Source organism: Acinonyx jubatus, chromosome B1 (assembly GCF_027475565.1).
Source record: "Acinonyx jubatus isolate Ajub_Pintada_27869175 chromosome B1, VMU_Ajub_asm_v1.0, whole genome shotgun sequence".
NCBI lineage: Eukaryota > Metazoa > Chordata > Mammalia > Carnivora > Felidae > Acinonyx > Acinonyx jubatus.
The window spans coordinates 158,255,793-158,399,971 of NC_069382.1; the positions used below are offsets into that span (position 1 = coordinate 158,255,793).

At 44.3% G+C, this 144,179-nt stretch overlaps 1 protein-coding gene and 1 long non-coding RNA gene across 3 annotated transcripts; one reads left to right on the forward strand and one right to left on the reverse strand.

Moving 5' to 3' along the window:
* Nucleotides 1-12,565: 12,565 nt before the first annotated feature.
* On the reverse strand, nt 12,566-98,700 carry KIT (KIT proto-oncogene, receptor tyrosine kinase). Of its 2 annotated transcripts, none has more exons than XM_027056978.2 (21): nt 98,271-98,700; nt 61,616-61,885; nt 58,489-58,770; nt 57,256-57,392; nt 52,296-52,467; nt 47,279-47,468; nt 44,978-45,093; nt 29,702-29,816; nt 27,991-28,172; nt 26,668-26,774; nt 26,444-26,570; nt 26,057-26,161; nt 25,857-25,967; nt 24,537-24,687; nt 22,607-22,698; nt 21,997-22,124; nt 20,816-20,938; nt 16,679-16,790; nt 16,468-16,567; nt 15,999-16,104; nt 12,566-14,893 (listed from the first exon to the last, which is right to left on the reverse strand). In XM_027056978.2, exons 1-21 carry the CDS (start codon nt 98,659-98,661, stop codon nt 14,762-14,764), a joined length of 3,249 nt encoding a protein of 1,082 aa, XP_026912779.1. In that variant the 5' UTR covers nt 98,662-98,700; the 3' UTR covers nt 12,566-14,761. The 2 variants fall into 2 exon arrangements, with proteins under 2 accessions (XP_026912779.1, XP_026912773.1); XM_027056972.2 differs by having other exon boundaries at nt 27,979-28,172.
* An 11,361-nt stretch (nt 98,701-110,061) lies between these two features.
* On the forward strand, nt 110,062-112,184 carry LOC113598697 (uncharacterized). The gene is made up of 2 exons (XR_003419375.2): nt 110,062-110,613; nt 112,050-112,184. It is a non-coding gene; the product is annotated as an uncharacterized LOC113598697 (long non-coding RNA).
* Nucleotides 112,185-144,179: the final 31,995 nt, after the last annotated feature.

Consider the following 144,179-nt stretch of genomic DNA (forward strand, 5'->3'; position numbering starts at 1 on the left):
AGCAGATAAAATTTGATTTAGAAAAGTTCATTGTGACCTGTGTTTTAGAGACAAAAAGATCCTTGTCGTAGATAAACTTGAGGAGGCCAAATATGCTTCACACATTATCTTCTTTGATCTCCGCACTGTCACGTAGGGTAATTAGAGCGCATGTTGTTCCTATTCTCATTTTCTCAAGGAGAAAACTGGCTCTCGGGGTGGTTTAGTGTCCCACAGCTATTAAGAGGGGGAGCTTAGGGGCGCCTGGGTGGCTCAGTCAGTTAAGCGTCCGACTTCAGCTCAGGTCGCGGTCTCCCGGTCCGCGGGTTCGAGCCCCGCTTCCGGCTCTGGGCTGATGGCTCAGAGCCTGGAGCCTGCTTCCGATTCTGTGTCTCCCTCTCTCTCTGCCCCTCCCCCGTTCATGCTGTGTCTCTCTATGTCTCAAAAATAAATAAACGTTAAAAAAAATTTCTTTTTTAAATAAAAAAAAATAAAAAAAAATAAAGAGGGGGAGCTTGGAGTCTTCTTTTTTCCTTTGAGTAGCACTTCCAAGATTGTCTCAGAAAGAGAAAGCATATTGGATACGATGTCATGGGAGAAACTGCTAGTCTTATTTTTAAGAAAGGAAAGGGGTGGGAGTATTTTTCTAATTAGATTCCCTCAAGCTTGTACCGGGAAGGATGTATGGTGACTCACAAAAATATTTAAAGTGCAGTGTCGGGAATTGGCCCTCTGCATTCATTGCAACCTTCTTCAGTGATTTGCAGCCCTGCAGAGTACTTGGCTAAAAGTATTTCCTAGGCTCTCTTGAAGCTAGGGTTCTGGCTGGGAATTCGGTTCCACCTGTTTGAAGTACTGATGTGAGGTTGAGAAGGTGGAACTGAGCAGGGCCACCTTTTCCCTCCTGCTTTGGCTGCTGCTGTTGGCTAACGTGGGTACAGGGCCATGTTTCTCTGCTGTAGTGTCCTTGTCTAGCCCCTAGCGGCATGGGTGTGAAAGTCAGTAGCAGCAATCCAGCAATAGCCATCTCCTCATCCCTGCACTGCAGCTCTGAGATGAGCTTTTGAAGTCAACAATTCCAGTGGTAGCCTCCTGAGTTTCATTTCCTGGCTGCTCCAGAGACCGCAGCTCCTTTGGTGGGTCAGTTGGGTAGTGTTTTACAGGAGGCATATTTGTAGGACGAGTCTAGAGCCCACCTTCCATGCATAAGTGCCGAATCCCCTATATTAAATCCCTCTCTGCTTGAAATAGAATAGTTATAGGTTTTGTATCAGTACCTTGAATGGTACATAAAGTTCCGTAAAATCACATAAACCTTGCAAAAACGTCCTGGAAAATGAAATGAGAGGGAAACGAGCCATGACATCGGTACAAAGTGTGTATCATCAAAGTGTCTCCATTTGCAGAGGGTAGATCACTAATTTGGTTTCTAACCTTTCTACGGGTGACTACAAAGAGGAAAAACAAATATTTGACTTACAAAATCCATTAAGCCAAAACATTCCGTTTCATGGAAAAGCACCACGTGTTCCAGGATGAGAAAGAAATTTCCCTCATGGGTCTTAAAAATGCTGTGAATGATAATAATATAGTAGAGGTGATCTGGGCACAGTAACTCACTAATTGATTTAAAAACAAAACAAAAAGCCAACACTGGTTAAAGTGGTTGCAATTATTTACAAAAACATCATGATACAGGCACATCTTACACCTTTTATTTAAATTAATCCTATGAATATGAGTTCATTCCCCAATCTTTTGGTAGGGCAATGCTCTTTCTTTGATTCTAAAACCTGATTTGAGTTATGCTGCCATTTCTCTCTTCTATAAATCACATCCACAATATATCATCTATGATTTGAAGTTAAATTGGAGTGTGAAATTAAACAAATTGTGAAACATTGTGAGTATGTATTTCTCCTAAGTTTTTTATAGGTTTTCTCCCTTTTTTTTTTTTTTTTTTTTTGTAGTGGTTATTATACCCTTATCTACTTTGAGAGCAATTTTTCTTGGCCACTCACCTTTATGAAGTTTTTCCAAATATTTCCCTTGATTTTGATTGAAATAACTCCAGTCATACTTTTTTGGGGTAGTGAATATAAATATCAAAATATACTACTATTATAAGTTCAACTGACATAAATATGTTTGCAACAAGACAACTTGGCTGGCATGAGCACAAGAGGGCAGACAGACTGGAAAATAGCCCTATTGAGTCAGAGTGCCCAGTGGGTCTGGACATCAGTCTCTACAATCCACAGAGGGTCTAGAGCACTCTGGTGAAAGTCATGTCAAGTAACACCAGAATTGAGTACTGTACTGCCAGAACTTAAAACGGATTATCTCATTTAATTCTATGAACAGCCTATGAGCTAGGAGCTCTTCTTACTTCTACTTAATAGATGAGGTAGCTGAGGCTCAGAGAAATTACATGACTGGACTAAAATCTTATAGTTAATTGATGGCAGGGCTGAGATTAAAACTAGAGTCTTCTTAACTCGAAACATTAGCCACAATAATGTTCTTTTTACAATATCCCTAATCTAAAGTGGAAACTGATGGGATACCCCAAAGTAGAATTCAGCAAAAGCATTTCTGGGGGTTATGATATAGTATCAACCTAGTCTGTGCACGCAGCTTTCTTCTGTTCATGGATAGAACTTGAGTTTCAAACAAGAGGCGAGATGAACTAATTATTCTTTAGACAATTGTGCATAAGCATGGTTTCTATCAACGAGGTTTTCAATGGATTCTGAATGTCAGGGAGTTGGAGGTTATACTGCCTGACAAGTACCCGGAGTGCAGCTATTTTCATCATTGGGTAAGAGCAGGATAAAGCTTTACTAATCAGCCCAAAGAGGGGTAAGGATTGACATTCTTGGGGGTAGGGGAGTTGTAATCATCGGACAGCAGTCCGAAGAGAAAGTGACAGCCTATTTTATAGTCTGAACAGTTCGTATCTAATGTAACACTGGCGTGATTTGCCTTTATTTTAATCATAGGCAACTGAGCTATAGAAATGTGTATGATTGAGAAATAACTCCTTTCTTCCAATTTCCTTTAGACATCTAAGAAAAGCTAATAATCTTCTAAAATATATTGAGATGCCTGGGTGGCTCAGTCGGTTGAGCGTCTGACTTTGGCTCAGGTCATGATCTTGCAGTCCTTGGGTTCGAGCTCTGCATTGGGTTCTGCACTGATGGCTCGGAGCCTGGAGTCTGCTCTGGATTCTGTGTCTCCCTCTCTCTCTGTGCCCCTCCCCTGCTCATGCTCTTGGTGTCTCTCTCTCAAAAATAAACATAAAGAAAATTAAAATACATTGACTAAAAACCAATCCAGACCAATTAATATTCCTTCTACTTTCTTAGTCCTTTTTTAACTTACTGACGTATATTATACTTTCAGACTTCATTAACCTTTAATGAACACATGTACCTGCCCAGCACTGCTCTGTACCCTCTCCGATGGATCATCTTTATTTAATACACTAAGATCTATTATCACATACTTCCCCTTGATTTAGCTTCAAACTCAAACAAACAAATGCATGCCACCCTCTGCATTGTTATGAGTGGACCAGAAATGTTAGGTCTTAGACTTCCAGTAGCCAATGTGATAAGTTCTTATCTGAAAACATCAGGTTTTTGGTATGTCCATACTATAGGAAATCCTAAGTTCAGTTTATGTGTGATGCTCTCGAATGATCATCACAATACATGAGAATTTAAAAACGTAAGTTGCAGTTCCAATAATATTCCCATTTCTTTAAATAACAGAAATAGGTGGATAGACAGGTAGAAAGGCATGGGAGGAACCATACCAAACTTATTGATTACCGAAGGAGGAGTAACAGTTCAACAAATCTTTTCAAAATGGTAGTATATTACCTACAAATTAAAAAGAAAATTGGAAACAAATTGGTGCTGGAGAAGACTGGAAAACCTGCAGACAAGGAAGGTGTACTTCCTTCCTTATTTCCCTGTTAAGTCGAAAGGGGAGTCTGTGGTTAAGTGGCTGGGGACTGCCCCCAAAGTGCTTCAGGCCAGGAAGTCTTCCAGCAAGAGAAGGCATGAGCCATAGCCAACCACAGCAGGCGGGATGGGATTTTAAGCTGCTGAAATGCGGGGGACTTTCAGTGCTTCCAAATGTGGTCTGTGAAAGACTAGAGAGTCTGGGGGTAGCCGTGGGATGGGGGATGAGAGCCTGGCACGTGGACTTCTGGGACCCCCTTGCCACGGGTTTGCTTATTGGGATTCTCGTGTACCTTGGGCTGCAGCAGTGACAGCAACAAAAGAAGTCGAGAATTTCCAATTCCATTGAGAGGGACTTTGGAGTCAAACACAATTTACTTAATCTTGCTCTTACATAGCTTCCCCATTTGTGTAACGCAGATAAATTTATACCTTCTAGGACTGTTATGAGCATAAGATGAAATAATGCAGTTAGGCACTTAGTATTGAATACGTGGTCACTTAAAGGGAAAAAAAAAGGGGAGTCAGCCACATGGTAAATAGAGGCACAGGGCAATGGCGGGCTTGGAATGCCTTCTACTAGACCATTGTCTTCAATTTTCCCTGTCACCTTTAGACATTAAGCATTTCAGAGACCTGGGGTAAATGGTCACCAGCATGTGCTCTGAGCACCTATTCATCCTGGGGACTTCCTCTTTCCCTTTTTGAAAAAGCTGTCTCATTTTGCAAGGTTCCAACCTAATTGCTCATCAGCCTAGGAGGAAAGAAGGCCAACAGGACATGAAGCTCACTCATGTCTAGTGAGCGTTATGGGAAAGACCCCTTCTTTCATCCTAGACCAGGACAAAACACAAGGCCTTTACTGACCCAGGTAGTCTGTCTTGATGAAGACAGGATAATAAATACACAGCGAGGCAGTTTGACATAGTGCTCAGAACCCAAACTCTGAAGCCAGACTTCCTGGATTCAAACCCTGCCTCTGCCACTTACCAGCTGCCTGACCTTGGTCGAGCTACCTGACCTCTCCGTGCCTTAGTTTCCTGATCCATAAAATAATAACTACTGCATATGGTTGTTGAGAGGATGAGATTAGTTAATGTATGCGAGCACTGAGAACATAAGAGCTATGTAAGTGTGATCTGGAAGAATTAGCACACACGCTCCATTTCTCATACCCATGTCCCTACAGCCATAAGTCAGTGACAGCACTGTTTTTCACTGAATCTGTTTGAGGTCTCTGTATTTTTCTGAACAAAGCCACTTCACGTAGTTGTGAATTGATCAGCTCGCCAAGCGAAAACTACCTTCGCGTCGTATTGTAACGTCGACTGGAATATTTAGCGGTAAGCAGTAGAGACAGTCAGTTCACCCATACCAGTTTTCCCTACCAGACCCTCCCCCAAAGTAAAATGTGTTCTGATTAGGGGCAAATGATGCCATACGAGGGGGATTGGACACTCAGGCCGGGCAGCCTGTTGTGTGGACGCAAATGTTTTCAGCTGCCCCAAAATGCCTATTCACATCCTGAGGCAAGCAGCCATGAAAACGTCCTCTTTGCCTGTCTTCGTTCTTCATTTGCTATAGAATAAGAGCGGCTGCTAAGCCACAGACCACAAAGAAAAAGGTCAGTCTCATAAACTACACCACAGTCCTGCTGATGTGCTTGAAAAAGCACGCACACTTCAAAGCCAACCATGGACGGAGACACATAGGCAAGCCGCTCGAGAATGTTTATTTCAACTAGGAACATTTACCCTGAGGACCCAGCCCTTGTGAGGTTAAACCCCTCATAGAAGAACCCACATCATAAAAGCTGCATTTAACCAACAAAAGTGGAATCAACAGTGAAGGAGACATATGGGTAACAGCTTGTTAATTTATAACCAACAATAACAACTGTTGAAGCAAAGGCAAAGTGTTGTGTTCACCCCCACTCTCACTGAACCGAAATCCTTGGATTTGCCCTCTCTCTGATGCTCTTCTCTGCACTTCAGACCCCACTCCCTCTGCAAACCCAACGTTTTGTTTTGTTTTTCTCACGAGGCTCAGATGAACAAGACTGTTCTTTGAAACACAGAGGGAAAAGGGGAAACGTTCCTGGAGGATGCGGGGAAGTTCACATGGCATATAAGGAGGCGGACAGATCACGAAGCTGTGAGAGCGATAGATAATTCTGGAACTTCATTATTAATTTTTACTTCAACCATCATCCTCACCCAAATTTAGTAGCATTGGTAATAAGTAGCAAAGTGGTTGATTTGATTTCTTTACCTTTTCTTCCATTTTTGAAGGTGAATAAAATGGCTAAAATATCATCCAAAGCCCAGAAAAGGACAATAAAGGGCTTGCCCATGTACCAACTAGAACAGTGACATTACTGTTTAAAATCCTAGGATTCAGGGGTCAAACTAGTGTGTGCGTTTCAGCTCCACTGCTCTTAAACATGAGATTGAGGGCAAGACAGTGAGCCTGAGAGGTAAAGTTTTTTCATCTTCAAATGGAGATAAGTAATGTCTACCTCCTGGTGTTATCTTGAGGCTCAAATAAGGAAATAAGTGTAAAATAGCCAATATACATCCAGGTACACAGTAGACATTCAATAAATGATAGTTATCATCATCATCGTTATCACCATCATCATCACTGATAATTATCCAAATAAGGTAACCTATTAGTTATATGACCAAAACATCTTGAGAGATCCCAGAGACAGTCAGACTCAGTGAGCATGTGTACACTCTCAGAGAGTCAGATATGTGGTGTCATCTTACAAGGGAAGAATATTGAAAAGTAACTCATCAAAATTATCTGAATATCTATTAACTATAAACAGGTATGAGAGAAATTTGGGGGATGATAGCAATGTTCTAAAACTATATCAAGGGGATGGATGCTCAACTCTATAAAGTTAACAAAATAGCTGAATTATACACGTACAGGGAATGGGTTTTATGATATGTTAATTATACCTCAATAAAATTGCTGAAAAATATTCTCCATGGACAGGAGCTGAAGGGGAATTCAGAAAACAGGAAGAACAGAAACTACCTTGCATGTAGCATGGAAAGACAAAAAGATGAAAATATGAAAGCTGGATTAAAAGACACAAGGGCAGAGTGAGAGTCTCTATGGTGCACTGAATCGGAATCCTAGAAGGAGAAGAGAAACACAATGGACAGAGGCAATTTAAAAAGGGCTAAGAATGTTCCAATATTGATGAAAGACACAAATCCACAGATTCTAGAAGTCAAAGAATCCCTAATAAGATAAATAAAAATAATTTGAGCTTAGACATATCATAGTGAAACTACAAAGACCAAAGACAAAGAGACAATGTTAGAATCAACAAAGAAAGACAAATATCTTCAAAAGAACAGACTGATCTGACTTCTCAACATCAATGATGGAAATCAGAAGAGTGGAAATAAATGTGCTGAAATGAATGAACCAAATAGAATTGCTGTCCTTGAATTTTATTTCCAGTGAAAACACTGTTCAAGGATAAAGGTGAAATAATCCCCTTAAGGCTTGCCACCTGCAGACCTTCCTCAAATTCTTCCTGGTTTTTTTTTTTTTTTTTGTTTTTGGTTTTTGGGTTGTTGGTGTGTGTGTGTGTGTGTGAGAGAGAGAGAGAGATCACTGAAATTCTACATTTCTTCCATGGGTTGGGCCTTGAATAGTCAACAATTAATTAGGTGCAGTCCCTAGCTTCAAGATGCCCCAAATCTAGACCAGGGTGATTAGATTTAGCAAACAGAATACAGGATACCCAATTTAATTTGCATTTAAGGTAAATAATATTTAGTATCTGTGAGTCCCAAATGGCACACAGAACATGTAACTGGGTGTCGTCTGTTTTACCTGGCCACCACAGTCTATCTGAGGGGATAGATGTCAGAGATATTGTTGGAAATTGTCAGCTGGTAGGTGACATCCACATCCCAGGGACTGGATGAGATAGACCAGAGCTTGGGGAGAGCATGTCAAATGAAAACAGACAAAGGACCAGACCCAGCATTCCAGACTTTAAAGGGTGATGAAGGAAAACAGGTGGACCAGGGAGGGCAGGCCAGAAGGCAAGTTGCAACGAGGAGGTTTCCCATTGCATGAAGCTGCATTCATTCCACGAGTATTGAGTGTCTGCTACAGACCAGGTACTGTTCTAGACACTGTTATAAGCAATAGAAAAATGGAAAAGGATGCTTTGAAATTTTTACTTTGGAGATCATATTCTTAAAGCTTTTAGAGAGCCATTTTTCCTACTCTAGTGACAACCAGGCCACCTGCTACAATACAATCCCTTCTGTTATGGATTGAATTACATCTCACCAAATTCATATGGAAGTCATAATGGTAACTAACTCTCACTACCTCAGAAAGTGACCTTATTTGGAAATAAAGTCATTGTAGATGCAATTAGTTAAGGTGAGGTCATACTGGAGTAGGGTAGACCCTTAATCTGACATGACCGGTATCCTTATAAAAAGAGGGGATTTGGACACAGACATACACACAGAAGGAGAACACCATGTGAAGAAGGCAGAGATCTACAAGCCAACGAATGCCAAAGACTGCCAGCAAACCACCCAAAGCTGGGAGAGAGGCATGAAACAAGTTCTCTCGGCAGCCCTCGGAAGGAACCAACCCTACCAACACAGTTGTTCTCAGACAGCTGACCTCCAGAACAGTGAGACAACACATCTCTGTTGTTCACGCCCATCCCCGCTCCCAGTGCTCAGTGCTTTGTTCCAACAGCCCCGGTGGACTAGTACTTTGCTTCACAAAACTTCCCTAGAAGGCTGACCAGCTGGTACTTCCAGATACAGCCCAGGTAGCCCCAGGTCCCCTCCTGGGAGCGGGGGGGGGGGCGGGGGTGACTCTCCATGCAGATGCTGCCCCCAACAACCTGCTCCCAAGATCAAGCCTTGATTGGGAGAGGTCTCCTGTCTGCAATTTCTATACTTCCAGCCCAGGGACCTACTGGCAACTTTAGTGTCTCTCCCCACTCCGACTAAGGAAGAGAAGTTCTGTCACTTTCCCTTCCTCCCTACCCTTCCGAGTCACCCCTTTTGTCTACTTCTCGTGTCCTCCTTCCCACAAAGCAGGTGTGCATGCCTCAACAAGGCTGCCCAAAAGAACTTTCCTAGTTCCCCTTTCCCCTTCTCCCCCAAGCCTCACCCCCAGTGAGTGTAAAATGAAGCTGCCTACCCAGGCCCCACTCTGGGTAAAAGTTGTGTTGTCTTATATTTCCTGTCTTTCCTGGACCCATTTCTTCCCAGATGACTCTTCCTTGGTCCATGCTGATGGAATGTTTAAGTATTCATTAAAAGATATTAATTAATCACTCATGGGCACTGTGCTAGAAGCTTCAGGAGAATGTGAGACAGAGACCACTTGTGTGTTAATATGAACCGTGGTAATCATCTAAGGGTGATGGGTAAGTCTCGCCTGAGGCTAACTCCAGTGGATTTGTATGGGCTTCCTGGAGAAGATCGGGACTTCTAAGGCATTGTGGCTCTGTGAGAAGGAATGATAGATGAGTGATGTCCATGTGGACATGGAATGGAGGACGCCAGCATGGGATGACCCATGATATTTGCCACCACGGAAGTACAGAGACTCCGATGTGGATTCAAATTCTGGCTCCATGTTGTACTAAGTGAACTTAGGCAAGTCTCAACCTCTCACGACCTTCTGAGCAACTTAACCCCTGAATGTTTGGGTAAATATTTTGACAAGTAGATGATAACCAATAAAACTAGCGATCCTAGCACATACAGGTATTTTATGCTAATTGATTTTAAGACAGGAGAAAGTGGGTGTGGGGAGCAGATGTAAGAACCAAAATAATTACAGCATAAAGCAGAATAGATTTTAAGAGCAGTAAGAAGTACAGGTACAGAATGCCATGGGAATTGAGAGGCAACTTCCAATTGAGACCGTTTCCTTGGTCTTGAAAGGTGGGAGCTGATTGGAAGGGAAGGGACCATATGAAGTCTGAATGGGTGAAGGCAGAAAGAATGCAGTGTGTTCATGGGTCTATGGTAATATGAGAGAAGCTGGGAAGGAAGGCTTGATCAGGGAACCTGAATTCCTGGCAAAAATCTACATGGGACACCAACTGGGTTATGCTGGTACAGGAGCATCTTCTTCATTCCTAGTGAGCCAAATTAGCCATGACAAACGTTACCATTTGTGAGGACCATTTATGTATTAGGCATATGAATTCGGTCTTGATAGCTTCATATTAGTATATTGAGACAGATCCCACTATTATGGAAACAGATTTCCAGAGCCAATCTGCCCGATATCACACATCAGTAAGTAGTCGAGACAAGGCTGGAACCAGGATTTGAACCTAGTTTGAGCCAGGACAAACACCTGATACTTACTTTGTGACTAAAAGCTGGGCCAGTGAGGGAATAACTAGAGGCTAGTAATACAGGAGCCTTTGACAGCTTTTTTTTTTTTTCTTTTTTTAAAAGTTTACTTATTTACTTTGAGAGAGACAGAGACAGCGTGAGCCGGGGAGGGGCAGAGAGAAAGAGAGAGAGAGAGGGAAAGAATCCCAAGCAGGCTCCATGCTGTCAACGCAGAGCATGTCGTGGGGCTCGAACTCATGAAACTGTGAGGTCATGACCTGAGCCAAAACCAAGTCGGATGCTTAACCGACTGAGCCATCTAGGTTCCCTTGCCATTGACTGCTTTTAACTCAAGATTACACACACATGAAAAAGTCTAAGTGACACTGAAAACATTCAGAAAGAAAGGACTCCTTTGTTGTGTGGTCAACCAGCTTTCATTCCTGTAATAGTGGAAAATGCTGGACAGAAATGTGGGTCTGTATTTCAGACTATTGATGTGTCCTAGCCACACAATTCCCCCCTGATTTTAAGAGGATTCCTCATCTTTACAGTCACCTTTCAGCCCTCTCCCCTTTCCTTTCTGGAGGTTCTACTATAGGTATAGATGCCGTGTCAATAAAGAAAATCAAAACTGATGATCTTTTATGTGCCTAACCCATTTTTAGTAAGATCGCGTGGTTAGTGGTTGTTCTTTGTTTCAGGCTGGGAGGACTCTCGGGCCCTGTGGAGGTTCTGGACGGAACTTCCTGATCACAAAGGATGTTCTGGCCACAAGACAGTACCCAACCACCTGGCACAAATCAGCTTCCTCCAAGCAAGTGACAGAACTTAATGTTCCAGAAACAAGTGAGAATACGGTCGAAGGGTAGAGCATGAACATCTCACAACAGAATAACTTCTCTTCAAAATCCAAGCCAACAAGAACACAAACCACTTTCTTGGGTTGCCTCATGTCAACTCTGTGAATTACTTTATAGTTCACGTTAATTTTTTGACAATCTCTTTTAGGAGGAAACAGGCCAGTTATATTAGACTGGACCACACAACACTGTTGCTGTTTCACCATCATTTTGCCTACAAAATTGGTCATTTCACACAAGTCAACCTAATAATAATTGTAGCAATGTGTAGTATTCTCAAAATGTTCATATACGTATTTTTCAATTTAAATGGAGACCACGGGGTGTATGTGCCCCTTTGAAACAGCACACCTGTACCCCTTGGATATATACCTAGTAGTGCAAATACAGGTAGCAGCGCTGACAACAACCAAAATATGAAAGAGCCCAAATGTCCATCGGCAGATGAATGGATAAAGAAGATGTGGTATATAGAGACAATGGAGTACTACTCAGCAATCAAAAAGGAAATCTTGCCATTTGCAACTACGTGGATGGAACTGGAGGGCATAATGCTAAGCAGAATTAGTCAGAGAAAGACAAATATCATAGGACTTCACTTAAGATACAAAACAGATGAACATAAGGGAAGGGAAGCAAAAATAATATAAAAACAAGTAGGGGGACAAAACATAAGAGACTCTTAAATACAGAGAACACACTGAGGGTTGCTGGAGGGGTTATGGGTGGGGGGAATGGGCTAAATGGGTAAGGGGCATTAAGGGAGACACTTGTTGAGAGGAGCACTGGGTGTTATACATAGGGGATGAATCACTGGAATCTACTCCTGAAATCATGATTGCACTATATGCTAACTTGGATGTAAATTAAAATATAAATAAATAAAATAAAAATAAAATAAAATATAAAATAAAATAAAATAATAAAATAATAAAATAAAATAAAATAAAATAAAATAAAATAAAATAAAATGGAGACCTTGGGTTGTAAAAATAAAATGAGAATATATAGCACATACTAAATTCTTAATAAGTGTTTGTGGAATCTTCAAGTATATAAACCCCAGTGATCTGATGGTCTTGGTTGTATCTTACGCACACTAGGTATAAACTTTTTTTTAATGTTTGTTTATTTTGAGAGAGAGATCAAGCATGAGAGAGGGGCAGAGAGAGAGAGAGGGAGAGAGAGAGAATCACAGAACCCAACACAGAGCTTGATCCCATGAACCGTGAGATTGTGACCTGAACCAAAATCAAGAGTCAGATGCTTAACCGACCGGGCCACCCAGGCACCCCTAGGTACAAATTTTCTAACGTCAGGCTGAATGCCCTCTAACACTTTGAAGCTGAGTTTCACTAAGCTTGAAAAAATAATAAAACAAAAGTTCCACTTGATTTATATATGTACATTTTTATTAGAATTCTTCAGAACTGTCAATAGTTGGACAATACACCAGGAAAAAAACACATGGAACATCAACATCCTTTAAACTTGCACCGCGCACATATTTACACATAAAGTTACTGTATATATAAAAAATATTTTCAAGGACTCATGGGCTGGGGAATTATTCAAAAGACATTATTGCTACATTTCAATATTTACAAAAAAAAAGCCATAAAATAATTTCAAACATTAAGCCACTGCAAAGAAACATCCAATGTGGAAAAAAAAAAAAACAACTATAAAAATATAAACTTTCAAGAATATCCAAGACAAAACTCTCAGTGAAGTGCCCCTGAAGTACCTAGACACCCACAATCAACAGCCACTTATCTTACTATGATCAAAGTCAATAGAAACACAAAGGAAATTCTCTGACAAAGTATGGCAAATAGCGACAATCTCTTACGTGATAACAAAACCCCAAAACCTGTTACCTTTGGAAAGGTGCGAGAGTATAGAACTCCAGTGCAAATGGTTACTTCCAGCTAAACGACCACAGTTCTCTAAATGTAGTCTAAGGGACCCAGGAGGGGGAACCGTGAAGGCGGCATACCTGAATCTCGCGAGACAACAAACATGGCCGCGTACACAGGGACCTCTAACGATTGGGCAGGGAGTTATTAAAAAAAAAAAAGTCAACTCTAAGAATAATATCCAGGCTACAGCCCAAAGGGTACAATTTAAATATGTTTCAGCGGGAGAGTAGCCTTACGTCTAAGGAACAGATACAGTATGTTGAGTATATAAACATCAGAGTGCTTTAAGTGTTGGTGGATTGCAAATAAATAAGTACTCAAGCACTCTGCTTCCTACATGGCTGCTATGTAAGCTTTTGGGTAGCTCCTCTGGACAGCTGGGTGAAGAGAAGCAAGAGCAGTACTGATGATGAAGGCCAAGCTACTTCTTGAGTGTTGAAGGACCCTCTTGGGCTCAAGGCAAGAATACCCCCCAAAATATTTGTCTACAAGCATACACACACGCACACACACACACACACTCATATAGGTACTGGCCCGGCGTCCAGGATATGCCTGCAGAGGAGGCTGAATCTAAACTTAATGTCTGGCTACAGAAGGATCCAAACTAAAACAGCACTGTTTTGTTACTCCCGAGGGAGTCATGCAGTCAGTCAGTCACTTTCTCAAATGGCATCCAATCCATTGAGCACAATGCCATTCTGAAGCTGGTAGGCTTGTTCTGGAGCATCTGCAGAGCAAGTTCATAGGCTACAAAAGGAGATCTTTGTTAAGATTGTGCTTGGCAATTATGGTTTTTTTTTTTTTTTTTTTTTCTTAAAAAAAAAAAAAAAAAGCACTGTTTCCTTCAAATTTGTCTGGCCCTTAATCTATTTCTACACACAGCAGACTTGAGCCAGGGTCATATCCAGAAACTACATCTTGTGGGTTTTCTCTCCTCAATATATGAACATGTACAATTTATAGATGAGTATATACAAATGCTGGCTGGGGAGGCCTTCTCTCCGATTCAGCGCCCTAACAGCGAACTCTATTTACAGACCAGGTCAGTAGTACAAAGGCTCATGCCCAGCAGCGAGTCTTATGTTCCTGCTCGGGGAGCATTTTTCCATGGCCTATGTCTCATTCCTCAGCACGAAATCCTAGATTTCTTAAGCCCAGATATTCATAGACTTCTGCCCTTTGTTCTAATAACATTCCATTTTCCACATCAAGAGATCAGGTTTCAGCTTCTAATCTTGCTGCGTCATCGTATCATTATGGATGGTTATGAGGCCCAAAGGCGACTACTGCCATTTATTCAAATAAACTATCAACTCTGCTCTTCAAACAGAAAGTGGAGAAGCCTTGGAAAGGCCCCAGGGTGTGTGGCCCATCCCACCCTCCCTTGCTCCAAGTCTGCATTTTGTTTTTGTTTTGTTTTGTTTTCGTTAATGGAGGCTGCCTCGTTATCGGGGATATGTGCAGTTCGAACCCTTACAATAGCGTGGTGGCTGATGACAAAGATCATTGGCCACTAAAGTGTGCTTGTAAAGACGGGATTACAGCGGGGTGTCCTCTACCCTGGAACAGGATGCGAGTTGAAGGGGGAACGAAATAACCAGGATAGGAACCAAAAGAAGAGGGATCGTTCTCGCTGGGGAGACCCCGGCGCTCCTCCTGCTTCAGGCATCCTCGTGGACCAGCAGAGGTTGGGTAGAAGATGTGCTGCTGCCTACAGAATTGATCCGCACACAATGGTCCACCGCTGTGGGGCGCTCCCGGTTCGGGCTGCAGTTTGCTAAGTTGGAATAAATCTGAGGAAAACAAGCCCACAGTTAACAAGCCAGTCCCTACACCACGAACACAACGACAAAGGGGCCCATTTGGGCTTCGGGATCGCAAATAACTTACAAGGCCTTTTAAAGGGAGGAGACTTACAAGACTTTCACAGCCAAAACCCCAATCCTATTGACAAAAGGAAACACAAGCTTTGTTTTAGCCCTCATTTCCCCCCAGGTCTGATACATAAAAAGTGATGGCAAAAAAATGTGCTGGGACGCATCTGGGAACAAGTATCATCTAACCTATTAAAAAGCTTTATAAACCTCTGCGGCCAATGATGAACCCAATGGCTGATGTCATTTGCTGGGAAATCGGTGGCCCTTCCAGGGGTGGGAAATGCTGTTGTATTTGAAATCTGCTCGGACACCCGGAAAAGCAAGCTTTAACCCAAAAATATCAGTGGTGTGCTCTTAGAAAAGGTAGCTCCGAGCCACGATCCATTAAAAAAAAGCAGCTTAAATAAATCCGAGTTATAGTAAGGATCACAAATTCTTCCTTAAGAGCAGGAGAAGAAATAATGGATTTGAGTTTTGAACGCCCCCCCCCCTCCCCCAATCACTGGGAGGGATCTCCCAACTTCAAACAGCTCTTCATTCTATATGGCTTGTGGGCATGACAGCTAGCTACCATTTTCTGGCTATGCTTGTTTGAGCAGAAGGTCTATTTCACTGCAGTAACAAGCTGTCTTTTCTACCTTCATTCTAGTTCACATTACCCCCACTGTCCAAAGGCTGAAGGGCCATGACACGTGACACAGAGAACACGCCGACCCCATGACCGGCACTTGGGGTGGGGGAGGAAACACGGCACATCCTTATGGAACGTTCCGCTTCCACATTTCTGCATGCAAAGCCCTCCACTCTTTTTCCTTCTCATCTCATGTGTTTAGGCTCAGAAAGGGGAGCTGGGCAGAAAGAACTGTTTCCATTGCTTTACGTGGCTGCCCAAAGCCCAGTTTGCCACCTAAGCCAAGGAGAGAAGGGATGAATAAAGGTCTTCACCCCCAGGGCCTCAGAAGGGTGCATCTGGAACCAAGAGAAAGGAAGGAGGTTCTACGCCTGGCCAGAGGGAACTCACATGATTGGTGCTATCTGAAATCTGCTTCTCGATTAGCTGCACGATCTGCTTGAATGTTGGCCTTTTCAGGGGATCAGCATCCCAGCAAGTCTTCATTATGTCATACCTGCAAAGCAGAAAGCCATTTTCTATCACCCCCCAATGCCGTTAACCTGGCTTCTCACGGCGTATGCCATGTGACAATCTCAAATTCCAGGGCCCTGCAAACGGACATACTGAATGGCACGTGCGTGATGAAATAAAACACCGTATATGGGAAAGGTGGCTGAAACTTTCCGCATATTTGGTGACAAGAGATTATGAAAATAAGCTACAAAAATGACATTTGATCAAGATGTCATAAAAAGGAACCAGGTGACATTGACATTTCAAACCGTACCAGTGAAAACCCTTAACATCTGGGTTTCTATCTTCGTAAAGGAAAATAAAAGGGGAAGCACTATCTGAAGGAAAACGTGCCGGCTCTTACATTTCAGCAGGTGCGTGCTCAGGGCTGAGCATTCGGAACCCTTCCTTGATCATCTTGTAGAACTTAGAGTCGACTGGCATTCCAGGGTAGGGGCTGCTTCCTGAGGCACAAACAGTTTGCAAATCAGTGTTACTAATAAGCAAGCAGGACACTGACAAACCTTAAAGAAGATGCTGAGTCTAACCAAGGTGCCTTTGGCAAGGCATTTTACCTAAAGAGAACAGCTCCCACAGAAAAATCCCATAGGACCAGACATCACTTTCAAATGTGTACACACAGTTGAAAATGCTTTCAGGTGCCATCCACTTCACAGGTAGCCGAGCCTGTAATAGAAGCACAACAGATTCGGCCAGGTTAATTAAGAAGCTAAAAAAAAAAAAAAAAAAAATTCCTGTAGACATTGCTCCTGCTGAGGGGGTGAGGGTGAGAAGTTGACTGCCTGACATCTCACAAAAGCCTTTTCCCCTAGGACCTCAGATGACTCCTACTACCTCTGAAACTGGGGGCTCACACGATCCTATCCCCATTTTCAAAAGCGGGACATTGAGTCAATACAGCATGGTGGTTAAGAGCATAGCCGTCAGAGGGAGACACATGGGTTCAAATCCTGGCTCCGCCACTGGCCTTGAGTAACAGAGGTCTGTGAGTTACCACTGAATGTGTTTTCCCTTTTCCCCGATAAGAGAAACATGGCCTCCCACAATAAAAACTACATTTCCCAGCTCCTTTGCAGCTTGGTGTAGCCATGCGACTCAAGTCTGGACACTAGGTTGTAGGTATGATACGGCAACTATAGGAAGACCTTCTTAAAAGATGGCTGGCATGTGCCCTTTGCTCTTTCCCTTCTCATCCCTCCTCCACCCTGCCTTCCGACTGTGGTGGCTGGCTATGTAGTGGCCACCTTGGGCCAAGAACAGGAGGGCTACACCAGAGATGTAAGAAAATGGAAGGGTAAAAGGATTTGGTCCTGAATGCTTCACAGAACCTCTACACCAGCCGTGGCCTGCAGCTACTACACTTCTTTTACTTTTCTTTTGGGTTTTCTGTCCTATGAAACCCAAACCATCCTTCATGAATACACTGGGAAGGTCACAAGTATCTGTAATTAAAAGATAATTTCGGGGCGCCTGGGTGGCTCAGTCGGTTAGGCGTCCAACTTCGGCTCAGGTCATGATCTCGCGGTCCGTGAGTTCGAGCCCCGCGTCGGGCTCTGTGCTGACAGCTCAGAGCCTGGAGCCCGTTTCAGATTCTGTGTCTCCCTCTCTCTCTGCCCCTCCCCTGTTCATGCTCTGTCTCTCTCTATCTCAAAAATAAATAAACGTTAAAAAAAAATTTTAAAAGACAATTTCAATATAGTCTGCTAGAAAGCAAAAATAATACTTCATATTTCACGAGGTGTTTGGTGGGTTAAATGAGATCACATAGGCAAAAGTGCTTACCACAGTACTGCCGACGGACCAATCTCTAAACGATTGCCTTGCACAAGTGAGCACACAATAAACAGGGGCGGCTCATGGTGACTAGGACTATTCCAAGGTGGCAAGAGGCAGATGGTCTTTACATTCAACAGCTGAACTTCACATCCTGAACTCTCTCTGCTAAAATTGAGTCAGACTTGCTGGGACTATTGCTCTTACAGACATTCTGGATTCCTGGATCTTAATCTACCACAAAAAGCTAACTCAGTCCTTCTCTTAATCCATTCAGGATTGAAACTGGGAAGACAATTTTGTTTTTCTAGTGTTAAAGTTATTTTAGCCAGCAGGAATGAGAAGAGAAGAGAAGAGAAGAGAAGAGAAGAGAAGAGAAGAGAAGAGAAGAGAAGAGAAGAGAAGAGAAGAGAAAACAAAAGAAAAGAAGAGAAAGAAATTAAGGAAGAAGAAAAGAAAGAAGGAAAGGAAAGGAAAGGAAAGGAAAGGAAAGGAAAGGAAAGGAAAGGAAAGGAAAGGAAAGGAAAGGAAAGGAAAGGAAAGGAAAGGAAAGGAAAGGAAAAGAGAAGAGAAAAGAGAAAAGAAAAGAAAAGAGAAAAAAGAAAGAAGGAAGGAAGAAAGAGAAAGAAAAGAAAGAAAAAGGAAGGGAAGGAAGAAGGAAAGAAGAGGAAGAAAGGAAGAGAGAAAAAGAAAAAGAGAGAAAAAGAGAAAAAAGAGACAGAGAGAAAAAGAGACCGAGAAAAAGAAAGAAAGGGAAGGAAGGATGGAAGGAGGAAGGAAGGACATCTTCCAGTATCCCCTCCCAGATTTTATACCTAAGTTCCTACAGGGAGCTTTAACCTGAGATTGAAGGTGTCCTGAACTCAGGGGCCTGTGGACTTGGAAGGGGAAAAAAAATGCCACACATTCTTATTTTCACTAACTTCTAAATGAAGTTTAGCATTTCCTTAAGTTCTGGATGAAAGCAATAAAGCCCAGTAATGTCAGCAGGTCCTGTGATTCCATCACCAACAGTCACTGCAGACACCTCCATCATGATTAGTGTTTACATTCATCACCACTTTGAAATCAGTTTTTAGACCCACGGCTAGAACAGGTTATTCTGTGTAACAAAGAAACACGCGTACTGATGTCAAAAAAATATCCTTTTTTAATATTTTGATAACTATATTCCAATTTAACTGCTTTTCTTGGTAATCCTATAGGTTTTATTTTATGCACTTAAGACAATGTTCTGACAAGGTATCCGCTAGCTTCACCCGCAGAAATATGACGAAGAACCTACGAGGAATGGAAGAACTTGCTGAGAAGCTGACACGGGGAGATGTCACATGACTATGATGTAGCAAATCTGAGGCAGTAACATGTTGTGGGCGTTTCCCTACTTTTAACTTGTCCCATAAATCCTCCTTGCCCAGGAGCCTGGTGAAGAGAGATCTGTAATTGGTTCGTGCAACAGACTTGAGCTGGAGCCCACAATCTAGAAGCCTGGTGGGACCTAACCCATCCTTGTTCATTACAGGTCGCGAACCAATCACAAGCTATTAAGAAGCTGCAGCATAACCACGGTCATGATTATTTATATCCCACATAAGACATCTATAAAGAACAGAAGAACGAGCGCCACGTGCATATTGGCTGCAACGCACCTGAATTCTGTAAAGTTCTAAGCACTTCACCTAGATTCACTCATTTAACCCTCCTAACAACTTGATGAGTCAGGTGACAGTATCATTTCCCAAGAAGAGAAAAAGAAGCAAGGTTGAGAGGCCCCAGGTAATTCTTGCCAAACATCACAGAGCCATTAAGTGATGGAACCAGATTCGAGCTCGGCAACGGCAGTCCAGAAACTGCCGTCTTCCTCCTCTTGCCCTTCTGTCAATATTCCAAGGCCTGGATCGGGGACTACCTCTCATTCTTTCTTCCAGTAGGGCATGCACCGGGATGGAGAGAACTTGGTTTCATTAACCCTTGTAATAATGAAGTGCAGCGTCAGAAGAGATTGATTAGAAATACATGCCTTGATCAGGAAGGAAAGCCAGAAACACTTCTGTAAAGCCAAGCCAAGTACAGCCTACCCATAGAGATGGCCACAGTAACGCAGGACAAAATATTTCATTATCCTAAGGCACACACACAGCTACCATCAGGAATAAATCTGGACTGGGGAAACAGGCCTAGGAAAGAGATGCAGAAGAATATATACACGGGACTATATGGCTTCCCACACTAACGGGATGCTGCTTTGTAGATCATGGGCTCTGGATTCAGCCTTTAACTGACCTGTGTCATCTCAGAATCAGTGATGCTTATTACTAAAACATATAAAACATACTGAGCTTTAGTTTCTCCAACTCTGAAAGAGTGAAGACATTGCATTCTAACACCCAGGGGTTGTTCTCAGGATACAATGAAAATTGGCAACGAAATAAAGCACTCTGAACTAAAATCACTATGTTCTATAAGCCCATGATTACTTACGAAACTATTTAATATGCTCTCTATTGGTTAAGATCCAACATTCTACATACCTAATTCTGAACATAACCTTAGATTTTAATCTTTTTCACATAGCATGTCAATCTCCAGATAAAATTCCCCCGCTGTGACCTTCAGGCCCACATTTGTTTCACTTGAACAAAACAGAGTTCATTGCTATTCTCAGGCTATAATGAAAATTAAGGCTATTTCTGTTTCCTTCACATGCCCCATAATTACACAATTAGAATTAGGAATTCTATTATCGGAATGTTAGTTGTAGTAATGTTCAGCATACCATGCAAATTTTGCTGAAGGACACTTAATGCATGCTATCTCAAAGGTAGGATTTGCATTACGAAACTCATAAAAAGCAATTCTTAGAAAAACTTGAGACTAACATCCTTCATTGGACTGTCAAGCAGAGAGCGGGTACTTACGTTTCCTTTGACCACATAATTAGAATCATTCTTGATGTCTCTGGCTAGACCAAAATCACAAATCTTTGTGATTCGACCATGAGTAAGGAGGATATTTCTAGCAGCCAAGTCTCTGTGAATACACTATTAGGAGAGTGGGAGAGAAAAGAAAACCATTTACATTTATTTTAAACTCCTCAAGAATGAAAGCTACGTGCAACGTTAGGATGCTGCTTCTGTCACACAGGTCCAGTAACTTGGCTTCGCACTGAAACTATTCGGTGCACCAAAAATAAACATCTAAATTACGCTCTGAATGATGTGTGTTTCGCATCGTTAGGACCTTAATTACTACAATCGCTTTCAAAACCAACTCGAATACATTTTCTTCCTCTTAGGACTGCTTTCATTCACAGGAAAATACATTATAAATAGTCACATCATACTTTTTAAACTGAAAACTCATTTTGCAGGCTTCTTTTTGAATGTCCTTTTATAGAGTTTCTGAAATGTGTTTGCAACTTCAATTTGATGTCTCCCAAGGACACAGGGAAGAGGCTCTTTATTTCAGCCATCCTACATCCTCTTTTAGTTTGGTAATTGTTTGGAAATGTCACCAGTGACACTTACGGGGAGGATCTGTTACCTCCTCCTAGTCTGCCAGTCCCATTTGCTAGGGCACCCCCTCACCCTTCCAGAGACTCTGTTCCTTGTTTTGATCCTATCATTCTCTTCCCATCCCCATCTTTTCCCCAAATGCTTATCATTCTGACTCCTTTATTCCCCACTTCATAAACCATACAATATTTGAAGTCCAACTTCAATAAAGCCCAAGTATGTGCTTCACCAAGCATTGCAACTGCATGAGGTACCCCTTCCTTTTGCTGATGAAATCATTCTCTCTATTTTCTAAGAGCAGCTCCCGTATCCTAAAAGCCAAAGTTTTTAAATGAATTCAATGCATAAAAAAAAATATTCATAGAAAGCTCATTTAGACAGGCTTGCACTTTAAAGCTTATAAATGAGACCAGGAATTCCAAAATGACAGCAGTTGGAATATGAAGAAACTAAATCTCCTCTGTTTTTGGTTACTGCACTTCAAAATGACACTGTGCATTCGAACTATGGCTCCAAAGTGCTCGGTGGGGTTGCGGCTGGGGGGTTGGTGTGGGAGTGCTTTCCCAGGAACCACGCCCACTCACATTCTTCGAGGCGAGGAATGCCATGCCCTTGGCCACCTGGTACGAGAAGCTCAGCAAGTCCTCCAGGTCTAGAGCCAACTCATCGTCCTCCATGATGGCGGGAGTCACATCTCTTTCTATGTATGAGCCTGTTAGGAGGAGAAGGACTTTGTTAGCAATTAAACCTCAAAGCAAGGAAAACAGAAGACGGTGACAACAGGGATACCAAAGGGCTGGTAACGAAGGGACTGATGTGAACATGCAGGCAGGTCATCTCCCCGGTGCTGAGGACACGGAAGTGCTCAAGCACAAAGTTAATATGCATCACCTGGGGCCTCAGGGGAGCAGGATCGTGAATTAATACAAAAATCTTCTGTTTTTGATATGTAAAACATGTATCTGATACATTTTGACATGCAAAATACCTATTTGATACACATATTTTCATACATGCAGTAAGATGCGCATACACAGTAACAAATGCTCTGACCCCAATACCCACTTGGAACCCTTAACTGCCATTCAACATTGGCACCGTTACTGGGGGCTACTGTAACGGGGAACCAGCCGCCATGGGGCATGGTATTATATTTCATAGCAGTATGAGAAATCCTCTCGAAATGACACCTACCTATTCTGGCAGATCTCCGTTTGTCCGCCTTGGTTGGCACAACATAAGAAACTCCGGGTTTCATGTCCATGTATTCATTAGTACTATCGTTGCTGGGAGAGAGGAAATACCCATCCATCAAATCATGACTGGACAAAATGGGAAAAAGGGGAGTACCCACAGGGCAGGCTCTATCCCCTCATTCCCTTCTTTACAGAACAGGCTGATTTTGTTGAAAGAAAGTACTGCCAAGTCTGAGTGAAGAAAATCTTGTCCGTAAGATAGGAGATTTTAATACTCAACATTAGGGTCCAATCCCCAGGAATGAGACGGCATGTTTTGTGTGCAATCGTAGATGGGATTCGGATTAGAAATGCCCCATCCCTTGACACCAGGGATTTAATGGGGAAACAGAGAGCAAAAAAAATTAACCCCCATCCCCTTAAACTCTCTAAATTAGCCCCAAGAGACAAGATGAAAGAGACAAGACACAAAGGGCAAGAACTTCTGAGGTGTGTTATGGGGGGAAGGCAGGGATCGTTAACACGTAGCGACTGATGGAAGAAGGTTTTAAAAAAACCAAGTTTAGTTCAGATAAACACCAATAATTTGGATGATTTTCTGAACCATCTGGACCTCTTGAATCTGCAACATTTGGCTGGAAAGTCTTCAAGATTTCTAGTACTTCCTGCTTCTGATTAGCATAGAAACACTGTGACAACAGTCTCCTTCAGATTATGCTGGTGGTTCCAGTCCCATATGGGCTCCCAGTGCACAGAGAACACCACGTCGGATTGAACAATTTAGGCCATTATTTCAGAAAGTTGAAAAATATCTATGGGGCCAAGGTTTTTAGAAATAAGGCAAAGTGGCTCATTTATTTATACAAAGAGCATATGTTCTGGAGAAACTAACCAAAGGTGGTTTGTACTGCATTTTACTACCACCTGACACTACCCACATTTACTGGGCTAAGAAAAAAAATAAACCAAAAAGCCTTCGCCTGGGGTTTAAAACTTTAGCCAGGGCAGGTACAGAAAAGGGCTTTAAGAGGTAACCGTCCACCAATAAGATTTGCTGAGGTCTTCTTGAGGGCCTGGAGTCAAGTTCGAAAGACAACGTCTTGCCATCTCAAAATGCAGGGGGACAGAGTGAATAAAAGGCAGAGGAGAAATCCAATACACAATTTCAGAAATATAAAGCATAAGGGAGGAGTATGATTTCTGCTGGCCTCTGGGTGAATCTAGGAAACCCTCATAAATGGTGGATCTCAACCTTTGGAAAGAACGGGCAAGGTACGGCAGAGAAGAATCCTATTCCGGTTGGTAAGCCACATTCGTCCTCCTTAAAGGAATTTGAAGCTCCTTACACATCATTCAAATTCAGAACTATATTAAGTATAAAACAGATGAAAATAAGGTATAGAACTTTTAAAAATGTGCTAGTCTTTGTGCCTTTTTATAGCATGATGAGTTTTTTAAAAAAGGGCAAGGTATACAGAAATAATTCAGAGGTAGATGGTGAGAAACCTACATGCAGAGATACGTTCAGAGCTCTCTGCCACTCTGTTAAAGGTTTTCAAGAAGTTTACTGAGGCAACTCAACAATACCGTAGCAAGCCCGACAGGGTGAATGAAATGACACACAAGAACAGAGTCATGAGAGAAACAGGTACAGAATTCATTCAACTGAACGGAACTAATGCCTTGAAACAAACTAAAGATGCATTTAAAAAAATCAACGGAAATCTAAGTTTAACACTCTTCAAATCTTTACAAACACTATTCGAACTTTCTAAATTGTTGGTGACATCTAAATGATTTAATAATTCTGATTTTGTGCCTCGAAGTATCTCTGTTCAGTTTTTTTTTTTTAACAATCGGCCTTGATTGCAAACCCTTATGACCCCTCGAACTGCCTGTCAACAGCTATTTATGTAAATCAGCCTTACCAGGAAGACTCCTTTGACTGCAGAAGGTTCTTATAAAGTGCCACTTCTGCATGATCTTCCTGCTTTGAGCAAATAAATGAATCACGTTTTCTTCTCAAAAAATTCAAAAGATCACCATAGCAACAATACTCAGTAATGACCAGGGTGGGCCCTACAGGCATATAAGAGAAGGTTAAATAAAGAGAGGTGAGATATATAGACAATGCTGCCCCCCCCCCCCATAATTACACTCAGGAGTGATCATAACCATTAACATTCAGGTTCGTTTGATAAGCCCACTTAGTACCAATACAATCCTACCTATTGACACCGCTGGCAAAAAAATAGCATTCTGTGGGGTCAAACTGAACAAGCAAGTCCCCTTTACCTGACTTTCTAAGTAATGTCAGTATGTCAGTGCTTGGAGCCAGGCATGACTGCTGGCTTTACAAAGAGTTACCGCTTTCAATGTTGTACGACTATCAAATTTCCTCCATGAATCCTTTGATTCACTTCTGTTTGCAGGGGCTCCACACCCTCTCCCACCGTTATTGTGGAAATGACGCAGAGAACAAACTGCATAATAAGAAAAAGCAACCACAACGGAACAGCCAGCTGATACGTGACCGTGCCTACAACTGCAGCCCTGAAGTTATTAACAGGCAACTAATTCACTTGGGCAGACATGTTGGCGAACCATGCATGATGTGGACACCACCTTCACGGGGGCTGTTTTAAGAAATTATGGAGGCCGTCAACTTGACCGCGAATCTCTGTACATCTTGAGGAAGATGGCTCATCTGGTCCTTTGGACCAACATGTTTTCTGGAAACATCACAGAAATCCTTGATGGAAGGCTCTACCTCAGAACTGCTTCAGACTGGAAATTTATTTTCTTGCAGAAGTGAAGTGTCTGCCTCATTTGGTGCATTATTTGAGAACTGGCAGGCTTCGAAGTCTATCTTTAATTATGACGTGCAAATGAATGTTAACCCTTTAGTGACTACAAATGATCCAGCAAAGTATAAAGCCTGCAAGATCAGGAGACGGGCTGGATGAGAGGAGACATTCTCAAGATACTCAGGAGGTCAATGTCGAGGCAACATATGTGACAGTAACTAGGGTATGTCCTGGGCTGTCCCACCCATGATGATAAAACTCAAATACACACTCTGAAGAACAACACTTTTGGGAGCAGAGGCGTGAAATTGAGCAAGAGGTAACAACCTGGGCAAAAATCTTGCGAGAAGCTTGTAATCGAGCATTGTCGAAATTGTATTAAAATTTCCCCTTTTTTGATCATTTGAAAGATACTAAAAGGTAATTTGGTCATGGCTTTACCTCCAACGGTGCATGCTCCGAGAAGATTCACAATATTCATGTGATTGCCGAGGTAACTCAAGACTTTGAGCTCGGACATGAGGGCTTCTCGTTCGGTTAAATGGGCACTTGCTAAAATTAGAGAGATCTCATTTTAGCAAAAAGTACATCTGGCAAGCCAATGTTGAGGGCATGCAGCAGCCTACAGGAGAAAAGCTTACGTTTGAGCATCTTAACAGCAACGGTCATGGCCGCATCTGACTTAATCAGGCCATATGCAGTGGCCTCAACCACCTTCCCGAAGGCACCGGCACCCAAGGTTTTCCCTGCAGAAAGGAAGAGAAGAGAGCACGTGGTGGTGTTGGGACCAACGGACCACCTGTGTAATCTCAAACTCAACAATTAAGGAACTGTTACGGAATTAAGGACAAATCTGTCCATGACATCTCCCTATAATGTGCAGTAGGCCAACTCTATCAAAGGTGGTGACATTTCACAGAAAGCGTGGTTTCAGGTGCAACAGAACAAAGGAAGTTATTGGGGTTCCCTAAAGTCTTTGTTATGCACACCCAAAGAGGTTACACGGAAAGCCCCGGCTTCATACTGACCAAAACTCAGCCTGTTTCTGGGAAACTCCCATTTGTGATCGTAAGGAAGCTGTGTTGGGTCTATGTAAACATAATTGTTTCCATTTATCTCCTCGACAACCTTCCACTGCACTTCATACATGGGTTTCTGGTCGGGGGAGAAAGGGAAAGGTATATCGTCTTTTAATGATGAACATTTCAATCATTACAGCGCTTATTAGGGGAGAGAGCAAAGGAAGGATTACCTGTAAATATTTGTAGGTAAGTATCATCACGATAATACACATCATACCAGCTGCGATCACAAAACCAATCAGCAAAGGTGTGAACAGGGTGTGAGGATGCATTTGTTCTAAAATGAAAGGGGAATGTGGAATCACAATCTATGAGCAGGGACGGATCTTTACCACAACCACCTGACCCCAAACTCGCCCATCTCCCATTTTACAGCCCATGGCAGGGTTCAAAGCCACGGGCATTCTCCGCTCCTTGCCTCGCTTATTATCATACTCTTGTTATTCAAAGGAACCTTTTCAAATAACAACTTAAACCAGGCTCCTGTGGAGGTTGAGATTTCTGTAGCACAAGAATAATTTTATGCCGCTTGTCAACAAAAAACAACATACGAATGAGTTTTGTACTTCAACCAAATTCCTGCTTTGGACAGCTTTAAGAAGTTTCCTTTCTGGAGGGTCTAAACTTTCTTCTTTATGCTCCCTGCATTTTCCAAATTTTCTACATTGAGCAAGAATTTCTTTTACAACCAAGAAAACATTGTAAGAAAACATTTTTAAAATGTTCTTTCATTGCCTGAGTAAAAAAAAAAAAAAACCTATGATGAAGAACAATGGAAGATTCTTCCTTCATTACTCAGAACTGAAAACACACGACTTTTTGGCACACATCTTTGCCAACTCAAGAAAACAAAAACTAAGCCCTAAGAATGTAGGCGCCCGGTTTCTTTGTCTTCTAACTTCATACCAATTCATCAATTTGTCCACAAGGATCATTTAACTTATGTTAGTAGAGGTAGTCAGTCACTCATGATTCAAATTTTGCAGACATTAAAGAAATAGTTCACTGACGTGACTTCATAAAAGGCAGTGTTAGCTTTCTGATACAGTGCCTGGCGATGTATTAAAATGTGATTTTAAATAACTAAAATTTTAAATTAAATTTAAATTTCTAAATTGCCCTAATTCTGGTTATGTTTGGCTATACGGTAAATATACTCCCCTATTTTTTTCTCTACCCCCTTTAAATGGAAATGATTGGAAACATGCGATTCATTTTATACACACACACACACACACACGTGCATGCATGCATACATATGTGCACAGACACATGTAAATATAAAGTGTGCAGTTAAAATCACTACATACGTGTTATTAACAAACAGTGCAGAATGAAACTTAGTGAGTTTGATGACGGCATGGTACAATGTAGAAATTACCAGAAATGACATGGCCATTGGTGGAATGGACTGAAAATCATGACTGATATGGCAGGCAGAGCCTAAACATCCCCTTAAATTGGATTAAAAAGAAATATACCTTTGCTGTTACCTTTAAATGCAAAGTTAAAAAAGGCAGAAGTCTTGCCCACATTGTTGGAAGCCCTACACTCGACTGTGCCGTTGTGTTTGAAAGCACTGTAATCGATGGAACTTTGAACCACTAGTTTTCCAGACGGCGACACAGATGAGTTTTGCATCTGCACATCCAGTGGCCCAACAGGAACAGGACATCTAGAGGGAAGAAAAATAACCCGATTTACTCCAGAAAGATCAACCATCATGAAATACAATGGGTTTGGCATACTTTTCAAACTAAGTTAGCAGGTCATAATCAGGAATTTCCTTTTACAACCAACAGCGGGAGGACAGATGGGCACTAGGTTCTCTGGCACAGTGAGAAAGAACAGCATGGTGGACAAGAAGATCCAGGGAGTGAGACAGGAGTTCAAATCCCGATTCAAACACCTATTCCGTTGAGCGGTTTCATGACCAGTTTCAACGGTACATGAGCGTAGAAAAAGAAGAGCCTAGAGGAGGAAAGAGTTAAAGTCTACAAGGATGAAGACAGGGCGGCCCCCAAATCCCCAGCGGCTGAGACCCTGCAGCTCCAGGTTTCAGGTAGGGAGACAGAAGCTGTACCATCGGCTCGTACTCCAGGCAGCAAAGCCCATCAGGGGCTAGACCCAGACGACCCTATTTTAAATTATGTCCTCCATACGCCCAATACCCTTCTATTCCCTCACCCCTTTTTATTTTTCCCCTTAGCACTTAACACCCGATTACGGTAGCTGTTCATTTCATCTTTCGCGGACCTCTACCCATTAGACATAAACTCACAAAGCTGGGACTCAGGTGTGTTTTGCTCACCAGACCGGCGTCTAGCATACAGCTGCCCTCCAGAAACATTTGCTGCACACATCACAGTAACTGCTGGGGTTACTGCCACTGCCGGGGCATTTCCAGGGGTCTCGAGCCCTCCTTATTGTTCCCCAAAGCAAACATTCCACTAAAACTCCGCTGAAAACAACAATCCTATGTAACCTCTTCCAACTCGTCGTGATAAAGAGGTCTATTCTGTGAAAAATAAAATTCCTATTATTATCCTGACTATTCAATGGTGATGTTACACTGGGCTTTTAAAGCCTGAGCACAAAATAGCGTTTGATGGATAAAAACAGCAACGTTGACCCCATTTTCATCTTCAGGTAATGTGAAAGGACAATTTAAGGCTTAAGTGCAGATTGCGAGGGAGAGGAAAACACAATGCCAGATGTGCTCTGCTCAGGGGCTGGGCACCTAATCAAGGAGAAAACCTTTTAAAAACACGCAGCTTACAAATGCCATATGTATGTTGTAACTGCACGATCATTACTTTTTGGTAACTTGGCAATTAACTTCTGAGGTAATTTTTTTCATGGTAACTGCAGCCACGTTTCCCACACACATTACCTCCTGTGTAGAGAATGGAAATCTAATTACTCTGTCCTGGAAAATTGCTTTATCTACCTGCGGGCTAGAAATTGCGTGATAAATCCAAAAGATAACCACCAAAATAGAGAAGTCGCTCAGTAATCATTTTTCAGCAAACAAAATTAATGTCTCCCACGAAAAATATAGCAACTGTGCCCCCTACAAAGCCACGTGGAGAGAAGAACAAAATAAAGCTTCCAAAAAAAAAATCTGAAAACATATCTGAAATTCAACTAAATTACAGTCCTTCCCTTACGCATGTCAAGTGGTACCCAAAATCATCACCTCACCTCTGCTCAGTTCCTGGACAAAAATACCAATCTACTGTGGGCTCCGGGAATCCAGCTACCAAACACTGTAGTATGCCACTCACGAGACTTTCATGAGTCAGGATTTCTGGTTTTGCTGCAGGAAAAGAGAGACGGTCATACGTCAGACTGCTGGAAAACCTCACCAAGACTTCCTCCCTCCCTTGCTTTCAAGTCCTTAGAACTTTCTTGAGGTTTGAAGAGGACCTGGAGGGAACACATTCAAAGGGGAGAATCTGAAGCAGGGAGGGAGGCAGAAGTGAGGATCAGACCAGGAGGGGCTTACAAAGAGCTGCCCAGCCCCAGCGTGGACTGTCCACACTGCAGACGTGGGGGTCCCCGAGAGCTCCCCGTTCGGGGATGACTGAAGTGGGGTTTGCAGGACCACCTGGCAGGGTTTCTGTTTCCTGTGAGGGGCAATCGGAAAGACAGCTTCTAATCCGAACTTTAGGATGCCAGACTGTTGGGAAGGTGGAAATCGCGTTTAAGATTCCTGCCACCAGAATTTCACATCACTGAACCTGCCATAGGAATTTCCAGTTATGGCACGGACTGGAATGGATGAAATTAAAAGGAGTTCCAGGAAAAGAAGAAGTCCCCTCTGCCCATCTCAGGAAGGTCCTCTTTTGGGGGTGGGGGGGGGTGGGACAGAAGGGAATGGGTGCGAATGAAAGAACAGAATCACTATTTACAGAGAAACCCAAACAGAAGAGTAGAATACAATACGGGCTTTGAACTCCGAAGTTTTATTTCAAATGCAAAATATGGACAGAAAATTGTAACAGGAAGCCAGCCCGAGAGTTTTATTCATACATACACCTATACCTGTGTACAATCACTGAAAAAGTAAATTGTATCAGCAGGCATGCTCTAATTTGACATTTCTGGGTAACTACAATAATCAACTGGTATTCAATCAAGAGTGCCCTAAAGCACTGCAAATTCTTGAGATTATTTCTAAAGTGAAAGGAAAATGAACTTATTACGTTCAGTTGTTCTCCTGGAGATACACTGGAAGACTGCTAACCCTTTGAGAACGAGCAGGCCAGACTGTGAGCATCCGACAGCAGGGACGAGGGGATGCTCAGCCTGAATCCTTAGCACAGCATCAGGCACAGAACTATAGGAGGCCGCACACGTGGCGGCCGGGCCTGCAGAAGGGCGCCCACACTTACCAGGAACCCGCCCCCCATCAGGCCTCCTGGTGCGTAACGTGGGAATAATGACCGTACCCATTTCACAGCGATGCTATGACAATTAAATGAGTGCACACCAAGAAGGAAGAATGATGTGCACAGAAATGAAATAGATTTATTTGTTATTAGTTTGTTAATGATTCAGTTATCGTTTTCGATTCAGAGCACCTACCCTTCTTGGTGAATCAAGTTTGCCACCGCCTAATTTAAGTGTATTTGCCACTCTAAATACTCTCTTCAGTGACGTACAAATTGCTTGAGATAACGTGATAACGTGTCTGTGCTGTAACTCAACGCACTGGGAATCTGACATCGAGTATGTTGCAACCGACTGGGAAAATACACGTGGTAAGAAGGTTAAGACGGACAGATCGGAAGCTTAGGAGCTAACTCCCTCAAAGGAAGGGAATGTTATAGAACCACCTCTCGGCACCTCACCTCCTTGCAGGCAAAACAGCTTGGCAGGGATCAGAGTGTCCGCATGCATGGCACACCCACCTGCCACTCAGCCTGGCCCCGCGGATGGGCAGGCCATTTGGCTAATATGCACGAAAGAGCGGCACTCCAAAGCGATCTCAAGGTAGGGGCCTCCTTGAGAGTTTGGATCCAATGCCAGCTTTCACAAATAGAGCAAGAAGACGAGCCATCGTCTTGCAAAAGCATCCATCTGGCAAGTCTCATTTAATTATCATGGGCAACTGTGTGATTGGGCTGAAAAGTAGGACAGAACACAAAAAAACAGTGGAACTTTAGGAGAATGCTATTTGCTGGAGACGGGAGGCGCCATACGGCAGGTCTCTCCGGACTCCATTCAAGTGTCATCTCCTTTTTCAAGCCATGCTCAACTCTCCAAAGCCAAGTTGGTTGGTCTCTCCTCCCTGTTCCTGCAGCATGTTAGGGTACCTGACACTCTTATACGACATCCTGGTCTGCCTCTTCCATCAGACTCTACATACTCAAGGGCAGAACCACGTCTTACTGACTGTACCTCGGATGTGGAGCAGGGGCAGAGCTGCGTGGACAATTAATTCCCCTCCAAAAGAACAAGGTCCCCAGAGTCAAAGGAATTCGATTAGAATCACAAGAAGGGACCTAGAAGAAGAGACTAATGGTGACTTCCCTGTGTGGGGGGCACCATTTCCACTATTTTGCAATAGCGGGCCGTAAGATAGCCACACATCTACCTGTTCATGTGAATTTTTGTTTAGCGCAGAGATTCAAGATGAGGGGGGAGGGTCTACACAGAGATGGGAAAGATAACTGGATAGGACTTAGACGGGAATCAAGATTCTAAGACAGATGCCCTTACACCAACATTCGTTTTGTCACCCATCCTTCCGAATGCCACACGATAGATTCTTTCAGTAGAATTAAATATAAATCCAGTGGGGGGGGGGGGGGGGGAACCCTGAAAGGATACTTCAGATGTTAACAATGGTTATCCCTGGGTTACAGAGAGTTTCAATTTCATTCTTTTGACTTACCTTCTCATTTTTTTTTTTTACAATGAACACGGAGCTAATAATGAACCAATAAACCATTTTTTAATTAAAAAAATTGGAACAGCTCAAAATTACATAATCAGTTACATTTAGCTCTGGCTACAATCAAGATCCAAGCCTTCCAGCATGACACCTGGTAGCAGTTACACAACGGCCAGGCCTGGCAAGTGGTGCGGTCCGGCTGGCCTACTTGTTCTTGTGTGCTGGTTAATTGGGCAGATTTCTAAGTTACTGTCTCAGGCCAGTTCTAACCTAAGGCTAACAGGGAGCTTTCATCCAGCTGGTCCTTAGCCTGGCCAACCAAGCTCAGAAGGCCTCCAAACTTCAATGTGCATTTGAAGCACTAAGAAGTTAAATGTAGATTCCTGCCCCCTCCCCCACCCCCCAACCCAATCCCAGAGATTCAGTAAGTTGAGGATCTGACCCAGCAATGTGCCTTCCTAAAGTACCTACGAAAGACCCTGATCAGGGCCGGGACTAGGGTGAGGCCAGAAAAACACATAGGGTGTGGATTTTAAGAAGGCACTCACCCTCCTCAAGGTTTGTAAATATAGGGCTGGCAGTCAGCGAGCACCTCCTTAAATTTTGCACCCAAGGCGCCTCACCCTAATCCCAGCCCTGTCCTAACATTGGTGATGACAGACCTCATTTTGAAAAGGCTAAATTACATGAGTACAGTTTCAGCTCTACATGGCAAGTTGCACTATGAAAATGTTTAATGCATAAAGAATGAGCTAGGTATAAATCTGATTCCTAAAAATGAAAATCTGGGCTCATCTGCATTTTGTAAGTGCCTCGATGCACTGTGTAAGGCATTAAATATGCATTTTGCTTTTAAAGATACATAACTCTGCAATTCTCCAGGTTAAATCTGAGCTGTGGTTTCTGAGATATTCGGCAATCAGCAGTATACCAAATGACACATTCCCTAATTCCTCCCAAGTTGGAGGTTTAGATAAGCCTAAGAGGTGTATGAGTTATGTATTTCCTGCGGAGATTAAGAAAATAGCCTTTTCTCCTTTCAAAGCTTCATGGACCTGAGTCATTCCAGTGTCTCCAACAACACTGATCAGCTTGTAGGCTGATTTCAGAGTGCTTAATGACTCTACTGAGAATTTATGGCTCATGCAATTAAAAATCCTAACCATTTGCTGATTTACCCCAGAAATATGTGATCTTGAAAAATATTCCTTGTTACCACCATCAGGCCCATACGGAAAGCAAGAACAAAACAAATTTTTAAGAACACAGCACAGATAATAGGAGCTGGGGTGGGGGTGAAAGGAGACACACAAGTAACCGGTGCAGAAGCATTTTGGAGTTGAACTCCTCTCCCCCACCGACCACCTCGACCGGCTCCTGCTACGCATGCACATTTACCCACGCTCTATAATCAGCAAAGAACATGAACTTAGGTCCCCAAACAATAAAGAAACTAAATGAAGAGGGCTCATAAGGATGCATTTTGCTTTTATGACTGTAGGTCTGCTGGTATTTAATGGCAACATAGCAATGCTTTGTAGCAATCTGTCACTATTTGTGCCTGGGTCAAATCTATATTCCTGCCATCACACTGTTACAATAAAAGAACTTAAGTCAGCTAAAATAGGAGTAGAAAACATTTCAGGTTAACTTTTACTTCTGCTTAAAAATATCCCCAGAATAGATATATTGAAAATATATTTTGTTTTACACATTCTTAAAGATCGCCGGAAACTGGCAGATGGGCACTTTGATAGAAGTTTGTTTAACAAATGAAATAAAACTTCAACTATAGGTGCCTGTATCCAGGTATCTTTAACAGAGTATCTACCATTAACACACACACACACACACACACACACACACACACACACACACACACAGTGGCACCCGGGTGGCTCAGTCGGTTAAGCTTCCAGCTCTTGGTTTTGGCTCAGGTCATGCTCTCACAGTTCATGAATTCGAGCCCCGTGTCGGGCTCTGCACTGACAATGAAGAGACTGCTTGGGATTCTCTCTCCCTCTCTCTCTCTCTGCCCCTCCTTAACTCTCTCTCTCTCTCTCTCAAAATAAATAAAATTAAAAACAGAAATCAAAACAAACAAGCAAAAACACCCTCCTAACAAAGTGATGTTCTAAACTAGGGGTAAGCTAACTTTCAATGAAAGGGTGAGGCAATAAATATTTTAGGCTCGGATTTTTTTTTTCTACCATTCAAAAAAAAAAAAAAAGTCTTAGTGTATGGGCCCTTCAAAACACAGGCTGCAGACTGAATCTGGCCCCAGGTCTTATAGTCTGCCAATCTGTGTTCTAAACAGCCATTAAAGATCTCCCAATCCTGAGATTGGGATTAACGAAGATTAAGTTAAAATAATTAAAAAGTAATAAAACTGCCTGCAGAAAGCCTTCCTCAACCAGAACCCCCAGGCTCAATTTACAGGGGTACCACTGCCATGTGACCCAGACATGGGGCAGGAGGATGTGGACACACGCGTGGAGTGCAGGCATGTGATAAAATTGTTAGTACAAGCATTGAATTCATTTTGCCACATAATTCAGAAGTGGAGGAGAACGTTTACTGACATCTAACTCATGGGAAAAATATGCACCTCTTCGTGGGTTTGCTTAAATTTACACTAAGCTATAGGTGAACCTGTAAATACATGTATAACTGAAGGCGGCTAATTTGATGTAAAAACATCCCTGGCTCAACTGGAAAGGAAGTTTCCATAGAAGAGAAGTTCCACTAATATGAAGAGGAATTCATGCTGTTTTTTGAATAGTGTGCCCCACGTTCAGGGTCAATTCTGGCAGTTTACATGGTTACATAACTTAAACCTGTTTCTCCTGCTTTTCTACCATAAACATGAAAGAATGGCCAGATCATATGAACAAAGGGCCTTAACAGTCTAGAAGGTTGCCTGTTCTCAAGCAGGCTGTGTTTAACTAGATCCCCCAAATTAGCAACACACCCCACCAGACCAACTTTCTTATACGACATGAAGGAAAAATGATACCAACGCATATCCTAAATTTTTTTAGAATATAAGAGAATCCAATTCTACTTTATTTTTTTTTTAATTTTTTTTAACGTTTTATTTATTTTTGAGACACAGAGAGACAGAGCATGAACGGGGGAGGGGCAGGGAGAGCGGGAGACACAGAATCGGAAGCAGGCTCCAGGCTCCGAGCCATCAGCCCAGAGCCTGACGCAGGGCTGGAACTCACGGACCGCGAGATCGTGACCTGAGCTGAAGTCGGACGCTCAACCGACTGAGCCACCCAGGCGCCCCTCCAATTCTACTTTAAAAGGAGGTTGCCATGATATTCCTTTTTTCTTTCCACTTAAGTGTCTCCAGCAATTCTTCCAGCCACAGAGATCCTCTTAATTAGGAAAAGGAGATATTAAAGTGCACATCAAAAACAACACTTGTAACTCCCAAGCAATTTAACAACAAAAACTCATTTCAAATTCGGGAAGAGAAAATAAAAACAGGGCTCAGACACCGTCAGATATTGCAAATGAATACACACTACCTATAAAAAGATTAATGTAAAAAGACAAGCGACTGTTTTTACACGGATTAGCAACCACGATAAGAAGATCTGAAAATTATTCCTTAATTTAGAACTGTCCCAAAAGCCAGCACAGTGCATCTTCTGTGACATATGTTTAAGACATGGGAGCATGAAAGATAATGACAGATGATAACCTTATTTACTCCCAGGCACTTAGGCAAGGTCGCTCATTTGAGATTAAACAAGATAATTATAAACCTTAAATAAGCATTTGATGGGTTTCTTTAAAACCCCAGTCACATCATCCGTGTGCCATCCTCCATTCTACACAAAGTCTCAAAATCGCACCAGACATAGACAGGAGTTAAAAAAAATTACGCACTATCCATGCAATGAGATACCAAAATAAGGTTGTGGAAGATGTGTACAATGCATTCACTATTCAGCACCAAAACACAAGCTTACGAAGCAGGAGGACCTCAGTTTTATTTTAAAAAAAAAAAAAAAAAAAAAAGTCTAAAAAAATGGTCACGAAGAACATATACACAGTAAGGGATATATTAGCAATGGTAAGTAAATGAACTTTAAAAGGTATAATTAAAACGTGCTTCTTATTTTTGCTTATTCACATTTTCTAGTTTTTCTAGAACTATGCTTCACACAATATTTTACAATTAAAAAAATTGTTTTAATTTCAAAACACATGTACACAAATGTCTGCACAAGCCATGCTACATTTCTGGTTACTGGGATAGCCTTACAGCAAATCCTCAAAAGCAAATAAATAAATCAAGAAAGACTTCTATTCAGCACTGGCTTTATTTAATGTTTAAGAATTCTAATAATTTAGGGGCGTCTGGGTGGCTCAGTCGGTTAAGCATCCGACTTCGGCTCAGGTCACGATCTCGCGGTCCGTGAGTTCGAGCCCTGCGTCGGGCTCTGTGCTGACTGCTCAGAGCCTGGAGCCTATTTCAAATTCTGTGTCTCCCTCTCTCTCTGCCCCTCCCCCGTTCATGCTCTGTCTCTCTCTGTCTCAAAAATAAATAAATGTTAAAAAAAAAATTTTAAAGAAGAATTCTAATAGAAGACCTAATAGAATCTATCTAATAGGAAAAACAAAACAGAACAAAACAAAACACTAAAGAGCAAAGCCGCTCAAGGCTTTGCCTTAAAATGGTTAGCCTCTAACATAAGTATGGCCTGGATACCCAAATGTTTGGAAGGTCATCTCAATCCTTTAAAAATGGCTGACAGTTTAGAAGGCAGAAAAACATTTCCACCTTCCAAAGAGGCAAAGTTCTAGTAACTGCTCATCTCCTGGGGATCTTGAAAGGCACAGACCCAAAGTCCCCCAAATGAGCAATCCTTGAAGGCCACCCCATATTACCATTTCATCCTGGGGGGAGGTTCTTGAGACCTCCCACTGGGTGGGTGACCCAGAGTTCTTGCTGGCAGGCAGTCTAAGCCATCTATCTACATGGCCAACCTGACAGGTCTGCCCTCACCTTTGGCGAACGTGCTGGCATGTACCTTGTTTGCAGGGAGTTACCCTTAGAGTGGCTTCCCCTAGAAGAAGGATAGTTTAGCCATTCATAAGTAGACTTAACCATAACCAGGGGTGCCTGGGTGGTTCAGTTGGTTGAGCGTCCAACTTAGGCTCCGGTCACATCTCGCAGTTCAGGAGTTCGAGCCCCGCATCGGGCTCTGTGCTGACAGCTCGGAGCCTGGAGCCTGCTTCGGATTCTGTGTCTCCCTCTCTCTCTACCCCTCCCTCACTCACACTCTACGTCTCAAAAATAAATAAACATTAAAAAAAATTTTTTAAACTATAACCAAAAACACATAAAAGGCAGCCCAGATTTTGCAAATGTGGTCAAAGAGAAACTTTCTCTTCAAGAGGCCTTATTCCAGATAATTTACTACTTTGATACAGGTACACTGTATGATCTATAAATAATTGCTCATGCTAGACAGGATGTTAATTACATGATACGATGATGTGAAAATAATGCATTATTTAGCATTTCCTTAAATTGTTTCAAGCCCCGTTAACACTCTGCTGTAAATAATGTAGAGTTGGAAACTTTGAGAGTTGACTTGGTACAGTTTGGCGGTCATTTGGATAGCCAATCTAGCTTAACTTTCCACGTGTTCCATGTATGCCCGCTGGTGAAGGGCAAGCCCCAGAGTTCTCCATATCTCACTTGTCCTGTCTGCCTTACTTTACCTCCACCTGAGTACCACAGTACTCTGACTCCACTGGCTAGGTTTGTCCTGAAAGGGGAGACCTTTAAGACTGGAGAGAGATCTATTTATGGCCCCTAGATATCATTTACCACACATTTTAGAATCATAATCCTGGCCTGGAAATGTCATCAGATAATGTGTTAAAGAGGCATTTGAAGGTTACTGGCATATCAAAACCAAAATGAAAGTCTCACTCAAACAGTTAGCACATCTATTGTCAAAAAGAGAAGAGATAACAAATGTTGACAAGGGCATGGAGACAAGGGAAGCCTCACACACTGCTGGTGGGAATGCAAACTGGTGCAGCCACTCTGGAAAACAGCATGGAGGTTCCCTAAGACATTAAAAATAGAACTACCAGGGGTGCCTGGGTGGCGCAGTCGGTTGGGTGTCCGACTTCGGCTCAGGTCATGATCTCACTGTTCGTGGGTTGGAGCCCCGTATCAGGCTCTGTGCTGATGGCTCAGAGCCTGGAGCCTGCTTCCGATTCTGTGTCTCCCTCTCTCTCTGCCCCTCCCCCACTTGAGCTCTGTCTCTGTCTCTCAAAAATAAATATAAAAACAAAATTAAATAAATACATACATACATACATACATACACAAAGAAATAGAACTACCATAAGACCCAGCAATCCCACTTCTTGGTATATATCCCAAAGAAACAAAACCATTACCTTCAAGAGACATCTGCACTCCAGTGCTCAGTGGATCCACGCCAGTGGATAAATGGATAAATAAAATGTGTACCCCACACACAGGAATATTACTCAGCCTTAAAAAAGAAGAAAATCCTGCCATCTGTGACAACATGGATAAACCCAGAGGGCATTGTATTATATGAAATAAGTCAGACATGTAAAGACAATTATTGCACGGGATCACTTAAATGGAGTCTTTAAAAAAAAATGAAGTTCATCAAAAAAGAGTAGCAAAAGGGTTGTCAGGGCCTAAGGGATGAAGGAATTAGGAAGAAGTATTAAAGGAGTACAAAGGGTGAGGTATAAGATGAATAAGGTCTGAGAATCTAACGAGTTATATGGTGATCATAGTTGACAACACCGTATTATATAATCAAAATTTGTCAAGAAAGTAGAACTTCAATGTTCTCACCAAAAAACAAAACAAATTACCCTCCCCCACCCCCAAAATCCAGAAAACCGAAAATAAAAAGGGTAAATATGTAAGGGGATGAATATGTTAATTAAGTGGATAGGGGAATCTTCTCAAAATGTTTACATTCATCAAAATCATCATATATACACTTTGAATATCTTACAATTTTGTCAATGATGCCTCAATAAAGCTGGAAAAAAAGTTACTGGGCCTTCTTAAAATCATTCCAGAGGTTTGAAAACCAACTGCTGATCATATGATCATATGATCATATCATAACTGATATTATAACTGATATATATCATAACTGATGATCATATCAATCATACTTTCTTTCCACAGTTGTGTAGGTTACTTCAGGACTCACTTGGGATATTTGAAAGTGTATGCCAAAATAAACGTAAAAAATATGTACATTACTGATTAACACTTAAGTCTGCTATAAGGTTCGAAATATTCAAGAATATTGGGTGGTGACGGAAAAGAGAAGTGGATCATTTAGAGTTAAATGTACATTTGGGGGGCGCCTGGGTGGCGCAGTCGGTTAAGCGTCCGACTTCAGCCAGGTCACGATCTCGCGGTCCGTGAGTTCGAGCCCCGCGTCGGGCTCTGGGCTGATGGCTCGGAGCCTGGAGCCTGTTTCCGACTCTGTGTCTCCCTCTCTCTCTGCCCCTCCCCTGTTCATGCTCTGTCTCTCTCTGTCCCCAAAATAAATACACGTTGAAAAAAAAAATTAAAAAAAAAAATAAATGTACATTTGGCCATTTATTTGTGCTGGATCTGGTAAAAACCTTACCGTGTGACATTTATTGTAGGCAAGGAGACCAGAAGTTTCCAATGGAGTCAGGCCATGTATAGAATCTCAGTGGTGTCATCTTTCTTATACCTCCAGGAATTTTGGAAAGAGTAGTACCTATTAAAAAAGCACTTTTGGGGGGCACCTGGGTGGCTCAGTGGTTAAGCATCCGACCTCGGCTCAGTCCGTGAGTTCGAGCCCCACGTCTGGCTCTGTGCTGACAGCGCAGAGCCTGGAGACTGCTTCAGATTCTGTGTCTTCCTCTCTCTCTACCCCTCCCTGCTCACACACACTCTCTCTCTCTCTCAAAAATAAATAAATGTTGAAAAAATTAAAAAAAAATAAGAAATCACTTTTGGGGCACCTGGGTGGTTCAGTCAGTTAAGCATCCAAGTCTTGGTTTTGGCTCAGGTCATGATCTCGTGGTACGTGAGATGAAGTCCCGTGTTGGGCTCTGCACTGACAGCACGGAGCCTGCTTGGGATTCATTCTCTCTCTCTCTCTCTCTCTCTCTCTCTCTCTCTCTCTCTCTCCCCCCGACCCCCCGCTCTCTCCTCTCTCTCTCAAAATAAATAAACTTATTTATTCAGATACAATGATATAATAAAGTGCTTTCTCTTTTTTATATGTATATATATATGTGCTTTCTCTTCATATATATATATATACATACACGTATATATTTAAGAAAACACATTTGGATAGTTCTATACATTTTAGAATGCTACTTTCCTCCCAATTTTAATCGACAAAGGAAACAAACGGACATTTAACTCACCCAAGATATCAAACTTCTTTAGAGAACTAAGAATCTGATTTCTGTATGCATCTTCAATAAGCAGTTAAAGGGTGATTATAGTAATGCAAATTCAATGCAAAGAGTCACCGGCCTTTCGTGTGTGTGTGTGTGTGTGTGTGTGTGTGTGTGTGTGTGTTTAAGTTTATTTATTTATTTTGAGAGAGACAGAGAGAGAGCGCACAAGTGGGGAAGGGGCAGAGAGGGAAAGACAGAATCCCAAGCAGACCCTGTACTGCAGAGCCTGATGTGGGGCCTGAGCTCACGAAAGGCGAGATCAGGACCTGAACCGAAGTCAGGCGCTTAACCGACTGAGCCACCCAGGCGCCCCTCTTCTGTTGTGTCTTAGCGAAAACTCCCATCAGTTTCCACTGGAAGTTCTGCTCAAAAATGGCAAACATGTTATAGCTCTTGCCTGGCCTTTATAAACCACTTTTAATACCACAGAGCCAACAGTCAACAGAACAGACCCATGTAAATCATGGCTTGGTTAGAGAAGTTAAAAACAGACTTAAAACATTTTCAAATTTAATATGCTACATATTTTTCTCTAACACAAACTGACAGAACATGGTATTTTTTAAAGCCTCCCACATAAGCAATTAAAACATACACACATGCACACACTCAGGGTACTCAAATCTACATGTGGAGTTTTTAAAACAAGTGAATTTTTCAACCATCAAACATTGAACCATTCAAAATTATGGATTTTCATAAGCATTTCAGCTGAATCTATTACGCAATTATCCATTAATGCCACTGAGTAAAAGTCACTGAATTTCTGCACTAATATCATGCATTTATTATTCTGATTTCTATCAATTCTAATTTTTGCAGAGCACAATTCCTTTCATCCTTGGGGCTAAGCTTATTTACAGAATAAATCACACAGTAGATCTTCATATGGATTTGGCTCAGCTAAAGTGTTATGTCAAAATGGACACAACTCTCCAATTTAAACTTTCAAAACTATTTTTAGCGTTTGCCTTTAAAATTTCACATTAAAAAAATCTTTTTCAAAGAAGAAAAAAATCAACAAAGAAATTAGCTAACTTGATCTGTGAGCAGCAACCGAACATACTTCACCAGAGGTCTGATGTTTTTGAGTTTCACCCAAAAATACTACCTCTGTCAGGGGCAGCTGAGTGGCTCGGTTGGTTAAGCGCCCGACTCTTGATTTTGGCTCAGGTCATAATCTGGTAGTTTGTGGGATCGAGCCCTGCTGACAGTGTGGGACTTGCTTGGGATTCTCTCTCTCTCCCTCTCTCTTGGCCCCTCCCCTGCTCACACACACACTCTCTCTCTCAAAATAAATAAACTTAAAAACAAATACTACCTCTGTCAAAGAACTGGGAGATAAGGAAATCCAATGTGGAAGGTCAGTGAAAAGAAATGGCTACTGTTAGTTAAGTGTTTGTAATGAACTGACATCAATGAAAGATTTCTTGAAGAACCTTAACCCACGGGGTCAGACAACATTCTTGTCTGTGTGCCCAGTGTCATGAAGCAAAAGCTCAGGAAATGTTAGGTGCATGTCTGTGACCCAGGCCCCAGCAGAAACAAAAGGCCTTCTGCACCAACAGGGAATCCGAGAAAAAATTCATTTGCGAAGCTTAATGCCGTTTCTTATCCAGTTTCAAAACAAGCATGAGTTCACCATCAGAGGTGACTAACACTGATCCTGCTGGATGGCAAATTAGCCTGGTAAGTAAAATGGCAGCAATTTTGTCACCAGAGAAAAGTAAGGGTGACTTCAGGAACATCTTTCTAAGGTCAATGACTCACAGCTAACCGGCAGACCAGACTAGCAAATGGAAGCATGAAAAAGGGGAAAGAGACAGATCTCAATGTCTCCTTGACCTTGAAGCCAGGGAAAGAGACGCAAAACACACTTCATTTTATAAAATTCCCAACTACTGAGCTTCTCAAAGTGAGGTCTGTGGGGCAGGCCATGGCCATGATCTGCTGTTCCTGGTCAACGAGAGTTAAGTACACAACCTGATAATAAGCATTTACAAGGAGCAATCTGACAGAGTAATTTTTGTATCTATTGAATCTCATAATTTAAAAAAATCAAACGTGGGTTTTGCATATGTCTGTTCTTTTTCATTTCACTTTCCTAGTGACTGGCTCTTACCATATTTTTTTTAAGTTTCTTTATTTTGAGAGAGAGAGAGAGAGAGAGAGAGAGAGAGAGAGAGAGAGAGAGAGAGAACAAACCAGCAGGGGAGGAGCAGAGAGAGAGAGAGAGAGAGAGAGAGAGAGAGAAGGGACAGAGGATCCGAAATGGGCTCTGCACTGGCAGCAGAGAGCCCTACACGGGGCTCAAATCCATGAACCATGAGATCATGACCTGAGCTGAAGTCGGATGCTTAACCGACTGAGCCACCCAGGCATCCTGGCTCTTACTGTATTTTATAGAAAGTACTGGGCCAGAATAAACTGGAAAAAAAAAGGAAAGGTCCTTTACCACAGATAGTTGGGAAACACTGCACCAGAACACCCAAAAATTGAGTTTTGTGTGGACAATGTGCATATTAGCCTGTAAGGATATTGATTTACCTGCAACCGTCTCTTAAATTACTCGAATATTGAGATTTTGCAGAAGCAGATCATTTTGCCCATGTGTCATATGCTAAACTCCTCTGATTAACACCTGAATTAATCTGGAGATGTCTGGAATGCAGGCCAATGAGATACCATATAATCAAAGCTGTTCAGAGGAACTGAGATGCTAACACGATTTCCTCCAAAAAAGAGGCAAGTTCTGTGGTCAAACAAGCTTGGGCTGCACACAGCATCTACCCGCCCTCCTGGGGAGGCATAACACACACCAGCACAGTAAGGATCCTGAGAAGGCCTGTAGTTCAGAAACTTGTTTAGCTCCACAGACGTGACGCTCTTGATGTAAACACGTAAGAACATCTTGTGCTTGGAAATGAAGGTCTAGTTAAAAGACTCCAGAAGAGCAATCAAAAACCTGCCCTAAATGGCACTTACTAGCTGTTTCTTGTCTACCCTTGAAATGGATCATGCTACCTGCCGCATACCGCGGAGCTTCAGCATCAATGAACTTGTAAACTCACTTCTGAGCAGGCAAGCTCCTTCAGGACAAGAAACCGGCACCCATTCTTTGTTCTCACCAGCATACAGGAAGTGCCCAGCACAGTGACTAAGTTGTCTCCTAGGGAATCTTCCGGGTTGTCTCCTTATCCCCCCCGCACCCCCCACCCCACCAACACACACCCAGGACGGCTAATTCGGATGGGTCATTTTGTTGGCCACTCCTTGGAATTCTGTGTCTTTGGAGCCCTCCTGTGCCCTGGTGCCCTGGCTGGTGCGGTATGGCAGGCACCTGCTATCCTTCCTTGGAAATGCACATAGGCCCCCAGAGTAGAGCCAGGGGAAAAGCCCAGCACACAGCAGAAGCCCCAGCTGGTGAGCATGCTCCCTTGGCCTCAACCTCTGGGCAAAGACATTTCTCCAAGATGTTGTGGGGGCCACAGCAGGGCAGGACTCAGGTGTTCCGGTTCCCATGTCCAAAGCCAGCCTCCCATCCTAAACCACCTGCTTCCTCTCCTTAGTACCCATGTGCTACGCAGGAGAGTCCTATGGAGCTGGATTGATATTGCCTTCATCTTAGTAGGAGAACAATGAAAACACAAATAATCTCACAACCGCGAAAAAGAAAGCACTGTCACAAAGAAATCATGTCAGAGCTTGATAGCATCTCTTACCTAACTAACACCATAATCCAGGTCTCATTCAACCTCTGCCTCCCCATTTCAACAATCAATAATAATACGTTTTCCCTCAAACGACAGTTATTTTTAACTTCTAGGGCTCCTCTGTTTGCCTCAAAGGCGGAACCCAGAATCTGAGCGCCCTCCACAAGGTCGTGCGGTCAGCGAGATGTAGGACAAGGAATTGGCTTTCGTACACATTCTTCCAACCACCAAACCACGGGGTCTTTGTTAAGGTCAAAATTATCATGAAACATTATTTACACAGCACACAATGAGCTCAGTTCTGCAGCTGTTACAAACACGAGCCACAACTTAAAATAATAAAAAATAAAAAGATAAGGACCCATTTGTTTTACTCACTGTTCACGTAAACATTCAATGTCACGGAAGAATTGACATCGGAATTGGACACTTGAAACGTGTAAGTACCTCCTTCGTTCCCTTTTAATCTGGTTAGATGAAGTTCACTCACATATCTACACACACACACACACAGGGAAGAAAAAAAAGGCAATAAATCAATCACTTGTGAAGGGCCTGCCTCAAGTGAGTGTCTTATCCACCATTTCTGTCTGGAAATACACACCTGTTTGAGGAAAAAGAAGACTCACTTAACTCAGTATTAACAAGATCCACATTAGCAAATATAAACATATACACCTATATTTACCTTGGGACAAAATGGCTGCCCAGTGAGGGTACTGAGTGGGGAGAGGCAATGCAGCCTCCTCCCGGTCCCTGGCTGGCCTCTTGTCCGTGGTCCCTCTCTGCCTACGGTCCTTCACTCAGTCTCCTCCCCACCGGTGTCCTGAGCTCACCTGCCCCGCTGTGCTTTCACAACACTCACCTGGAAGGACCCAAGCCTGGCAGGCATCTACACGGAGTTGTCTCCATGCAGAGAGCAAAGTCGACACCGTGGGCCCTCACCTTCCTTCTTGCAACTCCATAATCTCCTGGTTTTCCTCCCATGCCCAGCACCTCTTCCTAGAGTCCTTCGTAGTACTTGCCATTGAAGCTTCTCTTTTATGGAAGGGCCGGCAGTTATGGCTAGGTAGACAGAGTGTGGAGTTCTGCCAGAAGCCCTGGACACAACCGTCTGGACGTGACCCTGAGCAATCTACTCTCGCGCCGAACTACCCGCTATTTGCTCACAACTTTCAAATCTTTACCTCCGGTTCAGACTTCTCAGTCCTACGCCTCCTCTACAGAGCTATTTTCAAGCCCCCAACCCCTGCCCTGTGGCTACAGCTAATGATGACTCACACCTGTGACGTCCTCCCAAGTCTTGCCCTTGGACACTTAGGCCCACTTGAAAGTTGACTGCCGATCCAGGTCTACAGCAATGAGTGACCGCCCATGGAGAGGGACAAAAAGCCAGCTCCAGAGGACCCCTGAGATCAGCCTACTGCTCACCCATATCCTTTTTTTCCTCCTTTATCCTCCCCGCCCTGCTCTCCTACTCCCTGGAAGGTCTCTCTTCCCCTTAATGAAGCCCTTGACCCAGAATCCCTGTCTCAGGCTCTGCTTCGAGGGAACCTGACCTAGGATACTTCCTACCTGAACATCTCTACTAGAGAGCCCACGGTCAGCCTCAATTTCAACAAACACCAAGCCGAACTCACAGTATTTGCCCCTGCCAACCTTTCCTCCTCCTTAAATGGCATCACCCCTCGCCATCCAACGTGGCTGATGGACACAGGATCCGAAGGGACATCTTCAGCAGCTACCTCTCTCTCCCACCCCCTCAACCACTGAGTATTCCTGTGGAGGTGGCCTGGATGCCTCCCAAATCCATTCCCTTCCTTCCCACCCTTCCATCTTGGCCCAGGACAACATCATCTCTCACCCACATTGCTGTTACAGCCCATAGTTTCTGACTGGAATAAAATACAAAGTCTAAGTGGGCATCTACCTCTGGTAGCCATTTTGATCTTGGTCAAGTTACTTAACTCATTTGTGTCTGTTTCCTCTTCTACGGAAATGATGAAAATAAGAGTGCCTGATCATGGGTCTTGTGGAGGACTAAAATTATTGACTCACTATATGTCAGGTACTTAGTGCAGCACAGTCAAAAGCACCTGCAGCTTACAATAAGGAAGCTACTTCGCCTAGTTTACTCTTTTAATTTTTAAAATCACTTTTATTGTATTTATTTTTCTTTACTAGTTTTCTTTTACTTGTTACTATTTTATGATTGCTTCTATTTTCATCATAAATCTGTTGAGGATCAAATGAGAGGGGTGTGTGTTATGACAGAACTTGGGTTCACTACCTGGCCCAGAGCTACCGAATGAGGCTTTAATTACCTTACATTTTTAAAAAAAGGATTCAAGGCACTAACTCTCCTCTTTCTGTGGAAAAAAAAAAAAAAGATTTCAATGTGTCTCTAGTACATGCCAGTCACTGCTCGGAACTAGCCTCAGAACTCTGGGAGCAAACGATCTTCCATTTCACAAATGAGAAAACTGAGGCACGGACTTCCGTGCATGCTCTAATCACAAAGCGAAAGGAAATACTGGTCTAAAGACTCAGGAAGCAGGCCCAAACTTCTTTCCACACCAGGTGTCTTCTCATACATCTAAGGGTCACAGACACAGGCCCTGGTAAGCCAAGGAGAGACAGGGAAAACATCCGATCCTCAGCGTAAGGCTCTTTTCTTACCTGATATTACTTTCGTTGTCAGACTTGGGATAATCTTCCCATTTATCAGTGAGGGTTCTGTTCATATACACCCACCGTTGGTGCTCAGGCTTGGGATATGCCTCATATTCGACAATCAGATCCACATTCTCGCCATCATTCACGAATATTGTGGTATTCATCATAGGGAAGATGTTAATGAATCCTTTAGCTGATTATAACAAAATAGAACAGGAAGAAACTATTATCCACAGCCATCCAACGGAAAACCCAACTTCACCTTTGGCTTACAAAAATAACTGGCTGGTTTCAGAAAGGACGCGCTTGAAATGTTTATTCTCCCTTCTCTGTCTCTTAAGGAACTCTCTTCAAGAGCTAGCACCACCCTGCAAGTCTTCTAGAACTACTTCTTAGGTTAGAAAGTGTTGGGACTAAATGGTTAGCCCATACCCAGACCCAGTACAATTGTATATGTGATAAGAAGGTGTCAAAAGTCAAGAGGGGGAAGAGAGCTCAAATTGTCAATAAAGGTGTTGAAAGAACGCCATTTAGTATTTGAAGAAAAATAAACCTGTTACCTCTTCATCATGTAATATATCACAGAGGAAATCAAGTACAGCATTTTATTTAAAAAAAAAATTTTTTTTAATGTTTATTTATTTTTGAGACAGAGAGAGACAGAGCATGAACGGGGGAGGGCCAGAGAGAGAGGGAGACACAGAATGTGAAGCAGGCTCCAGGCTCTGAGCTGTCAGCACAGAGCCTGACGCGGGGCTCGAACTCATGGACAGTGAGATCATGACCTGAGCTGACGTCAGACGCTTAACCGACTGAGCCACCCAGGCGCCCCAAGTACAGCATTTTAATAATCAAACTGTATCTTTAACTGACAACAGAATTAACTCCTATCAAACTTCTACAGAGGGGGCAGTTTTCTAGACATTTTATTTCTAAAATAAAACAGAAGAGGAGAGCCTGGGTGGCTCAGTCAGTTAAACATCCAACTTCAGCTCAGGTCATGATCTCGTGGTTCTTGAGATCGAGCTCCATCAGGCTCTGTGCTAACAGCTCAGAGCCTGGAGCCTGCTTTGAATTCTTTGTCTCACTCTCTCTCTGCCCCTCCCCTGCTCACGCTCTGTCTCTCTCCCTCTCAGAAATAAATTAACATTAAAAAAAAAAAGAAAAAAAAAAACAACAGAAGAAACAAAATCAAATCATGAAAAGTCCTAAGAATCTGAATACATAGCAATTTTAAATGTTTATACTGTAAAATTAAGGTAATAGGAAAAAGAACATGAAAATCAATAGATGGAAAATATTTAAACTAGTAAATCAATTTTTAATTTGAGAAAGAGCCCAATAGGGAGGGGGGGAAGGGAGAGGGAGAGGGAGAGGGAGGGAGGGAGGGAGGGGGAGGGAGGGAGAGAGAGAGAGAGAGAGAGAGAAGATCCCAAGCAGTCTCCACACTCAGCATGGAGCCCAACATGGGGCTCGATCTCACAACCTGAGCCAAAATCAAGAAGAGTTGGACACTCAACCGACTAAGCCACCCAGGCACCCCTAAACTGGTAATTAAAAATAAAGCATCACTTTTCACTTCTTAAAAATAGCAAAACTTCAATAAAGCTGTTAAAAAATAAAGTCTATCCATCCTATGGAAAAATAGCAAAACTAATTTGAAAGAAACTCAATAATTCTGCAAGTGTGGTAAAAGTAGCGTGCTGAATTACACACTGTAAATTGGCACAACTCTTTCAGAAAGCATTTAGCAATATAGATTTTCTATAATTATCTATTCTCCAATTTAACCCTGTAATTTCCGTTGGAGAACTCTTCTTAGTGGGTAGCTACACGCAAAAAGAACGGCTCTCTACCTTGGATATAATAATTTTAAAAATCAGGGTACTGGTTAGAAATGGTTCTATGACAACAACATAAGAAAGAGCTTGAGGGGCGCCTGGGTGGCGCAGTCGGTTAAGCGTCCGATTTCAGCCAGGTCACCATCTCGCGGTCCGGGAGTTCGAGCCCCGCGTCAGGCTCTGGGCTGATGGCTCAGAGCCTGGAGCCTGTTTCCGATTCTGTGTCTCCCTCTCTCCCTGCCCCTCCCCCGTTCATGCTCTGTCTCTCTCTGTCCCAAAAATAAATAAACGTTGAAAAAAAAAATTAAAAAAAAAAAAGAGCTTGAAAAACACGTAATAAAATAATTGCCAATATTATTTTTATAGCCACCATTTATGGAATGCTTGCTATGTGCCAAGAACTGCCTTAAGCAGCTTGGCATTACATTTTAATTAACAATTATGACAAATATTTAATTCCATAACAATACTAGGGGAGAAAGCTTATAACTCCTAATGTATAGATGAAAGATATCCAGTCCTGGAAAGCTTAAGAGCTAGCTGCCCAAGGGCAGAGCACAGATTTGAATACAGGTTTGTGAGACGCCAGGCTTGGCTTTTCTCACTGTAACATATCCCTAGACTCTCCATATAATACTTCCAGTTAGAGAGAGAGAATAAGCTTGTATGCATCACTGAAACCCTGCTGCATACAAAAATACAAGCAATATACCAAATCTTAAAAATGGTTATGTCACATTTAGTGGGATTATGGAAGAGCTTTCATTTTATTCTTCTAATTCTTTTTCCAAATTTAGTAATTATGAGCTTTTAAATACATTTTTCATTATTTTTGGCACTATTTGGCTACATATATTAAGGTCTCCCAGGAGTTGTCATTACAGCATAGGCTGCCTCTTGGTTTTCCTATAGATTCAGAAGAAAAAGTGGAGTCCAACTCTCCTTTGCAGTAATGGAAAAGGATCTGTCATAGGTGAGAATAAAAACTCATCCAAGTCAAAGTTGGAGATGGAAACCACCATCTTGTTCTAATACCTAAATCATAAATTAAAACCTCCTGTCATTTTTAAAGCAAATTTAGGTTAATTCTGAGGGAACAAATGTTTCATCTAAATGCTATGTTACAGTTTCCAGTTCTTAAGGTCATCCGTTCAAACACACCCAAAGCAAAACACTCAAATATTCCAGACAATAATTGCACTGAAGTGAGTTGTCTCATTATCACCACATATATATACTACCGAAGTTTTCCTGAGTTTTCTAGAGTTCTTTACAGGCTCAATATAGTTTTATGTCCTATAGTGGAATAGAGCTTCAAATTCATGAAGTGTAAGAGTTATTAGAATCAAAGAACTCCATCGGCGTTGTTTGAACAGAAAGTATGATCTTTTTCAGGTACTTCTGCATTAAGAAGTTGGTGACGCATTGACATTTCATCAAGTGCAAACTCTATGCCAGGCACTTCTATAAAATCTATTGCCTTTTCTCCTCTTTGCAGCCTTTGGAGTTGGAGGCTGTGTTTCTCAGAAGAGGAAATGCAGGCAGAGGTAAAGTAGGGTGCGTTCAAAAGTCAGGTGGCACAGCTCCAGTTCAAAACCAGGTGGGGACTATCCCAAAGCCACTGCACGTCATATGCACACTTGATCTTAGCTGAAAGGCCAAGAAGGGATCCACCTCATATTCAAATCCGACCTCCAGCCCCAAAAGAAATGACTTTCCTCTTTGTCTCCCTCTTTCTTGTCCCATCCCAACCCATCCCGAAACAATACAAAACCGGATTCAGATTTCACAGCCACAAGCCCTTCCAGTTATACAGTTATATTCTTGGAAATTGATGAATGGATTTTAAAAATCTGATTACATACAATAATATGCTCAAAACATCCTTACTAATTGCTTTCTGGAGCTGAAGCTGATATATCAACATGCTCCCTAATCAACTTAGCAAATTAGCACTTATGGAGTTTAATATTTTAAAAGCATAGCTTTCTATTCAAATTAATAAATGGTTCACAATCACGTTTAGGGAAAAAGTAATAATACTCTTTCTGCACACTGACTCTATAATTGCAAGTAAAGGGTCTTTTCCACATTTAGTGTGTAATGCTTTCCATTACAACATGGGCAGAAACACCAAAATTATATGAGATTATTGTAGAATAAATCACAGACCTCTAACATTGCTTCATAAATTATTGAAGAAACAGGGGGGAAAGAGGAGAAATGAAAACAAATATCACATCGTTTTATTATTGCTCATGAGGAAGTTTCACCACCATGCAAGTACTTAATCAAAGTCAAGCACTAAGAACATAACTGCACTAAAAAGAAAATAGATTAAATTCGAACAATACTCAAAAGACCAAAGAAAAAAAAAGTGTAAATAAAGTAATTTAAAAATTATTATTATTTCCAGGAAATCAAGAACAGTACTTCACTGCATTCTGCTCTCATTAAGTAGATCTTGGAAAATAAAGATTTGGTGAGATTTCCAGAGGAGGGAAGAAAAGGTTAAACCTTTACATAGTATGTACTAGCTAGATGCGCTTAGGACCATAGGTACCATGATCCAGTTTATGCTAGGTAGAACCAAGGACCTAACTAACCCCAGTGGGGTTCCTTCCTGAAGGTTTATGCTACGGCCTATAAGGCTACAAGACAGGGTGAAGTGAGGGGCATACTAGGAAGAAAAAGCCCAATTCAGCCCTTCCTGCAACAAATAAACCAGACCCCTGGGCGGTAAAAAAGATAAACCAAAGACTGAGGCGCCTCCCTAAAAGATGCAGAGAAATACTGTAGGCTCTCAGCACTTGCTTTCCTCCATAGAGAAAGTCTACACCCACTTCCAAACTCAAGTCATTCAGCAAGGACCAGAAGTTTTGAAAAAGCTCCAGTTCACACTTTGTGTGGTGGGGAGGGGAGGGTGGATGGCAGAAAATGGCCCACTGAAACAACTTCAGTTACATCTTTCCTCTTCCCCTCTATTAAACTGGTAGGATCTGCTCTTGGGCTCTAGTTGGAAAAAGGCTACCGTGATCATTTTCATTCATTCATTCATTCCGTGATCATAAAATTTCTAAGAATCGCTTCAAGATTCTATTAACATAAAAAGGAAACTCTCTAGCAACGTCTTCTTTCACTACTGCCGGTAATTTATACGTTCGCATAGAGATATTTACCTACGACTTCCAAGGTTGTTGTGACATTTGCCGATCCAAAAGTATTATTGGCATAACACATGAACACTCCAGAATCGTTAACTCTTGCTGAGCTGATCGTCAACCTTTCCTGACGTACAAAATTGAAGTCACCTTGGTGCCAGCTATTACTCTGTGGCTGTGCGTTAGTTTGCTGGTTACAGGACAGGAAAAAAAAAAAAAAATCAAAGATTACCATAAAATTTATATTCAGGATCTTTCCTAGCTAGATAAATTAAAAATAGCAGCAATTAACTTCTCCATATTAACATTCATTATACACTACTTAAGTAAGAATAATAAAGCATCATGACAAGTCTGTCATTGGAACACTTCATATCCCTGGATTATATTGAAAGGTAGTCACTATTAGAAAAAACATGAAAATTCATTTTTTAATAACCATGGCATACCTGATTCCAAATTCTCTGCAGCACTAAATATTTAACAGTGCCAAATTTTAGAAGTTACTATATAAGAAATACCACATTTTACAATGCTGATATTTTACTCTAGTTTACAATGAGTCAGCATAGTTAGATCATATCAGTATTTCCTGTTACATGTATTTTTTGTTAATTTTATATCCTAGCGATTGCAAGAAAACACATCTCTAATAATCATGTTCTATTAATATTTATACTATTTTCATGAATAAAAGTAGAATCCCAATGTCTAAAGCTAGCTTGGAAATTCATCCTACAGTTCTTACCCAGCAGAATTTTGGCAACTATTAAAAGGGGTCCCATTGGGGTGCCTGGGTGGCTCAGTCGGTTAAGTGTCCGACTTCGGCTCAGGTCATGATCTCACGGTCCGTGAGTTCGAGCCCCGCGTCGGGCTCTGTGCTGACAGCTCTGAGCCTGGAGCCTGTTTCGGATTCTGTGTCTCCCTCTCTCTGACCCTCCCCCGTTCATGCTCTGTCTCTCTCTGTCTCAAAAATAAATAAACGTTAAAAAAAAAAAGGGGGGGGTCCCAAAGTATGTAAAACATGTAAGACCAAACCCAAATTACTTAAGCATGAGCTGAAGAGAAAAAGTTACAAATTTACTCTTGTGATATCACCATTCACACATGGAGAGATTTCTGGTATGGAAAATATCATGGGAATAAAGTAAAATATAAACTATAGCTCCTCTCTGAAAAGATTAAAAGGAGTACCAAAGAGCTTTCTTCATCTTCCAAATTTTCTGTAATATGAACACGTTCCAATTGAAAAAATAACAACTGAAAAAAGAAAATAAAGGAGCTGATACTGACATGGAGCGAGATCAAGGGTTTTTGCTGGCCAGGCCATGGTGAGCCTATTAGCATTAGACCATTCTGACGGCATTGTAAATCAGAACAATCCTTGTGGAAAGCAGCTTGGCAGTACGTTCATATCCCCTGATCGATTTCAGCAAATTTATTTCAAGGAAATAACTCAATCAAAAAAAAAAAAAAAAAAAAAAAAAGCTCAAAAATATTTACTGCAGTGAAATCTCAGAGATGACCTAAATGTCTACCAAGGATCAAAATCATGAATGTGAAAATAAGAAAAATGTTTATATTACTTAAAACACCTAAATCGAGTGTACCTTAGAATGGCAACCATGTGATAATACAGATGCATGGGGGCAGAGAGAAAAGAAATAAGAAATATGAAAAAAACAAAAAAAGTGGGCTATATAGTGTTTATAAAGACCAGTCACACAGTCGGTTCAGCATCCAACTTCTGATTTCAACTCAGGTCATGATCCCTGGATCATGGGATTGAGCTCCACGTTGGGCTCCGCAGGGAGTGTAGAGACTGCTTAAGATTCCTCTCTTCCCTCCTCCCTCTCTCCCTCTCTCCCCACCCCCACCCCCTCCACGGCCCACATGCTCTCAATTAAAATAAATAAATAAAAATAAATTTCAAAAAAAAAACCAGCCAACATAAACACTACTGGAGCTCTTGAGATGCTTGAGGTCCAAACTGAGTTGGGTTGTAAATATAAAATATGTCTCCGATTTGGAAGACTTAATATCAAAAAAGTAATGTAAAATAACCCATTGATACTTTTTGTTAATTACATGGTAATATGTTAGCTATACAAGGTTAAATAAAATATATTACAATCAATTTTACTTTTTTTACTCTCTGTCATGTGCCTACTAGACAATTTTAAATTACATAGGAGGTTCACATTATATTTCCACTGCATAGCACTGCTACATGCAGTGGTAGAATTATATCTGTTTCTCTTTTTTTCCTCATGTTATTATATTTTTGGAAAAAAATTTTTACATTAAAATGAGCATACATAAGAGCAGACTGCCAAAGCTGAATGTTTTGAAATAAAAAGAACAGAAACCTGCTTTGTTAACTAACTGTGAGATCTTGAGCAAGTCAAGGATACGAGCAGTCATAGCTTTTGTTTCTTTTTTTTTTTTTTTTTTTTAAGACAGAGAGAGACAGAGCATGAACGGGGGAGGGTCAGAGAGGGAGACACAGAATCCGAAGCAGGCTCCAGGCTCCGAGCTGTCAGCACAGAGCCCGACGCGGGGCTCGAAGTCACGGACTGTGAGATCATGACCTGAGCAGAAGTGGGACGCTTAACCAACTGAGCCACCCAGGCATCCCACCCAGCTTTTGTTTCTGAAAGGGAAGGAGAGAAGGTCTTTAAAGAAAGGTCTTGAAACGCCTTTCCAATTTGAAGCACTAGGCAGATTTGAAGATACTCCCTTCCCAGAGATTCTTCTAGTAATTGGCAGAAATCTGCCATTTTGCTGCAGAAGATCAATCAAGAAGATGCAATAGCAAGGTGAGGTGACATTGTTCTGTCCTCTCCCGGTCCATCATGTCATAGACTTCTCTGCAAAGGCAGAGTGACGATGGACAGGTAACATCACACATTCTAGATTTATGGTATCTCTTCCTTCTAGTTCTCCCAAGAGGCCAAAGGTCTTCTAACAGGGAGTTAAACCTGAACAATGAACATGTCAATGCGGGAAGGAAAAGCTTGGACCTCAGTAGTGATGCAGACCCAACACCCAAACCTGCATTTTTAGGACACTGTCAAATATCCTAATTAAAAGTAAAAAATACAAGGGTTTAAAAGCATCAGAAAAGCTAACCAAGATTCACAAGTGTTGAATAAACGCCAAGACTCTCCTACGTTTTAAAACACACAACAGCAAAAACTCTAGGACAGTCATCTTATCCTAGATTTCGTTGTGAGTTAGTTATTCCAAAGGGTCAGAGTCAAATACCATGGATTTTTAAAATAATTTGATAGTGCTAAGAGTACTAAGTATTTCAAATTAAGCCAAAGGATATCAACAAAAGATTCATGGATGAACCTTGGCGGAGAGCCATGAGCCCCATCTGCAAGTCACATATTACATATTGTTTGCATGTGATTTGGTTTTCCTTAACCCTTGAGATGCACACTGGGATTTCCCCAAAGAGCTCCCAATACCAAAGGCTTATCTTCCAATGCCAGTGGATTAATTGGGAATGGCATGTAGGACTCCAGGGAAAAACGGTTCAGAACAAAACTGCCTGGGGCAATATAATTCCTCATAGAAAAAAAAGCTAATTTTCAAGTTATACGGAGGCTCAAATATACACATGGTATAAACTGTTCTCTCATCTGAAATCAAGGATTATAGAAAGCCAATTTATATAGGATTGCGTTCTATAAGGTCAGTCAAAAATCCATACATAAACTATCGTTTTTATTAAATTCTATGATACGGAAACGAAAACTTGTTTCTCTGAGCCATTGGTTTGAAAGAACAAGTCTAGTACAATCCATTCTCCTAGTCGGTGGTGATAGGCTTCACCAGCAAGGGATCATCCATCACAAGTCTATGTGAATACCATCATACTACTTTGCATTACGCTAATCACCATGGTTACTTATCTAGCAAAGCATTCTTTAAACAGGCATGAAATCACCAATGTTGAATACAGAGCAAGGGGAGGGAGGACAGGAAGAGGAGAAGGAAACTATATTATATCTTTCCTCCAACGTAATGCATATATGTATACGAAGAAAAACCACCAAAAAAGCTAGTTAACTAGATGGCCAACATTGTGCAAATAAAAATACTGAAACTTCAGTCGACGGGAATTTGAAAACAAAATATTTGGGAATTTAGACATTTTAAAGACCTTGCTATTAAGGAGTATTTAGAGAGGAAAAAAAAAACAAAAAAACTTCCTATAACTGGCTAAAATTTACTTAAGATATGCCTAACACAGTACCTGACATATAGTAGACATTCAATACGCATTTGTTAAATGAATGAGAACTTAAACATGTCCAAATGTTTCAGATTAAAGATAACCATTTTATTAATAGTGACTAAAACAAACAGAAAACCATTAGCAACTTGATCTCAGGTAACCAGCCTCAGAGGGGAGAGTCAGATCAATACAAAAAAGAAACCCAGCTCTCAAATGGATAGGCCACTTTGTGGGAAAGCGAAGAGCTCTCTGGTTAGTATCTGAGACCATTTACTCTTTTTCAACGTGAAAGGAAAAAAAAAACCATTGACAACTTTTCCCAATATTTTAAATAATCTGCCCTGCATAGCTTTGATAATAGTCTGAAAAACATCAAGGCGCATACGCAATCATTAGTTTTCTTAAAATTTCCCCAGGAAAGTCAAAGAAACAGCGTACAGCAACAAAAGGACTCTCAAGTCCTCTCTTCGATTTTCTCAACGTAAATTCACCAAATGACATGCATGTGTCACTAATAATGAAGATACACACCCACATATGGTGTCACGAAAGGGGGAAATCTGCATCTCGACTCGCGCCCAGACAGTCCCACCTCAGACAGACATACCAGCTGAGCCTCCCCAGGACAATTAATAGACCCTTTTAAGGGAAAAAAAAAAAACCTTAAAATCTCCCACAAAGAGAAAACCATCGATTGGGGGGGAAAAAAAAAGGGAACAAGCCACTTACCGGGCTGTTTTCCTTGATCCACATCGAGTCCACGGAACTAGACACATCTTTTATCAAGCACATCACGGAGAATTCTTCCCCTTCCCTAAGAAGATGGCTTGCTTTGGACACAGACACAACTGGGACAGCTCTGATGGCTAGAATAAAAAGAAACGGGACCCTCAAATAGTCTGTTCTATTCTATGCCATTTTCACTTGCCACTTTTCCTCAAATGCGCACAACTTACTCGGTGGCCTGTTAAATAAAATATCAGGTATGCTACTGACTGTAGTGCTTGCACATCAGCAGGCATCAGCAATTAAATCTTGTATCCTTCAAGCAAATTCATTAATACCAGGTGAAAAAGATAGGACCGTCTGCTTTGAGATTATAACGCTCCTTGACAATGCTATTTTGAAACGGGCAGGCCTGGCATTAATCTTTACCTCACACAACCTTGATGGTTTCATGAGGATGTGACCCGCACCTAGTTAAATTCTTTTAACCGAACACGCATCTTTCCCGTAGGCTGTAAAAGTAATACGTTGTCCGTCTCTGAAAACCCCCATTTTAAATAACCAGACTTTCCTTAACGCCAATGAGCACACTTTTTCAAAAGCCTTAAAAAAAGCCCCCCAGTTGCTGAATGTCAACTGGTGTCGAATTTGATGATCTGAGATACAAAATCTAGACATCTTCCAGCTACCAAAATAATCTACATAACGCCAGGATAACAACAAAGTCTGTACTCAGTTGGTCCTTGCCACCTCAGATTGTGAAGAGTTTGGGAATGCATGAAAATTAAACAGCCGAGGAGAAAGTCAATCCCTCTGTCAATACTAAATCAAGGAGTGAATAATGTGTATGCTAATCTTTTCAAATAGTGTAACTGAAGCTTCCCAGTGAGTTTCCCTCGGAAGGAACACCTCGTGCGGTTACAAAACTTGGGGTGCCCCAATGTCGTTGGTTTCACCGCGGTCCCCTCCTCCTACTGCCCCCTGTACGGTCTAAACGCCAGTCGTTGGTCAACGCACCCCGCTGCAGGCAGTCGTGGGCGGTTGTGTGGGGTGGGGACTATGCAACAAAGAGTTCACAAGCAGCTGACAGTAGTCTGAAGCCAGCGGGAGTGAGGAAGAGCCAGCTGCCTGACGGCCGATCGAAAGATGGACCAGCGAGAAGAGAGAAGTCGTGTACCAATCAACATCAACAGCTGCTCCGCCTCCCAGAAGAAAGCGAGAAGGGCACCCCCTTACCTGCCCTCACTTTCAGGGTGAATTTCTTCGACAGCACGGACTTGCCCTTCCGGTCCGCAGAGCAATGCAGGCACAGCCGATGGTACTCGCGCTTCACATTCCTGATTGTGATGCCAGCCTTGGGATCGGTGACGAAAGTCAAGTCCTTGGGAAGAGGCTTCCCCTCGCACCCCCGGAGGGAGTAATTGGTCACCTCTGGGTCTGTCAGAGGACAGCGGACCAGCGTATCATGGTCTTCTTTCCCATACAAGGGAAGGTCAACGAGGAAAAGCTTTGCGGGATCTATAGCGTGTCAAAAATCAGTAGTTTGAATGGTTGAAAACATTTTTGAAAAATCTCAAATGACTCCGACGTTTCTCTTTGCGAGCAAAAGTAGAATTTACCCAAACGCTGCTAATTAGGTAACAGTTAACATTTGTCCCTTTCCATGTGTCAGACACCAAGCTTGGACCATTACGCTTTCTCTCATTTAACCCTCAAAACAGCCCTCAGTGAAGGGCACTATCATCATCACCCTTTTATACATGAAGAAACTGAAGTCTCAAAAAAGTGACTCTCCTAGGGGCGCCTGGGAGGCTCAGTCGGTTAGGCGTCCGACTTCGGCTCAGGTCATGATCTTGTGGTCCGTGGGTGCAAGCTGTCTGTGCTGACAGCTCGGAGCCTAGAGCCTGCTTTAGATTCTGTGTCTCCCTCTCTCTTTACTCCCCCATCCCCTTTGCACTCTGTCTGTCTCTCTCTCAAATAAACATTAAAAAAAAATTATTTTTTTTTTTAAAGACACTCTCCTAAAGTGACATGGTCCAGAAACGGCTGGGCGGAACTCAAACTGCAGTTCGACTGATAGCACAACTTGGGCTCTTAAAAATCTGGGGATATTTTATTACAAAACTTACTCTTTTTCCACAACAGAGGATACTCTAAGGAGCATGAGCCAAGACTAAGCCGGTCTGATATTACCTATCAGGATCAGAGAGGAGAGGTATTCTTCCTCTTAACTGTTCTGTGGGGACCCCCTTCCAGAGTCCCCAGTCTCCAGAATCTTTTGGCTTCTGCATAGAATCTGCGAAAAATATTAGCAGGCCACCCCATACGAATGTCACGTGGGTCCCGCTCTATCCATACTCTCTTGAAAGACGCATATTAATACAAACTTGTGGAAATCAACTGAAGCCATATTCCCAAGGGGAGCTCATGAGTTTCAGGAATGCGGTGGCAAACACTTTATCATCCAAACCAGGACGCTTGTGAGTGAAGGGGAGTGCTATTAACAATTACGCCAGGACACCAGGTGTGGACTGGAAAAGCCTCAGGCAGACTGGGACCTCATATAAGCAAAGACAAACCTCATTCTGTATACACAATATGCTGCCACCTCTCCTGTGTAAAGAGAATACAGATACACGGTTGGGCCAACAGATTATGTTTAAAATGTTTCTTACTTGTCCTTTCTACCTGGAATTCAGGTGTTCCACAAAAATCAACTTGGCATCATTGAAATATATACTGACCAATTTTGAAAGGTAATTTTCCAGAACGAATTATGCACCTCCCAGCCTTACTAATGAGTTCTATGAATAAAGTACTTCATGATGGCTGAACTATGGTCTGAGGCCATAGCTGTTTTGTTTGGTTTATTTTTTGTACATCTACTCTTGCTCGGTGGTTTAGTCTAGCTCCTACAACGCCCCAATTTCTTTCATTGCTGTAACATGAATCACTTAAGTATCCAAACATCTTAAATCAGTAATAATTCAGCATAGGGCTAAGTTATTAAGGAAGACTTTCCCTTTAAAGAAAACCATGAAGTCTGCCAGACCGACCTGGCGAATTCAGTCGTCCCCATTTATTCAGTGGTTTACCCATTGTGTTAATGTGCAGAATGATACTTCATTAGCACCTGAAAATTAAAGAGTACCTTCCTGAATGTCAAAGAACAGCACACAGGTTAGCTCGACAATTACGGAATCATACCCAGAGGCTAAGCTGCGCCTTATCACTGTGTATTTTTCAGCTACCCACCTAGGAAAGAATAACAGATAAACTAAGGAGAGGCAGAGTGAATTTCATGGCAACCTTCTCTACAGTGAACACTAGGTGAGTCAACTGTATTAACCCTTGATAGAGCTAGAATTTGCACAATGCGGTCTCCTCAAAGACAATTACATCAGGACGACAGAGCAGGTGATCTTATCTGAAGGTTGCAATGAAAACCTGAAGCTCTTGAGGTTGCCCAGATCTACGATATAGGACAAATTTACTCATTATTCCTCCACAATAACCACGGGTGAGGCCTCCTACGCAGCCTCTTTCAATGGTAGCCTCAGTCTAGGTACAGACGCAGGACCAGAACTGGGACTCTCTTTGTCCTGCTAGAACCTGGGTATATCTCTTAAGCTTTAAGTACTTGTTTTTACATCAACAAGAAGATTCTCCTGCCTACCCCCCTTCAGCAAACCTCCTCTTGATTAGGAGGTGAAAAGCACAAATACAGATGAATCATGGAGGTTGTCATGGGAAATGAGGTACAGAAATCCAACCATCATATTTTTCTTCTAAGAGGTCACAGTTTGTTTGTTTTATCTGTTCTTTGGGTTTTTGGTTTGTTTTTTTACATGAATCCACTGACAACTATTAAGAATCTAAGAGGGACAGGGGTTGATTAGCTGACTGGGTGATTTTTCTGGAATTTGCTCCCTAAAAGTGGATCAATTCTTTTGAAGTGTTGGCCTGTTTAGGCCTTTAGAGGCCTTTAGTTCCCTGAAGTGTTTTTACTAAGTGGGAGTATCTAGGATCTCGAGGCATTAAAATGCAGCTTTCCCAAAGGGCCCAATTTATTCTCAGGGTTTACTCAGAGCTTCCAGAACAAATGGGCTCACCATATTGTAACCTCATTAGGAAGAGCATCACAGCCTTGCAGACCTTCAGCTGGAGTCATAACCACAGCCACCATGTGTCAAAAGATGGGGGGGGGGGGTGGGGGGGAACTAACTAAGAATAATTTGTTTTAGGTTTTCTAGACCCAGCCAGTAACATTTTATCTATGGCTGGCCATGTATATGTCATCCATAATTAAGAACAAGCTCTTAAGTTCTCCAAAGCATAGCATGAAAGAAAGCCACACGTTTACCTCTAACAAACACATAAATGGAACTGCTTAAGCCGCCTCCGTTGGTGCACGTGTAATTGCCCGTGTTGGTGGCCTCTGCTTTCTCCGTGATCCATTCATTGTGTGTGATCTCACTCGACTGGCCCAGGGTCTCAAAAGTCCATTTGACAAACCCTGGATCGGTGCACAACAGCCTAATCTCGTCGCCAACACTGACTATTAACTCTGACGTTGCTGGATGGATGGACGGTAGAGACCATTCCCCCGGACTCGCAGATGGTTGAGAAGAGCCTGCCAAGAAAAGTCAGAATCGTGTTGAGTATGATCTTTTTCCTTGGCGAAATAAAGCATTTCTTCCGATATTGATTTCCATCTTCTGTGTGCTCTACAATAAAAATAGGACAGAGCTGCCCGGCTATTTATAGTTAGAAAGAGTTCTGTTTAAAGTTTAAGTTCATCTACTGAATTATTTTCTGCAACTCTCAACTAATCCTGCGGGTCGCACTTGGTATGCAACCAACCCACTGGATGCCATGGCCTTCTCTGGGCTAAACACCCCAGCTGGGTCAAGTTTCCACTCTGAATAGGGGCCGTCGCCGTGGTACTGACTTACTGACACCCAGCCTGGAAACAACAAAAACAAAACCTCGCACTATAAAAACACACACACAAAAACTCCTGACCTGTTATTCTCGTGGCAAAACGTACATGATCATGACACAGCTTGGCTGTGAACTGTTATTTGTATGCAGTGCTCCTTACATGGTGATGTTCATCAAAAGGAGAGCTATTTATGAGTTCCAAACAATAGGGCAGAAAATGAAAATCCCATTTGAAAGATCAGACCATGAGAGGTTTCACGACATTTGTCGGGTTGCAGCCTAATCAAACTAATGCCTAGACAGGCGTCCTAGTTTAAAGATGCAAACTTTAGATTCTGAATATGGAACTTGAACCTTAGAAAATTTGCAGCAGTCAACTCATTCATCCATCTGTCGCATAAATGCATGAATTACGATCTGCAAAAGCTGTGGGCATAAATGCATTAATTGTGATCTGCAGAAGTCCACGTTAAGTGCAACACGTGGTTCTTACACACACTCCAGAGTTTACAGAACACACTGCTTCCATGTCAGAATAAGTGAAACATAGCTCCGAGTTTTAGCTTTAAAGCTGAAGAAGTAGGAGGTGGGCTGGGCCAGAAAAGGCCAAAGACGAGACACGTGCCATGGACATATACCAAAGAGACCATGCGCAGAGGCACCATACGTTTTTCAGTAGAAAGGTGACATGCAGAGTAAGATACTAGAGATCAATTGGAGTCAAGGAAATCAGTGAAAAGCTCTGGTTCTCAGGTAGGCAGAAGCGATAAGACTTACAGTAAGGATTTGAGACTAAGGATGCCGTGTACGCCAGAGGAAAAACACATCAATGGTTATAGTGCAATGAAAGCTACAAAGATAGACTCACCTACAGCCTGGGTGAGGGAGATGGAAGAAAGAGTCCCTGGACGAGGTGGGCTGGAGCATCAGGGGAACAGAACTCCCTGGGGTGCTTTCAATCACTTCTGCAAGGTCATGGGCGAAATGGGATACCTACCCCACACCAGGAAACTCTCTACACGTTTGGCATGATCGGGGGTGGGGAGATGGGGACAGAATCATAAAGGGATGGGGACAGGAGGGGCGAGAGCCCTGCAATAACATGTGGGGTTAAAAGACGGGATCAGACAGTCAAGGGTAAGAGATTGTGGAAAAAAGAGGAACACACAGTACGAATCTTAGAGAGCCCTCCCAGCTAAGATTTAAAACTCAAACAAACAACAAAAAGGCACAACCAGAAAGGAAGGGGAGTTGCTAAAGAGGGGAGGGAAGGCAACACATCAGACGGTTTCAAAGAAAAGGTGGTGGGTCCTAAGGCAGGTGCTGAGCAAGGTCAAGGGCATGAACAAAAGTCCCTGCATTTGGTGGGAAAGAGATCACAGGAAATCTGAGAGTACAGTTTCAGGTGAGTGGGAGTGTCTGTGTGCTCCAAGGTTAAAGTCTAAGTGTAGACCTCTTGCTGAGGAGCTACAGCAAGAGAAGGCAGAGAAATAGATCTGTAGTCAAACGAGGCTAAAAGTTACAGAAGGGATCCCTTAACATGTGAGCATAGAAGGAAGAGAGTCTGTGGAGAGGCACGGACCAAAGATGCTCTGAAGAAGCACTCAAACTGTCTGCTGCAGGTGCACATAGATAACCAGTCTCGATTCCAATTTGTCATCCAGACAAACGATCTCATCCGGGCACCTTTCAACCATGGCTTCAATTGCAGCTCCAGGAGATCATGCCAAGTACACCCCAGATTAAAGACGCTCAGCAACTTGGATTCGCAGACGGTAATAACAAGGTCAATTATAATCATCAAATGTTATTAAGCACCAACAACATAAGTGCTATAGGCCAAGACCACCTATACCTGCTGGCCTCAGCATCTAGATGGAGGAGACGGGATATAAAAACAAAGTGCTTGGGATTATTTTTAAAGTTATACAGCACGCTAAATAATGAAAACGGGCACGACAATAAATGAAGACACTATCACTTCACTTATTTATCCCCTGGTGAAAAGGGAGCAGTTCCAAGTAAATAGCAGTGACGTGGACAGTAAATTTAATCCAAAAATTCTTAAAGAATTTGTATTGCCCTATATTTCGATCAATTCAGTTTTCTCGGGAGTGGATCTTAAGGGTATATGTAGATATTACAATCCAGTTGAATAAATATTGCTGACTTCCAGAGACCTACCACGCCAATGTATGCTAAGCCTCACTGTGTGACCTAAGGCAGGCCACTCAACTTCTCTATGCCCAAGTTTCCACATCTGGAAAAAGAAAAAAAAAAAAAAAAATACCCTCATCTCAGAGTTCTTATGGGAATCAAATGTGGCAAATACATGTAAGGAGCTTAACACAGGACTGGGCACCTTTAATAAACATTGGCTATTACAGCAAAGCCGTAAAGTATACTTGGTAAGACCTTGGACTGAAAACAGTCTAAATGTCCATCCTGGCTCTGCCATTAGTCAGTGTGTGATCCTTAGGCCGGTTCCTCATCAACTGGGTCTCAGTTTGCTCATTTGCAAAGGAGGGACAGTAACAGAACCTATTTTCATAAGGCCGTTATATAAAGCCCTCAGAACCGTCTGGGGGCACCTAGACAATACTAGTAAATATTGGACACGATTATTCTAAAAACAGAACCTCTTATCACTCCTCCAATCGGTCCTGACTTACTCACTTTCTATGAATGTAAACGGTTCCGTCATTTCCCAAACAGGTTCCTGCCTGACTTCTGCCTCCTTGGCAGCAAATCCTAGCAATCTTTCTGCCACTCCTCCTTGTCTGTCTTTCCACGCCTGCTGTCCCACCCCCAGACTGGCCACTTATTATCTCACAGAGAGATGGCCTCCTCTCCTAATAAAAGATCTCCATGGCTCCGGCCACCCCACTCACAGCTCCTCAAACCTCATAACCCTGAGATCTATCAGCCTAAAGCACCACCTCTCAACAACCCCACTCCCAGCCTCAAAAACCCTAACAGAGGCTGCAGCAGCTAACTCTGACATCATGTATGGTTTGCCAAGCACTTTTCATGGGACTAATTTATAGCTGCTTCCTCTGGACCTTTACCTGCCTCTCCAATAAGACAGATCCTTAGGCTGGCTGGCTAAGGAGCCTGTAAACCGCTCTATTCCTTGCTCGGCCCATCTTTCCGCCCATGTCCCCAGAACACACCAACTCCACAATTCACCTTCATGCCACGTGGAAAGCCCTGTTTTCATGGGTGTTAGTCCCTCACCATGATCACCTGTCCTCACTAAATCCGTCCAACATGTCCAGCCCCATCACCCATTTGGTTTGTACTGATGCTTACACGTGGTCCACGGACGTCTACGTCTTACCTCCTCCTAATCCTAAATTGTGTTTTTCCCCTGGCACAGTCATGAAAACATTCCCTTCGATCCCTGAACATATGAAAGATCGGAGGAAGGACAGGTTCCTAAACACCCAGCCCCTGTAACAGGTGTCAACAGCCCACCGATCTATCCCCAAAAGAGGACAGATGTCATTTCTGCGGCTCCACTAAGGGAGTGGCTCCACTCATCCATTAAACTGCTACAGATACCTCCAAGAAAGAAGCCTCCAAATTTGAGATCACTGGTGTAGGCTTTCCTTCTAGAGATTTAAAAAACAAATTTTAAAATAATTGCCACCAGAAGCATTAAGGATTTTATTTTCAAAATACATTATTTGTAAGTTCAACCCTCTAACTCACCTTGTAAAAGGAAAATAGAGCTTATATTACAGTGGGACTCTGTGTATCATTTATTCTCTTTTTTCCAAACTATCTTGAATGTTATTATAATGTTCTCACAATAGAAAAAAAACAGAGATACATGTTAAAGGTTTGCAAGGGGCACCTGACAAGTTGGAAGAACATGTGTCTCTTGATCCCAGGGCTATGAGTTCGAGCCCCATGTTGGGTGTAGAGATTACTAAAAAAATAATAATAATAAACTTCAAAAAAAGTGTATATACACATCTACCTGCCTTTATTATATTTTAAATTCAAGACCAATAAGGTATTCCAACTGAGCTTTGAAATTGTTCTGAAATCACACATTATTGAAAGTGTTTGGCACATAGCAAGTTCTCAACAAATGTTTGTTGAATTGGGTTTTATCTACATCAGGACTCTTTGCATTAGAAAATGTGCTTCCTTAATTGTGTTTGGCTAAGGCTAATTTATGAGTTGTTTTCTATTCCCTGAACACATGTTAATTAATGAGCCAAAAAAAAGAAATGGCAAATCCTACCATTGTGGGGACCAACTACTAGAGGGACTGATGGCTCTGGGCCATCATAGTCAATAATGTTGCAAGACTTTAACAATATCAAGATAAATGCCAAAAAAAAAAAAAAAAAGATAAATGGCAACATACCTTCAATAACCTTTCACTAGTGTAAAATTCAACCATACCCAAAAGAATTGAAAGCAGGGATACAAACAGATACTTGCAAACACACGTTCACAGCATTACTTACAACAGCCAAGACGTAGAAACAACCCAAGTGCCCATCAACAGATAGACAAAATATAGTATGTGCATACAAGGGACTATTATTCAGCCATGAAAAGGAAATTCTGACACCTGTTACCACATCGATGAATTTCACAAACATCATGCTATGTGAGACAAGCCAGAAACAAAAGGATAAATGTTGTATGATTCCATTACAGGACGTACCTACAGTAGGCAAATTCAGGGACAGAAAGTAGAATACAGACTACCAAGGGCCGGGGGATGGGGAATGGAGCGTTAATGGGTTTAATGGGTACAGAATTTCCATTTGGAATGATAAAAAAAGAAAAAAAAAGTTCTGGACACGGATAGTGGTGATGGTTGCGCAACATTGTGAATGTGAACGGCACTGAATTGGACGCTTAAAAAAAATGGTACATTTTATATCATGTGTATTTTACCACAATAAGAAAAATGTCTAAAATTAAAAAAAAAAAAACAGAAAAACAAAACAAAAAAAAACAATTCTTTAAAGGCCCTGGCTGGTGAAGCCTCAAACCTTGTCAGCTACCCTGGATCTTTCTTAGCTGACCACTGGTATCAGCCTCTGTGAGCCCCCTGACTTTGTTTTAAATCATATCACTAAAAAAAATAATTAATTGTTGTCATTATTTTTACTTGTTCCACACAGTTGTGCCTGAGGGTCCGAATAGCATCTTGACTACCATCTCTCTACGACCTTACACAAAGCAGGCATTCATAAAAGGTCTTTTAACCTTCTGGGTTGAATAGGCTGTATGTTTTAAATGATGCGGACTCCTGGGGCGCCTGGGTGGTGCAGTCGGTTAAGCATCCGACTCCTGATCTCAGCTCAGGTCATGATCTCATTGCTTGCGAGTTCGAGCCCCACGTCGGGCTCTGTGCTGACAGCTCAGTCTGGAGCCTGCTTTGGATTCTGTGTCTTCCTCTCTCTGCTCCTCCCCTATTCACACTCTGTCTCTTTCTCAAAAATAAACATTAAAAAATATAAAAAATAAAAAAAACCATGTGGACTCCTACCCAGGAGACTCTGAGCACTCAAGACCATTAGGTTCTTTTCTGCACCTCTGCTCTCCTACTCACACTATCAGAGTCACTTGGTCTACTTCTCAAACCTGTTTACGGAAGTTCGACTTGTGGTGTATTATATATATAAATTAAGTGCATGTTATGAAAATTGAAATGTATGTGGAGGCGGGGGCAGGGGGAAGGGCTGTTGATTCTCTGATAACTAAGAAACACTCTAAAGGCGGCTCAACTAAAGGGAGTGTCAAATTCAATGTGGCTAAAATAGGAGACGATTGGAGGAGGGCCTCCAAGTCACAAACAGGGTTGGGGGGGGGGGGGGGGTGGATCTGCATCCTAACAGTTTCACGAGCACTACATTTAAGGAAACTGAAGTTAGAAACCGCAGACCTTGCTTGCATCTTGGGTGTGGTGTATGCGGAGAACTCCCGCCAGTCATCCCGAACTCAAAGTCAACCAAAACTCAAAGACAAGGTTCTGCTTCTCCACCAAAAAGAATGTGGTCGCCCATCTTTCTTAAGTGAAAAGAAAATATTCAAGGTATACCTGAATTAAAAGACTAATTGAGGGTGCCTGGGTGGCTCAGGTCATGATCTCAGTTTGTGAGTTCGAATCCCACATCAGTGAGCTTGAATCCCACATCGGTGAGCTTGAGCCCCGCTTTGGGTAAAACAGGAGCCCCGTGAGCTCCGCTCCGCCCCGCCCCGCCCCGCCCCGCCCCTCTCCTCCCCTCCCCTCCCCTCCCCTCCCTCCTCCTCCCCTCCCCCCTCCTCCTCCCCTCCCCTCCCGTCCTCCTCCCCTCCTCTCCTCTCCTCTCCTCTCTTCTCTTCTCTCTGTGCCCCTCGCTCACTTGCGCCCCCCTCTCTCAAAAAAAATAATAATAAAACAAAATACTAATTAAGAGTCCAGGTTGCACTTCTACTAGAGAAGGTTCTCCATGATCAGTGTAAGTGAGAGCCACTTGCTTGAGCACAAGGTTCTCCCCAGGCCCGCCAGCAGTGGCTGGACCCCTCCCACCATTGCTGCAAACCTATTCTCAAAGATCCTCCCGAGGGCTTTGCACCCTTCACAGATGCCTAAGCTGCAAAGCCTGGATTTACAGCTGGGGTTAAAAGTAAGGAAGTCATTTCAAAACCTTTTCTTTGGACACAAATATAAGGAACCAGGTAAAATAACGGCAGGGAGGAAAACCCACGTAGAGAGGCCTATTCTAGTTTTGAGGAAGTAGGGCAGGAGGAGTCGCTACTAAGGCAAAGCTCAAAGCCCCATTGTAGTCTAACTACTCATTAGTTCAAGTACTATTTAACCACAGTTTGTAATAAAAAAAGGGGGGGGGGGGCTAATGATTTGTATATCCTACTCTTTCTGACATACTTTTATATCCCCACAGGAATAAACTGGATGAAAACCAAGTTGGAAGGATCCTAGTAATTGCCTGCAACACCCAAGAGGCTTTAAAAACAAGTGGATGATACTGGAAATAGAATAAAGCGGGAGGGAGGGGGAGCATGAGCTCAGTGAAAACCAAACAAACCTTATAAAAATGCTCTGGCCCAGTGGCAGGGAGACTGTAAACCCATCCTGGATCACCCAGACTGAAGGAAGCCATGCCACGGGGGATCCCAGCACGGCCCCCACTTTACTGTTGGGTTCAAGCTACCATATGTACCCAAGTCTTTTGCTTCAACACTGCCTAACTATTACAGTGGTAGTGAAGTAGATGCTGATGGAGACCTCAGGGACAAACCCAACACCAATGAAATAAAAATACTGAAAGGTGATAAACATGTCCCAGGACTCCAAGGGAGCAGCTACTGTTTTCCCCAAAAGCGCCATGGAAAAAGTTCCAGAGGCAGGGGCCGTGAGGGCTGAGCCAGTAAGACCTCGTCCATTGGCACGTGTGGCTGTTTATATGTGTGTTCCAGGAAAGGCAAGGCAAAGTTCTCAGAGTGTGAAGGTGTGTGTGGTAGTCAGGAAAAGCTCATCCTACAAGGACCTCGCCCCTACCTTACTCCCACACAAGCTCTCAGAACCCAAAGCAAAGTCTGTATCTCTCTCTGTGCTCAAAGCCTCACAGAGCACCAGGAATACAGAAGGTGACAAAAAATGCACGGTGAAGGGATCACTACATGTATTAAATGTGGAGGTGCCGGACAGGGAAGGTAATTGGAGACATCATCCTACACAGCGGCGTGTCTCTGATCTAGAGTGCTTTTTAACCAGTCTTCCTGCAGGTCAGTTTCTTTCAGTGACGGATAATTTTATACATTCTTTTATATGACAGATCATGAAATAGAAAGTAAAATAAATTCACTTTTCGGGTGGAAAAATCACGAGCCTTCAAAGAAACCAAACCACCTTACAACGACATACTCCCAAACATACCATCCAAATCCCTACTGCCCCCAACCTTCAACGGCACCTCCATGGGCAAGTTTGAGAACGGTCCTAATGGATCACATGATGCCAGATTCACAACTCTTGCTATTTCCAAAGCACTTTCTGGGTAAGAGAGAGTTCAGCTGTATCTTTCACCTTGTAATTCCGAGATTAAAGCACTTACCGGGATAGAGCTCATTATTAAAATCTACTCAGGTTAGACACAAGATAAATAACAAGTAATTGACACGATCTCACTGTCTTAGGTCTTCCACGGCAATATTCCTGTGGCCGTGGCCTCAAAACCAATCCCTTGGCACAGTGCACATTTGTACTTAGTTCTTAAAAATGACAGAAATTCTCTATCTGCACGCCCAGCCTTGGTACTACATCAGACACAGGATTTGCAGTGATTATACAAAATTTGTTTCCGTATTTGAGACAGTTTACGGTTTCCAGCCATAGCAATACACCACTGTAAAACGATCAGCCGTTTGAAAGTCGGTTTAAAATCGTAAAATAACAAAGACCTCACTGCAGCATAGTTTTTGAAAACAGCAGCTCCTTAAGTATATTGCAACGTTGGTCTAAAGATTATGAACTAATTGACAGAAGGGAACTAATGGGCAGAAAAACAAAAGCCGGAGCCTTAGTCATCAGTGGCAGCGAGGGACGGGAACAAAGCAGGCACTTCTGAAAGGGTCTTCATTGATGAAATGGTACTAGAGCTCCTACTATTTGTCCTGGGTGGGGCTGGGGCTCAGGAGAATACAGAGCCTTAGAGTGAAGCCAGCAGAGCAAGAAGGGAAACGGGGCGGGGCAAGAAGAGGATTCCCAAAGCTCAGAATAAAGAGCGTGACCTGGCTGTGTGACCTGGCCAAGCCCCAGGGTAGAGGAGGAGAAAGGTCTATTAGGAGCGGGGAACACAAGAGCAACTATGGCAGACCTAGGAAGGTGTGTGCAACATCACGGTGTGAGGCCATAGGTCCTGAGGGGCAGGATCATCACAGGGCCCCCTTTGGGATCATCACAGGCCCCCTTCGTCACAGGAAGGGGGTGAGCCCAGCCTGACAGGGAGCGACTGATGTGTGCTGGTCAGACCTCAGAGGGAGCAGTGAAGGATAGTATTGATGGGTGAGTAAAGGTCCTGGGGTGGGCTGCATCTGAGCAGCGAAAAAGCGAGAGGAAGAAGACAGGACACCTGTGTTTGGCTTAGGTGATGGGGAGATGCGGTGCTGACAGCCTGGAGGAGGAAGAAGATTTAGAAGTATTTGGACCAGTGGGTGGCACTGGAATGTCCGGGAACTTTGCTGGGGGGAGGGCGGGGGGGGGGGCCTGTGTCAGGGCCACAAACATACTCACCAGCACACAGCAAGTGACTGGGGGAGGGGGGCTAACCAGCCGGGTCCCTAGAATCATCCAGGGAGGAAGAATACAGAGGGGCCAAAAAGGAGATGACAGACACAAGGTGGCTAGAGTAGGGTAGAGATGGCATGGCTAGGTTGGTAAAGGAGAACCAAGAAATTCCAGATAAGGTGGTGTAGAGGATCTTCTAGATGGATGCCAGAATCTCTGAGGGCATGCAGCCGGTGGGGGACCAGAAGTGGACAGAGAACGAGCCCCTCAATTATCAGCACACAAGACTGGTCACTAACAGACACATCCTAGCCTATATCACTCATTACAACGCTGGCCACACGCCAGAATTGCCAGCGTCCCAGTCCCACCCTACGCCAATTTGCACCAGAATCTCCAATGGTCGTGGGTGTGGGAGAAGAGGAACCTTGACTGCACGTGCTGTTGAAGGCCAGCAACCTCAGGGCCACGGAGGACTCTTGGAGCTCGACAGCATGGGAGGCAGCGGCTCCTAGAGGGCTGAGTTATAATGTGGGGAAGGGGAGCCACAGAGGCGGGAGAACAAAGAAGGAAAGAAAAGGAAACAGGGACAGAGAGAGGAGTGATTGGCAGAGAAGGTCAGTACAGACCTGCCGCAGGCTCCTGGGCTGTTGCTGCCTGACCTCAGGGGCTGATGAATGTGGCCATAAGGTGCAGGAGCCTTATGTGGGGATCAATGGCACAAAGCCAAGGTGAAAACGCTTATTGTCCAGGTCCTTTTCTTTCTTTTTTTTTTTTTAATGTTTATTGGGGGTGGGGGGTGGAGAGAGCAGAGAGGGGATGGGAGAGGGAGAGGGAGAGGGAGAGGGAGTGGGAGAGAGGGGGGGAGAGAGAGAGAGAGAGAGAGAGAGAATATGAATCTCAAGCAGGCTCCGTGCTGTCAGCACAGAGCCCCATGCAGGGCTCAATCCCACGAACCATGAGATCATGACCTGAGCCAAAATCAAGAGTCGGACACTTCACTGAGCCACCCAGGTGCCCCTCCAGGTCTTTTTTCTTTGGACCTGCTCTTTCCAGGAAAGGGGTACAAAGGGGCCAGTGGTACCACATGTGGGTCCTGCCTTCTCATGGACGTCCAGGGAAGAGAGGTTCATCAGGCTCCCCAGTGCTAGAAACGAATGTCCCACCAAACACAGGGGTGCTCATCTCTCGGAAGGCAGGGCCAGGCTGCATTCCCCTCCCCCCGCCCCATCCTACCTTCTCACCCACCACCTTTCTGTGAGCTTTCAGCCTAGGTGGATTCACCTGTGGTTTGGGCCCTTCCTGCCTCTGCCACGGAGAGTGGTTTCCTCCTGGGGGCCAAGTCAGCTCCTCCATTTTCTGCCTTAACCACAGAACCAGTAAGGTGCGTGCTTGGACAAACCCAGATCTACTGAATCACCTGTGTTGATCACACCTTATCTGCAGTCCTTGCATTAGTCCTGCTATCATGGCTGTTATTGGGATCCCTGGTGAAAGAACGTACATCTCGTCCTCTGCTGTAAAGCACCTCCCCAGATTCCTCAACCTGGTACAACTGGGAGCTTCTCTGTGCCTGTACCTTCAATTCCTTCATTCTACTGCTTCTTGATTCACAAGCATGCCATCTGGTGGCAGGAGAAGACCTCCCCCCACCCCGCCACCCCCCCCCCCCAACACCCCCCGACCTCGAGCAAAGCAGACCCAAGATCAAGGAGGTGTTAAATATTCTGCTTTCTTCTCAGGAAACTTACAAAGAGGACTGAGCAGCAAAGATTCAAGCTTCCAATAAATGCCTTTTAAAGACAGGACAGCTGTCAAAGCTTTTCTCAGGTTGGGGGGAATAAGCAAAATTATTAATTGTTTGGTTTCTGCTAAGATAATAATATTTATATACTTTAGATAAAATGTATAACTGCCTTTTTTTTTCCCTCTTCAACAGTTAGGGAAGGGTGTGAAGAAAAAAACGTAATGGTAGGGAATACAGAAGTTCTGGATTCAAAATCTTGGGCAAGTCACTTAGGTTCTCTAGGCCTCAGTTTCCTCTTCTGAAAAATTATAAAGAGGCCATCAAAAGCTCTCGGAGTTTAGGATCCGTAATCAAGTACTTAGGCCACAAAAGGGTCAAGATCCAGTGGCTGGACATAAAAGGTACTCGACTAATTGTGGCAAGAATGAATAGCAATGATTGTCTTAGGATATAAATAATATCTAATCACTTTGTTTTAGAACTCCTGTGTGAACTGGGGGTTGATGGGGGGGTGGTGGGGGAGAGGGGAAAGTGGGTGATGGGCACTGAGGAGGGCATGTGTTGGGATGAGCACTGGGTGTTGTATGGAAACCACTCTGACAATAAATTATATTTAATATAAAATAAATAAATAAACAAAACTCATGTGTGAACATAGAATAAGGGCCTAAATGTGGAATCTGATCCCTGGCTCTTAACTTCTTATAATGTGAACAGAGGTGTGGAGAGGTGAGTATCACTCAACACTGAAAGGACCCTTCTCCGCTGATTATTTTGCAAGATTCCTTCTAGATTTGCATACCTCACCAGCAGCAGAAACTGTCATGGGACTACTTAATAGATTTCCTACTCACTCGTCCCAAAGAAAAATACAACCCAATGTTTGAGGAAGCAGGACTTCCTCTTTTGATCTCAGACAAAGACACACAGGGAGAGGAAACCCTTCTCCGCCATTATGAGGTCGGTCTTTGGGGAATCAGATAAGGTCTGGATTTGACAAGCACAATATATTAGGATCCATCCCAGCAACAGAAAAGAGGAACTTTCTCATTTCCAGGGGGTTTTCCCCAGCAGCCCAGTACAGCTCCTGTTGTAAATACATACATTTCCGTGTTTCTGAGTTCTGGAAAGCACTTACTGAAATCTGAACCTGATAAGAAGCATTAAGGATTTGAATACAATAACCACCGGGAGACCCTCACCATCTGTGAAGCTTGGGGTGGGGGAGGAGGAGCTCTTGACTTCTTTCAACTTTAACTTCCTTAACTTAAAGAAGGATTGGGAACAAAGTGAAAAAAGCAAAAAGAGCTTGGGGAAGGTCAGCCGTACTAGCCAGAGGCCGGTGATACCCCAAGTCCTGCCAAGCACCAAGGCAGACTGCCCTGTGTGGCTCACCTTCAGGCTGCATGCTCCAGAGACAAAGGCCGGATCCTTGCAAGATTTTGCACAAGGACCTGTCGGGCATCAGCTACCCTCACATTAGTGTTGCCCTGCGCGGCTGTGGCAGTGCCTGCCGGTGAGGACCCAGGATGCACCCATGCTAACTAATCACCATCCCATTTCCCCCTCCTGGGAACTGAGAATTCCTCAAAATGCCAACTCCCAGGTTTAGGAGGGGAAATGAGGTTGTGCGCGCAGCACATGAAAACTTTAATAATAATACATGCCAACCATAAGCGCTAGTCCTACTTCCGCAGCATCTAATTCTAATGACATCAAATAAAATGCCAGTAAGTGAGGGGCCAGCTTGTCCGTATTTATATATACACACAAATCTACGCCAACTGGGGCATTTCAACTTGGTTTTCATGGAGACAAAACATCCAGGACATAAAACCTACCATTTTAACCACTTTTCATTTTACACTTGATTGGCATTACAATGTTGTGCAAACACCACCACGAGGCACCTCCAGAACTTTTTTTATCATTGAAACTTTGTACTCACTGAACGGAAACTGCCCCTTCCACCGCCACTTGCCCCATAGCCCCTGGCGACCACCATTCTACTCTCTGTCTCTATGAATGGGCTATTCTAGAAACCTCATATATGTGGAACCATAAAATATCGGTCCTTTTATGTTTATATCAGCAGAATGTCTCCAAGGCTCTTCCTTCCGTGTGGTAGCATGTGTCAAAATCTCATTTTTGAAAACTGAGTAATATTCCATTGTATGCACAGAGGCCGTCTGTATATATCCATTCATCCTGACATGTGGGTTGTTTTCCTAAGGCATCTTTGAAACCTTGCCTTCAAAGGTCTTTTTTGAAAGACCGCTCGGATTTTCTAGTTCTAAAAAATGCTAGGCATTATGCTTGGCTTAAGTAGACATTTAAGCTAATTTTCACCATAATGGGTAAATCAATACATTTGACTAGTGAATAAATTTTAAATCCTGTTTTTTAAAAAAAAATTTTTATGTTTATTTATTCTTGAGAGAGACAGAGTGTGAGTGAGGGAGGGGCAGAGGGAGACACAGAATCTGAAGTAGGCTCCAGGCTCTGAGCTGTCAACACAGAGCTGGACGTGGGGCTCGAACTCACGAACCGTGAGATCATGACCTGAGCCGAAGTCAGATGCTTAACCGACTGAGCCACCCAGGCGTCCCTGTAAATCCTGCTTTTAATGGATCTATCAGATAATGGAAATTGTACCTTCCCATCCATCCCATACACAAAGCAGACAGAACCTTTTCTCCTTCTGTTTCCACTTTCAAAATGTCACTTTATAGCCACAGAGCTGGTTTATACCAAAGGAAGTAAAAACAAAAGTATTAATTTTTTAAAAAAGGGAATTTTATCTGAGGCAGTTACCAGAAAAAAAAGGTTACCAGCATTGATAACTGTCTTGCAAACAGACTTGAATTAGCTGCAGCTTTGGATAACAAGCAGAGGGGGAATCCCCTCTCTCCTCCTTTTACAGAATAGGTAGAAACATTCAGAAAGCTCCCTTTTATTTGCCTTTGTGTTACCTTGCCAAGAAGAGATTCCTTTTTCCTTTTTAAGGTGCTAGAGAGAACCAATTTCCGAGAAGGCAGAGGAGTTGTGGGGTCTGAGTTGAATTTGACGAGCTCAGACTAAGGTTGAGGGCAAAAGCCCAGAGTGTCCCTCCCTGGCCCAGGGTCCCACCCTAGAGGAAAGGGGGAAAGATCACACTTGGGTGGAGGGCAGAAGAAGGAATTCATTCTGGGTGGCCTCTGTGCTCTCATAAAATACAGGAGGCAGGGTCTCCTTCAGATGAGTTTGGCGGGGGAGGGAGGGGGGAAGGAGAGGAGGGGAGGGGAAGGGGTGCATAGTAGCAACTTACTCTCAAATGGTTCAGAAACAATAGTATGTATATACACAACATAAAAGTGTCGAAATGTTAACAAATCAGAGAGTCTAGGTAAAGGGTATCCAGGGGCTCTTTGTACCAGTCTTGCAACTTCTGTAACTTTATTTAGCAATATTTTAAAGTCTAGAAGCAAGCTCAGAGCCTGGAAATGGTGGAGCTTCTCTGAGCCCGGGTGAGCAAGTGAAGCAACAGGAATGAAAAAAGGTGTTCGTTTCGGAGGCAGAGAACCACGGATCGCAATCCAAGCTATGTGAGACTTGGGGGAAGTTACTTGACCTTTCCAAGCCTCGGTTTTCACATCTCTAGCAGGGGGTACAATATTTCAGGAATCTTCTTTCACCTCCAAATCCTGCATGTACCTTGCTGCAGTAAATGGTCTTGCTTTTACTACCGCTACAATTACTGTGCATGACAGCAGCGAAGGAGGATAAGGGAGTACCCAAGAAAGCATTAGAGCCACGCTGGGATCCATCCCTCCAGGATGGGCAGGAAAGTGCGGGGGGGGGGGGGGGGGATATGGATGGACTGCAGTTATGAGGGAAAATGGCATCTGGTAAACAAAGGACACAGGCACCAAAACATAAAATTACAGCCATGTGCGCCATCCACGGTCCTGGCCAGCTCCACAGATCATAGCTCTTCTGATTGTAGCTATTTGAGCGGGCATTTGTGTTTATGACTTTTGTCCCAAAGTATATTGCGTTTATTACACTCACTTAATCTAAAAGGGGTTTACAATAAGTATGAGAGGGTATGTTGTGTCTCAAATGTTAAGAAAGAAAGAAAGAAAGAAAGAAAGAAAGAAAGAAAGAAAGAAAGAAAGAAAGAAAGAAAGAAAGAAAGAAAGAAAGAAACCACAGCAATCAACTAATTTATAAATAGGCAACAGATCAGTTCTATTAAAAGATTCCCATAAGCATGTCAGCACCTTTACGCCCTATGTCTTGAAAACTGTGTCTTCACAAAACCCTGAGCCCTCATTCTCAATATATGTAGTTTTATAAACACGTGCATGCTATTGGCAATCCTATACAGTATCAGCACAGCTCACTTAGTGTCTTATTTGAGACACATGTCCCCACCTTGAAGCTGTTGCCTCTGGGAAGTAAATGCCATGCTTTCTCCTTCTGGAACAGAAATGAAAAACTCTACTTTATCCAGGTCAAGACAAACAGGCTAAAATAAGGCAAAGGAGGGGATGCCTGGGTGGCTCCGTCGGTTGAGCGTCCGACTTCAGCTCAGGCCATGATCTCGTGGTTCATGGGTTTGAACCCTGCGTCAGGCTCTGTGCTGGAGCCTGCTTCAGATTCTGTGTCTCCCTCTCTCTCTCTCTCTTGCACCCTGTCTCTCTCTCAAAAATAAATAAACATTAAAAATTTTAAAAAGGGGCCCCTGGGTGGCTCAGTCGGTTAGGCGTCCGACTTCAGCTCAGGTCATGATCTCGCGGTCCATGAGTTCGAGCCCCGCGTCAGGCTCTGTGCTGACTGCTCAGAGCCTGGAGCCTGTTTCAGATTCTGTGTCTCCCTCTCTCTCTGACCCTCTCCCATTCATGCTCTGTCTCTCTCTGTCTCAAAAATAAATAAACGTTAAAACAAATTTTTTTTAATTAAAAAAATAATAATAAGGCAAAGGAGGCACCTCTGTTGTTCTATTAAGTGGATTTGGAAGTGGGTGGGAGACACACAGTGCCCCAGCATCAGATCCTGTAAGCAAAGCAAGCAGCCCCTCTTGGACACTCTAAAGGGAGTGGGGACAACAGCCATTTCCCTGAAAACATCTCAGATGCCACCTTGACCACTCCAGCTGCTGATTTCTGGCACATGTATTATGAATGTGTCCAAGAGCAGAGGACTTCTCTCCTTTCCCATATGCCTGGATAATAACTCTCAAGAACCTCTTCTCTTGGGTGTCCCCAAAACTAGACCCCCCAAATGAGAATCAGCTTATGGGATTCTGCTGCCACCGTGCAAGGGACTGGCCCTTCTGGCACTAGGATTTGATGGTGATGGCAACTGCTCCGTGAATAAAACTTTCTGGTGACAACTCTCTCCAACTGCATACATTAACCAGCCCCATGACCCAGGGATAAAAAGGGGACGCCCCCCCCCCACTATTCATGCATGCATGCATGCATTCATTCATTCATTCATTCGCCTAAAAATATTTACTAAATGCTTGCTACTTCTGGGACCTTGGGCAGCAGGGAATAAGCAAGGTCTTTCCCCCTCATGGCATTTATATTTAGCTCCACCAATGAGCAATGAACCAATAATTATACAATTGTATAATTACAATGTGATGAATATGACGAAGCGCACTGTACTGTGGGAGCTGACCTGACCCACCCTGGGGGGTCGAAAAGGATTGCAAAGGAAACAAGCCGGTTGCGACCTGAAGTGCACTAGACCAGGGAGCAACATGGTCCCCTGGCAGTGGGCAGAGGGGCGGCTCCTGCAGAAGCCACAGCTCGAAGGAGCAGGACACCCGTAAGGAGTGAAAAAAGCACTACGGTGAAGCATGAGGTGCGTGCTGTGTGCAAAACAGAGATCCAAAGGAGACACTGGATGCCCTGAGTGGGATCTACCTGAGTTAATCAGAGAAGGGTAAGTACTTTTCAAACACTACCTCTAGGGGCGCCTGGGTGTCTCAGTCAGTTAGTGTCTGAGGAGCTCAGGTCATGATCTCCCCATTCGGTTCGTGAGTTCGAGCCCTGCTTCGGGCTCTGTGCTGACAGCTCAGAGGCCGCTTCAGATCCTCTGTCCCCCTCTCTCTCTACCCCTGCCCCGTGTGCTCGCTCACTCATGCTCTATCTAAAATAAATAAACATAAAAAAAAAATGTTAAATACCACTTCTAAAGGGGCCTTCCCGTTCCCTACCCAGCACATGCACATGCTCTAAAGGCCCCTTGCAGTCTCTACTGAGGCCCCAGCCCACGGCACTGCAATTGTCTGTTTTCCTGTCTGGACTAACCGAAATTCATATCTGTCTTTTTAAGCGCAACAGAAAGAGAAGGGAGACTTGCACCCTGGTCTGACATTCAAGGGGCCACACGAGCTTTAACTTTTCAATTATCACTGCCTGACGCTGTGACAAAGCCCGAGAACTAGACCACTGGTGTGCAAACCTCAGCTTATACCAGCGTCACCTAGAAAGCTGTGAAAATGGGCCGCGGGGCCCTGCTCTGAGTTTCCCCTTTCAGCAGGCCCGAAAACTAGACCACTGGTGTGCAAACCTCAGCTTATACCAGCGTCACCTAGAAAGCTGTGAAAATGGGCTGCAGGGCCCTGCTCTGAGTTTCCCCTTTCAGCAAGTCTGGGGCAGGGCGGGGAGTCTGCCTTTCTGAGAAGTCCCAGGTGATGCCCCTGCTGTGGTCCGGGACCACACTTACACAGAAGCAGTTACTCCCCAACCCCACAAGACGGTCAGCTACCAGAAGAAACTCATAGCACTCATGCAGCAGAGGAAAAAAAAAAAAGAAAGAAAGAAAGAGAGAGAGAAAGAAAAGAAAAGAAAAGAAAAGAAAAGAAAAGAAAAAGAAAAAGAAAAGAAAAAAAACAAAGAAAGAAAAGAAAAGAAATTTTACCAGTATCTGGATATTGGAAGTCAAAGCAAACCTACAAAAACAGATTTTCTTGAGTGAGCAAATCTGCCTGGCTTTTACACCTAGAAATCGGCCTCGCGCTGGGTCCCCCTGACAAGCTTTGGCAGCCGCTCGGGCACAGATTTCTCGAATCCCCAAGCTTTAGAAGTGGGAAATGTTGCAGAATTCACCAGTCACAGCTACGGGACTCCAGAATAGTGACACTGGGTGGCAAATACAACTTCTGCAGCACATCAGACCTCAATCTGGTGCACTCCCATCTGAGGGCCCAGAGCCCAAGCCCACAGCCCAGGCTAATCCAGCGCAGGCCTCTGAGCTCCCATTTGCAGGGGGGTGGAAAGCAGAGCAAACAGCAGTGCAGGCTTCCCCCAAGACGATCAGTGTTCTTGCACACAGCCCTATCGCGGAACAGACATCGCTTGGTGAGGAGCTCACATACACCATTCACCAATTTGCTAAACTGCTAATCAGAAAACCGCTGCAAAATTCTGCAGCCATTCTACATTTGAATAAACAAAATAAAAAATAATTAGACCAAAACAATCACATTGGTCTAAAAGCACAGTAATGGACAAAATTAGTGTATTCAAATTTGTTGCAACATTCATCAGAACACTTGCTGGTCGGGGCGCCTGGGTGGCTCCGTCAGTTAAGCGTCCGACTTCGGCTCAGGTCATGATCTCACAGTCCGTGAGTTCGAGCCCCGCGTCGGGCTCTGTGCTGACAGCTCAGAGCCTGGGGCCTGCTTCTGATTCTGTGTTCATGCTCTGTCTCTCTCTGTCTCAAAAAAAATAAACATTAAAAAAAAAAAAAAAAGACACTTGCTGGTCAATTTGCTTAATGAGTGTTCACTTTTCCCTTCATTTTTCTTGGGTGACATTCACTTAGAACAATACATTAGGCCTGCTATCCTTTTGCAAAAAATTCGTACTGACCAGCTATGTTTTCAAAATGATTTCTTCTCAATCTTTTTTGTAGAAAATTAGAGGAAATGTCTGAAAACGACTTTACTTTGTTTTCCAGAATTTAAAAAAAAAATGTTTTAGGTTTATTTATCTTGAGAGAGACAGACAGAGCGAGCAGGGGAAGGGCAGAGAGAGAGGGAGAGGGAATCCCAAGCAAGCTCCACACTGTCAGCATGGAGCCTGATGTGGGGCTCGAAGTCAAAAACCATGAGATCATGACCTGAGCTGAAACCAAGAGCTGGACGCTTAACCAACTGAGCCAACCCAGGCACCCGTTTTCCAGAATTTGTTTTTCAAGTTTCCAACACGTCCACTGAGAAAGTTTTACTTCTTCCTTATATGACTTTAGAATAATGACTCCTTTAAAAAGGTGGGTGGAGGGAGAGGCCAATTCTGAAATCATCACCTTTTAGCATATCATTTAAATCAATAGCCAATTGAAGGAAACTCACATTGGAGGAAGGATATTTAGTATTTCTGGAAATCTAAATTAATATTATGTCAAGTCCTGGTAGCATTTTTTTCAAATGACTATAATTAGAGATATGCAAATTTTTCATGGGGGGAAAAAAGCCGACAGTGAAAAATGCACCTAATTAACTAATGATTTTATCTTTATTAGACGATATTAAAAGTTTAAATGTGGTCTAATGCTCTTAAAACCATAAAATAGCATGATCTCCTTTAGAACTCAAGGAATATTACAGCAAACAATGGCAGAGTCTGTCACTTTTTATACATTTTCCTCAGAAACAATAGCTCAGATACGAGCTTCCTGGTAGTCTGATAACTTCAACCATTACATTTTGTCATAAACAATAAGTTTAGAAAGCTAATGTTAGGTAGACCATAAAATGTTCAGTTCCAGTCTTTCAGATAGTTACAACCACTAACTTTTCTCTCTGCAACACATTTTTAGTAACTTATTTTGGAAGAAAATGATTTATAAAGTCAGCTACCGATGATGATGTAATGTTTCAAGGCTTTGCTACTTTGGTCCCAGTTTGGTAGACAGCAAGGTTACCAAATCTCATGTTAAAAAGTCTACGGATGGGGGTGCCTGGGTGGCTCAATCAGTTAAGCATTTGACTCTGGGTTTCAGCTCAGGTCACAATTTCACGGTCTGTGAGTTCGAGCCCCGCATCAGGCTCCTTGCTGACAGCACAGAGCCTGCTTGGAATTCTCTCTCTCACCCTCTCTCTCTCTGCCCCCTCCCCTGCTTGTACCATCCCTCTCTCTCTAAAAATAAATAAACTTAAAAAAAGAAAGTCTACGGAGATTCTGGCAAAGGTGCTGCAGTGACAGCAGCATAATTACTGAATCTCCCCCACCCACACCCATACTAACCATAAAAACAGACAAACAGAGCAGAACCAGAAACCTAGGGACAGCGTCGACAACAAAACGAGGAGACAAGGTATTCCCTGTATACGTGAAGGTGAGGACAACCAACAGCTTCAAGAATTGCCATTAGATGCTCACTAGAATGTTCAGAGAGCCATTCTGAGAACACCCACACAAAGTGGCAAAGGGCTTTGCGAGGTCCAATTTCACAGTAAGTGCAGAGGGAATTGTGACCCACGTAGTGTCTAATGTCCTGGAATGTTCTGGGGTGGGGGACATCTGATTCTTATGAATTAACAAGAAAGGAGAAAGCTTCATAGAGAGGAGAAACTGCTGGGGATGAATCTAAGATGAGCAAAACAGGGGCAAACGTTGGGGTGGGCAGGTGGGAATGGGGACCAAAAATGTAAGACCTTAGACTTTAGAAAAGTAGACCACTCCTTGAAAACAGCGTAAGTGGTACTCTAGAATTGTGAAGCCAGAAATGCTACAGGAAATACAGGAAAACTCATGGTGAACAACAGAAAAGAACCACAGCGGAATTCCAAATAGTTAAAGACACAACAAGGCACAGAATGACTTCCCTAGTATAGACAATAAAAAGCATAACAGAAGGAAAGAGAACAGATGAAAACTATAACCCACTAGTTTCAAACTAAGCTGAAATACATGAGATCAAAGAAGCTATAAAGAACCATACAAACCAGGATTTTTAAAACCACAAAATGACTTGATTGGAGAAAATGGAAGATTTGAAACTGGAGGTAAAGAACTAAGAGAAGAATTAGAAGTAAAAGAAAAAAAAATCAGAAATGAAGGGTAAATTAAAAAAAAAAAAAGCACAAGAACAAATAAAATGAATACTGCCTTAACCAGAATAGGGAGAGGAACGAAATTCTTATTTTTACATGAATCATGAAGACACTAAAAGGATTTAGGAGAAAGTGACTAACATAGAAGACAGGCAAAGAAGATCTAACATATACATAATGGGGGTTCCTAAAGCCAACGGAAAAGAACAGAATAAATAGCAAAAGCTTTGCCCCAAGAAAACTTCCCTGGGTAAGTACATATTTAAGTGGTGCACCGTGTCCCTAGAAAAATCAATGCAAAGCACCCAACACTGTAAAATACTTCTGGGCTTCAAAGAACAAAAGTAAAATACACCCCTTTGGATATCTCGGCAAACATACCAAGTGAAACATGAGGGAAAGAAAATCAGATTGTCAGCAGACTTTGACAACACTTTATGGCAAAAGACGCTACCATAAAATATTAAAGATACTTGAGCAAAGAAAGATGAGCCAAGGATTTTATATCAGCCAACCTGACTCTGAAGTATAAAAGCGACAGACAAGCTGTTATGAACATAGAATTCAGGAAATACTTCCCAGGAGTGCTTCCTGAGGCATCTAGTGAGAGATGAGCTTCAGAAAACCAAAGTGCCAGGGAAGACAGGACATAAGCACCAGTGGCCAGGATCAAACATACATTTATTTACCAGTAGAACAAAGAGTGGTAACAAAGGAAATAGAAGGTAGGATTGCTATGTATTATGATAAAGCAATTTCAGTACAGCTGTCAGCAAAATTAGGGGAGGGAGGACTATCTGAAAAGTAGCATATGCTTGCTGATTGTACAGATAGTAACCGGGGTGAAAGAATCTTACTTCAGATGCCAAGCTAGGGGGAGAAAAGGGAGAGGAGAGAACAGGCTTCTAGATAATTTAAATGTTACTCACAGCAGGAAACCAAGAGAGAATAACCTCCACCCCACCCCATACCCGAAAGAGCAAAACAAGGGTATTATATGAAAGGTATCAGTACGGGGTTGCCTGGGTGGTTCAGCTGGTTAAGCATCCGACTTCAGCTCAGGTCATGATCTCATGATTTGTGGGTTCGATATGAATATGATCAAACCTCTAAATCATAAATTTACAGGAAATACAGGGAACAGACAGCATGTTGACCACATGAGAGACTGAAAAATTGCATAGGGTAAGCACTCCGTTTCTTCAACAAAAATGGGGGACTAGGATCTAGAATAAATAAGAAATGACTGAAAGGCCACATCAACCAACTGCAATATGTGAATCTTGTTTGGATTCTACCAAACGTTAACGTTATTTGCATAGATCTTTATATGTATTATACTTCAGTAGGGGGGATGTGAATGCTGGATCATCAACAACATTGTGGAATTATACTGACTTGGAAGGCTGTGACACTGGCATTACCATTACGTTTAGGGGAAGGGAATCTTTGTACCTTAGAACTACATGCTGAAAACATTTGTAGGCGAAATTCCGCAAGGCCTGAGATATGCTTCAAAATAATGGCAGGATGAGATGGACAGAGATAAAGCAAAAAGACTAGTTGTTGTTCCAGCTGTTGAAGCTGGATGACAGGCATATGAAAGTTCGTTACACTATTAGCTATGTCTCAAATGTCCCCATAATTTATTTATATATTTTTTAATTTTTTTTAATGTGTATTTATTTTTAGAGAGAGAGAGAAACAGAGTGCAAGCAGGGGAGGAGCAGAGAGAGAGCGAGACACAGAATCCGAAGCAGGCTCCAGACTCTGAGCTGTCAGCACAGAGCCTGATGTGGGGCTGGAACTCACTAACCACAAGATCATGACCTGAGCCCAAGTTGGCTGCCCAACCGACTGAGCCACCCAGGTGCCCCATATATATACTTATTTTAAAGTTAATGTGAGGTTGGATTGTTCCATCTTAAAATGGCTACCACTGGGTTTTCAAACAATCCAAGGAATTCATCTAAGTCATAGGCCCCTGCTTTTTTTTTTTTTTAAATCCTTCTCTAGTTAACTGATCGCAAACTTAAACAGGGTCTATTTAAACTAGGCCCTGAAGGAGCGCCTGGGTGGCTCGGTCGGTTAAGCGTCCGACTTCGGCTCAGGTCATGATCTCATGATCCATGAGTTCGAGCCCCGCATCGGGCTCTGTGCTGACAGCCCAGAGCCTGGAGCCTGTTTCAGATTCTGTGTCTCCCTCTCTTTCTGCCCCTCCCCTGTTCATGCTCTGTCTCTCTCTGTCTCAAAAATAAATAAACGTTAAAAAATAAATAAATAAACTAGGCCCTGAAATGCTCACCTGGAACAGTCAGTACTAACCAATGATGACTACACTGGGTAAGAATTCTCTGGCTCGCAAACACTAGTCTTGTCACCCTAGAGCAAGCATATTACAGCAACTGATCTCCTAATTACTTAAGTACCCACGCTTGTATTCCTGAAGCAGGGGTGTTTCATCAAAATTGTTAGGTGACATCCTACCAAGCACCTGAGGAATCCTTATGGGCTTCTACCGAAGCTGTCTGTGGTTAGTGGGGATGCCTTCTTGCCCTTATAACTCAAGGGAGTACCACTTTCCATCGCTAGGCAGATTGTATCCTGGATTCCTTCCTAAGGATCAACACTAACAATGCCAAAGGCAACAAGAGTCCTACCAGATGCCCAAGAATCGACAGAAGAATTTTACGGTCCTCGGTAATTCACCAGGGTCAAACCTCACCAGGACAGTGCTTGATTTGAAACCGGAGAGCTTATCATACCATGGATCTCTGAAAGGCCACTCTCAGGCTAAGATGCAAAAAAATCAGATGAAGCCAGCGTGCTGTCCCCTCCCCCAGGCCACCTACAGGAACAGGAGAGTGGGATAACTCACAGAACACCTGTCAGTGGCTGAAAGGCACGGAGTCAGACCCAAAGTGCCATCCGTGGATCGTACTTATTATTAAACCCAAAGGCAGCCAGATTTGAACAAGAACACGATGAAAGAATTTAAAAAGGAGGTGAGGGGCGCCTGGGCGGCTCAGTCGGTAAAGCGGCCGACTTCGGCTCAGGTCGTGATCTCGCGGTCTGTGAGTTTGAGCCCCGGGTCGGGCTCTGTGCTGACAGCTCAGAGCCCGGAGCCTGTTTCAGATTCTGTGTCTCCCTCTCTGACCCTCCCCCGTTCATGCTCTGTCTCTCTCTGTCTCAAAAATAAATAAACGTTAAAAAAAAATTTTTTTTAAAAAGGAGGTGAAGAGCCTCTGATCCCCGGAGACACACTGAAGAGCACTCAGCCTGGACCCCTGAAGCATCTCTCTCAGCTGTGAAAAAGCATTCTGGTACATTCTGAGAAAAACGGTTCCAAGCCTGCAGACTGACAACGCACTTTGGCACAGGAAAAGCTCCACGATGTCCTGAAAGTGAAGACACCTGTCTGTGTTCACATGCTTTGTTCAGCCCCCTTCGGTGAGTCCTTCCAGGAACTGCTCAAGTGGCTCTGAAGTTATGGAGACTGTTCTGTTCTAGCGAAGAAAAGCTAGGACAGAAGTGAGAGCTCAGCCCTTCGGAAGGCAGGACCTGTGGCAGATGGGACTCAAGGGACTAATACCATAAAAAGCTCTCCCTGAGTCAGTCCCTCCTTCCCCATGAACTTAGTCCCCCAGACCCTCTGAGAAACCTTACCTGTCTCTGCTTCCTTCCTTCATTGACCAAAATGCGGAACCGAAAGAAATCTAAATTAATAAATCTAAATTAAGCTTTCGATGAGAGACCCCTAGACTTTTCTTTCTGGGTTCTTTGTGGGCCTGGGCTCAGGAGACCGAAAAGAATTCTCTGGAACAGGAGCCCCAACACGACAAGGATTTTTGCTCCGTGTGTTCACGGTTATACCCTCCTCTCTTCAGGAGGCAGTCATTCTGAAACTAAGGTGATCATTTTAAATAATATCCCTTGAAAATGCAGAAATGTAAATTAGGCTACACATTCAGATCTACTAAAAAATTCATAAACCCTTCTACATATGCTAGTTTATTTCAAAAAGCAGAAGGGGGGGGTTCTTTTTTTTTTTTTTTTATGAAAGTGATGCATTTTGGTTGAACTGGGAACATGTCTACTATTTCCCTGCAGTAAATATCCTGACAATATTATCATTAAGTAGAAAAAACATCTCGACCTCCCAATTAACCATTTTCAAGTGGCTGTTCCAGTGACATATTTTTGGATTAAGAATCCGGGTTTAATTCAACAATGACAAGAAGCCTAAAGGCCAGTCCGTGTGGTCTTACCAGGCCCTTTCTTAAAATGAAGATCCTCCCAAGGTACACTGACTCAACATCACCCATTAAAAAAGAAATCTGGGAAAGTCAGAATGGAAATGCATTTAAAATATTTTACAAACTAAAATCCCGAGTCACTTTAAAAGTACCCACAGTCTTTCCAAGTAGAATAATTCTCAATTTTTTTAAACACGGTCTTGTTTTCTTTTAAACATGCACTAGCCAAGGAGAGTAACAGAGAGCCAATGCCCCTCCCCTCCACTCCCCTTGGCACTTCCAAAATCGCCAGTGTTTTCCCCAGAAGCCAAATCTATATTAGATTCCTTTCTATAAATACTTCCTTCCAATAAAAAGACAATACCAAATAATTTCCAAAGTTCTTTGTGATAATCCCTCTTTTGTTCTGAGTCTTGCTAAGCAATTCTGCTTACTGACCAACCTGCATAGGTCATTCTATTTAAATTACTGACAGCCTGGGATTGTTTTTGAAGAATTTTTTAACACCCTTTGAAATAACCTGAGTCACCTGGGGTAAACCCAAAGGAAGCTAGGTGTTTTGCCTCACTCAAGAACTTTAAGATAACAAGAAAAGGAGTAAGGGTTTCTCCTCTTTTAGTTTTTCCTATTATTTGTTTCCGCTTAGTTAGGAACAAGACATTCCCTGGCAGGTGCCATCATATATACCTTTTCCTTTTTAAGAAAATTTTTTTAATGTTTTTATTTATTTTTGAGACAGAGAGAGACAAAGCATGAGCAGGGGAGGGGGAGAGACAGAGGGAGACACAGAATCCGAAGCAGGCTCCAGGCTCTGAGCTGTCAGCACAGAGCCCGACGCGGGGCTCGAGCTCACAGACGATGAGATCATGACCTGAGCCGAAGTCGGACACTCAACTGACTGAGCCACCCAGGCGCCCCATATATACCTTTTCCTTAAGTGATTGACTTTTCCTCCCAGAAACAGCCACCTTCCCCCCACCCCAACTGCTCATTGCTTTGGGAAGGGTAGTAACCAGTGTCCCTAATTACCTTCTAATTACCCTGTAAAAGCAGGGCTGTAGAACCCAGGGCAGAATCTCAACATGTCCTAAACCATCCAGGACCCTTATCAAGGCTTGGGGGTTTTGCTTGTTATTGTTTTGGATTTGTTTTTTTTTTTTTTTTTTAACGAATGAATTTATGCAGACGGCTACAAGCCTGGATTATCATCTTACTCGACATTTAAAACCTGCTAATAAGCAAAGAACCAAAAATCATCTATGGCCACTATTGGAATTTGAGCCTACAAAATCTGTAATCTCGCTGGCGGTGATGAGGCAGGCAGGGGAGGGAGGGTAATCAGCCCTGGACTTGAAAGCAACTCAAAGTACATATCCGTGGACCTCCTCTGGATTTGCATTGTACATATAGTATGTGTAATACATGCAGAAGTGAGGTCTGTACTTTTCCATTTTGGAAAGTTAATGTCTCTGAATAAGTAACTGCTTGACCAGATTACACTTAACAAAAATCTCATCACATACGGCATTATAGGAAATACGGCAATTGCTGAAGAATAAAAATCCTAAGAAATTACCCTATCTCACCTTCCAGCGGATTCTTTCCATGGGAGTCTTCTGGTTAACTATAACCCTTTCCTTTTGGATTCATACCTTAACCAGTTCCTTAACCAAGATTTAACTCAGGCCCCAGATCTTCCTCTGCATCAGCCACTCTCCCCCAGAAGTGATGCCTCTTCCTCTAATCCAGTGGTAATGAATATGCATCCTGGCTTCCGGACCAGGGCTGTTCTTTAAATCTTATTACAAATCGTATTACATTAGCACCCACCCCAGCCCTTATCTTCCCACAGCTCCTAGGCTCCTTAAACACAGGGATCACATCTCAGACATCATCACATATTTCGGCATGACAAGTGAAATGGTGTGATCAACGGGAAGCTGCTGAACTGCAATTTCATTTCTACCGCCTTCCCCTACCGGACGGCGGGCTGACCTGATACGTACATCGAGCCATGACCATGAAATGACCAAAGGGAAAGGACAGGTGGGAAGGGAAGTCCGGCTGGTGGGTAAACCACAGAGCCAACAATCCACCCCCGAGTAATCAAGGGAGAAGGACTCCCCTCGTCCTTACAGATCTCTCCGCCTACACGTAGCACCGCTGGCTTTCTCTCAAAAGTATCCGTCAGTTGAGAGATCAAATAGCAATTCATTCTTAGGTGAAGGTTAATTATGATCGATTCCAGTTTCTCTAGACCTCGAACTTCCTTTCGTTCCTCTTACCTTGGCACTCGGCTAAAGTTATCTCACCGCACGATCCATCTGTGGCTAGATACCCCCAACCCCCAACAGATCAACAACCCGCTTTGAAGCTGCGAGCTCTTTATTGGCTATTTTCGGCATAGCCCAAACTGGTGAAGAGTGGTGGATCATGTTCGAGTCCAACCAGAATTTAGGGAAGACTCAACGCAAAGCCAAAGCAGTGAAGAAGGAAAAACGGCTATTTTATTCAGAAAAGATTCCAGGCAGGCCCGGAAAGGGGTCCTCAAACCAGCTGAGGTAAGCAGGGCCTAACCATTTCAAAATGACAATTATTTGGCTTTCCTCATATTTGCAGCCAAGACCCTATGACTAGCTCTGGTAATGCAATTCCAAACCTCAATCAACGAATTTTCCCTAAAAAAAAAAAAAAGCTCAATTTCCTTCTGGGGCAATTTAAACTATTTTCATTGTGCCATTCTTCACTCACATATTACAAATATTTGAAGACTGTCATTCACTAAAGCTTCTTCACCTTATCTTCTCTGGCCTAATAAATCCAATTTCTTTAAGTTGCCTTCAAAGGGCCAATTTCCCAAAGCTTTAATCAACTCTGTGTCCTCTTCTAAGCCCAAAAATGTCCATTCTGTTCTCTGAGAAAACCAATAAACATCCTTTAAAAATGGCTTAATGCCGGGGCACCTGGGTGGCTCAGTCGGTTAAGCATCTTACACTTGATTTCGGCTTACATCATGACCTCATGGTTCGTGGGTTCTAGCGCCGTATCTGGCTCCATGCTGAAGGTGGAAAGCCTGCTTGGGATTCTCTCTCTCTCCCCCCATCTGTCGCTTGTGTGATTGTTTCTCTCTCAAAAATAAACTTTTTGATAAAGGTGTAACCCAAAGAATGAATACAGACTTATCCTCCTGCTATATGTTTCTTTTCACGAAAATTTACTTTTCATCATATGACTGATACACAACACACAATTCTTCATAATCCCCATATCCCACCATTGATATTACACAGCTAAGTTCTGTTGACTTTTGGGGTTTAGTTTTGCTCTCACGTGGACCTGACCGCCTAAGAAGAATCTCATTTGTATCTACCATCATGTCTGGGAAATGGAGTTTCAAGTTCATGCAGCCTGTAAATAGTCAATAGACAAACACAACAGTGTCCAACATATTCCTCCCCTCAAACGGGATGTTCCTCCTCTGACTTTATTTCCATCATTCCATGGTCCCACCAGTTCTCCCAGTCACCCACGCCTATAATAACTCCCGCTCCCCTTCGCCTCAACCTCATCAACGTCTGACACACCCAAGATGCCTATAAATTTGCCAAGTGAATTCAGTCGGCTACCTTTATCTTCTTCGTGTCTCGTAAGTATTTTCCCTTCTTTCCAGAGCACGCACCCTAACACCCAGGCCCTCACCCCTTCACCCAGAGGCCATCTAAAGAGTCTGACTGTCCCTCTATCCAGCTCCCCTCCCCATCAGCACAAAGCTTAGCCATGACACGAACCATCCTGGAAGAGGCCCCTGAGAAACTCTCCTTGAGGTATTTGTACACCCGTGTTCATATCAGCATTATTCAGAACAGCCAGAAGGCGGAAGCAACCCAGTGTCCATTGGTGGATGAGTGGAGAAACAAAATATGGCAGAAAATTATACATGTGCATATGCATATGCATACATACATACACATATACATACATTTCCCTCCTTAAGAAGGAAGGAAATTCTGACATATGTTATAACATGGATGAACCTTGACGACATTATGTTAAGTGTAATCAGCCAGTCACAAAGACAAATACTGAATGATTCCCTAGCGTAGTCAAATTCACAGATACAGAAGATAGAATGATGGCTGCCAGGGGCTGGGGGAGGGGGTAACAGGGAGCTGGTGTTTCATGGGCGCAGAGTTTCGGTTTTGCAGGATGGAAAGTGGTCTGGGGATGGGGTTCCACAACAATGTGAATGTATTTAATGCGGCTGAACTGGACACCTAAAAATGATCCAGATAGTAAATATCAATGTGTGTCTTTTACTAAAGGGTAAACACACACACCTCCTTCAGTCTTCATTACCTACAAGCCAGGTGGCCCAAGTTTTTCGGAGCAGGTTGGGGACTGGACGGCAAGGTGGAGCAAGTGGTCCTGGCCTAGTAAGCAAAGCCCAGAGAGCCACTACTGGCTCAGATCCACCTTAGCCCTGACCTCTAAGCTCTTTTCAGAATCTGGACCAAATGCAGCATTAAATATCCCCTCCCTACAGTGCTCCTTGTGGCGAATCAAAGAGGCCACCTTCCCAGCCTCTTCCCCTCCCTATCCCCCCTCCCCCCCCTCCCCCCCCCCCCCCCCCCGCAACCATCACACCAAGTGCAAGGACTGACAATCCTCAGATGAGATCTTAATGTCTTATCCCCTATTTCCACATCCCCCATTTTCCCAATCGAAGCCTCACCTACAGACACTCTACCCTCTAACGCGCAGAAATGAATCTCAAATATTATCTCCCACATGGACACTTTGAAAGATCTCTGATCGCTATCATCTGCCCACCAAGACATAAACGTCTCTCTTTTGAAATCCTGCCTGAGCACTTTGCACTTCTTTGGACACCAAATGCGATTCTGGTCAGACGCTGTGCTCTTACTCCATCCCTCCCCCACCTCTAGCCCACACCTACAGTCCCTGCAAGGACCAAGGCCTAGGGAATCATAGATCTTTGTTAAACGGAGTCTGACATGTTTATTGAGCATTTCTTATGTTCAACGCACCCTATAAGTGCTAGAGAACAGGAGATATTAAACCCAGGAGCACCACTGTGTGTCTAGCCTGGGGCAACAGCCAAGTTCAGCAGGGTCCCTCACTCTTAGGGAAGGCAGTCACAGAAAAGCCGCTCACTCTTCAGGTGTTTTCAATGCTGCATCACACAGGGTTCATGGACCCTATGTGAGCTACCCTTACTTACTCACCTTGAGAAAATGGCCATTTTACAGAGCTTTCCCCTCCTAAGCTCGCGTCCAGAAATCTAATCTGTATCCACCGAAACGGGCTAAGAACAAGGCAAAACAAAGAACCAGGGAGGAAAGCAGGCATTGCTTACTAATGGTAGACTTAAAAAAACAAAAACTAGACATTAAATGTATACATTTCATCTTTATACCATAAAAACTCCTCTACATAATCTGGTTTTAAACTATATCCAATTTTTTTTTTTTTCCTGAGAGACAAACCTGCAAGAGGAACAATAAAATCAGCCTAATAGTGAAGTCCCTGTGCTGTCATCAAGGACACCATACTAGGCATGTTATATGGGTGCCCTCACTCACTCTCTTCGGGAGCCCATGCCATCATCTCTGAGTCACATAAAAAGAACTGAAGCTTACGGAGAAGTGAAGAGTCTCTTCCCAGATCACACGGCCAGCAAGGGGCCAAATGTGTAAAAACCCAGGTTGTCCCTTTCGAACCCTGAGCTCTTAACTCCGATGCCACCTGTGCTGGCTAACAATTTAGCTTCAAGTTTGCAAGCGTCAAAAACCTAGCTGTCAGAAAGATATGCACTGGAGATACCTAACGGTGTGTCGTAAGCAAAATGTTAAGGCTAAAGCATAAGGTGAATGGAAAAATCAGCAGATGTGAATGCTTTCATTGGAGAAATCCTCTGGGTTGTCTGTCTTTCTGGGAGGAAGGAGGAAAAAAAAAAAAAAAAAGGCCAAGATCTGTTCAGTCCCTGAGTAGTGATTCCGAATTGTTAGGTCAAAAGCCATATAAAACTCAAAAATTAAAGTTTATTTCACATTAAAAGCTGTCCCATTAGTACTTACTGGTACCTACTTGCAAAGATTACAGAGAGAAACCAGCAAATTCTACATAGTCACAGAGGTTACTCGTTTATTAGGTGCCGTCCCATCCCAGACCCTGTGCCAAGCATCTGTACAAGAATCTCTTCCTAATCTTTAGGACAATCATATTAGAGTAGGCATTATTTCCATTTCTGGAATAACAATAATTCCTATTTTATAGATAATAATTATGACTGACACGTATTATGTTTGTACTTAAAGTGTGCCAGGCAGCACGATCCTAAAAATTTATTATGTAGAAGCACATATACCGGCACAGAGAGGTTAAGTAATTTGCCAAAGTCACACAGCTGAAATGAGGATGAAAAAGTAAGTTCACCAGGGCAGCCGACTTGCTCCAAGGTCCCAAATGTGTCAGCCATGGGGCCAGCAGACTAACACAAGGCTGTCTTCATTCCCCAGGCCTGTGCTCTGTCCGCTAGGTACCAGCATGGTCCCATCTGCACTCACCAGGGCCTAAGGCTAAATGCCTAAATGTCTAAGGGCAGTAGAGAGTGGTATTGCCTAGTGCCTCCTAAAGAGGACTGATCCTTCAGTTCAAGAGAACAGAGAAATCAAGTTCTTGACATAAATTCTCCAGATTCTTAAGTATTGCCTTGATGTTTCCTTAATAAAGCATCACTTGGGGGTGGGGGGGGGGGTACCAAACAGGTTCATGGATTATCAGCTTGTAAGCTCTACTTATTCAGAATCTGAGGTCAAAAGATGAGCTGTTTCATGTCCAAAATGTCCAAAACCAGAGGTACTACAGGCCAGGCTTACTCGGTCCCTTCACTTTCAACAAAGATTTACACTGGCTTTGCCCTGGATTCACACTTGTACCTCTGCTAACTCCCCAGTAGGCCCTCCTCACTCTGGATTTGCAGCCCCCGAAGCTCTCTATTCAGGTTACAGAAACTGCATATGAAATTTTGCGTCTTTAAGGTCCTTTCAAATGTCTTTCAATCCCTTGTTTTGAAAGCTAACACACAGGAATGCGGCAAAATAAAGCACTTCCCACGTCCCAGTCTGTCAACTGTTAAACTAAATTCATTCTGGATCATGCTGCTGTAGCCTTGACCACAGCCTTTCAGGGGTTCCCATCCTGCAAGGCCAGCTCCAAGAATTCCGCTCAGGGCACCGCAGCTCATTTCCTGGTGTCCTTCTTTAATCAGCTGGGGGAGACTTGAGGAAATGAGTCAAAATCCTAAGAGCAGCTTCTAGCAGCTGTCAACAACAGCAGCAAAATCCATCATCAAAACACCACCTGTACGCAAATGCTCTACAAGGGAGCCCACAAAAACACTTGGCCCATTTCTGACGAGAATCTGTCTGGGTGGTAAATCTCTAAGGGGTAAACTGCCCTTCTATCTCATGGTGCCCATCCAGGGTGAATGACCAGTGGTGTTAACTCATTCCTGGGAGTTTTCGCTTTCACAAAGCATGCCCCAAGTATATGATGTGAAGGCCATTTTTTTTTTTTTTTTTTGGAAAGGTGGATGGCAAAATATCTCAACTGACTTTTCCACCATCGTTTTAGAGACAGTTTATCTTCATTTCTGAGGGCCTCTGGAATGGCACATCTAACACATACAGCCCTCATGCCCAGGGTCGAGTGCCAGCATACCCCCCCAGACAAGCTACATTTAATGACTCCCCTTCCCGGTGAATACTTCCCTCAAATTGAGAACACTTTCACCCACACATCCTAAGAAAGGCAATTCTAGGTCTTTTTCTACCAATATTTGGAAGGTAATGACCTTGACCATCCTGTATTCCCAGAATCTCCAACGATACCTGGCATATAATATGTGCTCATCAAATAGTTTCCAATGAATCTCACAACTGATTCTGTTAAGGCATGTGCATGGTATACAGTTGGGCATATGGGGCTAATCTCAGGCTTTACCACTGACTATCTGGGTAATTGACTCATCCTCAGCCAGTTTCTCCGGCTATGAAATGGTAGGAATGGTAACAGCACTACCTCTAGGGCTTGTTGAGAGGACTAGAAACACCATGTAAAGGCCCCAGCATGGGCCTGGCCCAGTTTTGAATAAAGAACAACTACGTACAACAGACCCATAAAGGGAACGTTAAGGCATGTCAGAAAAATGTGTTGTAATAACACAGCATACATAATTTATCAAGTCATAAGAAAAAAATGTGGGGATGAGTGGGAAAGACGAGAATGGGGATGTGACTTTTCTGGGATCCCTTTCCAAGACCATCATGTTATTCCCAACAGGATCACATCCAAAATGTCCCGTGTCCAGCTTCTGGCTCTGACTCTGGCCTCACACCTGCAGGAACGAGGGGAAAGTATGATTCACTATTCCTTACAGGCTTATCTTGCTGGGCACAGGTGTTGTAAACACTGAGGGGAGCAGTGATGGGGGGTCCTACAGAGCCCGCACCTCCTTGATTGAATTCACAGGGAAACCAGGCACACATGTGGATTGAAGAAGACTCAGGATAAACCACACCTCCCCGCTTCAGCGGGGGCAGGGGACCAGGAGGCTACCCCCCGCCCCCCCCCTCCCGTGGTCCCTGTGACCAGAAAAGGCAGAGGAATTTCAGGGAGACAGAAAGGAATCGGGGAAGGAATTCAGAAAAATTGTAGTCTACACTCAGAACACTGGAAGAGGAGAATGTGGGACCCAAAGGGTCGTTCCTGATGCAGATGCTTCACTGTCCTCTTGAGGAAATTGGGATCTCCAGAACTGAAACGACCTGCCAAGGGCACACAGCTAATAAATGGCTGGAAAAGGAGAACCAGAAGGGCAGCACTAGGCTTTGTCACTATACCATACTGCCCCCCAGGAGCCAGACCTTTAACTTCCCTTTGCCAAAAATCTGTTCAAGGAAGCCGGATAATTAGGAGGAGGAAGGAAGCAACCGATTCTTTTAATTTTAAAAACGGGGAAACTATTCTGCCCTTGTCTTTCTAGTGCCCTATTCGGGTCCACGCGCATAACTGAAATTAAAAATGCCAAGGCACAAAGACGTAAGGACTAAATGTGTCATTTGAGCTTAGAGCGGTCAAATCCGCCACGGAATCTGGGCACTCACTTATAATCTCTCTCCCGCCCACCGGTCCAGATGCAAGGCTTCTCTTCCTCCACCGGAAAGCCCTCACAATGCCGTTCAAGCCCGTGAATGAAGAGGCTACACCTTGAGACTTTATGGGAAACTGACCGGTAGTTAATATAGTACCACAATAGTACAAAGCGATGCTTCCTTTTGTAGCCCGTGAATCCCAGTTCAGACTCACTTTCTGCCCACTGCATCAGCGAGGTAAGCCTTGAAGGTCTTGAAAAAATGACCTGGGAGAGAGCAGGGTTTCAGGGGTTACCTGGGCGATCTGCACTCGCTCGCGCACTAGCGACACCCAGAAAAAAAAAAAAAAAAGGGAAGAAGGGGCAGGAATCGGAGGGCTTTCAGGAGCCTGCAAATCCTCCTCCTCCACCTTCAGACCTAAGTTCCCGCGCAGATAAAACCGGATTTTCACTACGGCTTGAGGATCCAAGTAAGATTTTGCAGAAAGTTCCACTCCATCTCCCACCCCCGCCCCAGGCGGCCCTTAAGTAGTGTAGCTATCACGTGGGAAGGGGTGTTGCAGATCTCAAAATTCCCAAAGAAAACGGGGACCCGCAATTACGGGTCGCAGACACCTATTCCAGCGGCTTGCAGAGGCCGGCCAGCCTGTCTGGGCATTCTGGCCAGACCCGGGAGGAGACCAGGTCGAAGACCTGAGCGTTCCAGCGCACGGTCCCTGCCTCCTCTCGGTGCAGGCGGCAAACGCGGCCACCAGCCGCTCGGAGGCGCGTGGCAGGAAAGAAACGGCACCGCGGCGGAAAGGGGCGAGCCTTTGGCATGGGATTTACAAAAGCAAAAAGTCTGCAACCTAGCGGCTGCTTTCCACACGCCCAGCCCAAGTTGTCCCTGTAGCCGCCACCTCTAGGTTCGCGGGGTCCGGCTCCAGAGCCGCACACCGCGCGTTTCCCAGGCAAAATGCCTAACGGGAGGGCCCGAGGACACAGCGAGCAGAGGCGGCAGCGGGTCGGTCCCCAGCTCTGGGGCACAAAGAGCGCCCGCGGTTTGGAAAGCGGCAGCCACAGAGCAAAGAAAAGGCTCTCCAACTTTGCCCTCGGCGCGGCAGAGAACCTGCGGGCTGCTCCTCCAGTGCACCGGTCACACACGCGCAACTTTTAACAAAAGGAAGCAGTGGCCGCGCCTCGCACCGCGGAGATAACGCGCTGGGTGCGGACCCGGGACCCGCCCGCCTGTGCCCCCGCGCACCCCCGGCACAAAAGCAACCCCGAACTCGAACGCAGCCTGCGGCCGCACCTCACCCACTCTTGAGCACCCTAGCTGTCCTCCTTCCCGGAAGACCCCCAGCTCAGCGCCCCCGCCACCAGCGGCAGGGGCTCCTTGCACAGGTGAGCGAGGCAGGGCGCAGGAGAGTCCCGGGGACGCCTCGAATCTTCCCGGAGGCTGAAAAGCAAGGGCACCGGAGGGCCGTCAGCCACCTCTGCCGACGAACCCCTGCGGGTTCGAGCCCTGGGGGGCACAGGCTGCTCCGGGGCGGGGGGGGGGGGGTGGCGCGGCCCCAAGGTCCGCGGCGCTCTCCCACCTGTCTGGACGCGGAGCAGGAGGAGCAGGACGCAGAGAAAATCCCAGGCGCCGCGAGCGCCTCTCATCGCGGTGGCTGCGCTGGGATCGGAGGTCCGTTCCACGTTCCTGCTCTCGCCCAAGTGCACGGAACGCGGCAAAGCCGAGCCCCCAGAGCCGCGAGCGCGGAGCAGCGGCCCCTCCTCCCAGCGCCCTCCCCCTGCGCGCCGGCCACGCCCCTTCTCCGCGCCCCTCCTTGCCTCCCCTCCTTCCCTCCCTCCTGGGTCTCGCTCCCTCCTGGCGGCGTCTGGCTTCTGCTCTTGCGACGTGCTAATCCCCGGGGGCTGAGCCGGCGGGGAGGAGGAGGGCACGCTGGCCCTCGCCGCCAGTTCCTGACCCCGGAGCCCCTTCATCTCTCCACCTCTCCTGCTCCCCTGTGATGTGGTCTGGCGATCAGAGGCGGTTCCCGGACGAGGGAGGTGCTGCCCGCGCGCTTTGTGAAGCCCGGCACCCAGTGCACATTAGGGCACGAGCCCGCCACCTGGCAGGTGCTCCCCAGACAATAAAGGTCCAACGCAAGGCCCTCGAGCACGCTCCCGAGGGAAGAGAGGGGACGCCGCTGGTGGCGGAGGTGGTGCGGAAACCCACCGGAATTGGGGCGCGGGGATTACGAATTAGGCCCCCACATTCTCCATTTTTGTTAATCAGAGTGGCCCAAGAGAGGCGCCTGGCACCATGGTAAAATGCTGAGCCGGACTGTAGGTAATTCTTTATGCTCAGTTTCTCCACCTGCTCTTAACACAATTGGTTTCTATTGGTCGGCGTGGTCTCCGCCAAAGAAGCTCCTGCTGAGACTTTCCTGGAGAACCGGGCTTGGCATTCGAGTGGGGAAGAGAGCCTAGTGAAGTTTGCTCTGGGAGCTCGAGTTTTTTAAAAAACCCATTTGCGCCAGAATCGTTGTGCTAAGCCCTCTGGGAACGTACCCACCCCCACCCCCTGTAAGGTTTCTCTTCCCCTGTATCAGGGAACAGTTACGGGCGGGGGGGGGGGGGGGGGGGGGGGTGGGGAGGCTGTAGGGTCTCGGCCGTCCTCTCTCTTAGCTGCCCTAGCCTGTACCAGGAGCAAAATAATAGGAAAATTATTCTCTTAAACCAGGTTCCACTCCCTGGGAAGTGCTTTATCCAAGGTAACAACAGTGTCTGTATAGGGTTTTATAGTTATTCCTTACTCTGAATATTATTTCATGCTCACAACAGCAGCTTTGTGCGGTAGGTAGAGCCTAATGTGTATTATTTGAGTTTTAAAAGTGGCCCAAGATAGCACAGCAAATAGAGGGGAGAGCCAGTCATTTTAAGACTGACTCCAGGTATGATGACCTTTCCCTATGCATTCTAATAAACCACTAAAACACCTGACCAGAGAGCTTAAGAGTGGAAAATAAATAGGAGGAGCCCATCAGAAAAAGCAGTGGAATAATATAGATACACCTCGACTCTTCTCTAAAATTGCATTCAAAATTTATAATTAATCAGCTCCGACACTCCGCTTTATTTAATATTGAAATCTCCCCTGTTTAATATTGACCTATTAGGACCTAAGTTAGTTTTTTAAATTATTTTTAAAGCCGGTCACTTAGATCAATATCTATGATTGACTGTCCTTAAATTTATGTATGCATTCAACAAGCATTTAAGTATCTACTCTAGGGACTGGGAGTACCATTGCTAATAGACAGATATGGGCCCTGCCACAATCCTTATGGTCAAGTGGGAACCCCCACCCAAATGTCCTAGGAAATGTGTCAAGTCATATAGCTGTGGGAAAACTGAAATTCAAAGGTCTCTGTGCTCTGGGCCATCAGACCATGTCTTTTTCTTAGGATGACAGAGATAAAAGCTACCACTCAGAGCAATCATAAGTTTCTAGGATCTTGATTTATTTCTAAAATCCATTTTGTAGTAAGAAAAAAAATCACTGTGAGTTAAAATATCAACATTATGCCTGGGAGAAAATTTACAATTTTCTTCTTCAATCAACTGATATTGGAGAGGATAACAAGTCTTCAGGAGAGTGGGTGAAAAGAGACCATATTGCAATTTAATTCTAGGCAGGAAACGTCTTAAAAAAAAAAAGGCAGAATAGAGAATTCCATAATGCTGGACTGTCAGTCATGTTTACCATCCAACAAATAAATATCTGCTGAGCACTTTGGTAGGCACAAGACCTACAAAAATCATAAAGACGAAGTCCTTGCCTAGGCGGATTCACAGTCTGAGAGGGTAAGCAGATACCAAAAAGATACTCTAATATTTACTAACAGGATTTGTGTTCAACCAATACACGTCAAGTTGGCCATGCTGGTTGATAGAATATTGAAATCCTTCTGTACTGATTGGAAAAAAAGCCACTCCCCTAAACACCTAAGTGCCCCTTCACTCCAGTTCCTTTCTTGAGATACCCCCAAATCTCCTCAGATCCAGCAACTAAAGGCTTAATGTCGGGCATAGTAAAGAGCCTCCAGTCCCTGTGCCTCCAGGGTTACTAGCTATTTTTAGTAATACCTCATGCCAGCTACGTACTAAAAGGAGGCACGTAGAAGGTGCTCTAAGTGATGTGCAATGGGAATAAACTGTATTTCTTAGATCATGTCCAGTAGAAACACAGCACTGGAAACGCTTAACATTGTCAGGTAGGATACATAGGACCGATTCTGTACTCTTTTTTTTGTGACAGCCCTGGAGCCTCTTATAAATTATACTTTACATATTTTATTGTTTTCATAACTGTATTAGTGAGGACTCTGGGTTGCAACTTGTAGAAACCCAACTCGAACTGACCTAAGCAAAAAACAAAGAAACCTAAACCTCAATGGTTCTTATAACTGCAAAGTCCAGTGACAATAGCTTCTTAGACTTTGCTGGAGTCAAGAATTCAGAGTCATCAACTTGAAAGTGGTGTGGAGTATGTGCATGTGTGTGCATACACATGCATTTTCCTCCGTATCCATTCTTCAGCAGTACTTTCTGTGCACTCAGGCCTACAGCTTATTATTTCCAATGTGAGCAGAGCTTTTCTGCCCCCATGAAACCCTCCTATGAAAGGTCTGCCCCGATTTAAGTCACGTGCCGATCTGGAACCAGTTGCTGAGGCCTGACCAATAGAATATGATGACTGGCCAGGTCTGGATCACGTGCCCATCCCTGGAGCCAGGGGTTGGAAGTGGATTTCATCCACATTATGAGGTCTAAGAATGAAGAAGGATGTGTCCCCAAAGAAAAACTGAGCTATTCTCATGGGAAAAAGTACTAACACTGCACAAATAGAACAAAAGATGTTTATTATAGTCACACAGTCAAAATCTCTAACTTGAAAATTTTTATATTTCTGATTGTAAAAGTAAAGATGTCTATCCTAGAAAATTTAGGAAATACCAGTGGTGCCTGAGTGGCTCAGTCGGTTGAGCATCCGGCTCGGGTCATGATCTCATGGTTTGTGGGTTCGAGCCCTGCGTCGGGCTCTGTGCTGACGGCTCAGAGCCTGGAGCCTGCTGCGGATTCTGTGTCTCCTTCTCTCTCTCTCTGCCCCTCCCCTTCTCATGCTCTGTCTCTCAAAAATAAGTAAACATTAAAAAAAATTTTTAAGGGGCGCCTGGGTGGCTCAGTCAGTTAAGCGTCAGACTTCGGCTCAGGTCATGATCTCGCGGTTCGTGAGTTCAAGCCCCATGTCAGGCTCTGTGCTGACAGCTCAGAGCCTGGAGCCTGCTTCAGATTCTGTGTCTCCCTCTCTCTCTGACCCTCCCCCCCTTCATGCTCTGCCTCTCTCTGTCTCAAAAATAAATAAACATTAAAAAAAATTAGTTAAAAAAAATTTTTTTAAAAAGAAAATTTAGGAAAGACAAAAGACCATAAAAAACAAAAATCACCCGATATATAATTACTGAAGAGTTCATTTTGGTATGTTTCCTTTAAGTCTTTTTCCTCTGTTCTTTATAAATTTTTTTTTCCTTTATGCAATTTAAGATTTTACAATGTTTGTTAGTTTTCTGTCCATCTTTTTTACTAATCATAACATAAGCACTGTCCCAGATGATTAAAAATTCTTTGGAAAGTGTATAATGGCAGTATAATTTTCATTGTATTATCCACCACAATGCTGGGTGTTTCATTATGTCTCTTTTTTCCATTTTTTGTTTCTGTCACAAATAGATTACTTGGCGATGAGCATCTTGGTAAATAAAGCTTTTCTGCCTCTGACTATTTTGGAGGGACTCCTAGATGTGGAATTGCTACCCACGGGGTATAATCCTTTTTGAGGTTGCTACTTAATAGTCCTTGCTTTTCCAGTAACTATTTAGAAGTCTTTTGTCCATAAAGTGGAAGAAATGAACATAAGATCCTCCTTGGCCAACGCTATTCTAACAGTAACCACCCCGTAGTTTATGAAACCTAAAGAAAATAATATATGTTGTTGGCTCAGCTTTCATTGAGTATTTATTGAACACCCTCAGGGTGCAAGATGTGCTACAGAGGCACTAGGAATGCAAAGTTAGAGAAGACACAGATGTGGCCCTCATGGGACTTGGAGAGAAAGGAGGGACATGCACTGTAAAGGGGTCAAAGATTAACCGTTATTCGTACTCTAAGGGAGGTATGCACAGAGTGATGTTTGAACACAGATGAGCATCTACCTCATGTCGTAGAGGGAGGCTCCCCCAAAGAGGTAGCTCTTAGATCCTTTTTTTTTAATGTTTAAATGTTTATTCATTTTTGAGACGGAGAGAGGGCACGCGCACGTGAGTGGGGGAGGGGCAGAGACAGAGGAAGACAGAGAATCCCAAGCAGGCTCCACACGTCAATGTAGAGCCCGATGTGGGGTTTGAAGCCATCAGCCCTGAGATCATGACCTGAAATCAAGACCCTGGCTGAACCAACTGAGCCACCCAGGCGCCCAGGTAGCACTTGGATTCTGAGGCATCAGAAGGAGGGGAAGACAAAGCAGAGAGGGGAGAAGTTTCCAACAGTAGAAAGCACAGGTGTGAAAGGGGCCGGAGGCGTGAAAGAGCACCCGGAATCTGAAGAACCCCAAGTCACGCGGCCCAGCACAGCTTGTTTAAGAGATAAAGACAGGGCGCCTGGGTGGCTCAGTCGGTTACGCGTCCGACTTCGCTCAGGTCACCATCTCACGGTCCGTGAGTTCGAGCCCCGCGTCGGGCTCTGGGCTGATGGCTCGGAGCCTGGAGCCTGCTTCCGATTCTGTGTCTCCCTCTCTCTCTGCCCCTCCCCCGTTCATGCTCTGTCTCTCTCTGTCTCAAAAATAAATAAACGTTAAAAAAAAAAAAAAAAAAAAAGAGATAAAGACCCATCCATGCCGAGAAACGAGAAACGTGAACTTCATCCTCTGAACTATGAAGAGTCGTGATAAAGTGAGCTGAATCAAATTTGTGGAAGGGAGAATGTAAGAGGGGACACGGACAAGGGAGAAGGAAAGTAAGAGACCCCATCAGAGTGCTGAGGAAAGTGAGTGCAGTTTCCCGTGTCAACTATAGTGTGCTTCCTGGAAGCAGGTTTGAATGGCAGGTGAAGGTCTGGTGGTTGAGCCTGTCGGGTTCAAGGTGCTTGCGGACTTCCTGAAAGCTAGAGATGCAGGCCTGGAGCTCAGACGGGACCAGGCTGTAGGGAGGTGGCCGCAGCCAAGGACTAGATGAGGCCCCCCTAGACGGTGCACCCCACCAGGAAAGCGGAGGGCTGAGGTCAGCCCCTGGGGAACCACCCATATTTAAGAGACAGGCAGAAAAAGAGGATTCCACAAACGAACCTGATAAGCAGGGGTCGGAAAGGCCAGAACAGAGAGGGCAGTGGCAAAAGGAGATTTTCAGGAAAGTAGGAGCATTGGGGGGGGTAATCTGTCCCTTCGGGAGGTCAAATAAGATAAGGACAGAAAAGTCTCCAGTGGCGTTTGTAACCATAATAGGAACTGACAATGCCTAGCCAGTTCTGAATTCTTTGTATACACTAAATCACTTAATCTTCCCAGTAACTCTACCAGACAAGACCTTCCCACTGTACAGTTGAGGAAACCAAGGCACAAGAAAGTTAGATAACTTGCACCAGGATTTGAACCCATGGTTGGCTGAGTCCATAGTCCCTGTGCTTAATCACTGTGATAACTCACTTTTCTGGTTAGCCTAGAGGTCTTTGGTGACTAAATACATACTCTCACACTCACTCACACATGCACTCACAGACACACGGAGTTTGTGGGGCCAGAATCCAGGCTGCAGTGAATGGAGCAATTCATTTAAAGTAAAGAGTGCAGGGGCGCCTGGGTGGCTCAGTGGTGACCATCTGACTTTGGGTCAGGTCACGATCTCCAGGTTTGTGAGCTCGGCCCCACATCAACCCTGAGGATCATGAGTTCAAGCCCCGTGTCAGGCTCTGTGCTGACAGCTCAGGGCCTGGAGCCTGCCTGGGATCCTGTGTCTCCCTCATTCTCTGCCCCTCCCCTGCTCACAGTCTCTGTCTTTCCCTCTCAAAAATAAATAAACATTAAAATAAATAAATAAATAAATAAATAAATAAATAAATAAATAAATATAAATAAAGAGGCGGATGTAATGGTGGGGTGCTTGGGTATCTCAGTTGGTTAAGCATAGGACTCTTGGTTTTGGCTCAGGTCATGATCTCAAGGTTCCTGACTTTGAGCCCCCATCCGGCTTTGCACTGACAGCAGGGAGTCTGCTTGGGATTCTCTCCCTCTCTTACCCCCACGAGTGAGTGCAAGCCTGCACGCTCTCTCTCAAAATAAGTTAACCTAAAACAATAGAAATGAAATGGTATAAGAAAGGAGGGGATGGGGTGAGAGACTGAGGGGAGACTGGGGGCCTGGAGCTGTTCCTAGGCTGAGACGAAAGCACCAGAAGGGAAAGATATTGAAGATTCAGCTGGCAGGGGAGGATGATTAGAAAGGGGAAGTGGAAACAATTTAAAGCCAAGGAGGTGTGTGTATGTGTATATATATATATATATATATATATATATATATATACATATATATATATGTATATATATATGTATATATATATATGTATATGTATATATGTGAGGGAGACAAGAGAGAGGAGGGTTATTGGGTAGGACGACTTCCACTATCACTAACAGAATCACTGCTATCTGTTGACTCAATGGAATCTTTCTTTTCGCGCAACTTTAACAAGGAACCTATCCAATGACCCAGAAGGAAGTAGAACATTCCTAAGCTTACTCTTGTATGGAAAAGTAAAGGACTGTCCATAGGTGCTCTGAAGTGACAAAAAATACACTAGTGCCAGTCGCAGTCACCTTCCAACGTTCTGAAACATCACTGATTTCTGCCGAACACCGAGCATCCGTGCATAGGAGATGATCACCCACAATCCCACAGAGAGAGAGAGGGAGGGAGGGAGAGGGAGAGGAAGAAGAACCATAGGCTCAGTTATGATTATGTGACGTTCAGCATCTTGTACTACTGGTATTTCAAGACATCACTAGTTTATCAAGTTAAAATTAATACTAGAAATGTTTGCCGGTCTTGCAGAATGCTCACAGAACAAGTTACTCATGATCCAAGGTTTTCTGTATGTATATTTATATAGCACCTAATACCTTATATGTACTATATATACAAGTATATATATATGCATATACAGAATGTATAATATATATTATATGTACATGTATTACACGTATGTGTATAACTTATATGACTCTACATATAGTACTTAAAATACGACACCACAAGATTACTTTACTGTAATTATCAACAACCACTGCTGAGAACTTCCTAGGCCTGGGCCACTGTACAAAAATAAAGAAACAGAAAAACAACACGGTAGGACCTCTTATCTAAATCCATGCTACTTCCCAGAATTAGGAGTATTTCTAAACTTCAGAGTCCTGTCTGTATTCCATAAATCCCCCCAGCCCACGGTTCAGACAACTCTTAAGTCATATATCTTTCATCGCTTTGTAACAGGATCATTTGTAACCCTGCCACAGCCTCTCCACTCGATAACACATTCTTTAAGGAACTGTGCGACAATTCCACTGTGGAGCTCGCCGAAGGGCTTGCCCCACGCAAAGCCACGGTGCACACAGTAGACACTGCATGTCTACAAAATGGAATTACTGACAAATTATGCACCTGGGTGCTTTTTCCTATGATTTTTATTTTATCGGGATTTGTTCTGGTTCCAAGAAATTCAACTTTAAAAAACACCTTATTATGGTTGTCATAAATGTGGAAATCCAAATCTGCCTTACCCTCATAATGAGTACCATGACCTTTTCACCTTTTCTACATTGTCCAAAGGATCTGATAAAGAAGTCCAGTTGCAGAGTAAGAAAAACTTGCTTTAAGATTAAAAGTATTAGGATAAATAAACATTAAAAAAATGTGTTTTAAAGAGAAAGATTAAAAGTATTAGGGGCGCCTGCATTGCTCAGTCAGTTAAGCATCAGACTCTTGATTTCAGCTCAGGTCATGATCTCACGCGTTTCTGAATTTGAGCCCCGGCTTGGGCTCTGTGCTGACAGCACCTGCTTGGGATTCTTTCTCTCCCTCCCTCTCTGCCCCTCCGGTGCTTGCGCTCTCTCTCCCTTTCTCAAAATAAATAAATAAATAAATAAGAAAATAAAAAATAAAAGTAAATGAAGATTAAAAGCATTAAATGGTTTAGTAAATACAAGGAGTAAAAAAAGTGCTTGACACACAGTACATATGAACCAATTCTCTTGATTGGTAAGGGAGGGGGAAACAGAAGTTTCTCAATCTGCTTGCGACTCCTAAAATTTGCAACTAAATGACCTCATAGGGACCCACCCCTCGTTCTTGGTTGATAGAAACTATTTCCATAATTGAAAGGATAGCAACAGAAGCATGGCCCCAAACTGTAGCACAAACCATTCCCAGTGATAGGACAAAGTTGCTCTGGTCATAGCTTGTCCACAGGCCTCCAGGGGTTAAGGTGACGGCGGAGACCAGGGCACACACGCAGGGCAGGGTGGGGATGGCAGGTGCACTGGGCAGGGGCGGGGGCGGAGAGCAAGGAGGTGAATAGGAGAAGGTTGACTTCAAACCATATGTTCTGTAAAACACGCCTGATGTTCTGCTTTAGGTATAGGTGGGGTGATCGTATAATTTATCATCTGAACTGAGCCGGTTTGGAGACTGCAAGGGGACAACAGGCACAAACCAAGCAATCCAGGATGAATGGTTATCCTGACCACAGGGATTATGGCAACCTCTTTGCTGCTACCCCATCCCAGTCAGGAATCAGATCTTTTGTATACCTTAGGCCCCGTAGGGAAGAAAAGCCTTGGAGATGTGGCTTCGGGGATAGACCTTATGACCTCAACTTGGAGGAAGGTGTGAACAGAGAGAGATCGAGAGAGAGAGAGAGAAAGAGAGAGAGAGAGAGAGAAAGAGAGAGGGAGTATGAGTGCAAAAACACTCGAACATTACTTGTAATTGACAGTTAAAGTCAATTAATTTTAATTGACTTGCACATTAAAAAAATAAATCCTGGCCAAAATCATCATCATCACCATCATCGTCATCATCCACAATAATTATTATTACGTATTATTATTCATGGCATAATTGCCAAACTATCCACCCTGCTACCAGAAAGTGCCTTTAAGACCTAGTGCATCGTAACCATGGTGGGATATCATAATAATATCTAGTGTTTAGTGCATAACTATGATGTCTCATGTGCTGACGTAAGTATTTGCCTGTACAGTTGCGTTTCTCCTCCAAACAGCGCTTTGAGGTCGGTCTATTATCAGCCCCATCTAACAGGTAAGGAGAGGTGGGCATCGATAGGCCATGTGCCTTACCTGGTGAAGAGGTGGTGAAGGTGGGCTTAGGCCCAGGCAGCCGATCCTGTACCCCAGTGCACATTGGTTCCCCCTTAGTAGGTTTTCAGACTCATTCCTGACTATTCAGACCCCAAGGGTGGGCATTTTTTAAACCATCCCTGTGTCCCCTACAGTGTCTCGCACTTGCTAACAAGTTCAAAGCTTGGGGTGCCTGGGTGGCTCAGTCAGGTTGAGCATCTGCCTCTTCATTTTGGCTCAGGTCATGGTCTCCTGGTTCGTGAGTTCGAGCCCTACTTGGACAGCACAGAGCCTGCCTGGGATTCCTCTCTCTCCCTCTCTCTCTGCCCCTACCCTGCTCTCTCACTCTCAAAATAAATAAACTTTAAAAGAAAAAAAGTTCAAAGCTTGCTTGCTGCAGACCAACTATAAAAACAAAGTGTGTGGTAAAGGGAGCAATTTAAACACTGCCAAGCTATTTGATGATATTAAGCAATATTGTTATTTTTGAGATGTGACGATAGTATCGTGCTGATATTAAAAAGAGAGCCCTTACAGTTTAGATTTATACTGAGTATGATACCTCTAAGTCCCTTCAAAATTATCCAGAGGGGGTTGGAAAGCAAGGAATGGGCAGGAATATAGAAAAAGCTAGATCGGCCGAGTGGTTGATTGTTGTTGAAGCTGGAATGTGGGACAAGGAGTTCCCCTCCATTATTGTTGACGTATAACCTTATCCACAGCAAATGGTTTTTAAAACTTGCTTGCAATATTTAACCCAATGGGAAAACCATGGGAATGACTGAGGGCAGGAGGCAAAATCTATGCCCCCTCATGCTCATTAGCTCGAACTTTGCCCAACTCCCTTAAATGCTCTGGGCCTATGTCTTCCCCTCTTGAAAGGAAAAGTTTGCCCTTGACAATTTAAAAAAAAATTTTTTTTAAGTTTTTATTTCTTTATTTTGAGAGAGAGAGAGAGAGAGAGAGAGAGAGAGAGAGAGAGAGAGAGAGAAAGCATGAGCAGGGTAGGGACAGAGAGAGAGGGAGAGAGAATCCCAAGCAGGCTCCATGCTGTCAATGCAGAGCCTGACGCGGGGGCTCGAACTCATGAACTGTGAGATCATGACCTGAGCCAAAATCAAGAGTCGGACGCTTAACTGACTGAGCCACCCAGGCGCCCCATGCCCTCGACAATTTCTGAGGTCCCGCTCCAGCTCCAAAATGTTTACAGATTCTCTGATTCGGAGGCAATAGTGGAAGGAAAAAAAGTCACCAACTTCTTGCCCTGGTGGCCACACAGAGATGCCCAAACCATTCATTCCTCTTTAACCTTCAAGCACGGTGCCTCTTGCTTCCATTCATCTTCCTCCCTAGCTGGGTGACTTTGGGGAAGTCATTTAACGTCTCAGTTTCCTCGCCTATAAAATGGGGTAAGAATGGGGTCACCCCCTAGGGCTGCGATGACAATTGCATGAGTTAATATATGGAAAATGCTAAAAGCAGTGCCCAGGACATAGTAAGCACCCAACAAACGGTAAGATATTCTTTATTATTTTAATTTTATAGCTATTAAAACGAATTGTGGTCCAGTGAGGAGAAGTGATTTAGTCAGGGCCTCGGTTTTCATAAACAACGGAGCAGACATTTACAAAGGCAAGTTTTCTGACCGTAAATCCAACGCCGCTCCCCCACTTTTCAAATTGCCCTCCGAGGCCATTATTATGAAAAATAGCAATTATGAAAAATTATACTAAACAACAATCTGGGCGGATCAGGTACTACCCGAAGACTCCAGCAGTCATCAGAAACTAAGTTAACATTTATTGTTAACACAGAAACTTAGTGTGAGTTGCAGCCCAGCCCGCGGCCTCTGGGTCTTGGAGCCAGCCAGCGGCTTCTCCCAGACAGCCTGGAGCCCGGCACAGGGCGGTCGGAGAGGCTGGGTGGCTGAGAGGTAAATTGAAGCAGCAGGAGTCAGGCAGCACAGTGAATGGACCCCGGGGGGTGGGGGGGGGGGTGGTCTCGAGGGAGCTTCTGTTTGCCACCATGTACACAGCCCCCCTTGGAAAGAATCGAGCCTTCTGGGCAGGCTGACCTGAGGTGACCAGTTTCTTTTCCAAACGACAGCATAGGATGAGTAATTTTTCCAGCAGCTCTCCCATCGTCAGCCTCTCCGCTTCTCTGGGGCTTTAATTTATCTTCTCGAGATTATTTTCTTAACGCTTTTAGAAAGGTTACGTGCCAAAAAAGGAAAAGCGATCTCCACGTGCGCACGTGGAGAGGAAAGATCTGGGGTTAAAGAGCGAGTGGCGGAATGATGTGTGTGGGATCCGCAAAGCACATCAAATATTAGGCGGAAACATACAAAGGTGGTGCACATTTGACCATTGTGACCCGTAAAACCAGCGGTTTCACGTGGTTTATAATACGTATAACTGTTATCTCTTTAAGGATGCACGCCAAACCATCAAGTGTCTTTGGCAAGGGGCGTGGATTTGGGAAAGAGAGAAGGTAAGTGGGCGAGTTCACTCCCTCCTCCCTTTTCTTTCCGTGCCGCTGGGACTTTTCTCCAAGTATGCTCATGTATTACTTTTATAAGTTAAACATGAAACAAGGGGCACCTGCGTGGCTCAGTCCGTTAAGCATGTGACTTTGGCTCAGGTCATGAGCTCACGGTTGGTGAGTTCCAGACCCACCACGGGCTTGCGGCTGTTCGCACAGAGCCCGCTTCAGATCCTCTGTCCCCCTCTTGTTCTGTCCCTTCCCATGCTCTCTCTCTCTCTCTCTCAAAAATAAACATAAAAAAATTAAATGAAATTAAAAAAAAATAAAAATGAAAGAAGGTGGGGTTTTTTTGGCCACATTTAGCTACGTCAAGTAACTTCTGGAATGAATTTACGAATTAAAAAATATTTATTATGTCAGGGTAAACATTCCTATTCTCAAATATTTTTGCATTTTGCATAGATCAGGGCTGCACCCTTCAGATGTCACAGACTTCCAGTTTTCCCGCCTTGACTGAATTTTGTCTTTTTCTCACTGGTGTGACTTCATTTAGGAGGAAAGGATAGTGGGGATAATTTTCTTTTCATATGTTTTTAACGTTTATTTTATTTTTGGGACAGAGAGAGACAGAGCATGAATGGGGGGAGGGTCAGAGAGAGAGGGAAAGACAGAATTGGAAGCAGGCTCCAGGCTCTGAGCTGTCAGCACAGAGCCCGACGCGGGGCTCGAACCCGTGAACCACGAGATCATGACCCGAGCCAAAGTCGGACACTTAACTGACGGAGCCACCCAGGCACCCCTTTTCATATGTTTTTAAATGGAGGCCACATTTCTAACCCCTGAAGACTAAGTTCGGGGCCCCACCACGTGCTTTCATCGGTGACACGTCTGTGTCCCCACACTTCTCACTCTCTGTGAATACCTGCCTGTGTCTCCCAGCATTCCGCTCCCTGCCTTCACCACCATAAAGAACAAGAACACAACCACCACATCTGTTCGTGAGCCCTCCCTCCCTCGCGCACAGTGGTCGGCACATGGGGGGCTCATCAACATTCGTTGAACGGATGAAAGCTTACATGCATCCCGGGGGGATAAACTTTCATAAATTGTTCATTTGTATCTCAAAGAAAATCCATGCCACCGTTATAGCAATGGCAGAGCAGAGCTTTAAAGAATTACTCATGTAATGGTTCAAGGGCAAAGAGCTAAAAGCAAGTCAGAAACTTCTTCATGTTTTGTTCAAAGCCCACTAACACTTCAACATGTATTAAATGTTAATAAGCAGCTATCTGGGTCAGTGGGTTAAGTAATAGCGACGCTGGAAGGCAAGAGGTGAAGAAATATATGGAAATTACTTTCGGGGACAGCACCAGAGCTCAACTCATATAATAGCATGCTAGTGACTTAACCATATTATCTTTTTCCCTTTTCTCATACGGCAGGCCTTAGTAAAGTGACAGCGTTCTCTTTACTCAAGCATCTGATAAAATCTGGAAAATATCAGGGAGGATCCGAGGGTTCCATCACCTTCTTCTCCTTAGTGGCAGAAAAAAAAAAGAAAAAGAAAAAAAAGAAAATCACTGCATTTAACAAAACTGTCAGGAGCTGATTATATAGTTTGTAGCCCATCCTTTCCGACCCCTTGCATTTGACCGTTTTTCTGCACATTGTCACGGAGCCCAAAGAAACAAACAAAGAGATGTTGTAAGCCGAAGTTGCTGCTCCTTAAAAGCAATACAAAATGATAATAATAATAATAGAGAATGTCTTTTGAGCCCTTGCTATGCGTCAAGTACTTTACCAAGATCACTGGTTGAGGGGTGAGGGTGGTTCTGCCCAACAGGGAACGTTTGGCAATGCCTGGAGATATTCACTGTCACAACCGAGGGGGGCGGGGCAAGAGAAGTGATATCGGCAGTTGGTGGATGGAGGTCAGGAATGCTGCTAAGCATCTTGTGCTGCACAGGACTACCTTCCCATGGCAAAGAGTTATCCAGCTCAAAATATCAACAGGGCTAAGGTTAATAAACTGTCCATAAACTGCTTTAGATGAGTTATCTCATCTAACATTCAAAAACGGCCCTAGGACAGTCCAGTCTCCATTTTACAGATGGGGAAACTGAGGCACGGACAGGTTAGGTAGCTCTTTCTAGCCACGCAGCTCTGTAAGCAGCAGGGCGACTGTTCCGCCCAAGCCTGTCCGACTCTGGAGGACCTCACCTTGGCACTGTATATTGGTGGGAAAGAAGCAGAAAAGGTCGGATTCGCTGTGGATTTTACGATTGCATAACAGATGCATCACTGACGCTCCTTAGGAACACCGAAGCTCCAACTCTTCTCTTGGCCCAAAATGTGAACTCTGTGAGTGTACTTACCCTCTTTACCATCTTTCGACTGAAACATTCTGACATTGTATTATTTTTTATTAAGATAATGAGTTATCGTTAGTAATAACGCTAGTTAATAAAAACATTAAGAAAGCGAATAGTTCTCTAAAATAATAGAAGGGCTGGCAAAATAATGAAATATTAAATTCAAGGGTGCCGGGGGGGGGGTGGGGGGGGCTCAGTCGGTTGAGCATCTGATGCTTGATTTCAGCTCAGGTCGTGATCTCACAGTTTGTGGGTTTGAGCCCCCATGTAGGGCTCTGTGCTGACAGTGCAGAGCCTGCTTGGGATTCTCTCTCTCCCTCTCTCTCTCTCTCTCTCTCTCTCTCTGCCCCTCCCATGTGCTCTCTCTCTCTCTCAAAATAAATAAATAAACTTCAAAAAAAAAACCCGGAAATATTAAATTCAGCCTTTCCTCGTTCCATGGGATTTTTCTTCAGCCATGCATATCAGTGGGCAGAATGTGTCCCAAGTTATGTGAAATTCATGAAACGGCCTTATAGTCCTTATCAGCTGTCATTTTCCATATTTTACGAGAATTGAACATTAAAGTATGTCTCTACTAGTGCAGGGTAATAATACCAGACCCAGCAATAAGGTATTTCACACGGTTGTAATTGTATTTTATACGGGAGGGTTCCCTTTTCTCTTCAAAACCCCCAAAGGCCTGTCCTTGGTGGACTCCACCGAAAATCATCCATTTTCCATGAGGCCAAAACAGGTTCCATACATAATAGACCAATATAAAACGTATTAGAAATATTAGTATGTGTGTTATGTTTTTCCCCTTCTCAGCAGGCTATGCTTCTTTTTCATTCCTTCTTCTTGTCATAATCTGACTTCTTATTTATTGGCCCACTACCTCGTTTGATTTGATAGTTTCCATCCCATACACCTTATGATGCTCTCCCCTCTCTGTAGCGAAGGAGAACAGGGACACTGAGGGCCATTCAGACACCCGAACTGTATGTGAAACATGACCCTCCCTGCTTCAGTGCCCAGGCTTTGCTGTACTACCCCAGAGAAACCACAAAACTGAGTAGAACACAGCGAGGGGGGAAAGAGGAGGAAGAGTAAAGACCCTAGAAAAGTCATGAAGAAGAAGGGATAACTTTCAATAACTGAACTGTAGTTCTGTTTTCCACGTACACTACTTTTTCATGAAAGAGTGTAGTGGAACAAAATAATGCGTGTATCCTTGAACAAAATAATTCAGTTCACTAGGGCTTTCACGCAAACACAATGTTCAATTGACATTAAGCCACAGCACTGAACAAGTGTAAATTAATACGTGTTTTCTCTTTTAGATTGAAGGCAGAAGATAGAAACAAGCCCAACTCAGCACCCTCGAAATAACTGTGACTCTCCCTGGCCCAAACCCCAACCCCTCCAATCCATGCTGCACACTGCAGAGAGAGTTATTTTTTTCTAAAATAAAAGGGATCATATGATCCCTCCCATGCCCATCTCAGAAAGCTTTCACCATTTCACCATTACCTAAAAATCATGATCCAAGGCTTCAGCATGCCCTTCTCAATCCGACTGCCTTATAGCTTTCTAGCCTTATTTCCGGCCAGTTCTCATGTCTTTTTATCTCATCATTCAGGAAGTTTCCCCTCCGGTTGTAGCAGACCCCCCGGGGTTCCCCAGACACGTGTTCCTATTGACAGGCCCTTTGCCTAAATGCTCCTTGTCCCTTCACCACCCAACTCAACCCATCCTCTGAGGCGGAACCTAAATGCTGCCCTCCTCCCTGTTGCTCTTTTCCCAGCAATAGAGTCCTCTAAAACAGCCAATAGGAATTTTTCTCACTTGCACAGCTACCTGTAACATACAACGGCTTCCCGGTTTAAGTGCGATGCATCCCTTGTAACCTAGAATCATGTGCATAATGTGAATTGAGTCACCATAGGCAGTGTGCTTTTGGCACTAATTTGCCTTGGCAAGCTGAGAATGAGATCTACACCGGCCACTCTTTTTTTTTTTTTTCTTTTTCTTAAAAGGGTATTTATTTATTGAGAGAGAGAGAGAGAGAGAGAACGAGTGAGGGAAGGGCAGAGAGGGAGAAACAGGAAGGATCCCAAGCAGGCTGTGTCAGCACAGGGGCTTGAACTCACCAACCGTGAGATGTTGACCTGAACAGAAACCAAGAGCCAGATGCTTACCTGAGCCACCCAGGTGCCCCTACACTGGCCATTGTTCACATTTGGTGTATTTTGAAAGGATTTAGGTAGAAGCGGTGGGAAAACCACATAGCAAATAGGGCAGTCCCTCCGATAACCGTGAGATATGAGTAATCCATAATCACGTTTATTTCCGTTCAAAGGCCTCTGCTGAGACCCCCAATCCCAGCTGCCCACCTTTAGGCTGAAGATGCCTCTGTGAAACCTAAAAGAATTTTTCCCACTTGTGTTTTCCCAGAAAAGCCACTTCCTTTCAGTAATTCCAGTCTTCCAGTAATTATTATATTGATACAAGGATTTTGGACTCAGTGCCATACAATTTTCATTACAATTTGCAAAAACCTGGCAATTTAGCAATGTCTTTACTCTTGCCGGAACTGCACATAACCAGTGATACAAACATTTGGCCTAAATTAAGGCCCACTTGGGTATATTGTACTTAGGAATTTGTAAACACAGAAATTTTAGCTCTTCGGATCCTTTCTGGAGAAGCAGTCACCACATTCCTTCAAGGCTCCTACTCCCTTGCTCCTTCCTTAAAGACTCCCTGTGCCCCAAAACTGGAATAGCAGGAATTGCTTTCCTGACTCAAAAATTAGGGGGGAGTGAGCGGTTGCTGAGGTGTCAGGCAGGCACAGGCCTGGATAAAGGATCCACCCCTAGAGAACCTAGAGAATCGAAGGATGGTAATGAAAGGTAATGAAAGGTAATGCAAATGACCTTTGCAAGAGCCACCTGTGAGACCATCACTGGGTGTCAGGCAGAAACATCGATTTAGGAGCAGCTTGGCCAGTAGGAAACATGGCTACTGTAGGAATACAAGAGCTGGTGGCCCTTTTAAAAGGAACAAACCGTGGGGCGTCTGGGTGGCTCAGTCGGCTCAGTCGGCTAAGCTTAAGCGTCCGACTTTGGCTCAGGTCACGATCTCAACAGTTTGTGAGTTCACGCCCCGCGTTGGGCTCTGTGCTGACTGCTCAGAGCCTGGAGCCTGCTTGGGATTCTGTCTCCTTTTCTCTCTGCCCCTCCCCACTTGTGCTCTCTCTGTCTCTGAAAAATAAATGGAAAAAAAAATTTTTTTTAAGGAACAAACCCTACTTTTCCCAGTGACAGCTGCTGGGTAAGAATGAAGGGACCCCTTGATGCCCAGATTTTCCAATTTTCCAAGAGAAGCTGAAAATCTAGATTTGGAGGGAAATCTCCCTATTGGGAAACTAACTGAAATTTATTTTCAAACATCACGTAGGTCAGAGTAAAATCAGTCTGCAGGCTAGATGTGGCCTGTGGCCCCCGGATGGCAATCCTCGTCTTAGAGACCATTGAGCCCACCTCCCTCATTTTACAGACGGTAATGCTACAAGAGAGAGAAATTTCACGAAGCTGGTTGGGAGCGAAAGGATGACTAGAACCCCAGCCCTCTGATTGTCAATCCCCCTACATCATTCACCTCTGATCAGTCACTTCAATCTGAGACAATTGCAGTGTAAGGATCAAATCAGCCTGGAGGGTTCTTGCCTGGTTCAGAACCTGGTTCAGAATTCACTCAGTTTGAAAGACAACAGGATGACTGATCCATTTCAGGCCCCTCTATTGTCTCTCAAATCCTCTGGAACTAGACCAGCCCTTCCCTAATGTGGCCAACCATCAGATAGACCCAGGGAATCAATCTTCAGAATGATAGATTTGCAGGTTCCTAGAACTGAGTGATCAGAAGCTCTGGGGACGTGCATATCTTTACTAACCTCCATTGGTGATTTTCAAGGAGTCTAAAGCTTGGCCACACTAGGAGGGGAGTCAACTGTGAACCAGACCAGGAATTCCAGATTAATCCCATTCCAAGCCTGTAGCCCTTGAGCCTGGAGCAGCGTGACTCTTTCAATGAATGACTACACACTCATTTCTTGCATGTTTTAACGTTGATTTATTTTTGAGAGAGACAGAGACAGAGCACGAGCGGGGGAGGGGCAGAGAAAGAGGGAGACACAGAATCCGAAGCAGCCTCCAGGCTCCAAGCTGTCAGCACAGAGCCCGACGTGGGGCGTGAACTCACGATCTGTGAGATCATGACCTGAGCCGAAGTCAAATGCTTAACCAACTGAGCCACCCAGGCACCCCTCTTGCATGTTTTAAAAAGCGTTCTTTTCCAATTTCCTAGATTCTTGTGTCTTACACTTTTAGGAAGAAAAAGAAAAGCTAGTTCGGTTGTGGTAAAACTTTCGGTTTTCAATAGTACTTCTGGGTGCAAGATATTTTTAATCCAGCGTGAACCTGAACAGCTGTGATGAACTACTTAATTAAATCATAAGTGATAGATTCCTCATAAATTATACGTACACATTTTATAATTTTAATAGTTTTTTTTAAAACCATGATCTGTAGGAAGCTGTGAATTAGATTTCAAAATAGATGAGTAATTTTAGACTGCAACATCCATTTTCATAGCATTCCAGTTTATTTTAAGGGACAATTAGTAGCACTTGTAAAAATCTATCTAATTGCTAGACTAACTCAAACTCCATGGTACTTGGATGTTTTTGCCCTCATCAGGCCTATTTTTTTTTTCCCCCAGCGTGACCAAAACGATAAGGGAATAGAGGCAAAAAATTAAATTCCAAAGACAAAATGCTTATAATTAACTTAATTATCACTTGGAAAATCAGCCCAGATTGACTTCGGCCAATTGCTCCTTCCTAGGTCTCAAAAATCATTTGCTGTTTTGACCCTTATTGCCAGCACAGCCCGAGTGTTTCCTGATGAAATGTAACTTGAGCCTCTTTATAGCGAGTTCAAACAGTTGCTCGTATTGTATGGGGGCTTTGCTTGTTTCCAAATGCCCAGATAAACGCTCAGATTTCATTGGTGAGGATCTAATGACGTCAGTACTCTGCTGCTGCTAACTCATCATCAATTGATAAAATATGCACTTTGACTTATCTTCTCCAGGCACCAGCTGCTGGCCAGTTTTCAACGCCTGTGGCTCAGTAACAGATTTAAATAATGCCTATAGTCATTTCCTCCTTTCTCTGCAGGTTGGAGGCATGACGTCCTTGAATAATTTCTATGCACTGAGTTAGCTGGGTCCTAAGATAAAGAAACCAGTTTAGCTTCTTACTCCATGCCCAGAATTTAACGACATAGAAGATCTCAAGGGCAAATCATTTCTATGCCAGCCACTACCTACTACCCCACTTACAGAGAGCTTTGAACAAATCTCTGAAGGACTAATCAGGCCTAACTCCATCGCGATCTTGCACAAATATTCCCTAAGTTGGGGCTTTGTTTCCGGTGCGCTTTCTGATGAAACCCTGTATTTACCTACTTTGAAAACCCCCCACTATTATTTTCAGGGTAATGGTAATGGGGCAGGACCCTTGCATCAACACAAACTGGTAGAAAAAGCAGACAGAGGGGATGTGCACCTCCATAAGAGGCAGCTGCTATGCAGGTTCTGCCCACTATGCCATGTGGCAAAAAAGCCCCTGTGTGGCTAGATCGTCTGGTTTTTCCAGAAAAGTTGACGTTGGGATGTTGACATGAAATCCCAGTTTCAAAACATAGGCAACTGGCTTAAAAGAATTTAAAATACTATCTGGGTCAAAGAATATGCTTCTCTAAGACACCTCTGGCTAATATATTGCCACTTTGCAAATTCTCTATTACAAGAACCATTGCTCTGTGGAGTTATGGTCTTAATGCTAAATCAGCTTATAGATTGCAGCCTGGATGGCTCTTAAGTAACAGCTGTACGTATATAATGCCTACTATGTGCCAAACACTGTTGACCATACAAGCAGTGAACAAAACAGACAAAAGGAAGCTTACATTCTAGCATACATTCATCTTTGTGGGACTCATAAAGGACAAGACAACGAAACGTGAGAAATGGAATGACGGAGACAGTCGCAATGGGATTTAGAATTAGGTGATTTTATCAGAGACTTTAGCACGTCATATAGAGTTCAATAAGATTAAAACTCTAAAGGCAAACCACTGCATGGAAAATGCAGCCAGGTTTAAAACCCCCTATCAGTATAAAGTATCTCTTCATTCAACAGGTATCTGTGGGGTCCCTACTTTGTGCCTTGCTGGACAGAAAGGGTGCAATGGTGAACGAGAGAAACATGGCTTTAGCCATCTATGGTCAAGTGTCAGAAGCAGAAAATAAATCGGAAAAAAGAAAAATAATTAGTAATAATAAGAAAAATAATGACAAATCGTGATAAATGCTATGATAAAATAGAGACCAATGACCAGAGTGAGAAGCCTTGTTTAGAGAAGACAGTCAGGGAAGTTCTGCCTGAGGAAGTAACATTAAGGTGAGGTCTGAAGAATGAGAAGAGAAAGTCACTTGAAAGGAGAGGGTAGGGTGAAGATTTCTAAATAGCAAAAATGGCATGTGCAAAGGTCCTGTGGCTTGAAAGAGCTTACTCAAAGAACTGAAGTCTAGTGAAGCTAGCAGACAGGGGGTTGAACCTGGAGGAAAAAGCAGGGCCATGTATCTTCAATAAGAACTTCGAGTTTACTCTAAGTGCAAGGGAAGTTACTCTACAGTTTTGGCTGGGGGAGTGACATGATCTGATTTACACTTTTTAAAAATCACCATGGCCATTGTGTGCGCAAAAAACACACAGAAGTTGGGCAAACACTGACACAGGGAGATCAATTAGGGGGCCATTGTAAGTAGCAGTCTCTGTTAGAGATTATGGTTGAGTGCCCTAAGATACTGTCATTGGACACAGAAGGACACAGATTTCAGATACATTTGGTTTAAGGGGGCTCCCCTTAAGTCCCAAGACTCTCTCTGTTGGCCTGTTCTTATTTTCTTCCGAGAAATAAAAAAAGCTTAAAGTCAACTATGCTTTCTGATATGAAAAGCTAGTGCAGGAAACGGATGGTCCATTCTGGCCTAGCAATGACATCTCTGTGAACTGAGTTGCCCTGCCTTTAAGTCCACAAAGATAAAAATCAAGGGCATGATCCTCTCTAAATATCTCCCTTGAAGCCAAAAACTTGGGTCATTAGGAGTTCTTGGGATTCTGAAAGATACAAACAGCCTGATTATCTCTCTTCTCAAGATATTTTATGTGTTTGTTTTATTGCTTACTTGTTTAAAAAATATCTGACACCATAATTGCAGAAGAAACTTCACTGTGACTCTTAACCAAACAAAAGGAATGGGGAATTCGCCTTGGAGAAAGTTTAAGTAAGTCCATCAGACTGGCTCACTCTGGGACTTGGGATTCCCATGGCTTATTTTTTTACTCCGTGTGGTAAGAACTCAGTCAAGCCAGCCTGGCCCGGTATTCCCAGCAAGGTGGGCTTGAAAATCAATCACAATTGAAAGATAAATCAAAGTAACTATCTGGTGTTTTTTTTCCAACTTGATACGAGGAAGGGGAGGATGGCTTGGAGCCTGGAGCCCAGGCCCTCGGCGTGGGGAATGTTCTCCTAAACCCACTCTCTCTGCCTCCAAACCCCACTTCATCCTGACATTCCCATCGTCTGCAACCCCTCCCAGCACAAGTGTCAGCTGGGGAGAAGGAAAACGGGGGAGTGTCTGGGAGGCTTGGGTGGCTCAGTCTGTGAAGCGTCCAACTCTTGATTTTGGCTCAGGTCATAATCTCACAGTTCATGAGTTCGAGCCCCGCACTGGGCTCTGTGCTGACAGTGGGGAGCCTGTTTGGGATGCTGTATCTCCCGTTCTCTCTGCCCCTCCCCCTACCCCACTCATGCTCATGCGCTCTCTCTCTCTCTCTCTCTCTCTCAAAAATAAATAAACTTAAAGAAATTTTAAAAAAAATTGGGGAGTATCTGATGCAAGAGAACATGGCAGATTTATTAGGGTTGAGATGTTTGAAATTCAAGTTTTTAACTTCTCCGGGGAAAGAAAGAACGAAGAAAAGGTTGTAAATGCATAAAGAGTGCAGGCTACCTTACGATACCTTGTGTTACCTTGCGGGGAGGCCCACGATTCTCAAAGAACACCACTTCCTTTAGCCGATCTCCGGAGTCCTTGGTCCCAAAGCTCTTTTCTCCAGCCAATACCACCTCAGACCAAAGAAAACACCAGCCCCTCTGACCATCCTGTTACAACTGTAAATGATGCAACGCTTAATCCTGGGAATCCAGGCTAGTATACGGCTAACCTCCTAACAGTTGAAACAGTGTGTAGCCAACTTTAGGAATTCAACTTGTACGTTCCCCGGTGTTTTACACATCCTGGGAAACCTGTAAGGTCTGAATCAACGGCTTCTTCCCTCAGTGTTGCCTCTGTGGACATGACAGTTTAAGGATGAGAATCGCAAAAGCATAACATGCCTATGGTGGCCAGCAGCTTCCTGACACTCTGTCTTTTAGTTCTCACAATGGCCCTGCAACGTCAAACAGCTGGTTTAGTGCTGCTCGCTTAAGCAGCAAGCCTGCAGGTGTCTGCCTTTAACGCCCCTCCTCCTACCCTCTACCCCCTCAATCCCTGCCCCACGCTGGCTTTCCTGACATGTATGTTAAGTCGTGATGAGTATTATTATAGGATTCTTCCCTCTCTTTTCCAGCTCACGCCTTACACCTTTGGGTTTGTGTCAAAGGGATGATGTAGGGATGAGATCGTGAGAATAGTATTCACCACAGCATCTAACAGGTAGGGGACCCATCAGATGTGCTAAGAATTCTGCATTTACTCTCCGTTCAATCCTTGCGACAATTCTCAGGGATCGATAGCATGACCCTCAACTGAGACATGAGGGAGCTGAGACACCGCGAGGTTAAGTAACGTCTCCAAATCACTGGACACGAAGGAGCAGAGCCCAGATTGGAAGTCAGGCTGACTTTCTTGGGAGCACCAGCTGTCAGTCTCTTAGCCTGCGAGCTACACGCCCCCGAGGACTCATCATCTGTTTCCTCTCTGGTCTTCACTCATTAAGACAAGAGGGTTAGCTGCTGTAGCGGATGCCGTGATACACTCCCTGGGTCCCCACTGCAGGATTTGGATCTGTCCTCCCAGCTGCTGGACCGGTTGGTGACTACCAATATCTCTTCCTTGGTGGGAGAGAGAGCCACCTAGGCCAATGTTGTGCCCCTTCCCAGACAACCCATTTACAAGGATGTAAAGTAATGAAAGTTTCGGGGGCCTCTGGGGTGGCTCAGTCGGTTGAGTGTCCGACTTCGGCTCAGGTCACGATCTCGCGGTTCGTGAGTTCGAGCCCCGCGTCGGGCTCTGTGCTCACAGCTTGGAGCCTGGAGCCTGCTTCGGATTCTGTGTCTCCCTCTCTCTCTCTGCCCCTCCCAGGCTCACACTCTCTCTCTCTCTGTCTGTCAAAAATAAATAAACTTAAAAAAAAAAAAGATACGAAAGTTCCTACCTTGAGTCAAGCGTGAGTCCCCCAGTGGGTAGGCTGAGGCCTTTGCCGCATCTGCAATCACAGTCCACCTCCTCCTAGTCCTGCGTCCTGCGCCCATCACACCCCCACAGGTGTTGATCCTAAGACCCCTTCCCAATGGACTTCCCACACTCAAATCTCAAAGTCTGTCTTCCCAGGAATCCAACCCGTGATGGCCGCAAAGTGTCCCACCCCCCTCTCCCAACCCTTACCCCCTAATGCCTGTCCAGCATGTGCTGAGAATGGGGAGGGAGTGACACCACCTGTGTCCTCAGGCCGTGCAGGGCACAGTAGTGGACATCGTTAGCCCTCAGTCCAGCAGGTCAGTTAGGTGCTCCAACACCAGGCCCTACCCAGGGTGGAGGTGAGGACATGGGACTGAGGAGGGCACATTCCGATCATGACTTTTCTAGTGGAGCCCTACTGCATTCCCCTGGGGAGCCAGGTGGTCACCTCTGATCTGGGGGCGCTTGGTTTGCTGCTTTCCACCATGTTCCCCCCCCCCTCCGCCTCTGGGATCAGGGTCAAGCTCTTTGAGAAGCCAAAAGCAACTTGAAAGGAAAAACAGGGCAGGTATGACATCCTTATCCCTCTTTAAGATCAGAGCGTTTCATCATGGCTAAGAGTTAATTGAGTATTGACTTTCTTAGGTTTGGGGTGAAGCTGGGAAGAGAAGCAATTGTGGCCTGCCGGAAGGGAAAGGAACATTTATGGAGTCTCTGCTCAGTGTTAGTCCGAGCTCCGTTTTATCAAGGAGAAGAGGAAGGCACTTACTCAGGATCTGCTAAAAGGTGGCAGAGGCGGATACAAACCCACATTGGTTTCATTCCAAGCGCTCCGGCTTACGATTTACGTGCTGCCCTCACTGTAAGACTTGTACTTTAAAAATGATACAATTGTAATTTCTTGTCCTTTTCCAGTATATGTCCAAATTCACAAAACGCCAAGGCCAATATGTGTATATATATATATATATATATATATATATATATATATATATATATATATATTTAAAAACCATATGCCCACCTCCTTCTACAGGTGACTGCCCCAGGGCCCCTGTATACCACGTCTACACCCCACATCGGCTCTCACTTTTCCTGGAATCACACCACCATTCTCTTGCCAAGTGATTTTATCTCCTGTGGGTCTCACCAGCACCTCTGGATTCAAGTGTCCCAGGGCTCCTGAGTAAAACCCAAGCTTTCACAGACTTCCAGTCTCTTTTCAAATTCCTAAAACCTCAATGTCGGCCATCCACTTGCTCCTGAAGCTGCAGTGACTGTGCTCCAGACCCCTATTAAGAAGCACAGACAGGGGCGCCTGGGTGGCTCTGTCAGTTGAGCGTCCGACTTCGGCTCAGGTCATGATCTCGCGGTTCGTGAGTTCGAGCCCCGCGTCGGGCTGTGTGCCGACAGCTCAGAGCCTGGAGCCTGTTTCGGATTCTGTGTCTCCCTCTCTCTCTCTGACCCTCCCCCATTCATGCTCTGTCTCTCTCTGTCTCAAAAATAAATAAACGTTAAAAAAAAATTTAAAGAAGCGCAAACATTGAAAGTCTTACGGGCTGTGAAGAACGTGAATTCCAGGGCTGGCAGACACTGAGAACCAAGATCACACAAGTCTACTCCTTGGGTCCCTAGTAGGATTCTACAAGCTGCTCTACACTTTCAGTCATTGGCCGGGCTCCTCATTGGTGAAGAACGCAGACTCTGGATCCAGACTGCCCAGAGTTCAAAGCCAGCCTCTGCCACTCGCTAACTGTGTGACCATGCACGAGCTTCTCTACATCTCTGTGTTTCATTCATAAGCTGGGAATGATACAAGTACCAACTTCACAGGGCTGACGTGAGCGTTAAGTGGTTTAATATATGTAATTATCCAAGGCCATTGTTCAAGACATGTCAATTATTCATTATTATTTTCATCCAACGCAACTGAAGATTTTAACGAAACAGAATTACCAAACTTCTCTACGGTGGTTTGAGAGACTTCCAGACACAGGTGGGTATTACAGCCGAGTAAGCAAGAGGACCCATGGAAGTGAAATGTCGGAGTCCATACCTTGGTTCTGGCTTTTTCTGCCTGCAAGACTTGGGAAATTATTTAACTTCTTTGGGCCTCAGGGTCCTCATCGCTAAAATGGGGGAAATGATGGGGCGCCTGGGTGGCGCAGTCGGTTAAGCGTCCGACTTCAGCCAGGTCACGATCTCGTGGTCCGTGAGTTCGAGCCCCGCGTCGGGCTCTGGGCTGATGGCTCGGAGCCTGGAGCCTGTTTCCGATTCTGTGTCTCCCTCTCTCTCTGCCCCTCCCCCGTTCATGCTCTGTCTCTCTCTGTCCCAAAAATAAATAAAAACGTTGAAAAAAAATTTTAAAAAATAAAATAAAATGGGGGAAATGAAATTACTGATCAGCAAGGGTTGTTGGGGAAACTAAGAGATCATCTAAGCTCAGCACCTGGTAGATAAAGACTTAAGATTTGTTAGCTCTTACCATATGATAAGGTATTTATTATATATATTATACATTTTATATATTATTCTAGAACAACGTGGACTTCCCTCCATTGTTTTCAGCCCAGGCAATTTGGTATATCACTTGTATATATCAAATCTATATACAAGAATTCCTTAGTATATAGAAAGCTTTGTATTTGCAAAATGATTTGTAATCACTGCACTACTTAACCAGTTAATGTGTATTACTCAAAACAGCCCCGGGAAGTTATCTGAGGTTCTCTGTAGTTGTGATAAGTCTTAGAAACGGGAGGTCACAGAAGGAGTTGACGATGGAATTAAGAGAGGAATTTGCACTCCCTGAAATTTGCTTTTTCTATCCAATCCTGATCATTTAACCCCATCGAACACGGACATAGTGCTTGTTTACCTGGGCATCGATGGGTGACTGGACCGGGCACGTGCTTTGAGGGACTCGGTCCACAAGATTCCCAAACCCCCTTACATCCTCGCTAAGAGGAAGTGGGGCTCCGACGGAAACTGAGGACTCCAGTGGGTAGAAGACTCTGCTCTGGGGCTTATGGGTAAGACGGGCAACAGGGTAAAAGCTGGGAAGTTAGACGAATGAGCTCAGGATACCTGAAAGAGCGCAAAAGAGAGTCATTTCTATGATTGAGGTCAAGGGGAAAGAGTGATTTTGGAGAAAGGCTCTGTGTATCAGAAGAAATTCAACATCACTTAAATATTACACACGTTGTGTCTTAACTGAGCTGTCCCTGTATTCATAGCCCACGCCTTCCCAAGGACAGAGTCACCTGGCAGGAGAACCAGCCTCAGGCAAGTTTCTGGAGGCTGGAGCCAACCTCCCAGATGAAAACAAAAGAAGCCTAACCTAGGAGCCTTACCAGAAACCGGCCCCACCCCCGCCCCCCACCTGCGGGTGCAGAGGACTCCCCGGGCGGTCTCCCAACGTCCCGGGCAATAGCCACACCTCATTACAGCTGAATGGGTCACTTCACAGGCAAATACACCCGATAGGAATCAGGTCAAATCAGTTTTATATCCTGAAATCCCTGTTCGCTATTCCGCGCAGGGATGAGCCAATTTCCCCTACTAATGTCCTTGTGCAAATGGGTGGCTAGAGTTTCCTTGTACGCACCAGCGACGAACCAGGTGGCAAAAATAAAAAAAATAAAAATAAAAACAAAAACCTGGTGGTAAATCAAATTGTAAGTGAGAGAGCGTGTGTATACCCATTGGTGCAAACTGAATTGTTTTAAATACAATAGGAGAGCCTGCAGCTTCCAAGACTCCCCTCTCGGGATAAAGGACTTAGGTTCGGGTTTTTGTTTTGTTTGGTTTTGTTTTAGAATGAATTTTTGCCTCTTGTTTCCTGGAGCGAAACATACCCTCAACCGCTGCTAAGTGCTCTGCTTCTAGGAGAAAAAAAAACGATGCTAACAAAACACAGCGAATAATTGTTGCAAAACAATATTGAGAGGTAACTGCCCTTCTTTCTTGACCTCTGACCTGAAAACAAGGCCCTCCAGTAAAAGGTCCCCCCCACCCCCCGACTTTGTTGTAAAACAGGTTTATTTACATAACACAGCACAGTTTCAGGAAACTCACTCCAAGGACGCTTTTTCGTTCCAAGGAAAGCAAGGAGTCTGGAAGAATGTATGGCAAGTCCAGGGACTTTGTAGAGACATCCCAAAGACCCGAGACTACAAAACAGCCTTCCTGTGTGATTCGGTGGCTTTGCTTTCAATTTGGGCCTCATGTTTTCCCCCGCCTGTTTTGTTACTCCATACTGGCTGAAGAGAATTCAGGTTCCATACATAAAATGTTCCCTACCCCTCTTGTTGCCAAGGGATGAAGGGTGAAATAGATGCTGGTGCCCAGCTGTTCCCCAGCAGAACAAAAAAGAACATTTCAGATCGGGATGGGGGAGGGCAGGTCATTTAGAGACGAGAACAAAAAGTGTTTAGGAACTGGAAGCTTCCAAAGAGAAGGTGCTCTATATGTATCAAAAAGCTTGGATGGATGGATGGATAGATGGATGGATGGATGGATGGATGGATGGATGGGGTTGTGGAGTCCTCTGTCTTAAATGTATTGGGTTCACTCCTGAATATATTTGAGGGATGTACGCATGTTACCTCGGGGAGCAGCTCTACCCATTGGTTCTTTCAATCCCTAAGCTGTTACGGTCCCACAGACATTTTACTCGGGGTCAACCCCTGTGCCAGACGCTCAGAATTCCTCTCAGGAGCTTCAGTCTAGTGGACAGAACGAGATCTGAACAGAGTCATACCGACCGGGAGGCATTTGTGATGGGAAGCTACATAGAATTTTTAATGCAGAACATGAACTTCTGCTTCCGAATTCAACCTGTAGATTGAATACATGCATTTATTGACAAGTTCAAATTAATTCTTTCCGCCACCAAATATTCATTGAGCGTTGACCGTATTCCAGGCACTCTGCACAATGGAGATACAGTAGTACCTATCAAGATAATCCCTGCCTTCCAAGGAGAAGACAATAGGCAATAAACAAATAAATATATAATGTGTCAGGTGACAATAATACCGTGAAAAAAGTAATACCGTGAAAAAAGTAAAAAAAGTACCCTACCTTTTTAGAGTAGGGTATTGATTTCTACAGGCTGATCAGGCATCGCCACCCCAGTAAGGTGACATTGGAGCAGGAAAGACACTAGAGAAGTAAAGGAGCAAGCCATGCCATGCTGCTATGTGGGAGCAAAGCATTCTAGGTGTGGAAACAGCAAGTGCAAAGGCCCTGAGGTTATAGGCTGAACTTGGAGGGTTCAATGTATGTCAAGGAAGCCAATAGTGATGGAACAGAGTAAGTAGGGGAAGACTGAAGGAAGATGAGGTCAAAGACATAGCAGGGCCAGGTCTTTTTTTTTTTCTTTTTTTTTATGTTTATTTTTGAGAGAGAGAATGTGTGTGTGCATGTGAGCAGGGGAGGAGCAGAGAGAGAGAATCCCAAGCAGGCTCCGAGCCAATAGCAGTGAGCCCAATGTGGGGCTCGAACTCATGAATTGGAAGGTCATGACCTGAGCCGAAGTCGGACACTCAACCGACTGGCGCCCCAGGGCCAGGTCTTATAGTACCTTTATATCTGAGTGAGATAGGAAACCACTGGAGAGATCTGAGCAGCGACATAACAGGATAGGACTCATGTTCGAAAAGGACAATTCCAGCTGCTGTTTGGACGATTTACTGTGTAAGTTGAATGGTAGCAGGGAGACCGGTCAGGAGGTTACTGTGGCTGAGAGACGATGGCATCCTGTACCTGGGGTGGTAGGAACAGAGCCCGTGAGAAGTGGTTGGAGTTTGGATCGATTTCGATGGACGAGTTGACCAGATTTTCTGTGGATTGGTTATAGGGCATGAAAGAGGAAGAGAGACGGATAATTCCAAGATGCGGGGCCTAACCAGCTGGAAGAACAAAGTGCCATTTCCCGAGATGGGGGTGGTTGTGGCTCCAGAGGAGGGGAAGGGGGGAGGTTCTGTTTCGGACAAGTTAAGTATATGGCGCCTGCCGGATATCCAAGTAGAAATCTCAAGTCAGCAGTGGATGACAGGAGTCCAGGATTTCTTGAAGACAAGGCTGGCCATATAAGTTTGGGAGTCACAGCGACTGGGTAACATTGAGAGCCACAGGGATGGCTTGGAAATAGGCGTACATAGATGCCAAAAGTGCCCCCAAGGCCCCAGGGCCCTGGGGCACTGCAGCAGGGGAAGATCAGAAAAAGAGCTGATTCTGCTGGTTCGGAAAAGGAAAAGTGATGATGGTGTAATTCTTGACTCAGCGGGTGAATGGTATTTTACATGGTCACAATAATCTGCTCACTCTCGGTTTCACCAATAACTGTCCGTGTAACTGTATTAAGGGAAAGGAAGAAGGAAGACTAGGTATGTGTGGGGTTATCAAAGTGACACGTGATCATCTTCCAAAGTTGGAATAGAATAAATATCTCAAATTATAAAGATGATATATGGAAACAGGAAGGCACATACCACGAGAAATAACTGTAAGGGTAGAAAATGGCCTCTTTGCGGGGGGAGTGGGTAGGAGCGTGCAGAAGGAAAGAATGGAGCCAACCATCCCTCTTCATTTAAATTCTATACAGTTGAGGGGCACCTGGGTGGCTCAGTCGGTTGAGCGTCCGACTTCGGCTCAGGTCAGGATCACGGTTTGTGAGTTCCAGCCCCGCGTCGGGCTCTGTGCGGACAGCTCGGAGCCCAGAGCCTGCTTGGGATTCTGTGTCTCCCTCTCTCTCTCCCCCTCCCCCACTTGTGCTCTGTCTCTATTAAAAATAAATAAACGTAAAAAAAATTAAATTCCATACAGTTGACCTTTGAACAACATGGAGGGTCAGGATACCTGACTCCCCGAGCAGCTGAAAAGCCGCATACAACTTTGGACTTCCCCAAAACTTAACTACAAAGAGCCTGCTGTTGACAGGAAGCCTTACTGCTGACATACACAGTCAACGAGCACAACTTTGATTGTTGTATGTATTATATGCTGGATTCTTAGCCTGAAGCAAGCTAGAGAAAAGCGTTGTCACGAACATCATAAGTACAGCACTGTACTGTTTTTACTGAAATAAATCCGTGTATAAGTGGACACGTGCTGTTCAAACCCGTGCTGTTCGAGGCTCAATCGTACTTCAAAGGATGAGTAGATGGACAAAAGGTGGCATATCCATAGAATGAAATATTATTCAGCCATAAAAAGGAATGCCGTGCTGCCCCAAATAGAAGCCTTGACACATTATGGTAAGTGAAAGAGGCCAGACACAAAAGGCCACATGTTATATGATTCCGTTTATATAAAATATGCAGAATAAGCAAAGCCAGAGACAGAAAGCAGATTAGTGGTTGCCCGGGGCTTAGGGAAGAAAGAAATATGGAGGGACGGCCAATAATAGGTACAGGATTTCTTTTTGAGGTGATGAAAATATCCTGGAATTAGACGGTTGATGGTTGTACAACCTCGTGAAACTAAAACTATTGAATTGTACACTTCGAAAAGGTGAATTTTATGGCAGGCAAATTATTTACACATAATTTTTAAAACCATACACTCTTTGAAGTATTAAATTATACACATGTATTGCCTCAGTAAGAATTAAAATTATTTATTTATTTTTTTTAATTTTTTTTTTTTTAACGTTTATTTATTTTTGAGACAGGGAGAGACAGAGCATGAATGGGGGAGGGTCAGAGAGAGAGGGAGACACAGAATCTGAAAGCAGGCTCCAGGCTCTGAGCTGTCAGCACAGAGCCCTATGCGGGGCTCGGACTCACGGACCGCGAGATCATGACCTGAGCCGAAGTCGGACGCTTAACCGACTGAGCCACCCAGGCGCCCCAAGAATTAAAATTATTTAAAATATACTATTAAACCCAAAACCTTGAATTGCCTTTGAGATGGGTGGGGAACCTCACCTAATTTAAACTTTATCATTTACATTATTAGCCGGAGCAGAGCCACGGCCGGCCTCAGGCAGTGAGTGGCAGTTGAGTCAATGAAGGAAGATGGCGTCCAGTTGAGCCAATAAAGGAAGATGGCGTCCATTCTACGTTTGCCTTTCTGATCTCACACGAGGGACTCACACTGAGGGACTGGGCCTGCTACACAATACGTGGGCCCCAGAGCAAAATGGGGGACACTTCGTACAAAAAGAAGGAAAAAATTGTTAGTAGAGGTACTAACAATAAAGCTTTTTCCCGTCTTCCGCGGTCTCTCTTTCAACTTACAGTGTTTTTTATTTGCTATTCAATGCCTTCCTCAGAGAGGATAAAATTAAAAATTTAAATTATTAGCGTGAGTTTTACCATTTATCTTTACATTGTGCAATGCCAGTTTCCAATACAAATATAACAGCACTTAATTTGCATGTAGAATCACCGAAATCCTACAATTTGTATTTTGTAGCTTGGATATGCATATGTATTTTGTTCTTACCAGAATAATGGAAACACTGCACACAACTAACCCATCTGGTTTTATTTCACTTTTTGATACGCACATACCCCACCTATATTCTGAGCCTTCAGCTTGCTGATGAACGAGGAAGAACAGAAAAAGAAAGGAGCTTCGGGCTGCCCTGCCCTTCCCCTTCCTTCCATGTCTTCATTTTCAGCATAAGTGCTTGGCTAAATACAGGGAATTAAAAAATATGCAAGTAAAAAAAAGATATGATGAAGGTACCTTGGGGTTTCATGGTTTTAAAAATGTCTTTACTTTCTGTCTGTGTTCTAAGAAAGGTTCTGTCTCAAGTGGGAAGGGCGGTCTCTCGGGGCTGCACTCTGTATTTAGTCGTACAGGTAGCATACTTACCGTGTACTAGTCTAAAAGAAAACGTTTTTTCAATGTTTATTTTTGAGAGACAGAGACAGAGCGTGGGGCCGAGATAGAGGGAGACACAGAATCTGAAGCAGGCTCCAAGCTCCGAGCTGTCAGCACAGAGCCTGACATGGGGCTCGAACTCACAGACGGTTTGATCGTGACCAGAGCCAAAGTCAGAAGTTCAACCGACTGAGCCACCCAGGCGCCCCCCCTGTGCTAGTTTTGAGTTTTGTTGAGCTCCCACACGTGGATGTTTGTCCTACGGGATTCTGTGCTTGTGGGGTGCCCACACGGGAGTGGGGTGGCAAGGAACAGCAGCAGACCCTCCTATCATGGGTGTCTCCTCTGCTCATGCACCTGCCCCATCATCCCATCGGGCTTCACTTACAAAACACAAACTCAAAGCGAAAATTATTCACGGTCTCGAGACTGCAACCGAAGAGCATGAAACCAAACCTGGGGGCCTTCTGAGCGAGGGATGTAGGCGAGGGCATGGGTTCCAGACCCGGAAGCTGGCCCGGCTGGTGGAGCCCCATCCACATCCACAACCGTGCCTTCCAGAAAAGAAGGGGAATGCTGGTCTTGGCGCCCAGCTACTGCTGTACCGCGCGTCTGGTAGAAGGCAACAAATGTGAATTCTGAATGCCGGTCAAGGGTAGATGCAGCAGACCCTTGTCTCCTTTTCCCTTCTAGGTTCCCTCTCCTGACCTTCTCTCCCTTCTCTCGGCGGCTGCTATCACAGAAGAAATGCTGATTCGTCTAAACCAGTTCCCGCTGTCTTTTAATAAAGCCTGTTCATTTCTGCCTTTTCTACTGTCTGGCTCCTCATTTTCCTCTTTGACAAATGTAACCCTGCCACCCTCCTGTCCTCACTGGAAACAGCAACAACAACGAACCCTGTCTTGATTTCTGAGACCAAGGTCCACCTTCTTTTTTGCAAAACGCCTTTGACAGGCCAGCTCACGCGTGTGGAGGGCACACGGAACTCCTCGGGCACTTCTCTGACCCGGGGCACCAGGCACTTAATCCCTCCGACTTGGTTTGTTGTTACTTTTTGCTTTTGCTGTGTTGGTTTTGTCCCTCCAACTGGAGCATAATCCTCAACTCCAAGAATTGTCTTCTGTCTCTCTGGCGTCCTCCAGAACCCCTGTGTCCGTCGGATGCGATGAACAAATGAAAAAGTAAGAGAGTGACTGAGTGCATGAACCAGTAAATGAGTCAGAAACTACAGAATGGAAGTCAGAAAATCTGAGTCTTGTGTTATGGCTTTTCAACACAATAGTATTTGATAAACTACAAAAATCTTTGGGGCTTTAGGTTTTTCATTTATGAAGTTGAGATAGTTTGGATATCGGCTCACTTTGTCCAGGACAAGCTGCATTATGAGCGCAATTCTTAGAATCCACTGGGAGAAAGGCACTGTGTTAGTATAGCAGCCTTATCATACCCTTTCCTCTCAATTCCCACTAGGATGTCTGAGGACGTGAAAATAATATTTAAAGTATTTATTTGTATTCCTATTCAATCAGCGCTGTATATTTAATACAAAAAAAAAAATAATCACTGACCCCGCAAGTGCAAAAAAGCAATTATCTGGAATTTTGGCCTATCTTGGGAAATAAGAATATATCTCTACTTCATGGTATTTCACCAGCTGCGTGGATTTTTCCACGCATAATCCTGTTCCCCAAATCCATGGCCTGCATCGTACCTGAATTTAAGAACTGACGGAAACACAAAATGAGTCTAAATTCAGAGAGACCACCAGTGGCTTGGAAAATGGCACAACTTATGTATAAAATGTATAGAAACATTTGTCCTTCAACGAACTTTCAAGGACAGATAGACGACTGGCTGAAATGGCCCTATTCAAACGTGACACTCGGACCATGCGTTTCAGTTAGACTTCCTCCCCCTCCCCCGACACCAGCCCCAAAACAGAGCGCCGGTCAATCTGTGTGAATAATCCCAACTCATCCCTGAATCAAATCCTCCAAGAAGGAGTCCCGTATGCACGTGTCTGGGAAATGATGGAGGAGACATCTATACCTTCTGGCACCAGACATCTTGGTGGAACGGATATGTGCATTTTCAGTTTGCAGTTCAGGGACACGAGGGCTCCGAGTGGTTCGCTGAGCTGCTCTAGGTCATACAGCTAGGAAGTGGAAGGGTTTGAACCCAAACCTTCTGTCTGTTACACCAGCAGGCTTTCTAGTATCTAGCACTTACCTTTCATTCACAAAATGGAGGGGAAGGAAGAGGGGCTATTGGAACCTAGAAGACTTTGAAATTTACGCTCAGCTTTTACCAGTTTTGATCCTAAATACCAACCAGCCTGCCAGAAACACTAGGAGGTGGAAAAAAAGGAAAAGACACCAAGGAAACCAGTTGTCTTCCTTCTCTGTAACTCGCACTTACACATGGGAAAGCTGACATCTTAAATCCCCGCGCTTCATAAGTTCATGGGACGACCAGGGTCAAAGATTCTGTTTGCCAAAATACCTTTCTTCTCTTTCTCTGTTTCACAGCGGAACTTCACTTCCCAGCCTCTCTCGTGACCATGTAACTGAGCTCTGGCCAATGGGAGTGGAGCGAAAGTGATGTGTACTCCTCCCAATCTAGTTCATAAGTTTCTGCGTGTCTCCTCCAACGCCCTGAGATGAAAGTCCTCTGAATAGCCTTAGAAGGTATATGTTAACGGTAGCAGAACTGGCACCAGGTTCTAGGTTCCTGAATAATTGAAGAGTCCCTGGTGCCACCCTCTGCTTCCCCAAACTAGACCACTCTGGACTGTGTGAGCAAGAAACAAGCTTCTTTTGGATTGGCCCATGACCTGTTTGGGTCTATTTATTACTGCAGCTTATCCTAACTAATACACGTCCAAAGAGTTCCTTCTTCCGTCCTCAGGCAATGTCCAGATGCTACGGTCTTATTCCAAAGTACAGCATTTATGCTCAACTGGAGACCAAAAGCAGACTGTAGGTGGGGAGGGGGGCAAGAAGGAAGAGAGCAGTGTTTGACGACGTTGGTCGTGCGTATCTGGCAGTGATTCACTCCCTGCATTTCACAGAGTAACGGCTGGTGTGCCCCACCATTAGGGGGTTGGGGTTTCAGCCCCGACTATGCTACCAACCAGCCATTAATTTCCTCTCCTGTGCAAGAAGGAATTTGTCAAAGGCCCCTTCTAGTTCTATTAAGAGACGAATCTCAGGTCCAAGGCCAGAATTAAATATAGTCAGAGAAGCCACGCAGGATTTTGTAGGACTGATATTCAGCTTGATTGCTCTGGGTTCACAGTTACTCTCTCTCATTTACTGGAGAGCATGCTGGACTTCTTAGGTATTTTGAATATCATCCTTGCTTCTTCCTGCCAGAAGTTAAATTTAGCACTTTCTCAAGCTCCCCGCTTTAGTCAGATTATGTGAAAGGGGAATGAGTAAGACAAGGGTGTTCCCAAATGTGGATCGGAGGAATACTAGTTCTGAGATGTTAATAGTGTCGTAAGAAAAAATAGGGTTTGGGCCAATAAACATGGGGAGTCCTGGATGAAACGGATATAACGGCCCACCCCCCCCCCCATCGTCATAAACTGATACCATGTCCACTCTACACCTAGTGGCATTCACCTCTTCACCATTTTCCACAAGACATTTCAAATACATGCAGCCAGTTTGTGATTTCATCCCTTTCAGTCCTTGCTGGGGTTTTCCTGGGGAAAATGGAGAAGGTTTATCCCTCTACCCATAGCAAGCTATCTTGAAATACTTATGAAATATACCTCATTTCCAAGATCGCCTTTTCTTGGCACACATGGAAGTCTTCTTTGTCCTTCCCTCATTCACATCCAGCTTCTTCACTGTCCTGAAAATGTTGGCCCCAAACCTGCGTAGCCTTCAGTAAAACAAAAGTCCTGTAGTTAACTGGCCCCCCCGTCCACAGAGGGCATTTAGAGACCATCTGTTATTTCTTTTTTTTTTTTTAATTTTTTTTTCAACGTTTATTTATTTTTGGGACAGAGAGAGACACAGCATGAGCAGGGAAGGGGCAGAGAGAGAGGGAGACACAGAATGTGAAGCAGGCTCCAGGCTCCGAGCTGTCAGCACAGAGCCCGACGCGGGGCTCGAACTCACGGACCGTGAGATCATGACCTGAGCCAAAGTCGGACACTTAACCGACTGAGCCACCCAGGCCATCTGTTGTTTCTTAAGCGGTCCCTTACAGACTCACTGTCACCTCCATCTTTAGCAGATGATAAAATACTCCTTTCAACCACATGTAGGGTTTTCCCAGAGAGCAATTATATTAAAGTGCATTTAAAAAAATTGCTTACTGCCATTTCTTTACTGCAGGACATCTCAGAGCCTTTAACATGCTGATTTGTAACATAAATCCTCTGTGGAGAATATAGCGTGCAATACTTCTTAGTTTATTTGACCATGAGAAATACATTTTGAGAACTATGGGGGAATAAGTCGAGCTTTCTCTGCTTTGGGTCAGGACAGGATCCACTCCCCTGCCTTCCCATTTGTTACCGTAGAATCCTACAACGCTTTGGTTTTCCAGTGTGTCCCCCTTGCCAAGCCCTCCCGCGTTCTGGTTCTCTGGATCATTCCGTGGAGCTAGAGAGTCATCCAGGTGTACTGGGAGAATTTGCCCAACCTAATCTCAGCTCTGTGTTAGGCTGCTCAGCATTCCTTTTATTTAGCCCTGGTTGGGTTAGGACTACATTTTTGAATCCCAAATTGGGCATCCATAAGGTCGGACAAGTATCCGTGTCCATATGAGTGTGCTTATGAAGGGGATTAGGGGAGAGGATGCTGATATCAGGGCTGAGCCAGAAAATCTGGAGTGTGTGATTGCCCTGGTGAGGGGTCCTCATGGATGCCATGCCCACCTCTTCCCCGGTCTCCACCCTCCCCAGCCCCTCTCCTTCTCTCCTCACCGTCAGCAGCAGCGCTTTCTCCACTTGGGCTGGGATCACGTCAAACCTTAGTCCCTCGATTTTCTTCCTTCCACGGGAAAATATGCTGCTATCTTCCACCCATTCTCTTCTTTCCTCCGTTTCAGGGGGGAAAAGCATCTTTACCCCCTCCCAGGGCCGAACTTCCCATCTGGGCTCCTGATGCCCTTCTTCTAGGACCAGGAGGTGTTCTCCGTTGACTAGCGCCCCTTTGTCTTTGCGCCGCCAGCCTCTCCTCTTCCGTTTTGGTTCTCGGCTTAGTCTGCTCAGGCTGTTACAACAAAACACCACAGACTGGGTGGCTGAAACAACAGACATTGGTTTCTCACGGTTCTGGAAGCTGGGACATCCAAGATCAAGGTGCCGGCACATTCCGTGTGCGGTGGGACCCCTCTTCCTGGCTTGCAGACTGCCGTGTTCTTGCTGTGTCCTCGGTTGGCGAAAAGAGGGAGGGACCTCTCTCATGCCTCGTTTTAATTTTTTTTATTATTTTTTAAAAATGTTTATTTACTTTTGAGAAAGTGCAAGTGGGGGAGGGACAGAGAGAGAGAGAGAGAGAGAGAGAGAGAGGCAGAGAGAATCCCAAGCAGGCTCCGTGCTGTCAGTGCAAAGCCCAACATAGAGCTCAAACTCAGGAACGGTGAGATCATGACCTGAGCTGAAGTCAGACGCCTAACCGACTAAGCCACCGAGGTACCCCTCTTGTGCCTCTTTTTAGAAGGATACTAAGAGGTTAGAGAGGGAGGGAGCCAAAACATAAGAGACTCATAAAAACTGAGAACAAACTGAGGGTTGATGGGGGGAAGGGTGGGTGATGGGTATTGAGGAGGGCACCTGCTGGGATGAGCACTGGGTGTTGTATGGAAACCAAATTGACAATACATTTCATATTTAAAAATAAAAAAGAAGGATACTACTCCCATCGTGAAGTCTCTACTCCGATGACCTGATTACCTCCCCAAGGCCCCACCTCTAAATACCCATCACATTGGGGGTCAGGGCTTCAACATATGAATGGGGGGGGGCACCATACAGTCCACAGAAGTCACGATCAATTAGCTTTCTCTTTTTTTTTTTAATGTTTATTTATTTTTGAGACAGAGAGAGACAGAGCATGAATGGGGGAGGGTCAGAGAGAGAGAAAGACACAGAATCCGAAGCAGGCTCCAGACTCTGAGCTGTCAGCACAGAGCCCGACGCGGGACTCGAACTCACAGACCTTGCTCATGACCTGAGCCGAAGTCGGAGGCTCAACCAACTGAGCCACCCAGGCGTCCCAATTAGCCTTCTTATAAACAAATTTGAACATCAAATTTTTCCAAAGAGCAGTCTACACCTACTCCCTGCCCTCCTTCACTCTCTGTCATTTGTACTGCCATCTGTCCCTGTCCCTCCTCCTATCTATCCCCTTACAGTCTTTGGGAACCTTCTGAATACAGATCCAGATGCTTCTATTAACAATAACAACCATTAATCACGCTTATTGGGCAGGTCAGGGTGTTAAGTGCTTACACGCATCATCTCATTTAATCTCCACACCCTTGGAAAGACGGGCTGGAGTTAATGATGGGAGGGCACAGCATGCAAAGGTCCCTGGAGTAGAGTGGAGGTGCTGGCTGCTATTATGATTATTCCGAATCGACTTCAGTTTCAGTTCTTCTAGTTACTATGAGCTCTCTGACATGGGAGGAGTCAGGTTCTCACTCCGTGCCTCAGTTTCCTCATTTGTAAAATAGAGATGATAAGCATCAGCTACCTTATAAAGATGCTGCGAGTGGTAATGAAAGCAGTCGTCATACATGAAACACTCGCAGGGCCCGGAACACAGAAGGTACTCAATGCATTGATGCTCCCAACCTTCCCTTGTGTGTGATATCCCCTCTCCTTTCACCCGAAGACAACATCATCAGCCCACCGTGTAAGGGACACAAGTTTTGGGGCGCCTGGGTGGCTCAGCCGGTTGAGCGAATGACTTCGGCTCAGGTCACGATCTCGCCGCCCGTGAGTTCGAGCCCCGCGTCGGGCTCTGTGCTGACGGCTCAGAGCCTGGAGCCTGCTTCCGATTCTGTGTCTCCCTCTCTCTGACCCTCCCCCGTTCATGCTCTGCCTCTCTGTCTCAAAAATAAATAAACGTTAAAAAAATAAAAATAAAAAAAATAAATGACACAAGTTTTAACAATAGTGAGAGAGGGGAGTTGGGCCAGGAATCGCCCGTAATCGAGTTATGGCTAAACAAGTTTGTGTGGGTCAGCCTGGCCTCCTTCGAAAGCACAGCCCCATTTCGTGCAATCCTGAGACAGATGGGCTGTCTCTTTCCATCACTTGGAATTTTTATTTATTCTCACCTTTTTCTGACCTCATTTCTGTCTTCTGATATAAACCGGAAGCAATTTCTTTTTTAAGCTTCGTGTATTCCTAAAGAAGAGAGATTTTTCGTTTTTGTTTTGTTTTGTTTTTCCCGAGCGGCTGGGAGTATATCAGGCTCCAACACAGGTACCTGTATCCTGGGGCAACACGTGTCCCTGGACCCTGACCAGACAATTTTCCCGAAGAAGACAGGCCTTTCCATTATTCCATGTCTTCGTAGTCTCCTTCGTTTTGAGGCTGTTTGAGTTTTACCACCTGTCTTCCTCTCACGCATTATCTGAGGCCCTCACGCCCCACCACTGGTGCAATGTCTTTGATTACTCTGACCTTGTGCTCAAATCCAGCTGGAGGCACAAATCTGGCCCAGCGAGGTGTTTTGTTTGGAATGCACAATATGCTAAATTTGATTTAGTTGCGAATACTTGAAATGTGCTGGTTTCACAGAAAATGACAGATCTTGCGATGCCGAATCCCAGTGCATTCAAATCAACAACTGGCTGGCGTGAGGGGCCTGCTGTCCGCACGGTCTCCTTCTCTCCCTGCCCTCTTCCTAACGCCAACAAACAGGGTCGTCCACAATTATTCCACTGTTCTTTTTTTTTTTTTTTTTAGGTTTATTTATTTATGTTTAGAGAGCAAGAGTAGGGGAGGGGCAGAGAGAGAAGGAAAGAGAGGGAATCCCAAGCAGGCTCCACACTGTCAGCACAGAGCCCCGATGGGGGGCTCCAACTTACAAACCCTGAGATCATGACCTGAGCCCATATCTAGTCTGTTGCTTCACTGACTGAGCCACCCATGCGCCCGCCACTGTTCTTAACAGACTTTCAATCGACAACCCCTGTTCTGATCCCTAGGGATTTTTAAACCATGCCGCTGGTTTGGGGCAGGGGCATTTGCAACCCAGGCACAGGAGAGGTCTTGCTCAGACCCTCCTGCTCTTGCTGCCATAGGCCACCTTCTCTCACCCTTCCTCGGCCCTCTGCAGGCCCCCTCACCTCCTGCACATCCCCGGCCACCGTCATGGTCCCCCCACCCCCAGCCAGAGTCATGCAGTTTGCGGTGGTCTTAACCACCCCTGAGATCCAGAAGTGTTGCCCCTACTTACTGCCGAATCCCTTAGTCCTCTCCATCAGTCCGTCAAGCCAAGGGGTTTTCAAGGCACATTACCCCTAGAGATACTCATGAAAGGCATTATCTTCAGTGTCCAGGATAGGATCTCAATTCATTTTATGTGTATTCAGCTCTACGAATGCAACAGCAACGGGCACCAATGGAAACCGAGGCTGGAAGGGATCTAGTGGAAAAGCCTGTGCCCCCCACCACGCGGGGAGGCCGTTACATAATAAACAGCACACCCACGCCGCTAAACTGTGCTCTGTGTGGTGAGGTTGAGAAGTGTGGAGGGAGGGAGTGGGAGGAAATTTGAGAACTCTCAAATGTTGGAAGGGACTTCCAACTTCACATAATTCAACCCAATTTACCTCTGAAAAATGCCACCTGAGCCCGTGAAGGCTGTTTGCCCTCTAAATGAGCCACACGCTTGTGCCCTTGTGAGCTTAAAGAGAAGCCAGGGAGACGGAGTGCCCTAGAAAACAGGCAGGACCCTAGCCAGGTTGTGTAGCCGCGTGCAGACTCTGGAGGCGGCTGGGACAGAGGTCCGCCCTGTTTTGTGCCTGGACTGGTGGGTTGGGGTGTATGTGTATGTCAGTGGTTACCCAGGGATTTAAGGGCCATACAACAGTTTAAGTGGAACCGGCTTTATTTCCCATAACAGAGCGATAAAAGAAATGTCTGAATGAATGCATTCATATATTTAGGAATCCATTATAAGTGGCCTCCTGGCTTTAGAGAAATCTCTCATCACGAAGGCCTTCCCACCCAATAGGCTGCCACCGTCCAGAGAAAACAAAAAGCAGGAGAGGTCGTTTTCGCCGCACAGGGAGTATGTGCTTTCGGGTTTATAAGTTTTATGCAAATAGGATTCACGAGCCTGCCATAAATGATATTTTTCCCGTTGTGCTACATGCTGGCAGGCTTGGAGTCTTGATCTCATTACAGTGTGGATACTCGAAACCATCTATTTGAAAACTTCTATTGTGTGGTCTCAGAAATTGCTTGCAGGCAAATCGGCCGCTGGGATAGCAATTTGCGTGTTCTTGTTTCACCCCTCCTGACCCGGGCTCTGACGAGGGGGGGCCCGCCGCCGCTCCAGGTGGAGAACTCAGAGGGCTCCCCAGGCAGGACTATCATCCTCTAACCCCCTCCTCCTGGACTCGGCTCGGCCAGGCCAGCAGTCATTAGCAGCACCTTTCTTAAAGGCTCTGGAGTGGACCTTGAAATGTCTTCTTCTTTCTTGGCATGTCCTTTGGTCTCCCTGGAAGACTCCTCTCCGACCTCTCTTCCGCCAACCTTCTCTCTCCCGGCAATCCTTCTCTGGCCCACCTCCCCACCCCGTCCAGGCGGAGCTGGGGGCCCGCTCTCTGTTGTCCCAAACATGCATCGTGAACCAGTGCTTGATGGCCATCCCTGTGCTAGGTAGTGACAGGGCCCTCAGTCAGCAAGACTGAGCTGCTGATTCATGGTCTCCCTAATGGAGACAGGGCTGTAAAGACATTGTTCTAAATGGCAGGGCAAGGGCAATCCTAGAGAAATGTTGAAGACACTCAGAGGGTCCACTCTTGGAGTGAGTTAGGAGACACGGGGGGGGTGAGGCAGGAGCAGGGGAATTTGTCAGAGGCTATATAGAAGCTGAGTCTTGAAGAACGAATAGGAGGTCCCCAGGAGGACAAGGGAGAAAAGCATAAGGGGCAGCATTACTCTTTCAGGGCACCTACTATGCACTAGGTACTATTGTAGGCATGCTCTCATTGGAACTTACACACTGATGAGGCAAGACCATCACAAATGTAAAAAAATAAATATGGAATAGCATGTGCAAAGGCCCTGAGGCATAAAACAGTATGGTGTGTTTGTAAAACTGTAGGACCTGTGGCTGGAGCGTCCTACTCAGGGAAGGTGGGAGAATAGCAAGAAAATAAATATTTTCCTACTGCTCACTACACGTATAGCTGTTGTAGCTGACAACGCATACATGCGTGTCCTACTGAAACCCGAGGCTTTGGAAAACTGGGAAGATCGCAGCAGGCTTCCAACTTTGGAAAACTCCCCTGCCCATTTTACTGAAGTCCGACTCTGTGGCTCTCAGACCCAGATTCAGAGAGCAGAGGATAATCTTGCTTGAACTTTCCTACAGCACCATTCCTGCAGTTAATTCAAGACTCAGCCCTGCAGGCAGAAGACAGGGAGTCTGAGGCTGGCTGCCCTGCTTTACCTTTTGCCCCTCATCTCCTCCCTCTCTGGGCATGTGGGGATCTGGGAGTTAGCACATCAGCTTTTACGCCCCCCGGCTTCCTGTGTTCTCAGAGTGAAGGCCGATCCGGCTAGGTTATCAGGAGCAAATGGAAGATTTAAACTAGTTGAATGACAAGATCAGGCTTGAAGAATATAGCTTCGGTGGTAGTGCACAGGAAGGACTGGGGCTGGGGGCTGAGGCCCTGTTGTTAGAGCCGAGCAGGGAGACCATGGGAAGGATCCTGAAGAATGCCACCCGCCCCAACTAAGGCAGTGGACAGAGCAGGCAAGACAGGGGTTAGACCTGAGCTCTGCGGAAGGTAAGGTCAGCAGGATCTTGCGATCATCTGGATGCAAGGGCGAAGAGGGAGGCATCCGAGATAAGTCCTCGGAGACCGAGTAGGGTGGAAATGCCATGACCTGGATCAGGAAATTAAGGGAAAGGACAAGTTTTGAAGAGAGAAGGGCTTAAATGAGGTCACTTTGGGGCGCACTGAGTTTGAAGCTTCTACTGGGTGTCCCATAAGAACGAGCATATGGGGAGTCAAAGGAGCTAATGTTATTTTTTAATATCTCCACAGGCACCCCACCGGGGACCTTAAATATGTTTTCTCATTAAAAAACCCGAGAGGCAGCTATTTCGCGGCTTATTTTACACACGAGGAGACCGAGATGCACAGACGTCGGGTAACTTACCCAAACTCATCGGCTGGGAAGGTAAGTGAGGGTGGGGTGTTCCAACCCAGCTGCGTATGATCCCGTCATTCTGGACTCAATCAGCGAGTCTACACTAGAGGCATAGACGACAGCCTCACCTTAGTGGGGTCTTCTGTTTATGTGCCTGCTTTTCGCCCGTTAGATAAGAAGCTCCTTGAAACCAAGAAAAAGGTCATGTTGTCCTCTGCATCCCTGAGTGACAGCAGGTGACGAAGGGGTAATCTCGGGAAAACCTAAAAGGTCGGGCAAGTGTCTCTTACCTCCCTGGTTCTTGCTTTCTTCCCGCCTCCATCGTCCAGCTGGTATACCCTCTTCTGAGCCCGTCCTCTCGGCTCTAATTGCGTTCAATAATCGCTGCTAGCATTTACTGAGTTGCTATTATGTGCCCCGGTGCACAGGTTTCATTGCTCTCAAGGCTCCGGATTCGTTTCCTACGGCTGTCGTAGCAAATTACCATCAACTTGGTTTAAAACAACAGAAATGTACTTTCTCACAGAGCCGGAGGCCAGTAAGGCAAAGCCAAGGTGTCAGCAGCCTCGGTTTCTTCTGGAGGGAGGATCCGTTTCATGCCACGGCGCTTCTGGTGGTTGCTGACAGTCCTTGGCTCTCTCTCCTCCGCCTCAATCTTAACTCAGTGGCGTCCTGCTTTCTCAAATCTCCACCCCCCTTCCTCTCGTAAGGACAATAGTCATTGTATTTAAGGCCCACCCTAAATCCAGGATGATCTCATCTCTAGATCCTTAACTTAATTACATCTGCAAAGACTCTTATTCCAAATAAGGCCACATTCTGAGGTTCTGGGTGCGCATGGTTTTGCGGGGGGGGGGGGGGGGGGGGGGCGGTCACATTTCAACCCGCTACAGACGCCTAACAGCTTGATGAGTTAGGAAGCGCTCTGGTTTGTTCTGTTTTGCAGGTGAGAAACCGAGGCAGAGAAAGAAGGAGGAAGATGCCCAAGGTTCCTAGAGAGGATAATAGAGCCTGGGTTCAAATCTCTGTGGTCGGTCTCCAGGAGCGTGGTTCTACCCACTTTGCTCCTTTGCCTCTGCACACGAATCCAGATTTTTCTCCGGGATCTGGCTAGAGCTTTCCTATCTCCTTCTCCAGCCGGGAGAAGTGCATTTAAAGGGCGACCTGCGGGAGATGATGTCTTCCTCTCGTTGTCAGAAAGAGCTCAGGAGAGCGTGTCCTCCCCAAACAGAGGGAGGGGAGAGTGTAGCAGGCCTTGGTAGGGAGGAAGTGCGAGAGAGGGCAGGGGCGGCTGGTGGCTGTTCTTAAAGCACACCAGGTAGGTAGCCACCGATTCGGCCTACAAATCACAGCAGCCCTGCCTAGAACCCTCTGGAAACCACAGATGGCCGGTGCTCCGCACACGGGCCACAGGGACCGGT

Excerpts from the sequence above, each read along its gene's own strand:
- KIT (XM_027056972.2), bottom strand. The coding sequence starts at position 98,661 with ATGAAGGGGCTCCGGGGTCAGGAACTGGCGGCGAGGGCCAGCGTGCCC. Across the intron at positions 29,817-44,977 it reads ATTGAATGTTTACGTGAACA|CAAAACCAGAAATCCTGACT; the intron begins GTGAGTAAAACA and ends CTTTTCCTGCAG. Across the intron at positions 26,775-27,978 it reads ATTTAAAGGTAACAGCAAAG|AACAAATGCATCCTCACACC; the intron begins GTATATTTCTTT and ends CTTTCATTTTAG.